The sequence below is a fragment of the Rhyacophila brunnea genome, unplaced genomic scaffold (assembly GCF_057557595.1).
Source record: "Rhyacophila brunnea isolate RB1 unplaced genomic scaffold, BYU_Rbru_1.0 scaffold_2, whole genome shotgun sequence".
NCBI classification, from domain to species: Eukaryota; Metazoa; Arthropoda; class Insecta; order Trichoptera; family Rhyacophilidae; genus Rhyacophila; species Rhyacophila brunnea.
Genome location: NW_028232859.1, coordinates 31,459,688 through 31,578,397, shown reverse-complemented (window position 1 = coordinate 31,578,397; position 118,710 = coordinate 31,459,688). Strand labels below are relative to the sequence as shown.

Genomic DNA, 118,710 nt, shown 5'->3' with positions numbered 1-118,710 from the left:
CCTTTGTCACGTATGTCACGATGAATTTAAATGACAAAATAATTGGTAAAAGGAAAGTAGTAATAAATCACCAAAAATAATTAATAATATTATTGTAATATATGTTGACGCTACTGCCATCTACACAAAACACGTCGTACATTTTAGATATTATAAAATCCGCGTTGACCGACACTACTACAGATTTCATAATATTAATACGGCAGATGCCAGTAAATTTCTATTACGTCCAAAGATAATCGAAGTTTTCCAAGAGACATTGAAAATTAGCATAAATATAAATCTATGTCGATCGCATCGGGATTCGTATATGATTTTTATACTTTAAAAGAAAAATACAGTTTAATTTTCTAGACAGTATCGATGAGAAACTAAGATATTTATAACAATTTTTATAGAAAATAAAAAATGGTTTGATCTAAAATAAGTATTTATTCTAAACCGAGATTCTATCAACTGTTATTTTTATTTAAGTATAAATCAATTATTATGATTGAATTGCAAATTTATTAACACTAGGTACCTATGTAGGTTATTGAAATCGTTTGGAACAATTATTCATAATAAGTACCTACTTCATCAACTTTACTAGCTGCTGGAATTATAAAATAATATTTTTTCTTTAATATGTAGGTATGTTTTTATTTAATATCTATGTAGGTACCAGTTGTAACCAGACAAAACAGAACAGTGACAAAGTAGAACAGCCAGAGGAAAATAAAACATGTTTATAAACTTAAGTTTTATAAGTATTTAATTAATAAATAGATTCCACAAAAATGAATGTTTTATTTTTCCCCTGGCTGTTCTGTTTTGTCACTGTTCAGTTTTGTCCTGTTCTGTTTTGTCATATTCTGTTTTGTCACTGTTGTTTTGTCATTTCTGTTTTGTCATGGAATCCAGTTAAAAATACATGAAAAAAAACACAAACAGACTTCAATTTTAAATAGTATTCATTTATTTTTCAATTTATTACATTACATAGGTTTAATAATCATAATAAATTATTTTATATAGGTTTACTTTAAATGGAGATAAGGTACATGATTTTCAGCATAAGTCTAAACTCTAAAGTATAAATGCTTTTACACAGAACATAATTACGTATAGGTATCATACGTTAATATTATTTTTTATAATAAATATAATTACTAGCTCTTATAATAACGAGATTTTTCAAAATTGACTTTTAAATCTGAGAACTTACAAAACATAAGGATTGCTTACAATGGAATTTTACAATGTACAAAATAATACAAAAATCGAATATCGAAAATAAGCCCGAAATTATTAATCTACTTTTATTTTTAATTATAATTTTATTATTCTAAATTCCAGTATACACACACTACAAATTAAGTAAATATTATTAAAACTTTGAGCTGGGAATGACTATATTAATTTATGACATGTGAACTAATCTTTACTCCGCTTGTATGAGGTCTGTACATGATTTTGCCTTTGCACACCTGAAACAAAAACCAAAAATATTATTAAAATCCATACAACATAATATTTATTCATCTGGGTGTCGATTATTTCTTCGTATTTTCGTTTTACAAAAAATACCATTTCTAAAATGTAACAGCACTTTACTCAAAATAGAATGACTAACATGCAATTGATTATAACTTAAAATTTGTTAAGTAGATCAATACTATACTAATCATTAAATTTTAATTAGGTTGTGATATGAACTTTGGGTTTTGTATTTTGTGATCAGATATAAAAATAATATGACAACCATGTCACAGACATCGAAATTTATTAATGAAATAGATTACCTACCTACCTAATTACTTATGATCTCTGTGTATTTGGGTACGTTCAAAAATACATTAGGTACAAATATATTATGAAGACAGTTATGAAGTTATTGTTTTTTTAGATTTCAAAAACAGTACATAGGCACGAAAAATCAATGCTCCTGCTAATAATAACGATTTTATGGAGAATGATATAAATGCTGCTTGATAATAATAATATGCTCTCCAGTAATCATTATTATAGCTATTGACTGAGCTGTTTCAAATGAAGACAACAACCAATGTCAGATTCCATTAGTATTTTCCTAGTAATATGTACATAATAATATTATTGAAACATGGTACACTATTAGGCTAACATTAATTCAATGCATAATTCTGATGATACAATCTACATCAAAATATTAAGGTAGGTACGTACCTAATGATTTAGACTAAAAAATTCCGTTCATAGTCAAGGTGGAGAAGTTTTTATTCTAAATATTTTCTTCTGATTTTTTTTTATTATTGTTGAAAATATTTTGTGACCCCTGAATAATCCAAATTTGGGTAGAAACAATTGACTACTCAAGTTAAGAACTTTTGATGCAGGTACATGTCATGTTTGTTTATTATTTGTTATGTTCACTTTTTTTATTTTCTTAATGGCAGTGTTATATTATAAAACTTACGATTCTTTTGGTTTTGTCCGTCGACACACATGTAAAGCCACAGATCCTGTCCGTATTCCTTTGAAGAGTGCTACAGCTTCTCCGTGTGCCAAATCGTGACACACTATTCCGTTAACTGCTAAAACTTCATCACCTATAAATCAAAAAAATATACTTATAAATACCTAGAAGAAAAAAATATACTAATCATTTAATAGAAAAATAGAGTAACTATTATTTGGTTTTTTTAGTGATTCTGATTATTTTGAAGTGTCTACGATACCCATGTTAGGTATATGAAAAAGATGTGGATTTATTATAACGCTATTGACAGTTAAGCAGGGAATATGATGTAAGAGAGTCGAGTGGTAGTTCGACTGTAATAATTATTATGTAGGTGTAATATTATGACTATTATATTACAAGTCAGACCCGGAAAATTCCTATTTAGATTTTCCCGGATTTATTACATAAAGATATAATAAAAAACGTAAACAATATAGCCAGCATTTGTAATATAATTGAATAGGTGGGTACATTCAAATATTTCTTGAATACGTCATACTACATTAATAATAATTATACCTAAACCATAAATTGAATGTATTTTGTTATTATTGGTAGATACTCATTAAAATAATTATATTAAGTAAGTGCCCATTTAATTAGAGTTTATATTGAATAAATAAAGTCTACAAAGTATATATGAATAGAATCAAAATAACAAAAATACATGAGACAAAAATAATAGTACAGATTATTTACCTGCTCTTAACCTGCCATCATCAGCAGCCTGTCCATTGGGCAGTATACTTTTAATGAATATTCCTAATGCACCTCTCGGTGAATCACGTCCGCCGACGATCGTAAATCCTAGGGACTTCTTCCCTGGACCCTTTTCGAAGATAACAGTGTGGAAAGTGCAAACTGCGGACCGTGGTCTTCTCGGTAGAGTGCAAAAGTTTGCTGCTGATATACTGCCGTTGTCGTCCTTTCTTGAGTAATTTTTCGAGTCTCTTTCAATGGATATCTTCCTAAAAACTTTGATCCCTCCATCGGGCACGTCTATATCCATAATTTCTGAGGCGCAGCTCAAACTGAGTCCTTCGTTCGCGACATTCCCCTTCGCGTTTCCACCGTAACTGACTACTTGCCTACGCAACATTTTATTATTCATGCTGCTATAGTTGCTATTGTTATTCTTCTGGAAGTGATTACGCTTTTTAGATAAGGGGCTCGGACTGCATTCGGACGAGTCGTCCGTTGATAATGCTATATTTTTATTAGTAGACGCGGGCGATCCTGTCACATCGACACGGTTTACATTTAACTGAGAGCTATCCACGCCATTTGTATCGTTGAATTTCGATTCGAATTTACTAAGCAGCGAACTGACAGTAGGTGGTATTGATAACCTGTTAAACTTTGGTGTGCTTTGAGCATTTATTATAATATCTTCTCTATTTGCGTAAATATTCTCTTGCTGTCCTGCGATTATAGTATTTTCGTAGTCTACAGGGCTCTCTTTCATTTTTAAACTAGTTCGGGTCTTTATTTTCATAGAAGAACGTTTGTTGGTTATGGGACTAGTTTGTTTTTCGTGATATCGGCAAATAACGAGGTCTATTTCGGATGTTCCTCCTCTAAGAGTTTCTCTAGCTTCCGCCATCGATAATCCGCGAAGACGCCTGCCGTTTACATTTAGAATTTCATCACCAACTTTGAGTGAACCCTCCCTATAAAACACATAATAATACATTACATTAACCACGAGAGATAATATTAAATTTGATTCACAATAAATTAAACATAAATTAATTTAAAACATACCATTTTTTAAAATTTTAGAAATATTGGTATTTACACATGGTATAATTACTCGGTATTTTAAGGATTTTCGAATAATATGTGTTTACTTTTCAAACTTATGTATTATCAATAAGAATGCTATGTTCCTAAATTTTTAAATTTTATGTAGGTACATTCGGTCTTCAATACAAAAATAATTAAATTACGACTTAGTATAGTTACTAGTACATAATATAAGTATTAATTTATTAAAATAAGTATTTATTCAATTTAACAAAGCATTGTACATAACTAAATTAAAATTATGGAAATCTAAACTTACTTTTCAGCTAATCCGGAGGGGACAACATGTGCTACCAAGTAGCCAACATTTCCCTGGTCAGATAATTTTGTTTTGGCTATAAATATTCCCAATTCGTCAGCTGGATCTTTCCGGAGAATTCGTACTACTTTGAACTCGGAGTGCAATTTATCCCCTTTGGGTCCTTTGGCATTAGATTTTCTACACGGAGGAATCGGAGGAATACCGCAATCGAGCATATCAGCTGACCTTTGGCGGCTTTTCTGTTTTTCAGTTAGTGCCAATGTTGGGCTTTCAGGCGAACCTTGACGCACTCGCGGTATTCGGCGTAAGATCTCTTTGCGATCTAACGATAGTGCTCTGTGGGCATGTCGATTTCGATAAGGTACAGGTTTTCTGTCCAATACTTCGCTATCTTCAATGTGAGATTGTAAAACAATAGATTTAGCATTGCTCTGATCCCCAGAAACGCTGCGATTATGAGACGGTTGTACAAAACTGTACGAAGCCGAACTGTCGCATCTCGATGGGTTTCTATCGCTATCAAAAATAGATGAGGTCGCCGACTCGTTGACTAATATACCAGAGTCTGCATCTTCGGTATCTTTTATCAACACTTCTTCATCACCAAAGGACCCTGGGACAATATCATCTTGGTAAATAGGATTGTGACTTTTTTGGAATTCTTCTAAACCTGGTAAAGCGCCGTAAGAGAAACTACGTAACTTTGCACGGACGCCGTTTCGATTTTTCTTGCGTTTTTCGACACCAGGGGTACTCGGTTCTTCATTATTTGGCGAAGTTTCTTGAGGTGTACTATGTTTGTATAATTTCGCTAAAAATCTGTTAGTTGATGATTTCAAATACCTATCCGACATAGCCTTTAGTTTAGCTGCGAGACACGAACTAGGTCCGACGGTGTCCTTTTCAAACTTTGGTTTATTTTTATCTCCTTTTCGACGCACTTTAGACTCAATCAGTCTAATATCGCCTATCTTTGGAGTGGACTCTCGATCATCGTCGTATATTCGATCACTAGATTTTGATAAACTATTTTTGGCTGTAGGAATCAAGTGGTCTTCGGGCGCGTGATCGGAGCTGGCGCTGTAGCATCGCATTTCAGATCCTCTTCTATCAAAGTGATTGGAAGTTCTTAACTTTACATCATTGAGTGGTATTTCTTTTGGAGAAACCGGTGTAAATACTTCATCGCAATCTTCCAACTTTATATCAAAATGCTTTTTACTCCATAAACTGTGTCGCAGTTGTTTATGATAGTTATAAGGATCCTTGCCAAAGTGAAAGTTCTCTGGATCATCCAAATGTGACGTGTTCAAGCCAAATGAGCTGCATTCACTTCCAGACGTCGAAGTGGAGTCTTCAGTGTGTGAAATTGAACCGGAAGCCTTAAAACATGAGAGTCGAGTGTGTTTAACTTTATCGAGAAGAGGGTTTCGCTTTTCTCTCAAATATATTGTATCTTTTTCTAGAGAACCGCAGCGGTCTCTGTGAGATGTTGGAGTTCTGGTAGGTGGCGGAGATTGACCTGGTGTGTGGAGTGAGATTTTTCTTCCATGTGGTGAGAGATAACGAGGACATCGTTGTGATGGCTTTTCCACTATAATAATTTGTTCAGACAAATTATATAAATTGGTTTCTTGTGAACTGCTGCTACTTTTACGATTGGCCCACCTCACTGGAGACATATCTAAAAAGGTAAGAAAGAAATATAATTATTTTTATGTACGATATACGTAAGAAATAAATAAATCTAATACTCTCATGATTTTATAAGCGCAGGCTAAAATAATATGCACAGCAATCAAAATCCAGGGCAGTGTTAAATGAGTAGAATGCAGTTTAACTTAAGCCATGTAGTATGTATATAGGTATATATTTTTTAACGATGAAAAACATAAAACTAAAATTCTACTTAATTATATAAAAAAAATAACTTAGGCGGTAGGCCCTATGGCATGCCATTTCTAATTTAAAATATACGCAACTTGACATTACATTTTAAAACATGTACATACATTAAAAACTTTAGATGATAACAGAATAAATTAGAAAAACTTTCGGGTAGATTAAAATTAAGTTACTTAAGTAGGTAAATATTTCAACTTTTCATATATATTTTTAACGAGTAAGTACTTACGTTTAGTTAAAATAATGTACTTACTTGTTTTAATATTCATAAGAGTTATGTTTGATTTACAAAATCATGGGTAGATACCACCTAATAAATATCATATTAGGTATATAAATCGTTTTCGGAAAAAAGACTGAAGTTTTGAACACTCAGTTACTTATAAGTTATATTATTAAGTATGTCCAAAAGAAAACACTTTATTCAAATAAGGTAAGAAGGTATGTGCCTATTTAAGTTTTAAAACGCTATTCTGTTAATTATGAATGTATGTCAATGATATTATAACACTAGTCAAACATCCTTCAGTATTTTAAAATTACGCCGTATATGTTTACAATCAGATAAGGTGTTATCAAGATTCTTTTTCCACACGAAGAATTCGTTATAACCGGCTGAATGCAAATTTATGTAATAGAATTCTATAATATGCATATAGTTCCAATATACCTATATGTCTGCACTATGCACTAATTCAAGAGAGAAAATAATATAATATATATAATTCCTCAACTCACACTTCGAAAGCCTTAATTTTATCATTCTGATATATGTATAATAGAACAAACACTTAGCACACCATCACTGGTCAGGATATGTAGACAAACTGAATAAAATAATAGTTAATGTATGGATGAGTTTTAAATTCTTCGAATGATTAGTAATGCGGTTAAAAGACTCCATATACGTACTTGAAACAGTGATTCAAAATAATATTATATTGATGCGATTGAACATTTTTAACTGAGGTGCTTTAGTTAGGTAGATTATTATAATATTATTTATAATATTATCATGCATATAAGGAGATTTGCTCTTTAGGATAATATTTTGTTTCTCAGAATCAAAGGTTACACTAGTGTTTACTACAATAGTGTTTTAAATAGATTTTAATAGTTATATTTATTGATAGGTATTTCTTTTTTTATAACATGTTTTCGACAAATTGATATATATTCATTCGGTATTGCAATCCCTAGATAAAATAAGTCATTGTTCCCAAATTAAGATAAATTAAGTAAGTACTTATACAAAACCAATAAACTTTTGTATAAAATTCAGACTTGCTCGAATATCACACAAAAATGGTCCGCGTGTCACTTAAGTGACACGTGTGACATAAGTTCGCTATCCCTGTCATCACATATTATGAAGATTTAAAATATTGTATTACTATCTACTTACCTATATGTATCTATATAATATTATTATGTTATTAGCACTTATTACAATTATATACAATGGCTTTTTGTACAATAAATTATATTGTGATATTCTCGTGATACGGATGGTGTAAACTGTACATGATATTAAAAAAAGAATAAAAACGATGCTATATTTTTTTATTTATTTGTTAGAAGATCTAAAACTTGCGTTGCAAAATTTGATGAGACAATCATAATAATCTCCCACTATTCAGACTACGAGGTGCTATTATGAGACAGGAAACGTGGACAAACGTGCACAGGATGTACTGTGACGATTCGCAATTTGGTTTCTGGCTGATGAATCAGTGATGTTTAAAAATAGCATTTATGTTGGTTACTAATATTGGAATAAAATGTGTTGATAAGGATAAGTCAATGTAAAAAAATAATTAGTCTTGAGGCAACTAGGCAATCAATATTTTCAATAATCTAAAGCGTGCATTCTTACTGACTGCGACACTGATAATATTATATTGATACAGTGGTTTTCAAATGTTTTCACCAAACGGCACTGTTGGTGTACAAAAATTGTTTCACAGTGATCTAAAACATTTTGTTCTTTCTTAACTTTACTGAACTGTTATTTGAAAAATTTCTTTTCAGCAGCACATTCAAGATTTGTCAGGGGAGGCGAACCTCCTTATGATTATTTACCAAAAAATGTATGTGATAAATAATGTGCCAATTGTCTTTTTAATTACCCAGTACCTAATAAAGACTGACCATTAAATTAAAAATGCATTTTCAGCCGCAACTATAAGGAAAAAGCAGTTTATTCCTATGTTGTTATCGCCTGACGAAAACAGCTTCCAAACGTATACAACAAAATAAATACAACGTCTAGAAATATTTTTTCGATCAGCCTGTGGTGCCCCGGGAGAAAAGATCTGATATTTTTTATTAGAAGAAATTGAGCCTACATTGTAATTGTAAATTTTAACTAACTGTCAAAATACTATCATTTCATTATTTTAACAATTCACTGAATAAAATAGGAAAAAATATGTATATACTTACATATTTATGAAAATACATAGGAATGAAATAGATTAGGCAAACTATATAAAAATAGAGATTATCAGCATTAAATTTGTATTGTAATGAATTGAAATCAAGCAAAGTCTATATGGACAATGAATAAAATCATAACAATTACTTTTATTTACCTACTGTCACTATAAAACCCAATGAGGAGCTGTACATACTTTATGAGAGTGTAAAGATCTCGTGGCGTATGAAAACGACTGCGCTGAATCGGCCATGCACATAGAATACCGGAGGATTTACTAGCAAGGCGGGCTACGTACGCAACCCCCGAGGGTAAGAGAAAACCTGGACGGCCGAATTTGAGATAGCTGGACTGCGCCACAGGACATTTAAGAATGTTCGGTCAAAGCAATTGTAAAGTATCGACGAAGTTTTTGAAGGAGGCCAAGACCCGCCAGGCCAGGCAAATTCATAAAAGACGTGATTTCCGCAATACAATAATAATATAGCACAAGCAATACAAAATATAGAATAGTTTCCTTGACCTGTTAAGTTAAGAAAATAAGTTCCATAACAAATAAACCAAACAATAAAATAAGCATAATGGGTGGGATTTCGGATAGTGAGTAGTGTTTACTGAGTAGTGAATTGAGAGAGCAATCTCTAGAAATGGAGAGATTATGTTGTATTTATTTCCCAAGGGAAGTTCTTTTTCATTGTATATGATGTCGTGAAAAGCGTTATTGCCTTTTATACGGGATAACTAAATGGGAGAATAAAAACAACAAACGAATAGGTAAGTATTATGAAGAAAAAGATCGTCTAGCCGCTAGCGTTTATTTTTAGTGATTAATCAGTAATCACATTATATTATTTAAGGATAGGTACACCAATATATATTATTATCAATCATATAAGATAAATGATATAACATAACGTGACGTGGTGGTAAATAGTTAGATATGGCTTTGCCGAGTCTTTCTAAATAATAATAACGTGACAGTTTTCAAAACACTACAAGATCATACTATTACGTATTCTTTTAATATGTAAATATAGTTTGCTGTATTAGTTTCCTGTTCATTAATTATATGTAAATTCGCACAATAGCTTCATCTAACCTCATCCAGCCAATATATACATATTGTAATGTTCCGATATAGTATTATATACCTAGTATTTATAATATAAATATTATAATATTCATATTATAATTATTAATCATAATAATGTATCAAAAGTAAATTGTAAAAATATATTTACACAGATTAGTATCTATTATATATGTTTAGAAATATTTTTCCTAGTTTGTAGAGTTCGTAAAAATTAAAGAAATTTCTCAGAATAAATGACCGCTACTATAATTTAATAGAATTCAATGTTGATATGCGGTAACGAACAACTAAAGCTATCGATGGGTGGCTTTAAGACGCCACAGCAGGAAGACGCCGTCTCCGGCGGCCACTGACATTCTTGGCGTCGCATTGTGACGGGATCCTGAGGTTACCCTAGATATTATTTACAAAAGATTTTACAATTTAAAAAAATGTTTATCTTATAAATACATACCACTGTGATTGTTTCAGTGATTAATTGTTATAGATTAAAAGGGCAAAGTTAATAAGTAGAAAATAAAAGTACCTAGTTAATAATGTTATTCTAAGGTTGCCCTTATATGGAAAACCACACGTCTCGACCACTTTCCATCCTATATACACCACGCTACATACGATTCACTATATTCCAGTGTTGCGATCTTTATGTCACCGAATTATATATATAGTACGCGGTCCAAGAAATTATAGTATTTCGGCGAAAATTATAGTACACGTTGTTATATTATGTGACAGTGTGCAGTGACGTCCCTATACAAAATGCCGCCCCTTGGTAGCACCAAAATGCCGCCCCATTTTTTTATACAATATTTTTTATCATCTTTTCATGAGTCCAATATCTAACAAATATGTTGAATGGATACATTAATAACAAAATATATACTACTAATGTTTATATAAATTTAAATTCATAAATATTATTCCCCCAAAAGTGGGGATTTTTTTGACATTAGTGTTGAGTGGCTTAATTGGCTGTATTTTGAGGAGTTAAGGGCCATCCTTGTCGCTTTTCTTCTACATAAAACTTGGCAACATTTGTAATGATATTTTTAGCCTGAGATCGTAAAGGTTAAGGCATTATTAAATCGATATTCGATATAATGACGACGCGACACTTCGACTGTAATAATTATTCACACATCTGCACAATGTCATTTTTGGTCACCAAGGACGTTGAAGGGCAACGGAAGTAAACTAGACATTGCGAACCAGAGAAAAATTTACAGTCATGTTAGATCTTTTATGTTAATTAATATTACATACTGTTTCCATCCAGTGAACTGAATTTTTAATTATAGATATTTTCGTTATTACTAAGTTTAGGTAGCTATTTCTATATATACCAAATGATTCTCCTCATTTTCCGCCCTTCGAGTAGCTGCCGCCTCCAAGCGATGCTCAATCTGCCTACCCCCACGGAGCGTCACTTTGAAAATGTATAGGTTTTTTACTTCTCACCAAAAAAACAAATTCGAGAACAAAAAACAACAAATTCGAGAAATTCCGAGACTCTTCTTTTATTTTAGGAACCTCTTCCTACCAAAAACGCTCACCTACCGACGAATTCAAGAAATGTCAGTTTGATCCAAAGTCAAGGGCTTTTTTTTATGTTTTTCGAGCAATTTCTTTCCAGGTTTTCCAAATTTTCTGTTATTGCGAAATTATAGTACATTGCACCAATTTATAGTACGGAAATATCGAAATTTTAGTATTTTTGCTCAGTCGAAACTTCACAATTTAATTCTAACAATGTACAAAATAGAATAAATATTATTTAAGTATATGGATTCTTATGAAAGTGGGACTTTTTAAGACATTGAACTGATATATGGCATACATTCTGAACAGCAGTCATGTATGGCAAACCTGGTGGATGACGAAAAACATGAAAAAAGTGCTGGACACATTCGACCAGAACTTGCTATGTGGTGTCTTCAGATCCGTGAATGATATTATTGTCGTTGTACTTATAGACAGATAAACAACAATAAAAATTACTCTCAGGAAGCCGAAAGGTAAGTAAAGAGCTAATTAACCTATGTGGAGGCAGGGATAGTGTCGAATCAGCAGTGGCTTTGGATAATTCTGTATTGATGCACATGCTAGGATGAGGCCACTACGCGGAAGTTGCAGCCCCAGGAAGATGAAGAAAAACTTGGCAAAAACAAATCATATTGTAATTGTCAGAAATATAATAATATGGTAAATATTATTATATATGTATCTACCTACAAACATACGATTTCCAAAAAAGGTAAAGTTTAATTTTGGTAACCTAACTTGGGTAAGTGGCAGTGAAAAAACATAATATTGAGTATTTTTTAAAATAAGATTCATTAGATAGTCATTATCGAATTAATTTACTGTAAATATTCAAGAAAGATGCTGTTACACGCATACCGCAGTATAAGAATGTGACGTTTTGTTCGTTTAGTACACGGGTTGAAAAAGAAGTTTGTATTCCAGCTGAAGAATTTAAACAAATGACCACTGTCCTGAAAATAATTAAGCAGCAGAATTCAATTGAAAGGAATTTGCTTCTTGTCTTGTGTCCATTGCGAAACTTAATTGCGCTAAACACAGCATGAGCGATGTAAGAAAAGACATTCCATTGCTTTGAAATACTTCGATATTTAAAAATAATGACTTATTTACCGTTTTATACTAAACATTATAATATTTGTCTCGAATTATATATCTGTATGTCTATTAAGCTGTACATAAGCTGTCTGTCTTTGACGCACGTATATTTGCATGAGTTTGCGTCTTTGTTGCGCGATCGCAACCTACATAAAACACCCACAATGGATCACTCTCATGCGCGCTGAACTCAATCGCTTAGTCATGTACATACATGCATTTCGCTCACAAGCTTACACGCGTCAAATACACCAGGCTTATTGAAATAGATACATACCAGAATTGGTATTTGCTTATATTATATTAGCGTTAGCTAAATAGTAGGTAAATATTATTGATCACATTGACACGAATTATGACAGGTAGCTTTGCACCTGGTATTATTTTCTACTAATTAATAATATCATATTATCATTATATTTCATAAAATAAGAATTAGTTTAAAAATGATTCCTACGATATTGAGGTTAAATCTTCAAATGCGCAATCAATTGGTAAAGTTATTATGAAGTAAACATCTACAAATTTTGATTATAAAATTAAAATTAACTACAAAGTGTTCTCCCTCTTCGTAGTGGATATTCCTCAGTGGTGAGAGTCATGTTCCGCACTGATTAGAATATCTCCTCTACACTGAGCGATTCCTTCGTGTACGAACTACGCACCTCCGAAGGCCAGTGGTAGAAATAAGTCATTGGTTTCTTTCACTCGCTAATTTCAGCGAGTCAGGAACCACGCGTTCTAATTTTTCTTCGATTTTGCCGGTGGCTAGATTATAAATGATCCTGCGGACAACATGACAAAAGAAATCGAGTTTGCATGTAACGCCTAAAGCCTATTCTGTGTTTGCATCTTCTCCAGAATAAAGACATAAGTGTGCTTGGCCATCTCTGGAATTCTCGAGTATCTTTGTCTTCAGTGGCCACGTTTACAAGGCGTGAATGCATATACGGATAATGCTGGCGATAGTACCAATAGTCTTTTAGTGTGTCTAGTTATATTTTCAAATGGTTGGGCTAATTCTATCTAGCATACATAGCGGGTTTTGCTATTCTCTAGGCTCTAGATCCTAATAGGATATGCCTAATAGTGTGTAATAAAAATATGTCGTTGCTCTAAAGATTGTATGCAAAAGAGAGTTCAAAAATGATCTTTAACTTGGTGCTAACATTAATTATAACGTTACGAGTACGTCCTAAATAGAAAATGCAATAAAATAATGCAGAGAAAAAAAATATAGGTACGTATCCACCGAACTAGGTACTGAAGTAATTAGGCAAAAATAGCTGGGCACCTATTATATTATATTTGCGTGTAGTAAATTATTGAAGGTTTTCTGATACTACAATAATTATATAATCGTATAATTAACACGTAGAAAAAAGTTCACGAAAAACATCTAAGTATAAGAAGTTTGCGGAATATATTTTTTATACAGATCTTTGAAGTAAGTATGCATATTTTTTCTAGTTACAGACGATTTTTTTATGAAATTACATCATAAGAATATTGTTTTGGCATGTAATATCTTACCACAGAGAGAAGATTTAATTTTGTAAGCACCTTTGTTGTACTTATTGACAAAATTGCATTAAAATATTCAGATTTTTATTTTTCTTTGCTACACAATATGATTACGAATTATGAGGTTTGTGGTTTCCGGTACTGTAATTCTGTGTATAGTATTATTATGTTTTCAAATTGCACAAAATAAATGATCAACTTATGACTAAAAAATATTCGCAGATAAGAAGGTGATTCATCGAGTTGTATTTTTTAGTAAATAGTTTTGCCCGAGACAGTCGTCAGTCTACCATGTAAGATAATATTATTTACTCATTTTTGTGGTACCAAAAATTGTATTGGTTATAGACAGTACAAAGAATAGACAAATTACTCACAGCAATAATATTAATAAATTAGCTATTGGTTGTATTTTTTACTATTAGTACATAATAAAATATTGAATAAAAATGTTGAATAAAATGTTTAAAAGAGTACGTCCTATTCCACTATGCAAGTTAGTAGTAATTTAATGTGCTCATCTTGAGGATAATAATTGAACCAGACGGCATTTTGTCTTTTTAGTGACGTCACATAATTTGCAGACATTGTAGCACATGTGTCAACACTTTTTATTTGATTTTAATTATAATTTAATTTGCTTACAGTCGCATGTTGACTTTCGTACTATACAAAGGTATCAATGACAAAGTGTGTGGGAATATATTAAAGAATAACAAATGAATTTTAAATGGCATTTTTGCAGTGTCTATTTACACAAATGATATTTTTAAAACATTTATCAATACAATGTGTTTACTTTTTTGCGATTCTCAAAGCTGAAATCCTTTTACTGAGAAAAATGGACAATAATTCTTCTGAATATGAAATACGAAATATCGATGCAAATAAAGTCAATATAGGTATGTACTTATGTACATAAATCATTTCTAATGTCTAACAGATAATAAGCAGCCCACCTAAAAGATAAATACTGTGTTATACAAATCCATATTATAATATTGAATAGGTATGTGCATACATGCATAGAACTGTTATAGATCTTTATTCAATAAATAATGTTTATTAGTACTTTTGAAAGAAAGTTTATTGCCAAATTTTACAATTACTCGGAGAATTAATTTAACAATTAATTAGGTAAGTATATATTTTTTTAAAGTATGCTTTAGAAAATATGAAAGTTTACGGCAAATTCAAATAACTGCTAATAACACATTACATTATAATATCACCATGGATGATCCTAAGAGGATGATTTGGGCCAAAACATAGTGTAGGTTGCATTAACCCTTTCAATACCGGCAAAAAAAAGAGATTTTTGTTTTTACGATAAATATCCACTAGCCACTGCCTCCTAGCCACTGGGTTCAAACATAATATACTTATTGAAAAAAAACCACATGTGAATTTTGCCAGACTCGGGACCCACGACAGTAAGTATACACGTTGCCCCGCTCGGCGATCGTGTTGGCAAAAATAATAACTTTTGCATTAAACTTAAATTAATTAATCTACGTAGTATCAGTTACATAGTTTTTATTTTTATTAGTTTTTTTATTAGTTTATTTTTAGTTTTTGTGGGTTGTATTATTTTACCCGATATTTAACAGTATTATTTTTTGTCACACTAATTTGTAAATTGCTAACATTTAAAGATAATAGATAGGTAATAAACATAATTATTCTATAACACTCTAGAGTCTAGACTGTTAAATTTACGTAAGTATGGGAAATTTTAGGCACCCACAACCGCTACAGCATTCTTCGAATTAAGCAGTTAACCTACCTATCCAATCTAAAATATCGAGGGTATACTTGCAGAATGCATTAAGTGAGTTTTTGCTGTTTTTCTGTTTTAAATGCCAAAATTCTTAGAATTTTACGCTCTACGTTCTGGTAAAACGCACTAAGTCATAGGATATACTGGTAAGAAAATAGACACTGCATTAAATCATATTGTTATGTTTTTATACTGACAGAAAGCATTATATGACCTATAATGCGTTCTGTGTGTACAAAATACAGGACTTGTAACATGGCATATGCATTAAGTGTGACATAATGCATTCTGTCAGTACAAATTTTGTCAATAGATGTCACCATAGGGCATAGGCCATACCTTTGCAATTTTAATTCATCTGTCTTTAGTGATTAGTGAAACAATACATTGAACCATTTGAAGAATTTATTAGAATGGCTTCGTCTCAAAGAGCAAAACATAATATATTAAAGATGTGTTGGATGTGTTCTTATGATCGCAAAAAAGATTACATTCTAAAAAATGTGGAGATTAAAATTCCCGTTGATAGAAAACCAAGGAATGAAAAAAGGAAATCCAGACAAAACTAAAGAGTTACTTATTTCTTTTTCAAGAGTGGACAAAAAGTCAGAGTCTGAAATTTTTTTTTTAGAGTACTTTACACATTTCAAATAGATCAGTAATTAACGCATTTAAAGGACAAGAAGACGTGGGAGTACAGTTTACGTTACACGATCGTAGAGGTAAACATCCCCTTATTCACAAAACAAGCAATGAGAATTTAATCCATATAAAGTCTCACATAGAATCCTTCCCGTTTATGGAGAGTCACTACACGAGAAAGGACATAGGTATTATATATAAGGTAATATTTAGACAGTAAATTAACAATTTGCAAAATGTATAGCCTGTGTAAAGACTATTGCACAGAAAAAGGCGTATCACCATTGACACAGATAACCTATCATAGAGTGTTCTGCAAAAATTATAATTTATCGTTTTTCAAACCAAAAAAGGACCAGTGCATATTTTGTTATAAATACAAAGTAAGTTGCCCCGAAGACAACATCATAATTTAAGGGGATTTTCAGAGTCATTTGAAAAGGAAAAATGAATGTCATTCTGAAAAAGAAAAAGATAAGGATATGTCAAATAATGATTCCTTATTCATGACTGTAACATACGATCTTCAGAGTGTGTTACATATTCCATCCACAGAGGTTTCACTGCTCTATTATAAAAGAAAATTAAATATGTTTAACTTAACTATTTACGAAGGTCCAAAGCCGAATAAAGGATTTTGTTTGGCTTGGACCGAAATAAATGGAAAGCGAGGGAGTTGCGAAATAGGAAGTTGTCTCATGTGGTATCTCAAGCAGCTTCCATCGAGTGTAACTGAAATATCTTTCTTCTCCGATACATGCGGAGGCCATAATAGAAATTTGCAAGTATCTGCTCTTTTCTTGAATCTATGGAATGCGATTCTATGCATAGTGCCATAGAAAACAGGCAAAAGTTTGCGTCGATTTATTGTGCCAATGACTAAATGATTTTTGAATGTCTCGTTTCATTTAAAAAAAGAAACCATACGAAGCAAACGAGCTAAAATATACTGACTTTTATGACCTCAAATTTTTATCGAATCAGTTAATAAAAACTTGGCGTAAATTTGCTAAAAATGAAATGTCTTAAATATGAAAAGGAAAAACCATTTACCATTCAATATAAATATAATTTTAGTGATGTGTACGAAACAATAAGCATTTTAAAAATTAGAAATGCTTCGCGTATCAACCAAATTTGTTTTGTAGAAATTGAAAACATTCCACAATTATAATATAAAAATCCATTAAAAATAAGTTTTGCCAAAAAAAAAGGATTTGTGTGAAAAAAGTGTAATACTGGACATTTTTCATTGGTGGTTTCAACAATTATCTGCCGAGAATAACAGCCATCCAGACTTACTTCCGGAGCCCGATATAAATGATTCCGATGCCGAAAACGACAAATAATATTGAACATTCTTTTTTTTAATATTAATACTGATACTAATCTAATTGTTTTCATGAATAAGTGCAATGTGCAAGTGCAAGGAAATGCAAAGAATGTCAATCAGAATTAAGGCTAGTCGTAATATGTAGCATACTATCCAATCTGCATACCCTTCAGAGAAATGTTATTGTAGTTTACGGTGAATAATTTAATTAAAAAAAAATCTGTTTAAAAATTATTGCGATTTATTATTATTTTCATTGTATTTTTTCTATATTTCTCTAATTTGAAATAAATAATGTTATTTTCATTAAAAATATTATTTTTATTTGTATTATTATGTACCAATCTAATCATTAACATAAAAAAATATAACAATAATGCATTGTCATTTATCTAATAATATGTCAAAGTTAGCGAATAGTTACTGACAGAATGCATTATGTCAGCGGTCACATTACATTTACATTTTTAAAAAAATATCCATACAACCTATCAACATCAAATCTTATGTTTTGTATGCCAAAAGGGTTATTCTTTATAATGTAGAAAAAAAATATATAAAACATAAAACATTCTACGTGGGAGAAAGCTTTGAAAAAAAAATTATGCTATTAATGCGATTATCTCAGAACTTGTTTTAATGACTTAATGCTTTCTGTCAGTATACCCTCGATATGTAAACTAATAAAATCAAATTAAGCATTCGTTAAATATGACTAATAATATTGTTCAAGTTGATTCAATATTGTGGAATAAGACATGTAATTCAACTAAGTGTGTAATTAACTAAATATTTTATTTATATATTTAATATTTTTATTAGTAAAATGTTAACTGTTATAGTATGTAAAATAACTTATGCGACAAATATAGTTCATAGTTATATTATTTATAGTAAATAATTATATATTAAATAAAAACAATATTTAATGAATGTAAAATACTAATGAAAATCGTGATTATTTTTTTTATTAACAATTAATCGGTACATCTTAAATCGAAGTGATTAGCATACTATTGTAAGAAATGATTATATGATGTAATTAACACATTTTTAATACGAACCTCAATCTAAATCAAAAACTGTGTTAAGGTGACCAGTATTATTCGTTTGTTTAAGTTTATATTATTTTCGTCTTCTTTATGTCATAAATTGTAAATTTTACGAGAAGGGTTATAAAGACACGTGATTAATTAAAAAAAATATTACTACAGTGCACCTGCAGTCAATAACTAATATATTTATTTTTATCAATGCTTTATAAAATACTTCAATTGGTTCCAAGTGAAAAAAACTACAAATTTGGCTCACATTATTCATAATGATATTGTAATATATTCGTAATACTGGTAAATTTAATAAGAAATATTTTTTTTTGTGAAATATAACAAAATATAATATTAAGTTATAGCTACAACGCAAATGTGCCTTACTCAAGTCTTATTGAGATTTTAAAGATCCTATAATAACTCTGATCTATCTGGAATAATACTCGTTTATACATAATATAGTTAAAAGCTCGTAAGGACGTCGGAAGCTCGGATCGGTGACGCCGCGACGTTACGCCCCCAATTTTTCCTCACTCAAGTTTCATGCTTCTGGGGAAATGGTTAACGAAATTAATTTGATTTCAGTATTCCGAGCTTCATAAGTGCTCTGAAACCAACACTACAAGTGAAACGGGTCTGGCGTGTTAAAAAAGTATTTTTAAGATAAAAAAAACTTTTAAAATTGTAAAAACACTTAGGTATAACGTTAATTTATTTTACGACAAAAAGTATTAGTAATTGAAATTTAATACTTAGGAATGAAAAAAATATACATACAGATAGCTTGTTTATATTAAGTATATTATTAATTTACGAAGAAATTAAATGTAGAATTTTCGTTATCTGGAAATTAATTTTAAATTTACGAATTATGTAGCAGGTACTACTGTCATTTTAATTTAGGTACCTACCCAATTTGTATGTCACCTACATTTGCATAGAATACATTATAATATATAGGTATTATTAATGTGATATTAATAAATATATTAAATTGAAATCATGAATAAATCATCATGCCGAAATTATGAACGTCTTACTTATAATAGACACGAAGGGAAATATTTATATACAAGGCAGCAGTGGAGAAATATGGAGATGAAGGTAGGCTATTGAGATCCGAAATACATAATATAAGATAGTGAGGAACCTACAAGGACAGTGATGTTATGGATTAATAAATACATTGCAGCCAGTCTTCTATTTAATGGCTGATGTATCCGAGTATTATCTTTAACGGGGGGGGGGGGGGTTTAGTTCGTAAGACGACCATGCTACCGTGTTGGCACAACGTATAAGTAGCTGTATAGTTTAATGTTTAATCCAACATTGATAGATTTTTATAGTTCAACAATATTGTTAAGAACATACTTAAAAGAAATTAAATGTGTCAGATAATACATAATACAGTGCATATTGTTATAAACTTGGTAGATGTGCTACATAAGATTATTTCCATATTATGATTATTATAATAACATGGAGTAGGAAATTGCCACACACGTCTTTATAAAATTTATCAGCGTAAAAAATCGTCTTTGAAGGTTTTCACGTATCACGTGGCGGAAATGATAATATGCCAAAGGTAGCAAAGCATGAATTTACATATACACTTGTTGGAAGCTAAAATAGTCGGAAAATTATCTGGCTTGAACAGTGGTGTCCAATAAAATAAGATTACAAAAACGTCGTAAATGAACGTTGGTTCAGAATGAACAATATACGTATAACATCTCTTATTTTACGTTAAGCCTGGAATTATGACAATTATCAAATTATAAATTTTCCGGCACACTGAAAAATATTTGTCTATATACCTAGCTATAACTTATTTGAAACTCTTGAATTAATATACACATAAAAATAAGTAAAATGAGAAAATCGTAATAATATGTAGTATGATGAAAAATACGAAAATGTATTTTTCATATCAATTATTAATAGTCGTGTGGTAGATACTAATGTTTACCAATTAAAAGTATATTTTAGAAGTAAAAAAAATGCAGAGTTGATTATTTTAGAGAACATTTGAAAATATCGATGCAAAATCCAGTCGAACAAGTATGTACAGGTATTTCCATACTAGTGCTAATAAATCTTAGATAGGGTCAGAATTAAAATACCGACTAAACATTGAAATTTCCAACTGTAGTTTACCTATTTTTTTCCTAAGAATAATCTCAAATTTAGACAGGTAAGTACGAGGGTGGGTCAATAAGTCCTTAGAAAAGCCGACAGGTGGCGCGACTAGTACTGTAAGCGGTTTGTTTTCATGCAGCGGCACTACCGATTCAGTATGCTGCGAAGTTTCAATCAGATTGGTCGGGTTGTTGTTTTTTATTTTCGTAAAAAAAAAATTGCGTGTTTACAAAAATGAAGAAAATTGAGTTTAGAGCTGTTATTAAACATTTTAATATAAAAGGGTTAACAGCAAAGGAAATAAAAAATGAGTTGGATTTAGTTCACGGCATATCTGCTCCTTCACTTGCAACTATTTATAACTGGTTAAATGAATTTAAACGTGGTCGTACATCAACAAAGGATGAACCACGCTCAGGACGTCCTGTAGAGGTGACTACACCAGAAATGATCAATAAAATCCACGATATGGTGTTAAGTGACCGAAGATTAAAGTTGAGTGAGATAATTGAGGTTACAGGGATCTCAAAAGGTAGCGTCATTTCTATTTTACATGACAAATTGGGCATGAAAAAAGTTTCTGCAAGATGGGTGCCGCGTTTGCTCACAGTCGACAATAAACGCAATAGGGTGGTGGCCTCTAAAGCCCTGTTGTCGCTCATGCAACGCAATCCGGATGAATTTTTTCGTCGCTTTGTGACTGTAGATGAAACATGGATACACCACTATACTCCCGAGACGAAAGAACAGTCAAAGCAGTGGATTGCGAAAGGCGAACCATGTCCAAAGAAGGCGAAAACCGTAAAATCAGCTGGTAAGGTTATGGCTACTGTATTTTGGGATGCACATGGAATTATTTTCGTTGACTATTTGGAAAAAGGAAAAACAATAACAGGGGATTATTATGCATCTTTATTAGACCAGCTAAAAAACGAAATTGAAGAAAAACGGCCTCATTTAAACAGGAAAAAAACCCTCTTTCATCAGGACAATGCCCGTGTTCACACATGTTTACGATCAATGGCTAAAATTGAAGAATTGAAGTTCGAATTGGTCGACCACCCACCGTATTCGCCAGATTTAGCCCCCAGTGACTTTTTCCTTTTCCCAAACTTAAAAAAATGGCTAAGTGGACAACGTTTTTTTTCAAATGAAGAAGTCATCGATCGGACAAATGTTTATTTTGAGGACCTTCCGAAAACTTATTTTTCTGACGGTTTAAAAAAAATTGAGAAACGTCTAACCAAGTGTATTGAGCTCCAAGGAGATTATGTTGAGAAATAAAAAAAAAATACAAAAATAAAAACTGTTTTAATGCTTTTTTCTAAGGAATTATTGACCCACCCTCGTATATTAATTTTATCAGTAGGAACATGTATATTTTCGTTTCTTATTTTACAAATAAATTTGTTACACATTAATAAAAAATAATTTTCATGATGAATTTTTGCTATAATTAGGGAGATGAACGCTCGAATACCGGGACAGCCTTCAGCAACGACACAATAGTAAAAAATAGGTGCATTAAAAGATAAAGAAAGCAGTAATATGTACCGAACTAATAATTAAAAATAATTATTATTTATTCAGAATTGTGTGGGATACGATGGACTTAACCGTTCATGCTGTATGAATGTCCAATTTAAAAAAATGAACTAGTAGCTAAACTGATAAAAATGTCATAAAATTTATTTTGTGTTAAGGCCTTCTAGCAACGCTTTACATAAGTTAACGACATATTATTATTTTTACACTGTGCTTATTGCAGTTTTTTGTCATTTGATAAAGAACAGGTAAATTATATACAAGGTCCCACAGAATGGCACGTCTTTGGTTCTTATTCGTCCCAAGGCGACACGGCTCATGATGACAAAATGGTACTGCAAGTATATTATGAAGGAAAGTGAAATTCCGCTCGATATATGAGTAGTAGTTAACTTTTACCTCACCCGACGATGTGGAAATTATAAACGAACCCTGTTATGTTTATATGCAGTCCAATTTTTCAAAGCAACACTATGCCTTTTCCGTTTTTTAGAATTTTCTATCTTGGCCGCCAATTGAATACGTTTCGTAACAATAATGATTATATTATACCAATATACAGTTCCATATCTACTAGTGTTACACAATATTTGGCAAAATACAATAAAAATATTTGGACCTATGATCGAATTGAAAGTTTTTATTTGCAGATTTATCGTTTACTCACTAATATAATTTAAGCTAATTTATTTATTACATTTTCTTTAAAACCATACCCGCTCGAGATGGAGTCTCACAATTTGGAGATATCTTAATATATTTTTAACTTATCTTAATATAAGAATAACTGTTATATATTATTAGTTTAGTATAAAACAATTTAATTATTTTCAATATTAAATAAAATAATGTAAATACCGTTTTAATATCCGCTTAAATTGGAAACTTTTGTTTGATTTAAGGCATTTGAAAATTTGTGAGATTAATAATATTATTATTATTACAATCTAATTTTAAAATTAGTATCTTATATTTTATATGAAAACAGTCACCTAACCTGAAAAATGCTATAGAGCTGCATGATACGTAGCTCAATGGCCTCAGGTGCTGTTGGTTATTCTGGTTGAGGCCATAAAACTTGCTGACTGGATACCAGTTTAGTCTCTAGGACATTATTTACCAACTTCATTTTTTTAGCTGACTTGGCCGTTTCGATCGATCAACATAACGCTTCGAAAAACATTAATATTCCGCTATATTGTCGAAATCACATCATACTTCACGGAAATCTATTCAATTTATATTACTTACGTCTTACACCATAACAGGATTTAGTTTCGGTGAAAATAATAATATCAGGAATTTATACCGAACCCTCGATTTAACAGGATAAAATATAATATTATAAAAGTGGTTATTTAACCGTATTTGGTAATATAAATATTTATTTAACCGTGTAATTTATATTTTAATTATTGGGTACATTAGCAGAATACGGATATTTCATAAAATTCTGGTAAGTACATTACTTACATAGTATGTGATATAAAATAAATTTTGCAAATATCAAAACTAAAATAAACTAGGTAGGTATATTATAAGTATGTTGTTAAATGGTGTAGATTTAAGTTAATACATAAAGTAAACTATTTCATTCAATATTTCGGTGTACCAATGGTGGTACATACATAATGATATAAAGAATGCTTGCTGCACCAAGCACACATACAATAGAACTATAAAATATATGTGTTTTTTAAACATCTGCCATTGGAATGTAATGCTTGATGAGCTATAAAGATGAATTCCTTCAGAGTGCATAAACAAGTTGCATTTTATAGCTGGCCACTTCCCTCTACCTATCTATTTTGATTTGCAACAGTAAAACTAGGGCCCCAATAAATTTAAGAGAAATATATATTATTATTTAGGAATAATCATTTGTAAATTCATATTAAACTTTTATCTTTTTTTTGAAAAAAAAAACTTTCATTGTAATCGTAATTTATAGGCATTAAATAAAAATATCGTTTATAATAATATATTATAATGACTTATTGAAAATTTGTAATGAAAATTGTACCTATCGAATGAAAGTAAATGTGTATTATGTTTAGTTACCCTGTTTTTTAATTTATTGTAGGATAGCGGTGGTTTATCTACGCATGGCACAAGTGAAAATTCTGCTAACACTCAAAACAGTAAATAGGTAGTTAGTTGTTGTTGAAGTGTTGTTGAAGTTGAAAATCAACTCGAATTCAAATGGTTTTTTTTCTGTATAAAAAAACTGATGGAAAAGTCTTTACGGAAGGAAAGATAAACAAACCACTTTCGACTTGGATTTAGGGTAGATTGTTATAGGGGGAATTAGAGCAGAAAGATGGCCTGCATTTAATTTTTTTTATTTTTTTTGGAAGAAAATCGCTCGATCGAAGTTATTAATAAAAATTATAATAAAATTGGTACCATACAACTAAAACTTTTTGGATTACCACCAGTTATTAAAACTTGTATAGTTTCATAAGTTGAATGTTCGAATAACATTGGTAGACGGTTTTAATTTATTAGTGTGACTTACTAAATATATGACTGCTAATCAATGCGTGACTGACATGTTTAAGTAGGTAGTTTATTTTTGTTATAATATTTATGTAAAACAAAAACATTATTTATAATATTATTTTCTGAAAAATAATTGAAGTAGCCCTGTGGGTCTATTCTATACTTATCGAACACTAAATTGATAAATATTATCAAACTTAGGGTAGGTTTGTATCAAAATATTAGCACTTATTGTAACAATTACACGAAGCCGGTTTTTATTGTTGCAATAAGTGCGATATTTTAACAGCAGCAAGATAGGTGCTGTTAAAATATAGCACTTATTGCAACAATAAAAACCGGCTTCGTGTAATTGTTACAATACGTGCTAATATTTTGATACAAACCTACCCTAAGTTTGATAATATTTTTCACTTTATCACTTTAGCGGTCGATAAGCATAGAATAGACCCACTGGTGCATTAGTCCATATTGGCATTGGAATGCCCTTGCGGTGGATGACATTTATTATCTTATGCACGCTGTGGGATTCGGAAAACTGTTAAACTTAGAAGACTATGTTTTAAGTTTAAATGTTTTAACAGTAAAACGTTCAGTACACGACAGCGTATATAACAAAATTAAAGTTTTACTGGAATACAAAATAATCTTCTAACAAAACGTTGGTTTAATGTTTAATTATTTCAGTAATGTAGCGTTCACTGTCAGTCATTGTCCTATGTCATTCCATTGCGGTCAAACGTCGTAAAGCCATTTGCATACGAATCACAATGCTAATGAAATTATTTGCAATTTAAAAAATATTAGTTTGCTGTAATGAAATCGAAATCCACACATTATATTCAGTTATGACGACATAGCCAGCGACACTTCGGCACGCGAGCTACTATATGGCACACGCCATAATGACCGCAATATAATTAGTGTCCATCTTTGGAATATGTTGCCCAATATCAAATTGCACCGATAATCGAAGTGGTTCGTAAACAATTTCTTAAATTATAAAATTTAGCAATCGATAAACATTTTTTTTGTTATGTATGGTGATCGATAAGTATTCTAATGCCCGATCGGTTTTAAATTTTAGAAAGTAAATTGCGTCATAGTAAAGTCAATACTCAAAATTTGTAGAGTACCGCGAAAAGATAATCGAGAAATTAAAGCCTACATTAAAATTTAATTCTCTTATGAGTTATGAATCTGCATATATAAGACATTTTATACATAAATATTATTTAATACCCACTTAATAATAATAACTATTAAAACCTATTTTTTTCTGAAGTATAATAAAAAATATGATTAAGATTGTTCGACAATACATTTATTAAGATGATTTTAGAAACGAAGCCAATTCCTGATACTAGAAACAAATACCAATCCATAGATTAAAACAATATACTTAATTATATTTATAATAAACTTTTTATACCTATTTACCTAATAATTCAGTAATCGGTATAGAATACCTTTTTAATTTAGTAATAGCTGCATTATCTCATTCATATTTTGTAATAAAATTATGTTCTCTCTTTACACTTTTGCTTACCATGGAGTAGGTACTTCAAAACATAGGTTACTTAAAAGTAGTGTATTATTCTTTTTAATTACTTTAATACACAGTAGGTATTTACCTATGTATAGCATAGTATTGTGCCGGAGTCAATAATGGTGTTTTGTTATATTGAATAGATGAAAAGAGTGTTGCACAATTTGCGTACAATAGTCAATACCTAGTCAGAAATGGATTCGCAATGGATCTTTGTGTTTTCGAATTTCATGTTTTTTCGTGAAAAATGTTGTTAATTTATATTAGGTACTGTGATGTAAGATTGTTATGTCATTATTTTGAATCTTTTAAATATATTACATAACGTCATGTTGAATTTACATTATTATCTTCACAAGTTTACGTATGTGTACGCAGGGTTGTAACCAGGGAACACAAAAATAAGTGGTTTACCTTCTGGTTATAGCTATAAAAGGTATCGTACCTTCTTAAGTGTAGAGAAATATGAGATAAACTTAAGTAGGTACATGTTAAAGAATACAATGTTACTTTTAATAAGTACATGTATTACAATACGTAGGTATATAAGTTTGTCGCTAAAATGAAACGCACACTCAATATTGGTAATATTTGTGAACATTCAGGCGGAGTTGTACTTCTTGCGTTTTATGGCCTGGCAGTCCATAAGTTATTAATCAAATTTGGTATCAATGTATTGGTCTATGGCGACTAGCTGTCGCACTTCTACCGTATTATCATGTTTTGTGGTTGTTTTACATATTCATTACCTGTCCTACACTTACACTGTCCTACACAACTTTTCATTGTGGCTGGATACAAATAAATTATTAAATACAAGTTTTTTTACTAACCAATCCGTGAACGTCTCGTGGTACGATTTGGGGTGGATACGGCCATTCCACTATCAACAGGACTCGGGGGTTGGGGGGGTAGTGTCGTCGGCAATGGTGGTGGCACAACACCCCTGGACAGTACCCCACTCTCCCCTCCGCTTCGAAGAGGTGACAGGCTGATGAGTCGTGGAGTTTCTCCGTTCCTCCTAAACCAGCGCATGACTTTTTAGAAGGTCCAAGACCTTGTCACTTGTGGACAGACAGCGCTCAGGAGAGAGACCTGAAAAAACATTAAAATCACTGTTAACAAGTTGTACACTTAAATTGCATACAATAATTTTCATAAGATGATGTAATAGTAGGGATTCCTCCATGGTCACTGTTTTGATAAAATTTGATACAATAATAATATGACTTCCTAAATCTTATTTTTTGTGTAAGATAGATCAAGATTTATTTTTCATTATTTTCGTGCTGGGATAAATAAATATTCAGTGAAATAAATTTTTTAGCTGGCATAGATTTTTCCAATCATGTTTTTGTAATTATTATAATTTATTGAAATTGAACGCATGAAAAATTTTAGTGCAGATCCACATTAACGTACATGTTGAGCGTAATAGCCGGGAAAGGGCGAAACTGAGAGGGTATTGCACGATTATACCTATACCCAATTTAAAATAGTCCCGGAATAATGCGATGTACATATATAATATTATCAAAATAGATTTGAAGTGAATAAAAAAAATAACTTTCTACGTATAGTACCTATGAATAGTAAAAATATTAGTATGTATATAATACTATACTAGAGTATTATTTCTTTGATATTTCGACGCAAACGTTTAGTATATTTGTGATAGGTTATAAAATAACTACTGCAGATTGATTGGGACAAATACATAATATATATTTCTATCATTTGAAAGAAACATATTTTGTTAAAATCATAAGCTGTTATGAAAATAATTTTACCGAAAAATTTCGATTTTCTTTTGTTTTACTTGCGTATCCTCTTACATAATCAATATAGTGATAACACTACTTCTTAAATTAAGTTAAAAGTAAAGTGTTACATTGTAGAGAATCTAGAAGTTTAATAATTTTATTATAGTTATATTCATGTAAAATTAAGTAGCAACAAAAGTGTTTCTCTCAGTGGATGATACGTTTTGTAATTGAATAGAATCATACGCAGGTCTGCAATTAAACCTGACGTAAGTATAATTATTTTGGTGATATAATAAAACAATGAACAATGTCAAAATGCACATACACGTTATAATAATAATAATAAATACTATTTCGCAAGGAAATTATACGAAAATAACAGAAAGCACAATGTCGATTTTTCTAGTTTTGTTAATAGCGCTGGTTTGGGAAATTAATTATAGTTTCATTTGATATGTATCTATCACTAAAGAAAACAAAGTACTTATCAAAACGGCACTAGGCTTAATACAACAATAACAAACAGCCTTGTGAAACAGACAGATTTTTTGACGGAGGTGGTTATTGAGGTCAAAATAACATAGATTAAAAAATAGTCGTACAATGTTTTAATATCCAAATAATATTAATTTCATTTGAATTAAATTCATTACATAATAATTAATTAACCCGTTTCGCTCAATATTAACTCGATCATAAATTAATAAATTGTTTAAGTACATATTATTATTATCATGCCGAATGTGAATATTAAAGTATCTCTACGTGTTTATTATGCCGTTATTAAGGGCCTGCTGAAGAGCCCGCCGTTCAAATATAATTTAGTATAAAAAGGACCTCGGCGTCGTAACTACGTCAATTTAAATCGATCTTTTCGCAAAAATCACTAATCATCGGAGATTTTATTTCAAGAAATATTATTATTATTACTGATAATTTCTGCCGCGCGGAGAATTATTATTATTTTATGAACACCTGCGACATGAAGCCGATCAGAAAACAGGGCTGTCAAAATAATATTAAGCATTCATATTTTTTAAATGTTAATTTCATCATGGTTTTTAATCAAACCTGTGCAAGTACGTACTGATAACTTGGGTGGATTTTGTAGCAAACATACTATTGATATATATACGGGTATATTATTATTATAACCCAATTCAAATTGAACATAGGTTGATACTCAAATACTATTATAGTATGTTTATGATTTCGAGAAAATAATACGATGGTATAATTAATCCATATCAATTATTTGAAAACATTACATTCGCACTTTGCACAAAATTACAAACACATTCGAAGTTTGCCGCACACCTACAGACCACGTGATATTTGTTTACGCAAAATCGTCGCTTTTCAAAATGGCGAATTTGATTACCAGATTTTACTGCGATGAATCAGTATGTTCCTTTTTGTCTTTTTTTATTCGTAGGTTTGTTTACTATGTACACCGAGAAATTTCCATTTATAAACTCGGAAACGATTTTTACAGAAGAGTTTTGGAATATAATGCAACCAAAACTGGAAAAAATTCTATCATGGGTGTTGACTTCCTGAATTAGCTAACCCCAGGTCCATGCCACTACGTGAACCACAGTGGATATTAAGCCATTTCCACACTGGCAACAAGTTGCTGGCAACCTCATTAAATTTTACGATACTTACCATAATTGCTTAAGAAATTTTACAATAATTATCGTAAAATCTAACGAGGTTGCCAGCAAATTAACTTGTTGCCAGTGTGGACCCGGCATTAGATGCACAAAACTTAAATAATATATATTATAAATAAAAATTTAAAATTAAAAATATATATTATGATTTATGTCTTCGACAGCCCTGATGAAATAAATGTGAAATATGAGTCGGATCAGTCACAGAGCAAATTTATTAACACAAACAACTTTGACACGACCTTTTTATATTAACTAGTAGACCAGATATTATGGACCACATGTTAAAAAATCATATTTTCAATTCTCAAGGCCATTTCTGTAGAACGTCCTCCAAATCCTCCGTCCTCCGTCCGGCAAATATTTTTCATTCATATTTTTCATAAATCTTTTATATTTTTCTAAAAATATTGTGAATTAATATATTAATTGATAAATATAAATAATTTCATATAAATTAATTGCCTATCTACATATTTATTCTTAAATTATTACGGTGATGATTAATTTCTAAAATGAGTAAAATAATCGCCAGACCAAAAATTTGTAAAGAAAAAAAATATTTTTTTGAAAACAAATAATTACACACATTTTTCTCTTATATTTTTAACCAGTGCGGCATTTGGATAAAAACGACTTGCTTTCAGTTACAAATGTACCTAAAAAAAGTTTTTTATTAATAAACCAGGATATTTAGATGCACAATCACATTAAAAAAACTCCAACAATAGTTTCTTAGTAATCAATAAAAAAAAGTCAAAACACACCCTATTTTAATAATTATTCTGTACCAATGTGTAGAGTAGACACGTCATAGTGTAAGAATATATTATTAGTCTCATCCTATAGTACGAGTATGTAGTTTAATACATTGATTGTTATATTTCTGTCATATTATGCCAATTTTAATAATTTTAGTGTGATACAAATATATTTTTTTAAATCATTCAATGAGCCCAATTTTCCTGGGCGGTTGTCAGCTGGACTGTGGTCTTCATAGAGGTATTAAATAAGGTGGTCTTAGTCAAAGGTCTCAATTTATATATATGCACTACATTACTATATTATATTACGGTATAGGAAGTTTTTATTTCTGTAAAATATTCATAGCCCATGATACTAAGAGCACATATTAAGAAGAATTCAAGAAGATTAGCTGTTTTTTTTCAAATGGGATTTCCATGCTACAGCAAACACCTTAACTAACTTTAACTGAATGATTCATGATAGTGAGTCACCAGAATATAAAATTTAGTTCATATGTTACGCCGAATGTGCGAAATTGAATATTACATGAAATGGGCAAAATTTTGCCTAAATCATGAAAAATGCAAGCCCGTTGTCTTATTCATGAATTAGACAAAATATCTGGAGAGTGCGTGAAATCGGCAGTAATTTTTCTGCCTACTTCATGTCTTGGACAAATTAGATACTAGCGCTACGGTGGTATTTTTTGCAACTAAACTAAATGTGTGAAATGCTCGTGGATTGGTCAAAATATACGTATATTGTCTATGGTCGAAATAGGTGGTCGCGCTCCGGTGGTATTTTTTGCAACTAACCAAATTTGTGTCAAATGTCATTGATTATAATATAAAAATATACCAATCAATAACTAAAATGACGTTCATGTCCATTTACTATGCGCAAAAAAACTAGAACTATAATATGATAACGGATGAATTTTATTTAAAGGTATTTTCGCGATTTGATTCGTGCTTGGGTATCGTACATGCAATGGTCGATTGTATTGTTGACACTTGTTAGCTAACCTCAAAATGGACATTCAGTTGAATAATTCAGAATTTCAAAACCTAATCTAACCTAACCTAACCTAACCTAACCTAACCTAACCTAACCTAACCTAACCTAACCCAACCTAACCTAACCTAATAATATTATATTATGTCCAATTATAACTAATAAAATCATCCGTATTAAATTTACTTTTTCTGCTGTCATGTTGACAGTTTAAGAATTCCATGCCCTGGCGACTTCATGTACTCGGTAGAAAATTTACCTTATTCATGAATAAGGCAACAGGCTTGACTATTACATGAATTAGCCAAAATTTAGCCCATTTCATGTAATAGTCGATTTCGCACATTCGGTGTAACACATATACCTACTGAGATACTTATAGTGCAGGATCCCATAGACTTCTCGTATACATAATATGCGGAACGCATTCTGACAATTGGAATAGGTTTTAGGGGTCACCAAGATATATAATGTCGATGTTGCCAGGTGATATTAGTGGTCAATTTTTTTTTATTGAGGTTTTAATTTTTTTTCTTATAACCCACCAAAAATTGTTCTGAATTCTTCAATAAAACCAACACCGAATCAGGGATTGATTGAAAATGCAATAATTGTACCATGCCATCGGCATGGTCGTAGAACGGTTCGTCCCATTTGAAAAAAATAAAAATAGCGGGTAGTGCAATGTGTTCAAAATTATCGATTCTTAGGATCCTCCTTGGCTTAAATTATTTTATTTAGTAGCATTTTTGTATATAATCACCCAGATTGGTTTCTTTACTATATCTATGCATATGACATTAGTTTTAGTATTATGGTTAATCCAGAAACAGTGTAGGTTGCATATATTGGTAGGTGAATAAATGAAATAACGATAACCACTAACCACACTAAGTACACATTTATTAAAAAAAAGAAACAACAAGTCAAGTGTTCAAACTGCTTTAAGTAAAGTATCATGATCACTGTTTTTACAAACACTACTTACACATTTGCACAATGATATACATGTCAAAGCCGATTTCTTATAACTTCATAATAATGTACGGCAGTTAGAATTACATATGCATGGTTTAACTAAATAATTTGGTAGAGGTTCATTCGTCATTTTGTCTTGGATACAAATTATTTTCTCGTAACTCATAGCTATAGCTCATAGCAAGTTGTAGGAAATCAATAGGCTCAATAGTGGATGAGATGAGCTTTTTCTTAAATAAACTTGTGCTGAAGCCCTTAAACAGTGTAAATACTTATAATATGTAAGCCTTGGAGATTATCCCTTAGATATGGTGGATTAATTGCAAAGATTTTTTTGTGAGCCCTCAAAATAAATTACAGCTTTTCAAATTTATTTGAAAAATGACTCACATTTGCAAAAATCAAGGAAGAAAGTGAGCTGTACATTTATGGTGGATTTGACGATCACAAACTGGTTTAAATTGAAGGGATCAATTTTCGCTGATGCCATTGATTTAAAATCAAAATCATTTAGAAGCAGACTCTAGAATGTTCTGTCATATAATTCATGCTGTAAGAATGCAAAATTTGGAGATTATTACAGTCCCGATACAGATGTTTTAATCTTAGGCATTTATTTCTGGAATAAACTTGCAACGATTGGTTGCCGTGGATTATGGTTTGAGGGATCTTAGAAGAAATCCCGTATTTTAGGATGCCATTTGGCAGCTGAATCTCTTGGCGAAAATATTTGTAATATTTTGCCAGCATTACATTCTTTAACCGGCTGCGACACCACTAGTCGAATAGATACAAAAAAACAAGCTGTAACCATCTCGTTAATGAGTTTTGTTCAAGATGCACTTTCAGCTTTATGAAATGGATTGTTGGAGACCACAGCAGTTTCAAGACCTGGAAAAAGTTTGCACTTACTTATTTATAAACAAAAACAACAGCGGATGAACTTCGATATAAATTTATTTCCCAAAATATTGGATTTAGTTTAAATTTGTCAAGAGTGATATGCACATATGATTCATTGTATTTACAATGTTTAAAGACTTCAGCACAAGTTTATTTATGGAAAAGCTCACCTGATCCACTATTTGAGCCTATTGATTTCCTACAACTTGGCTATGAGATACGAGAAAATAATTTGTATCCAAGACAATTAATTACGAATGAACCTCTAACAAATCTTTTAGTTTAACCATGCAAATGTAATTCTAACTGCCGTACATTATCATGTAGTTATAAGAAATCGGCTTTGACATTTATATCATTGTGCAAATGTGTAAGTAGTGTTTGTAAAAACAGTGATCATGATACTTTACTTAAAGCAGTTTGAACACTTGACTTGTTGTTTCTTTTTTTTAATAAATGTGTACTTAGTGTGGTTAGTGGTTATCGTTATTTCATTTATTCACCTACCAATATATGCAACCTACACTGTTTCTGGATTAACCATAATACTAAAACTAATGTCATATGCATAGATATAGTAAAGAAACCAATCTGGGTGATTATATACAAAAATGCTACTAAATAAAATAATTTAAGCCAAGGAGGATCCTAAGAATCGATAATTTTGAACACATTGCACTACCCGCTATTTTTATTTTTTCAAATGGGACAAACCGCTCTACGACCATGCCGATGGCATGGTACAATTATTGCATTTTTAATCAATCCCTGATTCGGTGTTGGTTTTATTGAAGAATTCAGAACAATTTTTAGTGGGTTATAAGAAAGAAAATTAAAACCTCAATAAAAAAAAATTGACCACTAATATCGCCTGGCAACATCGACATTATATATCTTGGTGACCCCTAAAACCTATTCCAATTGTCGGAATGCGTTCCGCATATTATGTATACGAAAAGTCTATGGGATCCTGCACTATTAAGTATCTACCTATTATACATTATTTATTGTCTCAAAATTCAATTATAATAATTTATATAGCGCAATACCTTTCAATCAGAGGCTGCGTTTGGTGCACGACTTCGGCATTAATTCGAATGAGATAAATAATTGTCATTCCTATGGAGGGTATCAAAGGTTGTTTCTAGTGCCGTTAGATTTCAAAGAATGCAGCCGCAAGGCCGTGCATATTTTGTGGCATATTCGGAATACTTCGAGATTTATCGTTTTTTATTAAATCGAAGCCTCCTAGTAACCAAAAAATAACCAGTAGTGGTTTCCATTAAGATAAATAATTACAAATAATACCAAAATATTATTGTGCATATTGTAATATTAATAAAAAATATTTTATTAATAATATGTTATAAAAGTTATAATATAATAATAGGTACATACTTATATTTAATCGCGTCAAATTCTGACATAGAAAAGGGAGAATAATTATTGAAGCCCGAGATTTAAGTATGTTGAAAACCCCCGTTATTATTTTAGGTTTTCAATGACCTCTGATGGCTGTTTTTGACATTTCGCCAAATTATAATTTAATGCTGACATTCTTAATGAAATTTCACAGCTAAAAAGGTTTTCACGGAATTAATTTATTCATAGCATTTATAATGAATCGTAAAATAAATATTTTTCAGCTAATAAAATCGTGGAAAGGTCAAATAATTTCACTAGTTTTAATATTCTAATAATTAGAATTTATTAAAAAGAAAATTAATTAATTTGAGACTAAATAGCATTAAAAATTATATCTTTAAATAAAACATGAAAGCTGGTTTACAGAAACAGTACTATAATTTATAATATTTATATGAATCAAAACTATTCTAGTGGTATACAATATTTGTCCTATCCTTACGATATCCGACCCATTGTAAACTGAGTTTTCACTGAGTGCGTTCTTCAAGTATTTCATCATTTCCTTCATGAGAATTTTCAAGGCCGCATACCTGGAACCTTGGGCAACTTACAACAGGTTTGAGTACCTACTGCCAGCCTCATAAGAAAATTATAGCTAGACACTCGTTTAAACGCGAACGATTCGTCGTTTAAACCTGATAATTGGTTTGCACAATATTTTTCTCTATGCACGAACATTCTTACGAAGTATTTATCATTCTTGGAAAATAAGCCAGCTCTGTACTTGGAATAATATTACAAAAAACTCATCAAATACAATATATACACACAAGTCATTAACATCAACAGTCATTGATTCGAGTAGATACCACTCAAATGTTTAATTTCAGAGTCAAAATTTGTTAGCCGATTCTGACATTATTGTATTTTTTATGAGCCTACAGATTCTTTGAGAATACTTATACGAATGATTATTAGTATTAAAATGAATGAGTATTAAAAAAAATAATAGAGTTAAATAACTGGTCGAACTATTTTTGAATTTCATTTTTACCAGTATTTGTTTTGAATATTAAATTATGCAAAATAATGTTTTTTTTTAATTTAAGCTTTAAAAATCATACATGTTTTATTTATGGAAAATAATTTTTCTAATATATTTATATTTTTAAATACAAACTCAATTTATATACTTAGATAAATTAGAATTTAATAACTCAATAAAAATGTTGAATCTTGTTTATAATTATAACATTTTCCGGAGTGAATTCCGATAATATAAGATGAAATATATTGATTGATCGAAACAAGTTAAGTTGGGGAAAGAAACAAATCTAGTTTGTATTTACAACCTTTGTTTATAAAAATTTCTAACAAATTTCTTCAAGCGTATAAAATAATAATATGCTGTTCAAACAAATTCAATTACATAACTTATCTTGATTAAATAATATATATCATTAAAACCTGCCTAAAAAGACTGGTGTTTTATAATATTATAATATATACTATGGTTATTATAATAGTAGGTACCTACGATGACAGTACCTAGCTAATTATATAAATAACTTATTTCACAGTCAGCCATCAATAGAAATCACACATTTTTGGACTTGCTTTGAAGTTAGAACGGTTATAGGTATTAATAATGTACTAGGTATCAAGATATAAAAACATTTAAACACAGTAAAACGCTTGTTACTATAAAACTGTGTTATAAAATGACTAGGTGTGTGATAAAATTCAAGCCCACGTCCTGCAGTAAATACATGAAACCATAACTTAACGGGATGTTAAATTCAGAAAGACTTCGCTTACTCCTGAGGTTAGTTTAACAATGGCATCTAAGATTCCAAGTTATCAATATTCTGGATCCATTCAATAGTTATTTCATAGTCGTACAAATGAATTTATACATATTATTAAGTCCACGAAATAATTTAGTAAGGTAAATAATGAATACTATGAATTATATTTTAGTATTTTTTTCATGTATTGTCTTAGAAAGCCTTCCTCAGTTTGTTGACAGACAGAATAACTTGTAAACGAATGTGTTGGTTACCTGACTGAAATTATAATATTATTTATTGTTGTTTCTCCAAACGTTAGCTGCATAAAATGTTATATGTTTCAACTTACAATAGCTGTGATATGATAGTGATTATGTATGCATAACAATGGGTACATCGGCGATAAAGTTGTTTGTATCGTCAAATAATATGTCATTGACAAAGACATAAAAAAGTACACAAAATGACAATTATACGTGCCTTTTCTACCCTCATATGTAATTTTATTTATATTTACACACTATTTTATACGTATGTACTTATACTTAACCTGAAGGTTCATAAAGAGATTTTTGTTAATCTGAAATAATAATGATTTAAAAATGAAAAGATAGAATGACAGCCATCTTTATAAGATGTTGTTAAGTAGGTATAACTAATTCCATTACGGGGACTGTAATGCAATAACAGTAAGTACCTATCTAGTAACGGAGTACGAAGCATACAATATAATACAAATGTCTGATAATTTACAGTCTAAAACGAACAAAAAGGTTTTTTTATATTTTTAATTAAGTTTACAATTTAAAATAAACTTTGTATTTTATGGTTATTATTACTGGTAGGTAATTAAAATATAGTGTTATAAATTATAAGTTATTTCGAATATCATAAACAGATGTTTACACAATTAACAATTTAAAAGTATTTATATTTAATTTTTATTAAAAAAATCGATGATTCTAAAAACAATTAAATGTGCAGGCATAACTTGAAATTTATTTTTATCAAAGCAAGCTTCAATGTGATATAACTAAAAAGATTTCAAGTTCGAAGACTATTGGATTCGATTCATTATTAATTCATGGTATAAGAAATTCAACTTATAAGAGTAGATACATTGTATTTTCCCTCCGATAAGTAGTAGAAGAAGAGTAGCATTATTGATTAGGCAATACTATGGGCTAGTTTAGTCACTGTCACTTTAATCTGAAACTTGTATAAGCACGTCATTCTGAATGCACGATTATTTTTGGCTGGTCTGAAATAAGAAGAAGAGGTTTCTAATCTGAACAATAATATTGTTTAAAAACACTATTTCAAAATCATCATACTTAATCATTTATTGGAGATGATGGAGATGGATTATAGACGGGTGGTGCTAGCGTTGTCTATAAACGTTCTCAATTTTTGACGATCAAGCGCCGCCATTTTCAAATTAGTTTGGCTAAGCATCTTTAAATCACCTGTGACGCAGCCAGTCATCGTAGTGTCGTCCGTTTACGTCTTCTTTTATATGTAGATAAATCATTATACATTGGCACCATAGGCATTTCGCATGTGTATTAGTACAATGCCTGTTTCAATCATACCAATCATTACCAACACAACTTCGAATTGTTTTTGCCATGTAGATTGTAGAGTGATTTACCTATACTAAATGCTTACTGGATGTATACATAACCCATATTAATGGTAGCGTCTCCTACATTATTATGTATTTGGTTGATCTAGCTATCTAGCACAATCTTTTTTATTTTATATATCACGTGATCATGCCCCCCCCCACAAAGGGTGACAGGCTGACAGGTTTCTAGCCTAGGGCCCGGTGTGGTGGGTCGATCAGAGAAGTGATATAAACACACATAACAAATTTGCTCTAATAGTAATAAAAACTCGCCTGCGGCGCTATTGCATTTCGTAACTATTAACATTTGAAATTTTTAGTTGTACGATGCAATTTTTGATTGTATTATGTTAATGCTCGACAATTCCATACTTGAGTGTTTGTATAAAAAAATACTAGAAAACGCTAAAAATACACTGAATATACCCTTTATTTTTCCTCACCATTTGGAAAACGTTTCTGTAGAATCACACTTCCTTTAACCTTAGCGATAGGTAGGGGGGGGGGAATTCACGTGATCGTTTCACCCTCAAAAAGAGAGTTTCAAAATTAATGTAATATTCATAGTATGTATAAAACATTATAAAAGTTCAAAGTTTGGAGAACTTGGTAAAAAATATTATATCATTGTTAAAATATGTAGGTAGTTTAAATGTCAGACGTGCCCTTTTTAAGGTGACGCATCAGTGAAACGCCAAATAATTTTCAACTGTACGCGCGACGAAATTTTGTACTCGCTTCGCATTCATTGAGTGAACGGCGAGTCAGACATACGCCACTTTGCTGCGTGATGGCGACGGGCCAATTAATTCTAAAATCGTGTAAAGATGACTAAAAACGTTACCCATTTACTTTAAAAAGAAAACATGTCAATGAATATATTATTATTGTTACTAATAGAATAAGAATAAAGAATAAATAAACAGAACATAAAATGGACGTATGTTGGATTTATATGAGAAATAATATTTCGTTTGACAGGCGTCTTTTGCACCCGCGACCCGCAATCCGCACATCGCCTAGCAACGATCTTTTTAGACCGTGCCTCAACTAATGCATGGCCTTAACGAGATATACGTTTATCGTCCATTAATGAAATCTCTCCCGAGCGAACTTTTGCTACAGAAATTTAATAAAACCTTATCAACGTATCACTGTGTAAGTATATTATTTTGGGTTGGTGCTTCATGTGGAGCCTAAATAAATCCTTTAATGCTAGCACCAACTGACAGTGTCAATAACGCCCGGCTTAATTCGAGATAATGGAAGTTCAGACCGCTTCCTTGTCAGATTATACAGAGTGAGACAAGAGACTTTCTTACGCTGAGCTGAATCTGTATCCTCTCGACGGAATAATTAACTGAGATTTATGGGAAACGTTTAAGTATATAAAGAATATACTTAGAGTGATATATCGATGTAAATTACATATTACGAGTATGTACTTGGTATTGGGGATGTAAAACAGAAAAACTATAATATTATCGTCTCAGCCACTTTCCACTGCTGGGTGAAGGTCTCTCCTTCCTGTCTCCACTCTTTTTAATTCATAATCTTTTTTTCGTTGCCACAAGGTATATCCGCTAAACAAGACTAAATTAGCAGTTTCCTAATATCTCTTGGATACCGTTTGATATGATTTGTACAGCAATTTTCGAAAGATGTCGCCTATCTATTCCACTTCCAAGCTTTTGATACACTTTATTATGTTGACCACTTTTGTTTAACCATCTATTCGCGTTATGTTCAACATGCATATTTTATTTTAGTTTTTAAATCTCTTTTTAATTGATGGTCTACATTTTGCACCTATGCATCAGTACTGGAATAACATATCGGTTAAACACTTTGCGCTTCAGGGGCAGTGGCAGATTACTTTTGAATATTTTATTCAGATGTTCAAATACACCGCGTCCCAGTTTTATCTTCGGACAATTTTGTCTGAAATTCATCTATCTATATACCAACATTTTACTGTGCAAGATATACCTTACGTAAATTTCAACTTCTTTGAGGTGAGTTCTAATTAATACAAGGTTTGCTCTTGTTTCTGCAAAACAGTTTAACTAAACTTTTCTTTTGAAATGATTTATGGTTAAGTCTACTTTGAGACTCGGTTTTGCAACTTTTTGGATTCTTGTCTGGAGGTCATCTAGCTAGACTTAGAAGTATATGACATGATACCTATCTGTAAAACTTATGTGACTTAAATATTCTCCACTTATCCATTTATCAGGGGCGGCTCTTCCTTAGGGTACCTAGGGGACAGACTCCGGTCCCCTCATCATTATATAGTCAATATTCAATTGAATATTCATGTTAAACGTTCCTACCATAATACATTGATTTTGTGTAAATTAATTAAGTATATATTTTATTTGTACTGTTTGCCCATCTTCGATTCTTGTTTCTTGGCCCATTCCTAATGCTCTATGTGAGTTTTGGCTCTACCTACATACTACAATACAACGATACTTCTGGGGTCCAAATTCGGTGGCCCCTTTAAAATCAAAGCAATGTTTATATTATGAGATGCTATATGCAATTGCCAGTTATGATTCTCAAAATTCATAAGGAAGCTGAACAATACGTACGTCTGTAGGCCGCTTTGCACGTGCTATGCACATTTTACCCAGATGTACCGATGCTGGACCGGGGACACTGTAGTAAATACCTGGTCTTGCATAAGTGTGAGTAGGTAAAACTGAGCGTATTATTATTATAATATATTATGAAGTTATCTTGTCGGTCGGCTGTAAATTTATATTCCATAACCCACCGGTTTAGTTTATTAGTTAGTTTGCCAGTAAGTGATCAAATATGTTATCTATCTCCTTAAGTTTTAAAATATATTTGTTAATACATACTATAATAATTTATAATATTATCTTGAATGATAATAACAAAGGGTAGGTATGTGCTATTTCAGTTAATCAAATCAATATTAATTTGTATTACCAAAATATTAATTATTGTAATGTACTAGTTGTGGATAGTTGAATTTCACGTTAGTAAAATAATTTTGATAAATAATATTAGGTATTATGATGGATGAGGTGGTTCATTTATTGAAATATAAGTTCAGTACATTGACAATTTAAGACAAACTAGAAGTGAAACGATTAGGGCCTCACCAACCAGTCACCAACAGATTTAGTTGTTGTGTATGAACTAATCAAAACAAAAAAAGCATTTAACTCCGAACGGTTTACCAAAAAAACATGGTTGACGGCGAGTGTATCCTTGAAAAGACTATTTTGTTTTCCTTGTAGCATTAAGATTCTTTCGAACGCAGGAGGCATATGAAGATGAAGTAATAGGTACAAAAAGATATGTTTTCTACGCTTTGATTAATATTGATTAGGTAGGTACTTATTAGATATTTCACGCCATCTGACCCCACTTACTAAAAGATGCTAGAGCCGCCATTACACTTTATCATAGAATGTATATTAACTTACCTAACAATACATTAAGTAAAATTTGTTCTTACATTTCTATACAGGTCTATTATAGATTTGTATAAATCGTTATTTACGACTGGTGATTCCTATTATGTCATTTTCATTTATTTCAAACGTGCATATTTAATAAAAATTAATTTAATATAACTATTATTTAAATATCTGAGTTTACAAGTTAATGGTCATTAAGATAAAAATAGTTTATTTTATTGGACGGATAAATATTTGCGATTACGATCTCAAAATATGTGAAAATCATGATTACGACACATTTTAAAAGCCAATTAATGAAATACACATAGAAAATCTAATATCGTCTTGTTTTTTGTAGTTGTATCGGTGTCGATTACATATTATGATACTCGTATAAGTGCCTATTATAATCAATATACCGATACACCTAATATGGCATTGATAAGGAATATCTAAAACAGGACGTTGCATTATTAATACTAGAAAGGATTCCAGATACCTCAATGATGTTAAGTAGTTTGATGCAATAATTATAAATAATAAATATACCTAGGAACAAATTATTAATTATTATAAAGATTTCATCAAACGATTCTATTTTAGGTATGTAGTCGCTAAAATATGAGAACAATAGATAGTCAATAACAGTTAAATTTTTAGTAGTGACAATGGAAATATATACACCTAGGTATAACCCAAATATAGCGTATTGGAATGCGGGACATTGGTTGGCTATAATCATAATATAAAAATACTGTTGTTTATAAGACTTTCTTTAGCCTATTTCAATACACCGATCAAAAATATATAAGACCATACTCAGACAGCAAATTCAAACACAGAATACATAATTAAGTATGGCACTTACGAAATTCGATAATGACGAAGTGGAAATCATAGAGTAGGTATCTACTAAGAATTAAATTATCGTCGACATATATCAAAAGCCTCTGGCAGTGCAGTCATTCAAACCGTACAACTAAAAATGTCAAACGTCAGATATTTTTTTAACCCGTGCTAGTGGGTTTAACGAGGCACTTGATATACAAAAAAATGATTACGTATCGATTTACATAATAAATTGTACATCAAAAACTTTTACTACTCGCGATTTGTAAAGGTTTTTATATTATATGATAACTCGAAGTTGATCTCAATACATAATCATTATGCAAATTCATCCCGTTTGAAATATTCATTATCATAAATTATGTTTTATAACACTTCCATCAAAAGTGTTAAAATAATAATTATTTTTTAAATGTATGTAACTATTGACTATGCACAGAATATAGGTAGATCATGAATATGGATTTAGTTGATCGCAATATTATGTAATTCTATATAATTTATGAATTTGTAGGTCGTATTTCAATCACATTTTATTACACTTTAGTCTGATTTATAATATGTGTGAAATAGAAAAAAATAGTTCTTGTATTTCATAATGTTAAATAGTTAAATTATCATACTTAATATTTTTTTACGCAGTGACGAAAGGTCATACAGGCAGCATTTTTCAACCATTCAATTTATCGTTGATGTTATTTAAAAGTAGTTATAATATATTTATAATGAATATTTTATTTAACGGATTCCGAAAGAATTTTGCAACATATAAACAATTCTACTTTATCAACCAACATATAAAATATAAGGAAAATACCATTTAAAATTATCTACGCCGTAGCACGCGGAGAAGGATAACACGATTTATCCAATGCAATTGTAATGAAAAATACATCTAGTAAAAAAATCAGAATAAATAAGAAAAATCGAAAGTAAACGATCAATAGTCGCAAATGTCGGATTCCATTTCGACAAACAACTCTGTAAGAAATCTTGCCGTAGAAAGTAATCATCATGATTAGAAACATTGACACTATTCAACAGCAAGATAATCAATTTTAGAACACTTTCAGTAAAGTTATTTATAATGTATAACAACAGCCAGCTTAGAATACGAAATGAGTACGCGAAACGCCGATAACCTAAGGTAAAAACTGCCTCGGTAGCAGAGTTCAATACAACACAGCGCAATATTGTATGTGAATATATTTTAATGTACGTAAAATATAAATTACATGATTATTATAAATCAGTTTTTGTAAACTTCTAGTTATGTATGTCAATTTAATATAAATTAAGTACGACAATAATTTAATTACATTATGTAAAGACTATTTACAAAGTATATATCAAATTAAAGTAAAATATGTGTTAATTTGAAGTCATAACTATTTATTGATTTATCGACTTCGTAATATAAATATTGATAACAGATCTACTCCCGACGATGTATACGATTTGAACGGTGGAAATGATTTTTGAGAGACTGTACTTCAACTAGGTTCAAAATCCAACCCTCATAAATCATAGTAGGTACCATACGTAATTTTAAAATCATTTTTTGCATTGAATCGACTAAATATGTAGACTACACAAATGTTATCAAAGCTTTAAATTAATTTCCCAAACGCGTGCATATTAACAGATGTGTGCTATAAAGCACAATATTGAATCACTGTAATACAACAAGAATACATTTTTAAACGTGACCAAATTAATTCAAATTTGTTAAATAAAATTGGAAATCAAAACATGTCATTTTGCCGAAACGAAACAAGCGAATTCGTTTCACTGTCGAATGATTGAATTGTATTTGGACACAGTTAAAGTTGATACCGTTCGACAATCCGCTGATGCGGTTTTACGTGACAGTTCAAAAATTATAGTATTGTCTCCATTTACTTAAAATAACGAGTTCAACGTAATAAAATGAATGGTGTACATATAGACAGTAACATTGCGCCCATCGTGAGGTAGAGGTAAGAACGCATGCCCGGTTATCGGTGTTAAAAGTTAAGACGGTACTTCAGTGAAACGGAAAATAATTTTCAACTATAGGTGCGACGAAATTTTGGACTCGCTGGCAATCGGAGAGAAAACGTCGAGCTGTGAACACGTCAACTTGTTTCGTGATGGCGACGGGGGTATTAATTCTTAAATCGTACAAAGATGACTAAAAAACGTTACCCATTTACTTGAAAAAGAAAACATGTCAATGAATATATTATTATTGTTACTAATAGAACAATAAACAGAACATTAAATGGACGCATGTCGGATTTATATGACAAATTATATTTCGTTCGGCACGTGTCATTTAATTTGCACAATCCGCGCATCGCCTAGCCACGATATTTTTAGACCATGCCTCAACTGAGGTATAGCCTTAAGTATAAATAAAATACACTTACCCAAATTCATGCGTAAAGCTACTTAAGTAGATAATGGTATATTATTATTTTCGGTGTTAACAATATACCTACAATAAAAATACAATACATGACGTAGATAATATTTCCCAAAAAATGCTACTATTCGATGATATATTATTAATGAATGATAACTTTTATTTATCCCGGAATGATTCAAGGTCTATCGAATAGTTGCGTCCTGTAACTTCCAAATGAAAATGAAAATAAATTTCCCAACATTCGAATTAGTTATCGATTCAACATGCCAGTGGTTTACGTAATATATTAAGGGATCGCCGGCTTCCTATGGTCATAAATCCAAATACCAATCTACTTAAATTGCTTTGCGGAATTATCTATCTTACTCCATCTACAGTTACATATATATATATATGTAAGAATACCACTCGCCTATAATACCAGTATAGTGACCTATCATAATACACTTTCTTTTATATCGATGGTAGTTGTTCTGGGAATAGTATTTGTAAGATGGATGATTTATGGTAATTTATTTCAGTTTATCATATAATTATGTGAAGTTAATACAGTGTAATATTTTATTACTACGTTTATGATACGTAGGTAGGTACATATTTACTTAATAATATATATATTTATTAAGTTCAATATGTATAAATATTTTCAAAAAAAAAATACTGCTAACATCATTAATGCGGTACTGACATGAGTTTAAAAAAAAGCTCATTTCAGTATCTTAACTTGAAGTATTAATTAAAATACAACATAATATACGTTAGGTAATTACAATGTATATATAATTAATACACTTTTGCTAAGTATGTATTGGCAGTAAATACTAAAAGGTGAATAGTGATCTTTATTATTAAATAGTTAACAATAATTAATTAGTTACACGAATACTTGTTAGGAGAATAAAATGATTACTAGATTTTACCTTTAATTTCTGACATTATGATCGTACATACATATTGATCAAAATATAAACAAAAAAACAACCGAGGAACCTTCACAGAAGATAAGTTAAGTCAGCACAAAATTATATTCAAAAGTAGTGACCATGTACCTCAACTGTCCGATAAATGTAATATTGATACACTGCACACATTGTACTTGAAGAGCTAGATTTAATAAAACTACATTTTTATAAACATCGATAATCCGGTTCTTAAAACATTGCTAAATTCTTTTAATAAATGGCGCTGTAAGAATAAACCATATTATGAACGTGGAAAAAATATAATTACATCTGCAGATAAGTTGCTTTGCTAGGAGGGTACATTCGTCTTCTCAGTTAAGTTCCGGTTCTAAGTACAGAATCGCTCGTTACTTGAAGCATGACATAGCTCCAACTGCATTGTAATCGCAAGTAGTTTTGCAGTGTAAGTGTTGCGGCGATGTGGCTGAGGGCAGTAATCGTCGCGGGCTTACCACAATACAACTCTGCCCATTATAAGATAATGGTTTACATGCTTATGGTTTCCAACATGGGGTATCATCGCCATTATTAAACAATAAAAAATAAGGCCACTTCTGCCTACATTGTTATTACTTGTGATACTTCTCAAACGAGAAAAACACTATAATATTGTCCTACACTTATTGATGACACATTAAATCAGAGAAATCGCCCTGTAGAAATCGAATATTTACTGCATTGTAAATATATGATCACTGATCACTGATCACTGATCACTGATCAGATATCACATGAGAATTACATTTGGCTGAGTCATGGGTTACTAGCAAGCATAACGGAACATAATGGGAGAAGACTGACATGTGACGTGAATTACTCTAACTAAAGTGTATTTACACCCAGTCCAGGGTGACAGTAACATGGATCACTAATGGTTAATGAAAAAGAAAAAGAGTTATCAATTCGTTATAAATGTATTTTTTAATTGAATTAAACAGTGAATTTGAAGAAATAGAATTTAACATTCTTTATTGAAGGGACATAACTTGAAAAAGCTTCAGACATATGAAAATTACTAGAAAAAAAAAAGAGTTAGACATTCGTCGAGCTGTACCTATGTGTTTGAATCACACTCGGTCCTTATTTTTTCTGGGAATTTTCTAATAGATGTGTTTTTGAGAGTTTTCCAAATTATGTATTTATAATTATAAATTAGTTACACCACCTGGTTAGAAGAATATAATATTTACATTTATGAAAAGGCTCAGTTAATGAAAATGTTGTTAGACACGTAGCTATATTTTGTTTATAACTATCGTTTATACAAAGCGAGAGATAGGCTCTCGGAGCTCTGTAGAAACAAGATAATCTCAAAATTAATATCCAAAATCCTTCTGAATCACTAAACAACACAATGACACAAGAACACTATAGAAATACCTAAAAATAAATACGGACAATTCTAAAGAAATAAATGGAGGAACACAACGACACAGTTCTCAATACAGATTCCTTCCAAAATCTCAGTGGAATAAGAGAACCACATTGTACGCAAAAGCAAGGGCATGGACCATAATATTTTTTACAAATACTATCGATTGATAATTTAATAAGTAGGTACCTACACTAACTATTTAATTTCAAAATTGTTATAAATGGGGTTAGTTAATACATAATAATATTATAAAGTGTTGGTCAAAATTATTCGTGGACCAAATGTTAATACCAGTTTACTCAGTGGCGAAGAGTGGAAATAGGCTGTTAAGATCCGCCATAAATAGTGTACACCAAACTTTTTCAGTCATACGTATTTATTTTCATTGAAATAAGACTACAATAATTTACAGATGGTGTTGGTTAGTTTCTTAAATTCAATTAAACCCTGCGAAACCAAATCATAATAGATAATAGTCAAAAGATACTCGTATATCTATAAAATATCTAAAATTATGCAATTAAATCAAACATAACTTATTTAATATTTTTTTATTTATTATGCTTTGGTTTAGACAGGGCTAAATTGATTTTTAAAAAATAACCAATACTATTTATAAACTGTAGTCTTAGTTCAATAAAAACAAATATGTATGACTAACAAAGCTTAATGTGCACTATTTATGGCGGATCTTAACAGCCTAAATCCACCCTCAGCTACTGATGTTTATTAGGACCCAATAATTGAACAGTGCGTTATCAGCTATAATAACATTATTAAGTGTTCATAAAAATAAGATAGATAAGAAACTTGATTAAAGTTGTGCCACCTGAATGTGACGGTGTATAAGCGGATATGAATTTTTTGATAAGGAATATGAGTTAATTTTTCCTTTTGTTATTATGGGGCCCTCAAAATTGATTAAAATTTAATTAGAAAACTGATTATGAAGAAAACTCTTTGATGATGTCACGAAAATATCAGCGACTAAATGGGTCACCATGAGTGACAGGTCGAGGCACCCTATCTACTTGAGTCTCAAAATGTTTTTCTTGTGTGAAAAAACATCGACACGAAAACAAGATTAGATGTTAAACGAATTTTGGGATAATAATAAGAACTAGGTATTCAGTAGGGTAAAGTTCACATTTATATAATTATCACATAATATTATAGCTTTAAAAACGAGTAGGTAGCTAATGGCAAAGAGAATTATAATTAATGAATAGAAATAATTTAGTTTCGCAAAAAACAATTTAAGAAATGTTATAAATAAAATGAATAGCTCTTACATATATTTATGAACTCATTATTAAAGTCACATATCATTAGTGGAATACGTATGTATATAAATATTATACCACTAACAAAATGATTACATAAATATAACAATACAAATAAGTACATATCTAACCTATTAAATGGATACACGTTTGATGAAATTGTTCACGGATCGAAAGCTGGGCTATAGTGCTTTTGCCCGCATGAATAATATCTTCAAAGGTGACCTCACAAAGTGCCTAATGTACTTCTTGTAATTACATAATAATAATATTATACTATGCATGTGCGAAATAAACTCAGTAAAAGAAATGTCTTGAAATTTTGAGAATCACAACATGGTATAGGCTATAGAGATAGACATAGAGAGATGCATGCTGGTCATAACACCTAATGATACAATTATAAATAATCAGATAAGGGAATCATAAAGGGTATGAGATGAGTTAAAAATCTTAAATGCAAACATGCAATATAATTTATTAGTATCTTGCCTGTTAATTCTTCATAAAGTGCTTTGTGTATTTATTACGCCAGATTAAAAACGAACAAGTTATTATAGAAAGAAATTAATACATTTTGTGAAATTCAAAGTTTGCAAACGGTAGGTAGGAAGTAGGAAAACAATGGTTTCTATTGTACTTTCTATTCTACTAGGCATAGCAGACAGTAAGTAGGTAGTTTGTGCTAAAACTCAGCTATAAAGCATTCACGATAAGTTTAACTCGAAGCGTGAAAGCTTAGCAGTTATAAACAACGATTATCGACTTCCGTACACATGGTCATTCGAGTAAAATTTTAAATCATCTAAAGGAAATTTGTACATAATCAATAAAACAAACATTAAAAAAAGACCAAGATAGTACATGCTGGGTATACGAGCTACGATTTAATCTTTTATAATGATGTACATGGGTGTGATTTTTCAAGTTTCATGATAAAGTACTATGCATAGATATATCGTGAAGTTGACCTATTTATTAGCATCAGTACGGTAAACTTATTTTTCCGAAAATAATTAATTTTTGTGGATGTATTAAATACCTATGTAGAATTTATAATTAGTTTTCTAAATTAAATTTTTGTATTTATTTTCTCTGCATTAAGTAGGTACTTTATTATATTATTGTATAATTTATTTACATGAGTAATTACCAAACATTTTTTTCTATTTAATGTTCTCCACTTATTTTTATATTTTTTTTTATATTTAAATAGGTATGTATTGTGATCACAGAACAGGTTAATACATAGAATTCCGATACACTGAGTTTTGAATGTGTGAGTGTCCTACGAAAATGAACCACATATTATAGACGTGAAATAGTGTGTTTCAACCTTCAAATACACCAATATTGAATGAGCGTCAGTGCATAAGCCGAGAGCAGTTGTCAGAAAGAAGGACAAGCGTATTATTGACACGTGTTTAAATTTTTCCCATATTCTTCCACACTCGAGATCGGTTGCCTGTTACTCCACACCCGTTAGGTATTTCAGTACCCATTAATCCTTTGTTCCCTGATTGTAATGCATTTGTGATTTCTTCTAAATAATAAATAAATATTTTTGAGTAAGTATATAATAATATCACGATACTTTATGTACGTACTGTTAGAAAAAGATGCTACTGTAATGTTTTGGCACGAAATCATTGAGTAGGTACCTATTTGCTAATTAATTCGATGAATTCTTCCGTCACCTTATAACTATATTATCTGTCTTGGATACATTGATATTCCTATCAATGTTTGGATATGAATGGGATCAGTTTTGAATAATAACATGACAGCATGATGAACGTTGACCATTTATACTATAGTTTATTTTAGTATAGAGTATTAGGTAATTATTCTTTCATCTCTCCATTACGCTTTTAAGCTAAATTGTATTTAGATTTAAAAAAAAAATAGTAACATAAGCAAGACTTCAATGGCTGGCCGACAATAATTTCATAAGCAATTCAATAATAACTACCAATGTTATACTTATATCAATTTAATCATATCAAAAACATTCTGAAATCACTAAATATAAACAATTTGTATTAGGTATATTCTCTATTATAGTTGTAGAATCTCGTACGTGGGACTGTATTTCTTTTATTATTTGAGTACAATGTATTGATAACTTGATTTCTTGTCATTTTAAAAAGATAAAATGATAAAACAACGTAAAGGAAAATACTTTATTTACCAGCAAAAGCTATAAAAAACGTGTTTCAGGCAAGATCGGTGTAAATTGTACGGCCCATAAAAAGAGTCATTGAACATTTAGAGTTTTTGCAGCGTACGTGAATTGGGATTATTTATGTTTTATGCATCTCAGGTGGGATTCAGGATAGGATCGAGTAAACAGAGAAATATCTAAAAAATAGATAAGACGGAGCGTGCGTGTATTAGATGATGTATTTATTGATAACAATATTGAACATCCACAATGGTGGATAATCATTCAATTTTAGTTTGTAATAATTGTCCTAAAAGTTATAAATAAGGGTCGAGGGTCGTGAATACCACTACAAAAATAATATGTACCAGTTTTACAATTATTCGATGGCACTGAATATAAAAAGTAAGATCTCCATTTATTGTTAAGCCAAATTACTCGTTTTATAAACTTTATTCTTTTTTAAAAAAATTTAACGTTTAGTAAAAGTTATACAATTATGTTTGAACGATTTTCAATAAGTATAGATATAATAAAATACACAAAAAAACGAATACATGTTTTTTGTATGAATTGTTGGTAAAAACAGGCTTAAGTATTTACAAATTATGTTCAATTAAAAAAATGCATATAACGATACTTGTAGAAAAAAACACCACAAAGATAGACCGCAAACGACTCGTAGGCTGTGTTTTCTTCAGTGAGGTCTATAACCTCGAAAAGTGCATAAAACGTATTAGAGAAGCGTATTTCTACGGTGAATTAGTTGTTGAACTTAATTATTTACAAAAAAATGACGCGCAATATTTAACTTCACGGACGCTCGTTTTCGATAAAAGGATTTTTTACGATCGATCGCCTTCGGATCGCATTTTTTGCCTTGTTAAACACAACGATTTTAAATTTATTTTTTGATCATCATGATCTTGCACATGGATTACAAAAAAAAGAAAAATCATATATTTTAAGACATCAAGGTAAATGATACAAAAAAACTGACGAAAAACATTTGGCAAGTTTAGTGACAACAGTATCTATTGGAAGATGGGATTGATCGCCATTTTAGTAGGAAGGTACAAAAATGTATTTAAGTAAAATAATTAAATTTTTATTATCTACAGGTGATGATCTAAGAGTGTAAGAATATTATTCATATGATAATGGCAGTAGGGATTAAGATTCAGAACAGAATGTAGAATCCCTGGATTAGTGTTTCCAATCCGGAACCCGGAATCGGTAAAAACTTATGATATTTTAAGCATTGTTTTAATTGTTTTTATTGAATACGATTTTCTGTAGTTAAAAAAATACTACCGATAAAAGTTCTTATGTATATTCTTTACGATCTGGCAATACCGATAAATATAACGATTTACACAAAGAGGATGGACTTGATTTATCATTAATTCATTATAGAACATGAAAAAAGCAAATAACACTTATAATATAAATATAAAAAAACAATAGCATATAGATATAGGTGCTTAATGAAATATTTTCATTAATTTAGTATTTTTTAATTTCATCTCTATTTTTTAAAAAAGAAAACTTGTATTTTATGTTGTACATGTAAGTACACAGTTTTACTTCTAGAACAAATAGGTGATTGCCGATGAATGTCATATTAATATTAAAGCTAATTCTGAGACCTCTAAATTTAGGATTCCGGGATTGCAAACTATTATCCGCATGTAGGTAGATACTTACTTATTATTTATCATCTCACCATGTTTATACTTTTCTACATTGCATATTATAATAATGGAGATGTGTAATTTTGGCCATTCTGTTCGAACCCTATTTGGAAGGGCAGATTATAAGTACCTAAGTATGTTATGTATTAATTTAATTAATGTGTCCCGTCAAATATTATTTTTTCATCTGATTTATGACAACTACATTGAGTCGGGAGTGTCGGAAGTATTTATTTAATGTAAATTAAAATACCAGTCACCGGTGTGAAATATCTTTTAGAAGTTGGTATTCTTGTGGGACGATAAATGATCAGATCAGTATGCTCAGCTGATCACTCAGTGGGCCCGCATAAAAAAAACAATGAAATTATGATAACGCGTTGTCATATTTCTAACAAGCCATCAGTCGTGTCAAAACATCTGTTGTTTAGCGAATGTAGGGTTGCAACATAGTGAACTAATTAACTTGTACAGATACATAATATAATGTACCTATATAGGTATTTGAATTAGTTAGTTTAGTAAGAAAGATAAAAGGTAGGCATTTCATTTGTTTCCCTTAAAATGCGGTGTAGTAGTGGCAGAGCCTAAGAAATTACAGGTTGAAATTTCACACCTGGCAAAGGCGTGTTTAAGGTGATACTCTACTTACCAGAGGTACCTAGCGGAAAAATACGAAGCTTGCAATTTGAGACATTTTTTGATAATTTATAATTTAAACTGTATTAATAAATATGTAGCTCCTATCTGAAAACATTAAAAAGAAAAATATTTTTATATTTAATGTCAAAGATAAGCTTACAAAATTATTGTAACAAGTGTTATACAATGTGAATTTGTCAAAGGATCCTATCTTATTATTACATATATTTTATGGTCATATTTATTATTAAAATTTAGTTTATTGAGTTTCTATGTTTTGTCTAAAGATTTTTGGCTAATTTATAGTATTAATATTTTTGAAATTTATTTAAAAAAAACATCGATTTTAAGGGCGGACGGCGGTCAAAATGGAGCTTTTTTCTATTTTCAAAGCATGATCCTGGACATTCCTTAAACGTTGTAGATAATTTATTTATATAATTTTGAAGCCTTATTATCCTTTATATTTATTTTAAACATTTGATGACTGCATAAAGTATTTTTATTACATAAAATAGTATTCTTTTAAACCTCTCGCTCTAATGTTTTAGAATATAGTCATATTTCAGTACATAAATGTGCAGTGGTGTTAAGATTTTTTACATTTATTAATTTTTAAACGCATTTATAAAACCATCAGTATAATTTATGTTGACATTATTATAGTGAAATATTTACGATAAAAAATTATATTGATAATCTCTGTGATCCCAAATTTGACAAGAATTAGGCATTTTATTATTCAAAAAATGGGCAAAATTAACACATTTGAAGATAATTCTAAAGATACTGAATATAAGCTATGTCTTTGACCATTCAAGTGTGATAAACATCCTACGAATAATGATTGCTTTATAATAATTATTGACCTAAGAATAAGGTAGTGTTTTTTTGAAATACGCCATTTCTTTTGGCATTCCCCAGTGGTTAAGCTACAACATACGGCCGTAGCCATAAATTGACAAACTATAATTGAAGTAGGGAGTAAAATGATGTTAACGCGCGTGTTTGAACATATACCTAACCGATGTTTTTTTAAACTCTTAAGAAAAATGTAAATGTGTTAAATTATTTTTAATTATATCAAATCGAGCTTCAATATTGGGACCATATCTAAATAAGATTTCATACAAATAAAAACTGTTTATGACCATAGCATGTAAAAAGTGAAATAAGATAACCTAAAATCTATGGTAGCCTATATGCTCCAGTTAGGAATAATATTTTATCTATTATGCGCATATTATATCAACTTAAATATTAAAATAATCTAGATGGTCACCATATAATAAATCCTTATGTAATTTTACAATTCTTTGTGTTGCACTGTAGATAGACTATTTCAGAGAAAATACAAGAACCGGGGCAAATAGTATTTTTGACCTCTCTCCCTTTAAAGTTCAAAACTATGGTGAAAAAATATAAATTTCCTTTAAGGTAAATATTTAATATTACAATACAATTCGACACAATTATTTAACTGAATCTTTTCTCGTCAATGTTGTTGATTGGAGAAAGTTTTTCATCGATATAATGATTGACTTTTTTTAAAAAAATGAAGAAAAAAATTGTTTGATCATCAGAAAAATCTTCTTATCTCCAATCAATTTTATGAAATTTCCAGTCACTTACGTCAAAAAACAGGTAGATACCTAGGGAAACGATTATTACGTATTAATTACGCTCATGAATGTACTTTTTATTTTTTTGACTGATAATGATAACAATACAATGTCATTCATTTCAAATTTTAGTGTTACATGTATGAAAAAAAGGCTAGTAACCCTAGATCAACACAGAGACAGCAATTTATACTCTGAATAGCACTCGGAAGATTGAATCAGACGTGGGAAGATAATTTGACAATAAAAGTCACAATTTTACATTTCGGCTAATGGGTGTCAGAATTATATTATTTTGAAAGGTTAGTCATCATCTCTCATTACATGATATTTGCATTTAAATGCTTTTAACTGCTTGACGTGACATATAACTTCACATATAAGATGAATGGAGATAATACGAGTATCTATTGTGCAATGAATAATAATGTAGATTGATTATATAGAAAATATATTATACATAATATTATGAAATTAATAAAACAATTAATATCAATAACAAGTATAATCGTGATTACTAAGACACCCATTTAATTACCAGTTCAGTAAATAAATAATATACATACTTATATACTTTATAATAAAATAGAATCCATTTATAACTAAGATCATTTATTTTATGTTTGCCAAGCTGAGACAATAAAATTATTAAATAAGTTCTTGACTTTTCTTAATTAATGTGTTCGCAACGGAGTTTAATTAAAAACTCTTGCTGAAATACTAAAAAAAATCCGTCAGTTAATCATTTTCTTATTTAGGATCACGGTTTTATAAGTGGATGTCATTATATTTGCATTATTTAAGTCAAAATCATTATTGAAAGCGTTCACTATAAAGCTTATATAAATTTAGTAAATTTCATTTATTTTGCGATGCTTTTGCTCATTGAATCGATGGGTATGATATTGAACTAAGAAAAGTTGAATAAGATATTTACATTTAAATATAAAACAATAATGAACACAACATAAATATGTCACCGTGAAGATGGGGATTTGATGACTTTGTGTCCATGTTGACTAACTGTTATCATGGAAAGTTGTGGCATTTAAATTTTATTCTGAATTTAGCAAAAATGTCATATTTATTTCTCTCTAGCTCCTCGACTATAAGGAATCTATTGATGACGATTCAATATTGATAGCATCTACAAAAATATACTTTAAGTTTAGTTTATAGGGTTACTATGTTATTTGGAACTCATGTCTGCCCACAAATTCTAAGCGAATGTAAGTATGGTCACTGACACCTGGGCAACGAATTTGTATCCTAAAATATCTGGGAATCCAACTATATTTTAATATGCCAACTATATTTTAATATGCCAACAATATTTTTGAATAATTCCTGTCCTATTTATAATTTTTTCAGAAATACTATAATTTTTACACATTCGTACTATAATCAGCATAAAAAAGATGGCAACGTTGCTAGCATACGCAAAATAGGTGAAAAAACCATTTACAGTTTAGCAGATAGACATAATATAAATATGTATGCCTATAGATAAAGGGCGAGTTAAAATAGAATAATATTTATAAAATGTCTAAAAAAAATGGCTGTAGGTACTGTATTCCGCATTCAGGTGAATCCGATAAAATTACAATATAATTGCATGAACGTATTTCTTATGTCGAAATAACTTTATTATGTAACGAGAACCAATAGCAGAAGTGTGTAAATGATATATTCAATTACCTTGACATTGATTGTTTGCTATTGTTTGTTTACAAGTTTATGCAATAATCGTCAGGTATTTTAATAGGCTGTAACGTAAGAAATAAAATATGTGTAAGAAAATTATCGCGTGTTAGGCTTTTTAGTTTCATGCACGACTTGATCTTCTCTCCTGTTTCTCATGTTTTTTTTTGCTACGATAAGAAATACTTCAGAAATATTATATTACACAAATATAAACACATCACTGCATATGTACTACATATGTTGCAAAAATTTACATGGCATGCATAAAACTCATCAACACTCTGTACTCTCTCTACCGTTCATATTTCATACACATTTTACAAAATTGTATTCATCCCTAAGGTACATCCCAAATTTTTTTTATAAAAATGGGTACCAATGTTCAATGCGGAGCAGAAATAATTTTGAAAGTCTTCAACTTTGAAGAATGATAATGAATATTATTATTATTATTGACACTAGGTAGTATGTTCCAGGTACCTACAATCATGGCCCCCACATCCTAAAGCGGGCCCCCAGGCCAGGATCTATGGAGGGCCCCCGTACATATCACCAAGGTTAAGGGCAGTGTGATTTTCTACAGCAGTATTCCCCAAGTAGTTTCCACGGAACCTCAGGGTTAAGGGTATTCCGTGTATTTTTAGCGATTTTTAAATAAATCCAGTTGATTTGTTGAGTTGTTGGCACTCATCATAATATTATGAAGCACTAATCGCGACCTCCTTTTGTGGTACCCAAGTAACGTGGAACCCTTCACCATAATCGATAAAAATGTTGTAAGCGTAAGTCTGGAAACACATTTAAAATAATTATTAAATAAAATTCAACACGTGAATTATCATTTAATTATATCAATCATCATGTCACATCAAATTACATATTTTTAAATGTTAATAAACATTCAGGAAAATAGCGACTTTTTTAGTATTAGAAAAAATTTGTGGGGTGTTTTCCCATTTAACTGATCGACTTGCCATGCCGGGGCCCCTCTAAGCCCGGGCCCCCAGGCTAGAGTCCTGTCAGCCCCTCTCCCCTTGTGGGGCCCATGCCTACAATAAGTAGTGTAACGATCATTTAGATAGGTATGTGTTGTTATAAAATATGCTATCAATTGAAAGTATTTTTGGTTTAAGATGCGTCGTAGGGCGGATCACAAGAATTAACAAAATGTGAGCGGAAACTAAAGCTAATTAAAGAAACATAATTAAATTTATAAAAAAGTTAAGTAGGTATCAATCGTTTAAACGTACATGTCCTAGTATATAATCTGAGTGGGGGTGTGCTTACCGATCTGTTTTAATATTGAAGAGTTCATTAGTATCATAATCTGCAGGCTCCGTTTATTTGGCCGCTAAACACTGGTTACGGCTTGTTTTTGAAGGGCGCCCAAAATGTTGGTACACTACTGATAGCTACTGATAACCATTTACTAAATAATAAGACAATTACTTTGTTATAAGAAAAGTGAAAAGGTGAATTTATATTCTACCATAGGGCATATAGGTGCATTTTCACAAATATCTAAATATATTATTTTATATAATTATTCTAATATAATATAAATGCGTAGCTCAGGAGATTTTACCGCTCACTACACAGATAATTAATATAATTAATAATTTATATACTAATCACAAACTTTTAAAACATTTTTTGAATGAAAGTTTTGCATTTAGTTTAATACACACATTTTTTTATTTAAACACATAAATAAGTGAATTTTTTTTAGAGATTGTAAAGTTTTGGCCAGGAAAACTATACATGCGAAAAAAAATCGGGTGTAACAATGTTCGCGCAGAAAACATTTTAAACATTTTAAGGAACAGTTCGAGGGAAGATTTTTTGTATTTTAATAATTTTTTATCGATAGAATTAATACTATTATTACTTAATGAACATAATATTATGGTATACCTTATGCTACATACGTTGATTATGTTATTGTTTTTATCTATGTAGGTACAGACGTGGGATATATGTATGTATATAATTCTTGTCGAAAAAATGTGAGCCAATTTCTTAAATAAGACACTAGGCACATAAAAAATTAGGTGGTATGGGAAATGATGTGCTTTATTGGTAATGGCTTATTCTAAAGGTGTTGGAATAGTCAAGTCGTGGGTGTTAGCCAGTCAGACGTCAATTATTATTGAGATTATAATATATATGTAGGCACATGCTTAACGTGGGTCGCTTACCATAATATTACCATGTTGTTACAAGGTGTCTATAATTATATGCTATTTATAATGTCATCCCAGGAAGATCGATATGCTTTTTTTATATTTTGCTCAGTTACTTATTAACTGCGTAAATAAATACAGATAATATCAATCGTCTAATTGATATTTTGATTTGCCAAATCATAATACATATATATTTTATTAGAATATAATTTCCTTGATTGAATAATATATAGAAATTCAATATCAACAATATCACCATGAAAATGAATAAGTCAGTAATGTATGTCTTGTTTTTAGTGATTTTGATTTATAATATGATAATAAATCAAAATTTAACACTATTTTTCAATGCTATTGTATATTTTAAAGTTTTGAGAGCTTTTGATAATAAACGCATTTGATTTAAAAGCTTCTTTTTTGAAATGAGTAATAATATTAGTTAAGTACTATTATGTTGTGATATAATGACACTGCCTAATAATATGATAAATAAAATTTCCATAATTATAAACCACAAAGACTAATCTCGTCTTATATTATCAAATGTTAGTACCTAGTACATATTATTTGGATTTGTTGATAGGTATTATTGTGTTTTATTAACACAACATAGGTATTTAAATTGTATCTACCTGATATACTTAGTATAAAAGCAAAAACAGTGTTACGTGAAAAATTAAGTAACTAATACGATTTTCTGTATGGTTGGTGAAATGGTGTCAGTTTCTTGTGGCAGTGAAGGCGACTCATGTGTTGGTTTCGCTACTTTCAAAATGACAATAACACCGTTCCGAAGCGATTTAGTCATGGTCGCAATGCCAGAAGATTGTTTTTTTCTCCATTTTTTATAAGTATGTGTTTCTCTTAAATGTCTTAAAAGTGTCATAATGTTTGTATTTTTAAAAGATTATCATAATATAACATTCACGTTCCAGAATAAATTATAAAACTCAAACGATATGTTATATTAAACAAGATTACAATGATTTCAAAATTATTCACCTAATGAAAGCCCGCAGACGAGGCAAAAAGTTATGATAACCAATAAATTATTTGTTTCCTAATAAAAAGTAAAAAAACCGGATGACGATTATTGAACACCCTATCTACGTTGTATAAAGCTCTCAATTTTGAGCGATGAGGTCGCGGATAAATGTACGTACACATGTGTAAAATCTCAGCGAAGAAACTTTTAAAAGCTTTCAGGCATGCTGTTTTCGCATTTTGTATTGTGTTGTGAGGCATAGCGTACGAAGGTCAGGTGTCAAATTAATTTTCGTAACATATGATGCGATAACGAGCAAATAAATCATTAACAGCTGACGTGAGGAACATTAGAGATAAATGTTTTGATAACAGGTGGGTGAGTATATGAGACGTGGTGCAAAATGAAAATTATTCACTGCCTAATGGAGCTTTAATAATTTTATTATTATAATATGACTAATTAATCTTTACCTAGCTGTACAATTCATTGCGCTTGCAAACATGCTAGTCGGGGGAAGAGCGATATTATATATATACTTAATAATTATGTTTTCTATGTTCTTAAAAAAAGCACAGGATTAATTCAAGATTTATATATACCTGTTCTACGCGACACTGATAGAAGCTGCTTACTTGAAATTGTAGTTCATATAGAAACATAAACAACTGTAAGTATTTGGTAGGATACTATGAGTCTAGTAATACAGTGGTCTCCAAACTCAACAAAGATGTGAGCTACTTTCAGAAATTGAAATTGTCTGGTGAGCTACTTATACATATTCCTTCTTTATAAGGAATAAAACATAAAATGCGTACTTTAATTATATATTTTTAAACAGAATAATAATTGAAATAAGTGTAAGTAATTGGCATTCACTTTCCTTCTTTTTCAATTCTCGGTGGGTAGAGTTGCTTCTTCGTAACTTTGCACTCCCGGCTGTAGGATGAAAATATTTTTTTACATATATTATCTATTTATTTTCTTATTACCACATTTATTAAATGTACAAGTGAATATCAATTGATCTAATTTTATGGCAGGTAATTAGCCAAAAAGGCGAATCAGTGTATGTAAAAAGTGCAAAGTTATAAAACGTATACTCTACCCTGTCAGTCCCATCCGAATGCAATTAATAAGATGTACATCTGTGACTCAGTTCAAGAAATACCTATATCATTACGGAGTCCAATAATAAAATTTGACAGGCAAGTTTGATATGATAAAATATCCTACGCGAGCTACCGAAAATGCTGCCGTGAGCTACCGGAAGCTTGCGAGCGACCGTTTGGCGATCACTGTACTAGAACATAATATATCATTTTTACGGTGCACCTGCGTAGATTAAATATGTCGTGTTAAAAATAGGTAGGTACATTTTGAAAATAGTAAGAATATTAAATAAAAAAATAGTTGTATGTAATACATATATATTGCGTTAATTGCGTACAAGATAAAATCATATGGAACGTTGTTTACATAGATATAATTAGGGAACACAAACATATTAATCTGTTCTGTGCATTTTCGTTAACTGCATAATAAAAATGTACATAGGTATAATTAAAATTAATTATACCTATTTTATATGAAAATATGACGAAATTCGGGAGCATTTTATAGTTTTTTTAATTGTCAATTATTGATCAAAATCATTTTGTATTCGTGTCAATCAACGCACAATGTTTCGGGTACTTATAATTCTTTAGTTTTTAAATAAACGAACACAGATAAATTAATCTTATATAAAACACATCGCTAAAATAAAGGACGAACGGTAACCCTAGACTCTACTAGAGGGAAGAAAAGTTCACGTTTTTTACCTGAAAACAACATCCACCGAATGCATACGAATCTATAATTGAGATCGTTTATCAATGTATTATGAGTATTTCTAATACCTACGCAAAATCGGATTTCCTTTTGGGAGTTTTAGAACAAGGCATAAAGTAATCATGGAATTTATAATGTATTAATTTACTACGCGTATGTCGTTTCGCCTACTCTTAGGTCAATGTTGAATAGCGATATAATTTGTTGACATAATGGATATTTGTGTGGAAATGAATTAAGTGAGGTAAAATGGATCACAGTTTGTCAGGTTACGGTTACCTTATGCATCGTGCGAACGGAATTTGTAAAGCATTGACATTTATTTAAAATTTGTCAACCTTATTATCAATTAATTTAAATAATTACAATAAGTATTCTGAAAAAAAACATAAGTTTTGTATTTATACATTTTGTTTGAATATTACTGGATATTGTTTTGGACATATTAAGTATTGGACAGGCATATGAAAATTCATCACATTAATAAAAATCGTGGTATATTGACTACTGAATTTACAAAAAAATACAAGAAGTGAAGTGGAAAAAATAGAAGATGGTAGACCACTTAAAATACTTCAGATCAGCCCAGAACATACGATAAATTTTAATATTGATGTGGCAAGAAAGATTTTTGAAAATCTTCTGCAATTCAGACATAAGTTTGGGCACTCTGTGGCGGGTGGTTAGATATCTGTATTGGTCCACAGTTAAGTAGTCTAGACTTTACGGATTCGTTTCCTGGATTCAGGATCATTTAGTGAAAACTGAGGCTTTGGGGAACTGGTTTTTGACCCCAACCCCCCTTTAAAAATTAAAAACCATGAGAAAAAATATACAATGTTAATTCTTGTTCACGGTATTTAATATTATTTATTTATATACAAATTTCACAATTTACACAAAACAATCTACACAAAATCTCGCCATTCGAGTCAGCTGTTATTTTTGGCCGTAGAATGTTTTTAATCCTTTTCAGTAAATATTTAGGTTGGTACTAAAAATGATAGTGCTTCTTCTGCGCTCAAGAACATGCTAAAAATCGAACCAGCTATGCGTTACTCGATATATGTAAAACAATGATAATGAAAAAGTTATGCTTTTATTGTAACATATATGAAAAATGAGACCTTTAAAATCAGGAGGATTGTGATAAACCGCCCTAACTGTCAACCCCTTTACCCTCTGATAGAAGGCTGTCGGATGCTACTAGGCAATCACGTTCCGAATAAGTATGTTGTCAATAATCCAAATAACTTATAGATAATATCAAACGCAAAAAACATGCCAAGTACTTCGGCCATTTTTTCTACACTCTACAGAGAGGAATACGATTTACCCAAAAAAGAAATTATCTTCGCTATGAATCCACCGTAAGTGGCATAATGTCCATGGCGTTTGTGATCTGATACGAATGGCCCAGGATAGGGAGGTGTATTGCAATGCCGTCGCGAACATTCGATGGGAGATGATACCAACAGAAGAAAAAGTAAATTCGTGACTTGATTTTTTTTTGTAGATACAAAGTATGAAACTGACAGTATCCTACTATGTACGTAATTTATATCGGTATGTATATATACAGACTGCATGTGTGTCACATTCCTCAAAAGCAAACATGTCGCTATAAAATAATAGTAATAAGTATACAATATTACGATAGCTATGCATTATTGTTAAATGTATCGAAAACAGTATAGGCTTTACAGTTTTTAAAAGTAATCATTATAGCAGAGCTGTCTGAAAATAATTCAAAGTTGATTAACCTGAAATGCTATTGTAGGCAAGCAAGCGATGTTAAGAAATAAAACAAACTCTTAGCCATAATGAAATTCATTAATAAGCGAAAGAAATATGAATAATATATATTAAACTGAATGAATCAAAGACCAAGACATTAGGATTAGACTTACATATAAAACGAGATTTTTGTAAAGATATTATATTTGTATTTGGAATATATTCAACATGGTAATTAAAATTGAATTATCACTATTTAATTATTAAAATTTATATAGTAGGTAGGTACTTACTAATTCCACTTATTTTAATATTAGTCAGGATCGGTTTCATCCGCTTCAAATAGACATTGTCAACTCGGCAAAAAGAATTACAAAAAACCGGTCCTGTCTGATATTAAAATAAGTGGAACGACATATTTCATTTTATTTTAATTATAATATGTACTATGAATATCCGCCAAGAATAATTATTATTGACAGATAACACCATGAAAGATATTCAACGTGATAATGTACAAATAGAATTATATTAATAAACACATGCTTCTATAATAATAGTCACCATATCTCTTAGTAGGTAATAGGTATAGGTATAAAATTTAACATTTTATAAAATTAGAATAATAGCCATGTGGTCATTACTCGATGTTAAATTTTATGGTAAAAATATCAAGGTAAATTATTTTATCGTTGTACAATAAGCGTTATGCTGTAACAGCGAGTAACGAAGTATCAATCTGCAATTTTGTAATGCGTAAGATGTTGAATTTTTTCTCTCTTCAATATTCGCATTGAAAGTACAAGTGGTTTAACCGGAGATACGCTGACCAGTTTTCTGAGAATTTCCATAAAAGATGCGCCATGTTTACCAAGAACCGCCAGAGAAACTATTGATACTGCTGTGGAAATTAAATCTGCAGAATCATTGGCAATAAATAATAGACTTAAATATATGTCCGATATATAATATTATGGTATCTCTCACTAAACAATACACATACCAACTATTCTGTAATATGGACCGGTATGTTGACAATCAACTTTGTGGCATTGAATAGAATACATTATATAATAATAAGCTAAATAAAACATCTAATCAATTCATAAAAATATACAGGTTTTATTAATTATTCACAAAACTAAGATCGAGCATGTATGATAAATATTGAGAATAGAAAAATAGTTGTGCATGATTTTTTTTATGATCAAATAATTTATATTGCCTACATACAATATTATTTTATTCCTTCAGATAAAATCCGAACAAACCTGAGTTTTGGGTTTATGCATCGCAAGACATCTTTTTTCGTTCACAACGATTCGATTATGCGATCCTTTTAAAACTTGTAAATCCCTCTGTACATTGTATAAGTAGGTATAGTTACACATGTGAAATTTTAACGTAGGTACATTAAGATATACTCCTTTACAATGTTTCAAGGATTGAATATATTGAGTTGAAGATTTTTGTAAGCATATCGAATACATTATGCAAATTGCCGTAATATATTTTATCGTTATTCGTTCAAAATTTAAGTGAAATATAGAAAAAATACATAAATAATATTTACTTATATACTTAATTATAATAAAATAATACTATAATAATGTTATAATATTATTATATTATAATTATAGCCTTACATAGTTACAATATCAAATGATCATAATAGTGTTAGGATTGTTAAAAAGTATTTATTAATATTAAATACTTCGAACTTTTGATTGATTGTTTCACTTCTACTATTAGGTACTGCGTCAATACTAATGTTATTGGAATTAGACCCAATCATAATATTAATTGAATAGTAGATTTATTTTAAACAATGTCTGAATATTTAAAAAACGATGTAATACAAAATTATAATATAATGATCAGAAAAACTTTACCCATGACAATATTCATAGGGTATTTTTTATAATAGCACCTTGCGCACAGTGACACTGGATTTTCATTTTAAATAACACGCGTTTTTATTATACGAGGGTGGGTCAATAAGTCCTTAGAAAAGCCGACAGGTGGCGCGACTAGTACTGTAAGCGGTTTGTTTTCATGCAGCGGCACTACCGATTCAGTATGCTGCGAAGTTTCAATCAGATTGGTCGGGTTGTTGTGTGTTTCTCGTACATTTAAAAAAAAAATTTGCTTGTGGAAAATGGAAAAATGGAAAATGAAGAAAATTGAGTTTAGAGCTGTTATTAAACATTTTAATATAAAAGGGTTAACAGCAAAGGAAATAAAAAATGAGTTGGATTTAGTTCACGGCATATCTGCTCCTTCACTTGCAACTATTTATAACTGGTTAAATGAATTTAAACGTGGTCGTACATCAACAAAGGATGAACCACGCTCAGGACGTCCTGTAGAGGTGACTACACCAGAAATGATCAATAAAATCCACGATATGGTGTTAAGTGACCGAAGATTAAAGTTGAGTGAGATAATTGAGGTTACAGGGATCTCAAAAGGTAGCGTCATTTCTATTTTACATGACAAATTGGGCATGAAAAATATTTCTGCAAGATGGGTGCCGCGTTTGCTCACAGTCGACAATAAACGCAATAGGGTGGTGGCCTCTAAAGCCCTGTTGTCGCTCATGCAACGCAATCCGGATGAATTTTTTCGTCGCTTTGTGACTGTGGATGAAACATGGATACACCACTATACTCCCGAGAGGAAAGAATAGTCAAAGCAGTGGATTGCGAAGGCAAACCATGTCCAAAGAAGGCGAAAACCGTAAAATCAGCTGGTAAGGTTATGGCTACTGTATTTTGGGATGCACGTGAAATTATTTTCGTTGACTATTTGGAAAAAGGAAAAACAATAACAGGGGATTATTATGCATCTTTATTGGACCAGCTAAAAAACAAAATTGAAGAAAAACGGCCTCATTTAAACAGGAAAAAAATCCTCTTTCATCAGGACAATGCCCGTGTTCACACATGTTTACGATCAATGGCTAAAATTGAAGAATTGAAGTTCGAATTGGTCGACCACCCACCGTATTCGCCAGATTTAGCCCCCAGTGACTTTTTCCTTTTCCGAAACTTAAAAAAATGGCTTAGTGGACAACGTTTTTTTTCAAATGAAGAAGTCATCGATCGGGCAAATGCTTATTTTGAGGACCTTCCGAAAACTTATTTTTCTGACGGTTTAAAAAAAATTGAGAAACGTCTTACCAAGTGTATTGAGCTCCAAGGAGATTATGTTGAGAAATAAAAAAAAATACAAAAATAAAAACTGTTTTAATGCTTTTTTCTAAGGAATTATTGACCCAACCTCGTATTACGTACTTACGTGTTTATTATAATACAATAAAGACTCATCGATTATTAAAATAATGAAAAAAAATGCTATATTATTAAGCTTTAGGTATTCTTAAAAAAAATGTGATTGATTCTTCGAATTACTGTAAATAATTACGTATCCACGTTTCTACCTAAGTAATCAACTAATCAATATTGAAATCTTAAAAAGCTTGCTTGGAAATACTTAGATGGATAATAATTACGTATTAAAGACAGTATAGGCGGCGTCCTTGGCTCATATGACCCTGATTTCCCTCTGACCGATGAGACAGCTTACATTAAAAAAATACTTAAAGTTTATATAGCTACAAAACCTGAAGTGAGGTACGCAAAGAATTTGTAGAGGCTTTTTTATATCAAAGTAATGGTATGTGGTCAAGAGATCGTGAGAAGTGGCAAGGATAAAAATGCTTTCTGTTTGTATTAAAAGAAACGTGAGGCTTCTTTGGAATTCAATTATTTGTGTATTATACCGCTGAGTTCCATTTTCTAATAAACTGATATTAGTATCTACATTGTCATAGGAAACATGACTTAAAGAAATAGGAAATTATTTATTTTATATCATCAAATCATAATATAATTAATAACATTGCATATTTAGTTTGACTGATGAAATGTTAAGCCAACACAGTTAAATATAAATGTAGTACCTATATTCTTTACTACGCATTTAATTAGCTAATTTAATATGTACCGAAGCGCTTTACACGAATAGTTGGTTCGTTAGAATATTTTCAGTTGACAGAAAATTACATGCATGTCTATGTCTGAAGTCCTTCCTTTATTTACAAAAAGACCGTCGTGGACATGCAAAAAATAGCAAATAAATTCTGTCACTCAAACGTCATAATGTTAATAAGTACCATTTAAAAAAAATAATAGCGATAAATGGCGGACAAAAATATATACTTATTAATAGTAAACATGTTACTTACTCGTAGCTATCAACTTATAGTGGAAGATATAGTTATTTATTTTAAAAATATTATACATATTTTGAACCATCACAAGGTCCATGAATTACACAGAAAACTAAGATATTGATGTACATCGTACACAATAATTGTCATACAGTAGAATCTCACGAATGTGAATCACATAATATAGCAATAGGAAATCCTGAGATAATGCATAGGTTCAAATGGAAGATCATGTGACGCATACATAATAATATAAGAACCAGTAAATTATGGATGAGTATGGAGTTCAGCGCAATGGTAGACCATAATATTATAGTCCAGCGATGGCACGCTAAAAGTTTTCGACGCCACGCCAAAAAAATAATAATTAATATATATTATAATTAATAATTGTATTAAATATGGAAAATTTCTTTTCTTACCTTCTTGATTGGATGCAATTAGAAAATTTTGAAATAGAAATTATTGATTTGTAATCTAATCCTATTTGGACTGAAGAATTTGTAAACATGCGATGAATGTATTGGAGAATTATTGAAATATCATTGGATTTCTCAAATTGAAAAATCGGAATGCTGAATTAAAAACATGGAAAAGCATCCCTGACTAGAAATAGGTTGACAAAGGAAGATTCAGCACTATGTATTAATTTTCAGTCAAGGACAAAATAAGCATGACATAAAAAGTCTCGCAAATGACATGAAACAAAAAACATCAAACAAAAATTAGTGTGGTTATTAAATGTTTTTATACTTTTTTTTATGTGTTTAATTTTTTTATATATTCAATAAACAATATAGCTAACAATGTACCCAACTGTTTCTTTAATTCAATAAATATGATATAGATTATATCATGTGTATCCCTAAAAAGGAATGGCACGCGCCACGAATTAAAAAAATCGGATTATTTTGGCACGCCGATCAAATTCTATATGTCATCCCTGGTATGGTCTATACAAGAAGTATCCGCGAGTCGCGACTCTCCATACATAAAAAATTGCTCATACTGAAATTGACAGGACAACAAACAGTAAAAATAAAGTAAGCATAGTAGGTACCTACTTCAAAAATAATTAAAAGTTGACTGTACTATGTTTTTAGCGGTACAACAAATGAAAACAATACAATTTTAATAGAGGACAGTTTTGAAAACATGGCCATTTTATTGGAAGAAGGGGATATAATACGGGTGATTCCCCTTCCTAAACATCGAAAATAGGTGTGGATGTAACGTATGCCAAGTTTGGTGCACGCTTCAAAAAGTGCAGCATATTACAATAAGAAAACAAAATAAATCTATATGACAAATTGTTTGTGTTTTTTTATGTTTATATTTATTTGTTTATATGTATATGTATAATATGTTTATATTAAATTTGTTTATGTTTATCTAAAAATATCGTATGCTGGAAAATACAATTATATCTTCGGAAATGATTTACACTAATTTTTTTATTGTGTGGATTTTTCCCAATTTATTTGTAGACAATATTTTCATATTTCCACAACATTCTCATAATAGTACAATTTTTTATAATCAATACTTGTCTGAACCATATATGTATATACAGCTGGTTGAAAAGTAGTGATGTTGCCTTCTTTGACCAGTTAAAGCCATCCGTATGTCTAAAACAACGCTGACATGTTGTTAACTGAAAATTCCTTGTAGAGACAGTGCATCATGCCAAAGAAAACAAGACTATTATGGAGGTTGATTTGAAAAGCAAATAATGCGAACTGCACCCTGATGAATGCAGGAACAGATTTTATAAGAATTTTATAAATTGCATGAAAGTATGGTGACGATAATACGCAATCCGGTTTTTATATAAGTTTAGTAATGTTTTGCATTAATTATTTTTACAACGTTTTTATTAGCTCGTATTCTTGTTTGTTCGGTGGTTGTTTGTCCAGTACAAATCTTTCAATCGATTTTTCCCGACTAGCTAGACATTTGAAACTTTTAGAATATATCAGAACACGATGCCAATGCATTCTTTTAATACCTTTAGCCATCTTTAAGCAGAATTGAATTCATTTTCAGTTAATTCTGTTTTGTATGGAAAGTTATTTCAGAAAAATCCGTAAAAGTAAAAGACTATTATTGGTTGCTAAGGGGGTGGTCCTAGCAACTAAATTATTAATATATACGTGCGTTACTATGGAAATAAAAATGACATTTCAGTATTCTATATTTGTTTGTTTGTTTGTTTGTTTTATATTTACTTCATATCAAGTACAAGTTTGAGCATATTGAGCATAATAATTTAACAGAAAATTTAAAAACGTTGTATTTAAAAAGTTCTTTTTATCTTGTAATTATTACTAATGAGGTTCAATATAATAGAATGTAGTATGTAGGTATGATATTTACATACAGAAAGAATGTTTTGAATTATAGCGAATGCACGAAAACGATTTTGTTAATATCTAGAAGAATATTAAAAAAAACACAATGAAATAGAATAAAGGCGATTATTTTTTTTTTCAAAATGATTTATTTACACGATTAAAAAAGCAGTCGCAACTGAATCCAGATAACAAAACGTCGCTATTATAGGATTGGTTTGTCGAATATCCGTTTTTGTCGAAATCGACCTTTTAATGCAGAATGATATTTTGTATCTAAATGGACCAGAACCATCCTTTTCTTTAAATTGCTTTGTAATGAAAACAGCATTCATATGCTGTAAAAACAACAATTTAAGTACAATATAGGATAATCAAATTTGTTTTTCGCAGGGAACTCAGAAATAATGGGAACTGAAATACATAACGGGTAAGGCGATAGCAGGTAACCGACTCGAGTAAGGAAGAATTCGGGTTAAACTTACACACGTCGTCGCTGTAGGATTGGTTTCCCGAATATACCAAATGTTCAGGAGACGAAAAACAAATTTCATAATCCTATATTTTAATACATGGAGATATTTAAATTGATATTTTTACAGCATATGAATGATGTATTCATTACCATTAAAAAGTAATTTAAAGAAAGGGATGGTTCTCGTCCAATTAGATACAAAAAAATATTCTGCATTAAGAGGTCGATTTCGACATAAACGGATATTCGGGAAACCAATCCTATAGCGACGACGTGTCAAGAATAAGTTTTACGTCGAATACTGAAAACTGCTCTCGGTTTATGCATTTACGCTCATTTAATGTTGGTGTATTAAACACACTATTGCACGTGCATAATGCGTGCTTCATTTTCGTAGGACACTCACACCTATCGGTATTCTATTTTTATTATCTGTTCTGTGGTTTTCGTCTCCAGAACATTTGACATTTGGTATATCCGAAAAACCAATCCTACAGCGACGAAAAAGCAAGCAAACAGTTGACAACAATTCATTTAATATCTGTTGTATTAACATAGGTCATAGATTGTTATATTAAATGATATACACGTACACAGACAAAAATAATTGTCCTAAGCGTTATTAACTTATGTAAATTACGTTCTGTGTATGTATAATGTTTTTTAAACACCTAATAAATATATTAAATAATGGATTTACTTAAAGTGAAGATCTTTTTAATCTAATGTCAAATTTTCAATAAAAACAGGTTGTATAATTAAATACTTGAGTTTTCAATTATAAATGTTATGTCACGGCGAGCATAATATTATGATATGAATAATTAATCGTATCGTTTAACCCGTTATAATAATATAATAATTATTCAATGACAATTGTGTATTATCAAAGTTTTCCAATAGTAAGTAGGAATTCGCTAAATAGTTTTACGGGAAGCAGAGATCATTGATCATTGAACATACCAAATGTAACGATCACATGCACAATAAATTAACGAACAGGTGCCTTATGTTATAACTTATGACATGAAGTCACCCGACGACATGACGTAATTGTGACGTAACCTCAATACACGCATCGAGGCTCACCATAGATATTATTATGCTGAAACACCTATTTGTGTATGGGGACAATGAATAATGCCAGTATTTGAGTAGTGTTAATTTCTCAAATGCTATTATCACTCCGGTAGAACGTCACAATGATGAAATATGACGTCATGTCGACCGGGCGACATCAACTCGCAAGTTACAACGTAAGGCCCCAGGTGCTTTACTGTTAAAGATATTATTTCATATTGAAATCCTAATACAGTACACTATCAGTAATCCGCCGCTCGATTATCCGACAACTACTATAATCCGCCGTTATTTTTACTGTAGAAAGCACAAGATCAAGCTCTATAATTCGCCGGTATTCGATTGTCAAATTCAGTAGTCCGCCGCGTACAAACAACGCAGATGAGACGGGTTTATTTTGAAAACTTCTCCTTCGTAAAACGTACATTCATCGCGAAGAACGTAATGTAGGTAGTAGGGAGGAAAGTGCCCAAGGACCGCATCACTTACGCCGTGCTCCAACGTAACCGGGACAGACAAAATTAAGCTTTTGGTCATAGGGAAAGCCAAGAATCCTAAGCCATTTAAGAATATCGGCCTCACTGGTTGTGTCAAGTAATTTACTGTTAATTATTTAGTTAATAAACTTAGATATATGAATAATTTAGTAAATACTTGATTTTGATTATAAATAAAACCATAATTTTCTAGTACAAATTTCTCAAAAAAACTATTTTTACGAAATACCTGTTTTAATTTTTACCATATTTTGTATGTATGCACTATTATCCGCCGCTTTTACTAATTGGACATTTGTCTGGTTTATGGGGTGGCAGATTATTGAGATAGTACTGTACATATTGTATTAGAATTTATATGTTTATTTGAATATAAATCATTTGTGCAATCCGTATTAAATGAAAAAAATTATAAAATAATCTTTCAAAAATCTGCATATTTTGTTGTGTTAAAACACGTTTCTAGCCTGGAGACTAAAAAAGGTCAAACCGATACGATCATAACCGCTATATCTGAACTAATTAACGGGTAAGCGAAGTGGCTACTGGACTGACTGCCATGAATAATATCATAATAATTCATTACTTTATAAACTACCGGTTGCTTTGAATTAGAAACGGGAGAGAACACATAACTATCATGCACAGTTACCTAAGGCTTTTGTAAGCTAATAAATATGATTGAAATTCGAAAACAAATGAAAATGCTTAGTCGTTGTGCTGTATCCAAAAAGCGCATTGGGAGATTCATCATTCATCAATTCAAAACGATGAAGAGTCTATTCTAATAATGTACATTGCATAACGATTAAGAATTAAGACAGCTATAAAAATGAATGATAAATGACACCGATATGAATAGTGTAAAAATAAAAAAAAATACTTAATTCATCTGATCAAATACAATATAACATAAATAATTTCAGAAAAGTAACAACTAAGCTGCCTGTGTGTAAAAATATTCATAAAATTTTAGCCTTACACATTTTTTTACGAAACATCTCAATTGAAAGAGTAATATTTCAATATTACATTCAACGACTAAAAAAACATTAATATCTACAAATAAGAAAGGAAGCCGTAACCTTTCATGAATTTATAAATATGAAGGTACACACATATTGATTAATAAAAATATTGAAGCGTTTTTATTCTTTGTCTAGAGATGATTATTAGACTAGCAAAGATGTTTTATGACAGTTCTATTATAAAACACGAGATGGCGTATTGCAATGCGAAAAATATTTTATAAAAATTAAGTTTAAAAACTAGATAACAAATGAATGTTAGCTTGTACACTTTCCTTTATTTCTATTTTTGTAAGGGTGGCGATTATTATAATTACAGCATTTCATATTTTTCGTGTTCTACAATAAATAATTTTCTTAGTAAATTTCTTGCCGTTTTTCATTTTGAAACGCACATCACAACAATGGCGTCAGTGTTGCAATGTTTACTGAAAATTCAGTAGATATTTAATATTACACATCTGCGTCACACTTGCGTGATTTCTAGAAGATACTTATGAGATTATAACAGCGCCCTTCGAAGGCCACTAATCCAGGTATAATCGTTAATTTATATATATGGCAACGTCGTGCACCTTTATAAAAAATATTTTATGTAAGTCATATTTTATAAAATGTAATTTATTACACTATAAAGATTTTATAAGTTATTTGTCAAAAATCTTTGATAGTCTAATTCTAATATATTATGCTTAACCAATAATTCACTAGTAAATAATTGTATAAGTGTTTTTTTTTTAATCATTAATAACCATGTCCTTGCTTTTTCGTACAAGGTGGTTGTTAGTCATTTTGGATAACAAACACCTAGGCTTTGAGAAAATCGCATACATATTTTGTGACCTTATCGGGATCGAGCCCAGAGCTCCCGGATGGAAAGCCAGCGCGTTACGCACTGCACCACAAGAGCCGCCTGATATTTTTTTCGTTATAAAACTCATAAATATTATTTTCAATACCTTATTAAAATATTTATTAGAATTATAAAGTTTAAAAAAATCGTCGTCAACCTATCGTATTTTAGGCATATTGTATTTATAATTAATTGTTTATTTTAATTTATTTACAGTACTGAGAATGTTATGTTAACATAAATTAAAAAAGATTTGATTCTAAATTAAAATAACTCACCTCAATTATTTATAAAGGCCAGACTTATAAGAAGGAACGGCATATTGCGACAGCAATTCACGGTCTTACGGTCACTGTTAATCTTGAAAATACCTGTAATAAAAGAAAATAAATCATTGATTATTATTGGAAGAAAATTTTCTGTCAGATGACACAATGCAGTAACCATAAATTCATCGGATAGGAAATTATTATAGTTCACATAAAATGTACAGCTATATTCTTGAAGATTAAGGCTTTTATAACTTGAGTGTTTAATAAGTAATCACGGCGAAGTAAATTTGTATAGCTATAACGGAACACGTGAGTTAAAAACAACCAATAGAGTAGAAAATCGTATTTTTTGCATTTTAAAAGCACTAAAAAGACATCAATATGAGTATATTTTATCTTTTACATAAAACATTTTATTATAACCTACATTATATCGCTGTGCGAACTTATTTGCTGAAGTGTGATTTTGCCTTGTTTGTTTTGGCAATGAGTTTCTGGATATATTACATCAAATAATGGATTGCGGGGAAAAAATAACACGCTAATTAACGTCATGTGCTAGCATTTTTGTATAATATGTATTTTAAATAAGTGGGTGGCTATTGAAAAAAACATTTCCGCCAAAACGACCGAACTGATACGTGAGCCAAATGAAATTAAATGCAACATTATCCAATTGATATAGATACATGATATTCTCAATACTGTACTTAGGTATACTGATGAATAAATATTTGAAATACTTATATAGGTACGTAAATTCTTACGTAAATACATTAAAATTATTTAAAACACATACATTACGTAAAACATTTAAAATTCACTTTTATAGTAAAATGCTAAATTATGATTATTTTTAAGACGTCAATTTTTGCCATTAAAAATAATCGTTCCAACAATGGAAGGATTTACGATAATCGAATAATTGTATATTTTTTTATGACAACCGAAGAGATTGGACATTGGAAAAGTATTTTTTTTTTATAATTCATATTTATGGCGAAAAAAAGTACAACTTATAGCCATTATAAAACAATAATAATTCTGTGGTTGCAGGGTAAAAGTTATTACGTCGCGTTTAAAAGAAATTAAGATTTTAATGCCAATATGACGTGTGTGTATAAATAATAATTGTGCTGTTTTTTGTGTATCATAGATTTTGTCACATGTAAGCAAAATAAATAGATATTATAATTTACTTTTTCAAAACATTGAATATAACACAACACCAAAAACTAATACAAACCTAAATAATGTAAAAGAAAGCAATATGTGAGTCTCAAATAATATTGCCCTGTGTAACAGCGAGTTACTCAAGTCTGCTCTCCGGACAATTAAATTACGGCATATAAATTAATCTTGAGGTTTTATTTTACTTTTCTTTATAAACCGGAAGATAAAAAAACTTAAATTACACTTAAAGTTATCACACTGCTCATAACAGTTTTTCGGGATTTACTCAAAACCAAAAAACCCTGAGATAGTTAGCTAGAGCTACCGATTAAATTATAATCCAAAGTATTTTAAAAACTGTGATTTGTTTCTAAACCGATTATCTCAGCTGCAATAAAAGTGACTAACACTTTTACCCCTAAACCACAGAACTGTTAAACGTAGGTAGTTACTAAATACGAACAAAAAGAAACAAGACGATATTTTATTTAAATATTATTTCATTAAAATGTTGAAAAATGGTATTGAAGTATAGTTAACGTTGTTCACCTTCGCTTTTAATATTTAAGTTATCTTAATGTATGCACTGATTACTATACTTTCATACCTAGTACCAACATCATTTGAATGCGGAACTAACTTGACAACAAGAATTTGTCAACTAATTACCATACAAGAATGGTAATTTATGTATATCCACGAAATGATAACAAGAATAATAGCAATGTATGAATAATTGCCATAGCAGGCTATTAATTATTACGCAATGCCAATAACCTGCATTTATCTTTTGGGCAATGTCAATGTAATAATAATTATTTTTTATTCTAGATTAAATAATATACAGAAAATTTATGAATATAACATTATTTGTTGAAAGTACATTACTTGAACAGCTTGAAAAATATAATACTATAATCTATTTTGAAAATGCAAAAAAAAACCTTGGAATGAGAGGGATACGAACACGCGCTAATTATTAGCAAGTAAAACGAGTTTACAATTAAATTTGGTATAATCATTTGCCATATACCTATAAATCAATTTAACAATGTACTGTATTGCTTTAAAATTCAAAGATGATAACCAGTATTTGACCGTATATCACCACAGATATTCGGGGTGATGTTATTTAGAAATGTTTGCAAAATTGATACATGGATTGGTATATCATGGTTAATAGCGCCTGCCTGTCAAGAGATGTGTGATCGAATCCCATTTGGTTCAAGATTTTTTTTTATGTATATTAATTACTATGTTATGACTGTATTCACTATAAGTACAGAGTATACTTTTGGTATACTATAATGTAGGTATGATTCTTAGGTTTTCAAAATTAATAATAAAATTATTGTGTTTAATGTGCTGCCATTTGGCTAAATATATAAACGAATAAACGGTACGTGGAATTTAAAAGTAGGTACCTGTATAGTTAAACAGAAAAAAGTAACTAAGAAGGTATATTACACTTTGATATCAGCTTATCTTACAGAAATCATTTTGTTTGTGGGAAATACAGTTCACTTTATTTGTGAAATCATATTTAAATCTCATGATTTCATATCGACGCAGTCGGTCGGTATGTATTCTTTCGTGATCAAAATAATCATTGTTACATCCTCTCATAATATCTACAATATGTATTACGTGAGAGTGGAAAGTATGCAGACATTCGTTGACGATGTCTCATCATCATCTCATGTCGTGACATAAGAACATGATTAATGTTACACGGATGCGCAGCCGTCTGTGAGTGTTTATGGATGGGCAAGAATGCGTTTTATTGAAACATAAAAGCAGATTTTGCATAATATATTTTATTTAGAAAATGTTATGTTATTTATAAGGTAATCGAAAAAAACTACGTTATAAAGGCACATGTAGATAGATCGCTATTTAGCTCGAAACCTCACGTAGTTGCTACTACCGACCTGAGATCGCCATAAGTACACACATATAGCCACGATGGATTGTGACGTGTCTGGATGTACAGTAATATCGTAAACTACCCTCGAAACAATGGAACTCAATAGGTCTACAGTTGTAATTTTGATTATCTCATTGAATTTAAAAGTATGTTATCAGAGTAAGAGCAGATGCAAGGTATTCTAGCAGACTGTACGAGGATTAGTTTTTAAACATTCGCTTTACACATCGAAACAAATACTTGAATTAAAATATACAATAATATGTACTGATTGAAATAAATCAAAAACTCAAAATTGCCGCCCCTTCCCCAAATAAAATTTTTATATTTCAAATTTCAGTCAAAGGAAAGTATTTTATTGTCATTACAATATTGCCTTATTTTACCTATTGAATAATATAACATTCTGAATTATAATATAAAGCATCTTACGTCGATAGATATGGAGCACGGAGTATATCGAAGAAACACAGAAACATTTATAAATAAATACTCAATGTCACGAAAGTCAATTGCACCGCAGGCGACTTCTATATATAACACTACACTAATAATTTTTTTTTAAAAATTGTCGGACTATTGCCGCTCACTAAATCCTGTTTCGCACCTTTAACACCTCCGCTTGGCGCATTCCAGGGGGTAGATTTCACAATGCCATAATATTTGGACCTGATAAAGAACCGAGTGTGTTAACGGCTTCCCTATTCTAGGCGCTTATTTAATAACTTCGAACTAATCAATGTGAACATAAAAAACAGGGACTAAAAATTTTATTTTAATTTTAATTAAAAATTAGTATCTATAGTATGTACTTAGGTATACAACTATACAATAAAAATACATCACAGTATAACAATATTCTACTACACATTACATGAAGCTGAGTTACTTTGATATTTGTATGTTAATTGGAAACCAACGTGATAGGCCGCTCCATTATTAGCGATGTTAAATCGGTAGTCGATGCTCCGTTGAAAGCTATCTCAGGCCTTTGGATTATAGGTATGAAAGGCTGTGATTAAAAGCAAATCTATTGCCATTTGAAGCAACGTCGTCCGTCAAACGTCTGCTTTATTGAAGTTTCTCGGGTCGTCGATTCAATGCCATTAAGCTAACCGATGTCCAATATAGAAGGCGTTCATAAAGTTAAATTGAGTTTTGATTAGAACCTTTACATTTCAGATTGGAAAATCAAACCTAGGATAGAATAAAAAAAACTTTATAGGACTGCATATATCTTAGTAATGGTAGCGTATTATTGTAAGGGATCAAAGTCTAAAAAATATGGTAGTAGGTTTTTATTTATTTTGTCAGTATACATTATTACATTACTCTTGGTATTAATTATAGATTACGATTAAGATTACAAGATTTGTCCAGCGATTGTATCTTCTTTTACTTATCCCTTACTTTACTTATTATTTTGGTATCTGACACCCGTTCTACCATATTAAGATAGTTTACTCCATTTAACTGAAAAATACAATATGTAGGTACTAAAAATTATAAAGCAGCTGGTTTGCCTGATATTTTTTCAACAGATAACATATTTTTGTATTCCCTGTTTTTCACATAATACGAGTACCTACCTACTTACGTATGCTTTCTCTATGCTTGAAATATTACGTGGTCACAACGTAACGTTGCACGGTGTATTTGGTATCACTTGATACTGAAGCATATGGAGAGAAACATATTATGGTAGGTTCCAACACTATTTTAACTTTCTTGAAATCTAACACATTTTGACTTAAATTACCAATACCAACAACATTAACTTTAAAATGTTTTCAGGTAGGCAATATAAATATACTGATGTAAAATACTTACACTATCGTATCACGATATAAAATATTATATTTTAATACATACCTACCTACCACAGATTACTGATTCCTTAGAGATATATCTATAGTTAGTATGGAAATTTTATAAACTATACACATCTACAGTATCTCACACAAATTGTTGCGGGAGGACGAAGGTATAGCATCCCCTAGGGCCTAGCTGATTATCCGTATACGTAGTATAGAGTCTATGTTTTCTTACTTAAGAGCATACATAGGTAAGTGAAACGGCAAATAATTTTCAACAATAGGTGGAACGAAATTTCGCATTTGTCGCCAATCGCCGAGCGGCATTCGAGATGGGAGCACGTCGATTTTTTTGTTATGACATCATTGGAATATATTTTTATATCGTGTAAATATGACTAAAAAACGTTGTGCCTGTACTCGAAAAAGAAAACATGTAATGAATATATAATTATTATTAAGTACTTGAATCTTCGTGATTGACACGAGTGCAACTTCACCCAAACTGTTTAGGGAAGAAGAAAATAATGTGAAGGTCGCTGTGGTAGTGGTTAAACTCTGATATAAGACTGCATAATAAGAGTAAGGCAAGATTGTAAAATATTTTGATGAAAAACTTGATTTTGGAATTTCTTGAGAAAGTACATCATTAATTTCAAGTTCAAATTTCCATCAAACGAAAGTATTTATAGTTGAAATTGAGTATAATCAGTTAATTTATCTACAAATTATTAAAAACTGAAAAAATGTATTTCACCAAAACAATTTATTTAAATAAATTTAAATAAAGTGCTGGAAATAGGTAGGTAGTTTACTTATACGGAACCAACAATGCGTATCATTAAATATAGACTCTAGTGTCGTTTTGCTTGACTTGTTTGATCAAAATAGGTACCTACCTACTTAAATGTATTATTCATAAACATCATTTTAGGTTAGTAATTAGATCTATTACCTACTTAGTGTTTTTTTATATTTATTCGAGATATTTTATTACAGCAATCAATTCCAACTCAAATGAATAAACATGCAATTACTACTGTTTTGAATTGAAACTAAGTAAAAAAAGACCATAATATTTCCTATTAGTAATTCAATGCCGAGTTTCTTACAAATAGATTTAATGAGATATAAAGCTTTATGCAATAAAATGGGTCATATTCTAAAGTATCTCTCACGCTATCTTTTTATACAAGAGAATTTGCAACTCTCTTTTGAAAAAACCGCTTATAATACTTAGTAATCTGAACGTAATGACGTAAACATGCATCTGAATGCTTCAATTTAAAATTTGATTACTCTATTTTTATGCTAAGAATGGCGATTTCAAAGTTTGCACACCCGTGGAGAGCGAATTCTCATGTAAAAAAACAAACTTTTTATATTGTAACTTAATTCGATGTTGTCTCCATCTTGAAATAAAAAATAAACAATCAAACACTTATATTTTATTCTAAGTAATATTTAAAAAAATACATTTATATCATAATAATAATGTAAACGTCTTGTAAAGTACATATTATACATATATTAATTGTAGATTATAAAGCTTTCACATTGTCATACTGTAGTCTTTGTTCAATATATAATAATTGAAAAACATATATTATTATTCATTAGAAAGATTTAAAGCTTCAACATGTAAACTGAGAAAAGAAACTACAACGGCACTTTCAAATACTATATTTTTTTCTTCTATCTATAGGTTGTATTGACCAAATGGCAAAGCTCTGAAAAAATAATAAATAACTGTTTCGAAATTACTAACATTATACTAATTATCATAACTTATGGGATTATAGGACCGCAGATACAAATTGTGTCTTGTTTGCTCAATGGATTATAAATATAAAAATGATAGTTTCAAAATGAGTTAGCTTTTACTATGATTTGTTTTTTTCGTTTTGGCCAAATCAAACAATTGAAAAATGACAATAAAATAAGTATCTATTGGATGGTTAGTTGTGTCAAATTGTATTTTTTTCGATATCTATTGAGAATTTAAAAGTTTAAACTTTTCTAATAAAAATATCAGTTTTGCACTACTTAATCAAAAATTGACTAATTAATATCACATGCAATTCTTACAGGTCTCGTCATTCGAGTACGCAATTTCGATTGAATTCAATATTTCTATATTTAAATGAGCTTTCGATTATGTGGTTACATGTCAAATGACAAATATTTTGTTTTAGCATGGCCATGTAGGTACGAAAAGTGTGAAACCTATCATAAATTCGGAATGTGATATACGATTATTTATTTTTGAATTTTACCCAGGTGAGCGAACTCATCTTGTCATCAAAATAATATTTACGACCAACAAATATGTTGAATGTTCCACTGTCTCAAGACGAACAAATAAATTGCCTGCCATTTGTCACTTTATAGCGGGAGATTTTGGGATTTTTTCAGATACATCGCATGATGTTTGTCCCATAAATTTGTTAAATCTATTGACCTACATTTCAGAAATATTATTGAGAATATATTCATTCACTCATATAGGTTATCATTGCCACAATGTTTTGACTTATCGGCATTTTATTTATTATTCAGAGTTTTTGGTATTTGCTATCTTATCCCAAAATACGCCGCAGTATTAATTATTGGAGAAATGTGATTGTAATTTATAATTGAATTTTGCCTCTAGGTTTTATCAAACGATATCACACATAGTTTTCTTTTAATCGGTAAAACCCAACAAATAATATTAAATCATACATGAAATTGACGTATATGTATGACCACGTACACGTAGTAGGTATAAAATATTACTTAATATGTCGACAGCTTCTTTCCACCCTCCTCGACCCACATTAAATAATAATTATTGTGACTAAAGTACTTTTTGTTAAGCAAATAATGCCACAGAACCAGATAAATTATGATTATAGCATAGAATAATCCAGCCAAAATATTATTCTCGAAAATTGAAATGTAATTGTTAGAATTATATACAATAATCTATTTGTTTCTCGCCATTGTGCTTCTAATGTGATTAATTGAAAACTTCAAGATTTATTTAGGCAAATTGTCTTTCTTTATTAATAAATTTTGCTTGGACAATAAAATTTCTTGTAAGACAAAGTGAGCTTTATTGTTGATAATGACTTAATGAGTTTATTCCGCGCGACCTTGTGGTTGTCATAATTGTTCAATAGACCGAAATTTCACCTTCAAAATATTTTTTTTGTCTGCTGCTGTTATTATAACGTAGATTTAAAAAAATGAAATTAACATTCATCAATATTAGGCATTATATAAATGCTTTGTGCTAGTTTTATTAGAAGTATTTTTGCCTTGTCATTGTTCTTAAACAATTTCCGTCTTTGATACAATTTTGTAATTAAATGTTATGAAATTTTGTTAGATTTTTTAAAAAATGTTTTCCAAAATGTTTTACTACCAAACACAAACCACGTTTGCTCAATAACGAAGGCAGTGCGATATAAATGCACGTAATATGATGATAATAATATAATATATTATGTGATTATTGTGATATATATAAATATGTAGGTATTTTGTATTCGTAATAATATGCATTCAACTAATATAATATGGAATCATAATATTATTAGTGCAGTTATATTATACATTAGAAATATCATTTTTATACATCTTGGACTAAGTCCTACTAACTATGATATTGTAAAAAATAAATAATCACGATGTCATTACAAACACGTTATTTTCCACAAATACCTACAAACAATATATAGTAATATAAATTTGAGTCTCTCCTTTATAATTTTAAATATTTCTAGTTTACATGCAATTAAATGAGTTAAATTAATCTAAATTATACATAAACAAAGAAACGATAAAAATATGTATTGGAATTAAAATATTATATTATCTCATAGCGTGATTGCATTTCTTAAAATTAAAAAAATACAAAAAACATAAATAATTATTATTTTGTATTTTTCTTACGTTTAATTAATTTATGACGATACTCATGGGCATGAAAATGATACAAGTAGTATTTTTTTTTTGGTAAGCATAATATAACTTTATCGCTTGATGAAATATATTTATGAAACATTGTTAAAGTTGAAATTTACAAGATAATGATACAGCGCGGTCGTGTCGCTTTATTGACCGTGATAAAAATGAAATAAAGGGCTCGGTCGAAGAGTTTTTCTCACCCATCCTTTCGGACGGCCACACGCAGTAAATTTCGTTTTTAATACATCCGGAGAATAAACTAGAGGCGTATAATACTAGAAGAGTGCTTTAGATATGGAATGGGTACACTACGGTTTATGCCCAGCGATAGTAAATTGTATTACATAACAGATAAGATAAGCCAAGAGTAACTCTATTATCAGAGTTTTCGTCTAACTAATAACAATCAAAGTGTTTATTATGGGAAAGGTATTCATTTACCTGTACGCAGTAATTAATTGATAAAAACGAAAAGAGAGCTAAACACCTTACATTTTCCTCGAAGCTATGAGCTTATACGGGTGTGCACAGAGACTGTACATGCGAAATTGATTGCAGTATTTAAAATCAATTGGTGCACCCTTTTCCTGCTCTATTTAAAAAAAAATACATTTCTCTATAATATAGGTATCATACATTTTACAGTGCATAAATAAAAAAAAATCGCGTACACTTACAACATAAAATTACTTAAACATTTTTTAGACAACATTCTAAAGATTTATATTTAACCATCATGAATTAAGTTTTTGACCCATACTCTATCTATAGCATTGCATGAATGCTGGAAGAATTTAAATTTATTATTCTCAGTTCAGACACAACGGTTCGTGAACAAATGGACATTGCATACAAACTGTTTGAAAGTTGCATAATAATTACTTACGAGCATTTTATATGTGCCTACTGATACAATTATTGTTCATGTACTTACGATTTTTTTGGTTCTAACTATGCACTTTGCAAATATTTTTGTAGTTGATAATAATAAGTAATTTTTGAATATAAAAAAGACGATTATTGCTTTATACCAATTTTACACGCATAACTTTCTCATAGCTCTGAAGTTAGGTACTGAATGACTACTTTAGTAGGCACCTAAGTATATTATTTGCTAAAAGCACGAGGTACTGAATGATGCAACTTGATAAAGTCGTAAAACAAAATAACGGAAGCTTTCACACACCGCGTCTTCATCACCATCATTAAAAATAAATTTAAAAAGCACTTTTATGGGCGGAGTTTGTGAAGACCATGTTACGCAAGAAAGGGCCGATAGGGTCTCGGACTAATTGGATCATTATCCAGTCAAAAATTGTTGATCTTTTCCCTGCCTTAAAAAGAGATATGATTATCAAAGCCAGCCGACCGTACAATGGTCATTTTCCATTCGACAACCTGACAGTAACCTTTCCAAGCAATCACATTCTTAATTAAATTTATCTTAAGTACAAACTACAATAATGGGATAAGAATCATTAAGAAAAATAAATTATTTTGTAGTATAAATAATACTTTAAACTTTAAAAAAATCTCAGTCTTAGTATTGAATTTATTTAATGTAAATAATTCAGAAGAAAGTGTACATAATCATTAAGTATCTATTTTTGAAACTAAGGCAAAAGAAACATATTTTTCGAAAGAAACGCTGCTTTTTGCTTTCTTCAGTTTGGGTTGAAATCAAAAATACCTTCCGACATCGAATCAAAATTACAATTTACATAATTGATTCAAAGGATATCCGGATTTTTGGCATACAAATTGAATTTGACATAGAAACTTGTTGGGTGAAAGTTTTTTTTTATGTAAAAGAACCACAAATTGAGTTCATATTGACAATAAAAATTTGTGTTGACTTTTACTGAGTACACGTAGATGTCGACCTACGGTGATGGCTTATAAATAATATACAGCGGCAATTTAAAATTGCGGAAATAAGTGCCTATATCATTATTTTATTATACGCAATATGCAATCACTGAAATCACTCTTTTTACATATAAGAATAAATTAAGTCCTTGCTTACATCATAATATATAATAAGTTTTGCCCGAGGGTGCATTTAGTGTTTCGAAGTAAATGTCAAAATAAACAGAGGATTGGTATTATATCACGTATTACTGTGGCGTAAATAAGCCTTACAAAACATTTCACAATAAAAAAATTTAGCCTATGCGCGTTTTTACTGTAGTAGATTTTAATTCAGTATTTTCAAAAAAAAATAATACGCGTTGTCTGCGGAATATTTTTCAATATTTTTTCCCTACTAATTAAAAATAAAAAAAAAAGCTCAGAATTGAGGGTGACACTTTTTTCGCTTGTCTTCCAATTCATATTTTCCTTCTCAGTTTCTTATCAAAGAAGATTTTACATTCGGAAAAGTACACGGGATATATTTAGTCTGTTTCAAAGCATTCGTAGTTGTATACATACCTACTTATAAGTCAAATTATAATAGACAGTGATAACACTTTATTACATATCTGTGATAAATTTTTCAGCTGGAAATATATTTGTAAAAATATTACACACATAAAAGCCTTTTTAAACTGAATTGATTTTTTCGTAAGGAATGAATAAACCAAAAAGAATACTGACCATTCACTAACATAATTTATGAAAGAGCATAAAGAGATCCTGGGAACTTAAAAAATAAAAAGTGCGAGGTGAGATAAATAGAAAATCTCTGCTCCCGGGTACTTTTTACCTGGTCTCAAGATTAAAGTTTTTTTGTGGGCCTTTGAAAACATCTGCTCACAGTTTTATTTTGTTCTTTATGCGTGGTTGCATCTATTGCGTGGACCGCCGGTGCTTACAAGAGTATGGGCCGCGATTTTACGATATTAAAATTTAAAATAATTACAACTACTTCAGAGATCTAACAACGCTAATGGCGAATGAAAACTGCCATTATAAACTTACTGCACACAATGTAATGAGACAAGGCAACAGTGTAATACCTAATTCATATTACAGATTCCAATGTATATTTACCAAATCTCGTATATATATATATATCAAATTAAGAGTTATTTTATATTTCAATTCACAAAAAAATATTGATTTATAATACTTATAAGCAGTAAGGAACGACTAAATCAATTTAAAAAAATATATTCACGCTATAAATAAAATTAAGTTAAAAATATACTTAATGCTCATTTTGAATATTTTGATTCGTTATGAACATTTTTTTATTTAATTATTGTGACCCATAATCACTCTTTCAAGGTGTGAAAGTGAATTTTTGAATTGACATTAGTTATCACATTTTTTGTGTAATTTTGATCTCTCTTCAGTAGTCGTTGCCATATTTTATCAATCGGCATAAATTTCTGGTAGTTAACCCGAATTCAACATCGGAATTCCACTCGTACCAAAATTGCATATATTTGAATATATATATATTTCATATATATTTCAATCTACAATTTTAGATTAACTCAATATTAACATTTATCACACTAACGATAAGTCAGAGCTTAACTTATGAGTTATGACGCTATAGTAAATATTCAGAGATAGTACACAAAACTGTAACTGTTGAATTTTAGTTGGTTTTTCGTCGCTGGTGATAAACATATAAATAATGTAAACGCAAACATAAAAATTATATCTTTTTTCACGTAAAAATTAAATATTGTAGCTCACTTGAGATTACCTGTTTTGCTGTAAGAGTGCCAATGGTAGAAAGATGTGAATACTAAAAGACCTAGTAGCGCAGGTTTGAGAACACAAACATAATATTATATGCCTATGCTCGATATGCTCTGTAGCGAACGGAATATACGGGAATGGAATGCAGATTCAAACAGGTGAAATGCAGAGGAAAAAACCATCTCATTAATCATTATTATAATATATTGTGAATGTGTGTATCAACATAATAATGACGATGGCTATCTAACCCGAAAAAACATACCTATATCTAAAATATGTAACCAGTCCTTGTAAACGCCCCGTTAGCTACTGTTTTACAAGTAAAATGAACCTGCAGGTAGCTTAGGATCAAGAAATGTCAATTAGTATTAATTTAAACGTATATTTCACGTCATATAACTGTAAGGGATTAAGTACAAGTCTTAGTATTATTAGTATAAAGACTGAGAATTATTATAAAATAAATTACTTATTTAGTTTTAATATCTTTGAATAAGAATCTTTGATACTGACTTGGTAAGTAATAATATTATATTCATAGAAAATTCACGAAAAATCTTTCATTTTTTAGAAAATAAGTACGTTGATTGTAGGAGTTTTAAGCAATTATCATAAGTTATAATAAGAGAGGGGTGGAAAATCTTGGTCGCTCAAAATATCGCACAATTTCAAGGTGGTTACGATCCTCAGCCATGAGGGAACGACTAAGTAGTTAATATTTACGCTATATGGTTTGTATTATGTGTATACCAGGGTTGGCGAACCTTTTTACGGACGCGTGCCAAAATTTCCCAAATATTATTGTTTTACTGTCTGACGTGCCGAGCAGTTTTTCATAGGGAAAAATGGTTTAAAACGATCAAAAATATAATTTAGTTCTTGATTACTTATGACTGTATTACTTAGTTTGATTTTGTATGCACAAATTGACGCCAGAATTGCTCCGATCATATGAGGCATTCTCTCGCTACAGTGGTCACAAGCATTGTACAATGATTGTAAATCGATCAAAATCAGAGGTTCGTGGCGCGGCTTTCCCCGCCGCCCGACGGGGACAGTGCGATAATATTATATGTTGCGCATAAAACTTAAGAACCTATCTATGAAATTTAAATTAAACAGAATTCTTATTCTTGAAGAGTATCTGCCTGATAATATTATACAATGCGATCTGTCATTTATGCATGAATTTCATCGTTTCCATTTGCGTTCCGATTTTCATCGATTGGTAAAAATATTATTAAAAACCGAAGAAAATACGCATGGCTATGTTATCATTATGTTTTATTATTATATTACTATTATATTAATAAGTATATTTATTTGTAAAAATTTTTTGTATTTTTTTTTCTCTTCAACATAAAACATTCGCGTATCATAGGTTCGTCATCACTGGTGGATGCTATCAAAAAAATCATTTTTAGAATTATTTATTTTGAAATTTCCTCACGCACGTGCATATTGTTCTATCCTTTCGAATTTTTCTTTTGAAGTCTTGATTATTATTACAATACACAATTTCGGCACGAACGAGAATACTAAGATGTGTCACATATTATAATATAATTATTTTGCATTCTGGTCATAATTTTTGTCGAGTATTTTGTCTGTCAGTACTCAAAAATTCTCAGGTTTACTGGATAGCCTAATTTTAGCCGTAGGTACATATTAGTATTGCCTTTCTAGACATTGACATTTTTGACTATAGGTGTGGCAAGCATGGATAGAATTCGGTCATTTGGAAAGTCAAGTAGTAACTTATGCGTAGAATACTGATTTACTTAAACCAGCACTGATAAATCGAGTCACAATAAAGAATTAGTAAAATAATGGTAAATGGTTTGTAAAAGTTAATGTATTTTATTCATTTTAATGCATGTATGTAGGTGCTTCAGCATGTTTATGAAAAAATAAATAATAAAAATTATTTTTAAACTGGTATTATTTTAAGAAGTTTATTGTTAGTAAATGTCATGGCCGGCTGAGTGAATTTTTGTACGGATCACAAAAGAATTCGATTAAAATAACAGGTGAGCTCTCCCCACTTCAAAGGTTAAGGACATGGAAAACAAGTGTTTTTATGATTTTTATGATAAATTTGTTAATTTATGAGGGAGATTTATTAAAATACCAAACAACAGAAAAATTAGCCGTGTTAAATTCGTATTTTAATACGTCACTATCAATTTGATTTGTATAAAAATAATATTTATATGACACAACAAACCTCTAGAATCAGTAACATTTCATTTTAAATGGCGTATAAAATTATAAATTGTTGTTATTAAAATACATTACACTCAGTGTAAGTTATCTATCATAATATTTTTAATGAAATTGCACATGTTTAATAGTTATTAAATCTATCACAACGACCGTAATTATTACGTATTTCATTATGATATTTATGTTCTGGATACCTTAAGGCAGCGATGAGCAACCTTTCTTTTCACAGAGTTCAAACAAAATAACAAAAAATGGAGTGTTGCATTTTTATATGGTACGTACCTACATACATATCTATGTAAAAACTGGCTATTTTACTAAAACATCATATTCATAGTTCGATATATTATAATTATACAAAATATCCTCTATGCCATGGTCCACAGACCGCACAGCCCATGGGTCCGGGTTACTCATCGCTGCCATAAGGGTTAGTATATTGGTGACATCTTCATTATATTCCAGAATTTATGTTGAGATGGTAATTACATTTACCATTGCATTGAATTTTGAATATTTATCTATTAAATGTTTTATCAAGGAAATCTTTGAATCATTCTAAAAATATTTTATATAAGTAAGTAGGTTGTTTTAAAGACCTGGACCTGGCCTGGTCATGTACGATAACTATAGAAACTGGTCTAGCAATTTATCAAGCTGGATTCCAGCATCCTGAAATACAGCTACCGCTACATACAATTCGTGCAGGGGGGTAGGTACTGTGTGTTAGCATAGCTTGAGAAAACGAAAGAACACTAGTTAGTAGGTACTCGACAAGGATTATTTAAGATACTGCCTGGTGTCCGTATACTCCAACTAAGGAGTCGACATGGAAAAAGTCGAAATTTGAAGTACTTCAACATAAAATCGTAAGTAGATGTTTCATTATATTTTTTTCATCGAATTAATTTCTTCTATCGTTTTAAGATTTATATTATGCAAAACATATAGTTATTATTAAAACATTTCCATAAATAAATGTTTGATTTGGTTAATTAATTGTAAACAAAATAATTTGAATCTGGTTACATTAATATAACTCTTGTTTTGGCGTGGGAGAAATGTAAATTTTCTAAATGAAACATTTGAGTCTAATGAATTGAGTTTACGGTAGCGAATTTTGCTTATCATTTGATCAAAATAATTAAACTTAATTAACCAATTAAGTAAGTAAAATGTCATATGAGTACCCACAAGACGGTGGTAGGGCGACTAGCAAAGTCAATTAATATAAATAAAATAAAATCGACTGAAAGTTATATTTATGTTTGTTGTCTTCGAAAATTTATTTTAATAGCAAACTTGCCTAGTAAATCAATAAAATCATTATAGTATGAATATAATTACATTGGTAAGGTGAGTTAGGGTAAGTGCGTCTACGGGGGAAGAGCATATAGGTTAAATCACTTTTTTTACTAAAAAAATCAGTTACAACCAGTGGATCAGACGAGAGTGAGTCTGAATGGAAACCCTCTTCCGAAGAAGAAAATGTTGTCGATTTTTATAGGTAAAGGTCTTATATTCGAAGAAGATTATTAGAAAAAATTGCTTGACGATTTTCAAATGGAAGAAGGGGATGTTATTACTAATGAAATGTGGAATGCTGATATTCCATTAAATTCCACCAGTGAGTCAACTAAAAGAAATACTTGTGGCCTTGCGAAAAAGTGTGAAAAACATTTTATTGGAAAAATTATGAAATTGGACAATAAAACTGTAAAATTTGTAAGAAAATCGCATGGGAGGGCCAATAATTTTTCATACCCTAAAGTAGAGGATATAATTATACGAAATTGGCCTTGAGCATATAATTTTGGTACTACCGACACCTACTACAGGACGACGGGGAAAAATTATATTTAAAATGCGTTTTGATGGTGGCAACTGTGTAATTAGGTACAATAAAAATCAAAAAGAACATTTTATAACATATTATGTACTGTGAACATGTTGAATTTTACATTGTACCTACCTACATCTCAAATTATTCAGCAAATAAAATATTTTAAAAATAACGAGTTACCTATTTTATCTTAACACAGCGCGTCACTAGTGCTACATATGCCGCACTTCCCCAACTTTTTTGATTTTATTTAATATATTCTGTTATTTAAAATATTAGTCTGAAATTTACCACCATAAACAATCAAAATGTTACACTTAAAATATTATATTATCCTGAGGTTGATATATTTTTCGACTGGTAATAATTATGAGAAATAATTTAACTAGATGCTCTTACGGCGAATATGGTAGTCGAAAAAGAGATTATTGATCAACAAAAATTTCGAAGAGATATTACAAACAATTAAAGTTCAACATCAGCATCAGCTTAAAGTTCGTTAAAAAAAGTTAAAAAAATAGGAAGTGATAAATTTGATATTTCATTCCGCTATTTATAATTCCTAAAAATTGAAATAAACTTAAGTTACGAAATTCTGGCTCTCAGTTGCTGATAATTACCCTTGCCTGTTCGATGAAGCTATGAAAGTCTTCCTCCTCTTTACTACCCCATATCTATGTGAGGTCTGATTTTCGGCTATGGTTAACATTAAAACTAAATACCGAAATAAATTGGATATAATATCAAACTCACTGCGATTAAAAGTAACTAATGCTGAAGTTGATGCTAAAACTGTAATGAAGAAAAATAAGAAACAAATACATCCTTCCCATTGAAATAACTTTGTAAAAAAACCTTGCAGGTGTAGGTATTTAAGTATTTTTTTTTTATTTAAGTTGTGTTTCTTATTTCAACAGTCTTTCATTCGTATTGGGAAAACTTATAAAAAATATTTTTTTTATTCCAATTAGAACAAATAAGACAGCATTAAGTAGTTCCACGACTCGCCACTAGGGAATCTGAGCATTACCAATATCTATGCCCTCTTTTCTCTAAGACAGCTAAGAGGTGGGTCCCAAGATTGGAAATTTTTGTTAGATGGGTCGGAGCCCAGTCAACTTTGGGAACCACTGATCTAGGCAATTTATATGCCGCACTTACCCTAACTCACCTTATATAACAATATAGATAAACATTTTCAAATATACCTACTTAACACCATAATTTGAAAAAATATAGGTATTTACATATTTTTTGTAACTTTTTATTTCACACGACTAGATCATGTTTTGGTATGATGTTATTTCTTAGCACTCAAAAGCACTAATCTTCTGCATTCTACACATTAATCTAAACCACAGAACAACGAATTCCAAAACAATGAAGTAATTCATGTAATTATACGTTTGGGTGAGGGTTTATCAAAGTTGTAGGCGCCAGTGGGTAACTATACCCTTTGATTTAGTATCTACAAATTGGTCAGTGGTTTTTCAAATCAAAAATATTTACATACGTAAATAAATACCAACCTGATTAGAAGCTTCATCGATTCGATTATTATAGTCATACATATTCAGATGTAGATTGAAAGAGTTTCATTACTTTGTACAAATTTTTTTAATTGTGATTTTTTTAGAACTTAAAGATGCCGAGAAAATATATGTAGGCGTGGTTTTCATTAAAAGATGTTTTTGATAACAAAGAATTATAAAAGTTATTTAAAATAATTATTTTAATGGAAATTAAGTTGACTATAAATAAAACGAAATGCTGATGAATAATCTGTATCGAATATTTTTTTTTAAATACAATTTTAAATTATTTCATTGTGTATTTTGTTAACTCCTTTCTAATGGATACGCCATTTAAACAAGAACATTGGCATTTACGATTGAATGAAAATAATGATGTGCGGGTAATTGACTGAATGAGTGAACGATTTCAAATTTAAATTATTCCATCCTAAATAATGTGAGAAACAACGAGAAATACGAATGAGTATTGATGTACTTACCTACAAATTTACAAGATTATTGCTCGTAAATATTTGCTCGAAATTGCTCGAAAATAAAGCATTTTTCAATTTAATTATAGTTTATTTGAATATATTATTATGTTCCAACAGTTTAGTCTTTCAAATTCATGCAGTTATTTATAATTCAGAGGATTTTAAATGTTCTATTATTTTTGTTTCATTTGTGTTTTATGATTGTTATGTGCACATTAAAATAATATTATGATCCGGAGAAATAAAATTATTCTAGATCTAGGCATGTCCGGTTAGTTCTCTTTTTTGGCGTACTTATATTTAAAAAATGTATAACCTGTCCGTCTCAAATACTTAAATACGTTTCTAAGTAAAGGAATGCCACACAAGTTTAATGTCTACTAAAATAATGAGTACAAATTATTTGTAGTTATGTAGTATCAGGATGTGTAAAAACAAGGATAATGATGTTTTAATAATTCATATGTGATTTTGTACTGAACTGACGGACCGAACAACGTAAAAAAACGCCCAAACGAGCCTGGCGCCTTTAGAGGTGGTCCATGATACCTAATGTTAGCAAAACTATTAAGATGCTATCAGTTCGGTGACCGAACTTCAGTCAACAATCGCAGAAAATTTATAATTATAAAATATGTGGAATTTAATCTATTATTTTATTAATAATATTCTAATAACGTTAGCTTTAATTCATTAATATTAAGTATGTTTTATAATAACCGCAAATGTAGAATGCGACAAGTTTAACCTGATGCTTGGCGGCGGCGCTCGTATTTTAATTGAAGTATTGACAGGATTGGAAGATTCTATTTCCCACTTTTCCCATTTAATTCGGATAATTTTAGTTATATGGCAACATTGCAATGTCAAATGATTTTTCCTGTCATCGCCGTGATTTCATCAACATTGTTTATGGGCCAAATATTTTTTTTTTGTCTTTTTTCTTCTTCGCAGTGCTTACTTATGACTAATAATCTAATATCACTTTTTAAAACTTTTTGAATTATTAATCCACCTAAATACCCCACATAAATAAGAAACATCAAATTTAATGCTTTATGGAGAGGAAAAGCACAAGAGGGGATTTTAGTACACAAAGCTGCCGCGCATCAAGATAAACTTGTCGCAATCTAGACTCTATTGTAGAGTTATATAGAAAATCTAAATATATATACATATTAGGAATTCAGTTTTAATAAAAGTTATTTGGTCGTTCGTTGACTTTCGTTTCAAATAATTAAGTTGGTGGTGGGTATGTACATAATTTATTATGTACCGAACTACCATAATATAACGAATAAAATATTATTATCTATTATTAAAAAAAACGCAAATAATAAAGAATACACATTATTTAAATACTGTGGGGCCATGTTTTTAAAATTAATTATCAAACGTTTAAAAATAGGTGAATTGTCTGCGTGTTTGGTACTCCGGTCATTCCTGAGGGCCAGTCGGCTTTTCAGTGCCCAAACAAATGGGCCGCCCTGTAATCAGAATTGCCGCGCAATATCTTTCGCCGTCTTACCTGACAGATTAATGCCAGCTTATTTTCAAAAGGGATTTAGTATGAAAACCTATTACTATAAGGATAGTTCACATGGTATGAAATATTTTCAGTTAATTCATGAAAATATCTACTTCAATTATGTTATATTAATCTTTTGCAAGAGATTCAGCGTGTAATTAGTGTGGATACCTAATTCAGGTTTAAAAATAGTTTATCACGTGTATTAACCACACATACAAATTGGTTTACGGCATGTGCTTGGCTCACAAGGTGACATGTAAAATTAAAATATTATACCTACCAGATAAAGCTCATTTTTATATAAGGTGAATCGGTACAAATAAAAGCGACTACCTACCTCATTTACATAAAAATACATCAATAATGAACGATGTATTTGAAAAGAAATCTGATCCAAAAAAGTATTTTTGTACAAATAAAGGTGTAGCTATAGTAACCATTCCGCTACATCGAATTCGAATGACTTGCATATTTTGCTCGAATTCTCGGAAATTAATTTAAAAATGACTTCGCACAAATGTGCCGCGAAAAGAACAATATTTCACTATGTTTCCAAATTCTATAGTTCCAGATAATATGAATTGGCGGAAAATAAAAAAGGTTATTGGCAGCCCATTATTATTATTATATTATGGCTGCAATCCAAGAATCTCCCTAATACAATATAATTTCTTGGTACCAAGTGATGGATAACATTACAATTACATCAATCAATTTTCCGATTGTAGATAGGGATTGCAATACCGAATGAAAATACCAATACCGGTATTTTTGTATTTCCTATTGAATACCGGTATTAATACTGGTATTCGCAAAAATCTACCACCTATCTACAAATAGATATAATAAGTAGGTATATGTAAAGAAAAATTCTTCTTTCTATAAAATATTAATATTTTATAGCATATGTTATTGCTGGTCACCAAGGACGATGAAGGGCCACGGAAGTATATGTACTTGACTTGTTAAGCCTTTTATGTTAATTAATACATTTTGTTTCCACTGTCAATACCGGTATTATCTAATTTTTAAAACCGGTATTTCGGTATCGAAAAATACTGGAATACCGGTATTACAATCCCTAATTGTAGATAAATAACTTATTTCTGGGAAATATACATAATGATACAACATCGGGACAGGTCATTAAAAAGATTTTAGTTTAAAACAGAAAACTTTTCATTTTAATTTTAGAATAAGTAAGTAACTGGGCGGCATTCATTTGAAAATACTGATTGATCACGCGATATCGAAACAATAAACAATCTCCCTTTCTATGATAACAAGAAAAACCAAAATTAAACGTTGGATTGGTAGTACTTTCACCGAAAAATCAAATTATCATTAGGCATCACTCTCTTTACTATTGCATGATGAGCTATAATGTAATTACGACAAGGTACGATATTTATTATGTTCTTCCGTCTAATAACAAAACTGCGGAGAAATTTTCACCGAACTCGAAACAATACTTGCCGTGCTAGATGGCTATAATGCCTATAATGCATATAACCCCCGGAGGGAATATCTCAGTACATAATGTTTATTCAAATTGTTTCACGCCATATTTTATAAACATTTATATTAACAAAAAAGAGCAGTCTCTTTTACGAAATTAATAATATAAAATAATATACTGTTTATTAACATTTTAACAGTTGATATATTATGTTAGGTAGCTACCAATAATAATTATAAAATAACTAAATTACATAAGTAGTCATTATTATAATTAAGAAAATAAGTAATATAGGGAATTATAAAGATTAAAGACTATTCTTATTGTTGTATGTAGAATGTAAATTTTTTTTTTTTGTTTTTATGCAAAATATAGGTAGGTATGATATAAACTCAGGAAAGCCATTTCATAACTTTATGTGCTGTAAATATTTAATAATTATATCCTCTGTAATTAATACATGGAGACTCTAGGCTCTGGCTGACTTCAAACCTCCTTACAATATAAATTAATTCAATACACTTACAATACGATATAAAAAATAAGTTTTTTTCATGTTGAATAAAATTTACGCTATTTTGATTTTTTTGCGTAAAAAGATTGATGTGTGTATGCAGGTAGCTATATAGGGTTTTTTTAGTATTTCATGTCCGGTTTAGAGGCGCTCTGTATCATTTTGCATGTGCGGTGGAGTTGTATCACAAGGCTTTTCTACACATAAAATATTTACTTTGTGAAGGATCTGAACCGAGAGCCTTCGCTTTAAGAAAAAGTGCATATGTTGTAAAAGAGTCTAATGTGTACAATAATGTAACAAGCGTAGCTAGGATATCATTGTTGTATTCTTCTAAAAGTATTCGACATTACATCAATCCAGAATTTTGGAAATCTTATTCAAATTCGTTCAAAGGCAAACAACGGATGCCACGCAATGCAGACGTTTTATGACAACATTTTTCTTATATCGATGATGGGTTTGTGGATTATACCTAATATATCAATGGATATGCATACAGAGCATAGTAGTATATAAATGCTGACCCCTATATAGTTTTATATATCGTAATATATATATATCTACAGTTATATCGGTTATACAAGACACTCATCAGATACATACTGGCCAAAAATTATGATATGACCCTTTTTGAGAGAAAGTTGGTAAGAAGAATTTTCGGAGTCAGATAAGAAAATGGGGTTCTTGTCTGTTTAGTGGAAGCCAGTGGCAAACAAATTTGAAAAATAGCCGATATACTGGATTATTTGTTAGGTTAGGCCGGTTAGGGTATCATTCTTGAATTCCTGAATTTTACCGAAATCGGCTATGAAAATTGCCGCTGTTGCCACTTGGCTTTCAGTAAGCAGACTTGTACCGAAAATGGAATCTAACGAATAAGGGAGTTCTATCGCTTGTTTGCGGTGCTAAGAATACCGCAAGTTGTTAAGGCGAATGTTCGGCCTACCAGAAACACCTAGCGGAAAATACGAAGCTTGTAATTATAGACAATTTATTGATTATTTACATTTATAGTTTTTCAATAATACGTACTTATCTAAAACAATAAAAATTGTTGATATATTTTATTTATTTAAAAAAAAGATTGGCAGGTATGGATAGATAATATCATTGAATCAGCCAAGATTCACACCGGATTATAGAGCCAATGATGATGAGATGATAATACATAAAGTGGGTACCTACATGTTTTCCGTTCTACTCCTAAATAATACCATAATATTACTCATCATCACTCAGACTAATTAGGCATCAGATACCCCACCCCACCCCACCCCTTTGATAAAATATGACGGATCTCCTGTAATTACGCAGCGTTCATCTACGAAGAATGTCATATTAGTATGTAGGCATTTAGAGCCTTAAGCGCCGCCAACAAAACATAGGCAAAACGGCAATTTGGGAGGAAATGTGAAATAACAACACCCGTGATGAATTATTTATAGGAGGGCATGCATAAACAACATTTTATTACGTGGATAGTTTTATGACGATTCACGTGAATATATTATGGAACTTGGAACTATAGATTTCATATATTTATATGAATAATAGGTACCTACTGAAAATTACTACCTAGGCACTAAACTTGTTAGACTTAGAAAAATGACAGATTCTGCTTGCATTGCGGCCATGACGAAATCACTTTGGAACGGTGTTAGTGTCAATTTTATTGAAAGTAACGATACCAATACCTAAATAAGTCGCCTGTACTGCCACAAGAAGCTGACAATATTCTACCTGTACCGTAACTTAAAATTCTACCCCCAAAAATCTTATTCACCTTCTGAAGTATACGTATCATAATAAAAACTAAATATATTTTTGTGTTTTTATTATTATCCGAACGTGCCTTATTCGACGCGAAAGTTGTATACCTACTATTACAATATTGTGGTGTGACCACATTATAATAATATGTGTACAGAATAGTTGTGACATAAATTATGTTTGTTTTGTCTCACACAGTATCAAGTAGAGAATTCGAATCACCCTGAATACATGGATCTATGATATAATTTACCTAAGTTCCTCTATTTTAATTAATTTATGTAGGTACAGATTTTTTTACCCCTTGTGCGCAATATAATTTCGCTACTGCAAGGCAACCGTAATAAAGTTATTGCATAAATGTGACGTGTGACAGAATATTTTGATTTTAAAATTATAAAAGAAACATTGGTAGGTACCTATAGTTAGTCTGAAAAAGTTTTATACGATTTATTTACACATTGACTGCACAGTCTGGGAAAACAACAAATCAGTACTTAGGTAATAATAAATTTATCTGATATTAAAATGTTCCATAATTAGATAGCTGTTGTAGCTATGCTATAAGGTTTGTATTCCTTATATTATTATGCACACTTACTTGAAACGAAATTTAAAATGATGCTATCACTGGGATTAAGAAAAACATCCGATCCTTGCTGTAGCTTATAATAAAGTATTTGATATAAATGATATAATATTTAAAACATATTGAAAGAAAGTGTTATAGAACAACGCAAACTGCTTTAATATCTCTTAAATTGCTCTGAATGCATAATACCTATAACCATTTAAAAAAAATGTTAATACTTCACACAATACATAAACAATATCCACTACTGTTGCAATCCCAGGATCTCCCCCGATTTCCGGATCATTAAATCCCAAAATTGAAAGATAGAATACCGGGAATTATGGTTTTAATGTTATCATCTACTACTGAAATGTGAATTAAAGAAAGTGGCTAATTTATAACAAAATTAAATACGTATCGGAAAATAGGTAACACTAGCTTTCACGGAATTTCGGGATCAGAAAAAAGTGCACAAGTAATTAATAACCTAAAAAACCTTAATTTTACTCAGCTATATTAAAACTCAACTGTTGTGATATTTATGATATTATGTGATAATGCTATATAAATGAAACTCTTGTCATGTAAAGTTTTTATAAATAAATATATTTGATGAATACACAGTAGTGACAATATTGCTATGGTTCTTTGAATAATACAGGCATCATATATTTTATAGAAGTTTATTTACTTTGCCCTTTGATTATTGATAACAATTAAATTTAAAAGTAAACATTATCAAATACCTCTGGTTTCGGTTGCAGGTAGGTACTTAGATCCCGATGAGAAGGTATGCGACGCCTACGGGATGCAGCGTGAATTAAATTAGTTAGTCAACTCTGAGGCCACAATCTGAACATTCTTCGCATAACTTAGGAGGCTGGGTAGCTAGCTGAGGCTAAGCCAAGCACACCGCTAGAAGTTTGCCTCTCCGCACCAGGGGAAATCAAAAACAGTCACAATATATTCAGGTTTTAGATAGCTTTTTTTCGATACATTAGTTTGACCGTGCAACATAACACGTAGAAAAAAATCTAAATGTTATAATATTCTTCTTCCTTGTGGGGAATATCGCTGTTACTAGATGTCGGTAATGATTTCTAAAATATTAGCTTTTTATCAACTGCTAGGTAGGTAATATATAAAATGATGGTGTTCTGTTATGTGTTATGTAGGACTTTCTCCGTCTTCCAGGGCATGCAATTTCCCTCTATTATTTTTTAAATGAGTGGACAAATTATTCTAATACGAAATGTTTAGTAGTCATATAGTGGGAAAACATCAAATATAGGTAATCACTATTATTACTGTTGATAATAATGTTGGGTGGTATTATCAGAACGTCTATTTTCAAATCATTTTAAAACAAATTTCTACCAAACGTGTTTCACTTTTGTAAAACTGGGTTTTTGTTATAAAATTGTATATAAGTACAATGATACAAATAAAATGAAACTGAACACCAAAACGATTGCGATTATAGCAGTTGCATCAGTTGATATGATTTTTTCAGTTGAATCCAGTTGATTCGTATTATAAAAGCAATAATAATAAATAACTGAACTTTGTAATGTGGTTTTAGCTCCGAATGATTCGAATTCCTTGAATAGATAATCATAATATTATACTCAACATAAAGGAACGGCTACCGACAATGTGTCTAAGATGCTTCTTATTTTTTTTACGAATATATTCACGTCATATACTGGAGAATCTGGTGGTTTTGGCCCAGCGATCGAAATGGAAAATTTAATGAACCGGAGCGCTCGATAATTTTTCAAAAATATTAATATATATCTATTATTATTCACTCATGTAATTATTATAAGTAATAATATATACCTACTTATGTATATTTTATAAAAAAATGTGTTAGATTTTTAATTATGTGGGCTATTATCTCAAATGGCCAAATTATTTTTTTTCACGAGACGGAGCGATATTCTCGGGGATTTCGTAAACCGGAGCCGCGCTTCGGTGTGCTCCGGTCACTTCGAGCCTTGGGTTTTGCGAAGCTATGTACGAGTACCAAATATAAATGGAATGATCAAGTGAATGACATTACTGGGGGATATGTTCACTCTACCCTGGAAGATGCAGAGTTCCGCGAAGGGTGGAGAGGCTTGGTCACTCAAAACATAACAATATCTACATTTCAGACTGGTCACGATATTCAGACACTTCAGGTCACCAAGAAGAATTATAAACTCACATATTGGCTCTTCTGATCGGCAACATCAAGTAAGAATCAAGTTGATTTTCTTATTTATTATATAACGTGATTATGTTGTAATCTTGAGTAATATAATAAGTACACTTTTAATATATACCTACTAAACGTCAATGGTAATATTTTGAAATGTCACGTTATATGAGCATGCAGAAAAATAGATTGCAAAATAAAACATTATTTATTATTGCGTTGTATAAAGTATGGACCTATGGAAAGTATCTAGGTATGTCAAAACATTCAAAGTGAATTATTATTCATTGTGATCCGGATAACATTGTCTGAGAGTTGGATAAAAGTTAAACTGATAAAAAGAATATAATGGATGCTGGAGTCGTCTGGGTCAAATGTTCATTATTCAACGTCTGGGTATTATTAATAGAAAATAAACAAACACATAGGTAACTAGATAGGTCACCACAAAACCGCTATGAATGCTATAATTATAATATTACGGGACATTATTAGAATCATATAGGTATATCATGATACAATATATTTTTATAACGAAAATGGTAATATTATATTCAATGAAACTATACAATTATAAGATAGGTATGTTATAAAAAGTAGAGGGGAGTATTAGAATATTAAAATATACTAATAATATAATAAAGCCTAGGTGGATAATTATTGGTATAACATGTATAATAAATAATAATCAAGCATATAGCTAACAATTAAGGGGAACCGACTTAACTAACCATTCTGCGAAATATAATGCTATTATTGGAGTACCATTAAATAAATCCTTACCTAGGTACCTATATCATTAATATTCACAATGCATTGAACGATTAAATTAAGCCATAATGGGAATTGCCATTGAAAAACCCGCGGGATTTTATGTAAAGGAAGAGAAGGTCACTGATCAATATGAGTAATCATATATCTATTTAAATATAGGAGATAGGTAAGTATTATATTATTGACAACATGCGATCAAGGCCATCATTAAAATAATATATTACATATCAAACTCGATATTCATAGAATAGAAATATAATAATATATCATGGTTATGGGCCGCCTGACATGTTGTCCCTCTGCAAGTGGAAAACCGCTGGACAAATGCAGTTATACGGTAGTACCCTTGGGGCACTGAGCAACCACTGGGACGCACTAAAGTTCGTTGAATGTACGCGGCAGGAAAGAAGTAAGGACCGAGAATATTGAAAGAAGCTAAGGGAAGCCTTCGTCAAGCAGTAAATCGACCCATGCTGATGATGATATTACAGGTAGGTAATATTCAATTAAATTAGGCAGAACTAACAAAACACTTTCCAAATTGTAAATTTATTTTGCATATTGTATACTTACCTACATCAACGTGTAAACAGTGGGTCATGCGCCAAATAAAATATTATTAAATTGTTACAATCTATAAAACGCCTCCGTAATGGTTAAAATTTTAATTTTAAAGGATATCATATAAATAATATTTGAAAGTGCGTGGTGGAGAGAACTTTTGCTCCGACAGTTTTCGTATAAGCGGAATAAGTAGACAATCCACATTTAATTCACTTCAAAACAGATTAAAAGAGCTTAAAGCAATAAGTCATTTGAAGACTGTTGTTAGTGGTATATTTTATTATTAATTTAAAGTCACATAAATTCTGGTAAGGAATGTCTTGCCAAAATTAAATGCCCGTCTAGCAAGTGCCACTATTGCCCACGCCCTGCATTTTTGCATAGATGACACAGAACAGTAAAGTCAGATTATACTTAATAATTCATAAAAAAACATGATATTGAATAATTTGAAGTAAGTAAGTAATGATTTTTGTAAAATAGTACCTAGTATAGATATAATATCATAAAAGTTATGTAATAATTACCACTATTACCAGAAACCAAGACTATTTTTAAGCGACAGATACATAATATCTACATTCCTATTAGAATACTATAAGATGCATTTGACTTTAATGAAAAAAAGTATTCTCGAATTTTCTTACTGTTCGTCAGGACATGGTAAATATGGCTGCCTAACATCTTTCTCCACAGCATGGTTTCACGTTTCACTCCTCTCGACATTCAACGGAAACCAGAGCTTATGCCTGTGCAAAACCGATTGCATTCTTAATTTGGTGTGTCTATCTGAAGGCAGCTCTTCCTCGTCCTCTCCGACGTTTGGCTTGACAGAATACTAGGAGTTTTCCAGGCTGTCATATGAAAATTGTAGAACCCAACGCAGGCAAACCGAGAATAATCCGTATTGAATCTGGAGTTGGTCGATGATGAACTTTTTATACGTTTGGCGTTGAGACTCATAGCATCAGCCTTCAACATATATTTCAAATAGTTTTCTAGTGGTCTAGCTAGCTGCTAGACTCTAGTCTAAGTTTCAGAGTCCATACATAAATCAAATAACTATAATAATTGATTCGGAACATCAATACCGTTGCCACATGTTGCTACAAGTATGTAGTGTTGAAATAAGTAGACATTAGTATAATATTTATAACAACTTGATGTCATGCAATATTAAAATGTGTATTTTATCTAAAGAAACATCTCGAAATTCAAGGAATGCAAAAATCGTGGATAATATTTTAATGATTCCCCTGAGGGCAAACACGTGCTAACCAGCACGGTAGCCATTATCTATATTTTTACTGTAACTATGCAGAGGCGAGTGGTGATTGAACTATGGTGGGCAAACTAACAGTTTGGGCATTAATATAAAGAATAACTAACCAGTGGATCGATTTATTATACTTATTAGATGATAAAACCGTCATTATAATATTATATACACACAGCCAAATACACGATTATAAACATATGAAATGATAATATGTAAAAACACCGTAGCACTCAACGTTTGCGAATTTTATCGGATTTAGTCAATGACATTATTAATAGACGACTCACTCAATACAGTAGCTAGCAAGTAAATTCGCGCATTCGCATGCATAGGTAGACATCACACAATTCCATTATGCGATATCACGCATCGGGAATTTATAGCAATATGACCTTTATTGTAATGGCGTTAGAGCAGTGTTTCTAATGTCAATATTCATTTGAGCGAACCCGTTCTAACCGAACCATTCGGCAGACCCAACAAAAAGCATCAGGAATTTATAGCAATATCACCTTTATTGCAATGGCGTTAGAACAGATTATGCCATTCGGCAGACCCGACAATAAAGTGAGTGTCATTTTCTTTTCCAGATGATTCGTCCATATTATAATGTCATTGGATTTAGTTATTTTATTACCCTCAATTAAATTATGCTTGACCCATTGTATACCTGTTTAAGGGTTGAAGTATACTTTCACTTTCTATTCAATTTATTGTGGTGGCTAGGTGGTTAATCTGATTTTAATTAAGTCGTTCCCTACGTTCAGTAGCTCTACTGCACCCTAATGGGAAACTAAAAACCTCCCTTTAGGTACGTGTCATGCGGTAAGAAATACCCATTATGATTATCCCAAAAGTCTATAACTTAGCACACATCTAAATTAAATACCAGAATATTTAAGTAGAAACATTATTAGAATGTGTCAAACATATGAATTAAAATATACGATAATCAAAATTATTGTGGATGCAGATAGAGTTAAAGTCGTTTACGACGCCCCTTTTCATAAGATGTTTCCAGTTAGTCATTTATTCAAGTGATTTATTTATTTTTTTAGTGAAAAGCACTAGTTATGCAAATATATTTGGTTACATTTTTTTGAAACGCGAAAAGATAAATAAGAATTATTGATATTACTAGTAAGAATACTAAGTAATGTACCTATATTAATTTCACGAAACACTAAAGCGGTATTTAGAATATTGCGTGGATGTAAATCTATTGAATACTTTTCAATTCTATTGAAAACACATCAAACTAGGTAAACGAAATGTCAACCATTGTTTTCTAATAAGTCGACATTCTGTTGAATTTCTAGCTGCTGCCGGCCCGGGAATATTATTTCACGAACAAAAGGCATGAAAATCAATTACGTGACAAAACAAAAGCCTTCTACCAGATGAAAATATCAGAGACTATTTTACCCCTCTTCGCGTTGAACTCATGGGATTATAATGGAATAGACACGGCTCGGTCCCGTGAGCGCACATGACAATCGTAGACATTTTTATCAATCTAATTTCGCAATCAGTGCAGTCTAGTTATTGATTTTTGAAAGTAGTAGGTATAATATAAAATACTAATCTCAAAATATAGTATATTTTTCAACAATAAGTATATTGAACGTTATATTAAATACCACATATCAGACATGTTTAACTTCAAGTGGCATTGGACTAAAGCACTCTCTCATTTTCATTTTACAACTTGAGCAAACGTTGAGCTACTTACACAATTTTGCATACGTCGTGAAAATTATACTTTTTTGTATTCATTTGGTACTCATTGTCAAACTGAGCAAAGAGTATACTGTGTAACGGCAAGAAAAAACTACGCCTCCGTTTAAAACGCAAAAATTCACTTCTTCTCTTTCTGCCACACCTGCAGCTGGTCATTAATGATGCAATACGAATCAAGTGATATGACGGGAGTCACGCGGGATTCCTCATGGTTAATTTGTAAATATCTTTCACGTAAGCTGATTAAGCAAATAAAAATGGCTAATGCTGAGGTACCCTTGAAAATCTCAATGATTAAAATTACATTTGAGTGTACACCCTTTGTTACGACTAAATTCACATTATGGTGCGATCGACTAAAACCCATTCCGCGATTGATCGGTCGATCGCGATCAACGTGTTGACCATGCCTGCCATATATTATTATACTCGTATTATAATCAATGCTGATAATGTGATAATATAAAATGCAAAATATATATTTTTATCGGATCTTGGCTGCGCCTACCAAAAAAGTGGAACCGTGGGTCACGGTTCAATCCAGCTGCTGGACAAAATATGTATTTGTTTTTCAATGAGTGTTTAATTCAGTGCAATGACCTACTGGAATGGGCGAATGGCTAACTATCATTATTCGTAAAAATCTATCAATATAACAAATAATAATTATAAGTAAATTACGTTACTATCTGGGTATACAAATAACATCAAGATTCATTAGGTACTTAATGATATGTAAATCAACATATTATTATAAGATAGTGTTTTCACATAATGGCGTTATAAATGAAACTGCTATCGAATAAAAAACTACATTCATGGAATTTAATATTATCGTAGTCTTAAAAATCACGTGACAACCTAAACATTTATCAAACTAATAAACTTGTAGAATTGAATACATCCTAATACCAAGGTATTATCCTTGTTGTATTACGAAATGTCTTCAGTGGATCGCTTTTTAGCTTTAATCTTAATAGTGTGGAATCAATGATAACTGTTTACATATTTTTATGAAAATATGAGACAAGAAATATTATAATTTAGTACATACTTAATATTACAATATTAATAATAATAATACTCATAGATTGAGGTGGTATTTCACAGAAGAAATTGATTGTTACTACTGGATAAGTACATACTATTATTATGAAAGAAATAATAAATATTCTATCATACATTGTATTATTGAAAAATTTTGATATTTTTTACGGTTTGGATTCATATTACGATATAAAATTTCCATCTACATTTTTTAGTATACTAACGTTTTAGGCTTCTGTCCTATAGGGCCCACGTACACCCTACACACCCCCAGGGTGTCTGAGGCTATAAATCTGCCTAAAAAAACTGGGAAAGCAATTTCCCCTCGCTTCTGCCTCGGCCTAGGGAAACGCCACCGAGTGGAAATGTAATTCCATAATGCTTTCGGCACCCTCCAGCAAATTCCACCAAGATTCCATCATATTCAAGTCCACCGAAAGGATTTTAGGGAAAATGCAACAACACTACATTGCATCAGACGTATTGAGTTAGCCATTGCCCTTATAGAAAAAAATATTGTATTAAAATGTTTCTAGGTATGCTATGGGCGATCGTACAAAAATTGTGACACTTTTTCAGTTATACTTAAGATTTGTTTTCGTTAAATTAATACTGAAGACGCTGAAGACGCACCTGGCGCGTAATGATCAGGCGGCCGATCGATGTAATTAACGTGCATTTTAGAGGTGGTAATTAAAAACTCATTATCTAGTCAGCAGTGAATGAGTTTTAAGAATACACAATATTACAGATGGTGTACCAAACCATAATCGATAAAAAATATTCTTCCGTCAGTAAAATATCTCAAATTATGTATGTTTCAATGGCATAATTTTAGATATTTTATGGATAACCGAATATTTGTTTACTATCTGCTATGGCTTGGATTAGGCAAGGTTTAAGTAATTGAATATAAAAAACTAACCAGCACCATCTGCAACTTGTATTCTTATTTCCATGACAACAAATAAGTATGACTGATAAAGTTTAGTGTGCACTATTTATGTCAAATCTTAACAGTTTACCTCCACCCCTCGCCACCGAATTACATAAATAATGTAGGTACACATTTTTAGGTAGTAGGTAGGTATCTACAGTTACCCACATAATAATGCATCAGTAAGGGATGAAAACACTGAAAACCAAAGCATTATTATAGCGAGAAATGTAGTTTATGTGACACAAACAACCCCGTCTGATCAAAAAAAATCATAATTCAGTTCGGATACATCTAAAATTGTTGGTTGACGTACACACACTGTGTCGTTCTTTTCTGCACGACGTGTTATATTAAATGCAATTCATTTATGATGATCTTGAGACAAAGTAATAAGCTCATTAGCTCTATGTTATCGTAATCATGATGTGATGTTATTGTCAAAAATCCCTGCATTTTTGCTTCGTTGGAATGGAACATTCAGGACAGGGGGCGTAATAGCACCTAAATACATATATAAGTATATATATATATATATACATATATATTTCATGACTTTTAGTATATTAATGTACGATTCCCGTAGAAATGGCGATTATAATTAATTTATTTAACATTGTACAAGAGTATCCTATTATAGAAGTTTTTCATTCTAGTATCTACATATTGAATATAATTACAGTGGAGTTGGTACCTTTCTCCGAATTTCGTGAAGATTACTAAATATCATGAGAAGAGGTTCAAAAAGTCTTGAGTCCTATATTATTTCCTATACAATTTAGCTTCTTGAAATATTTTCGCATTACACATTGATTTTGCGATGTTTTTCATTGCGTTAATCATAAAAATACATGACGTGTAGCAATTATATGACCCATTTTGTAGAATTAAATTCAATTTTGATGCCTACAATAATAATTAATTGCAGCAATCTCACCTGAATTTTTGCTTTATCGCATCTGTTTTAATTACCTCGTTTAATTAAATACATCGCTTCACAGTACAATGACTTTTACTGAGGAAACCGTGAGAACGTCTTATCGAGTAATATGTCGATGTTTTTTCATACTATCTATTTGATAATTAATAACGCATTGCATATTCAATTCTACGTAAATTGTAGTTTAATAAAAAAATAACCTTTACTTGCGCAATCGTCATTGAAATTTAAATTATACTTAACATCATCGTACCTATGAATTATATTATAACTAACTTATATTTTACAAGTATTTATTTATTGTATTATCAATACGTACAGTAAAAACGAAACAATGATGCGGTTCGTCGATTGTATATGTACGTATACGTACGAATACGCGGTCATCGGCTGCCAGGCATTTATCACGGCTCGCATTTATACGCACGCACACTATCGACCGACCGCATTATTGTTTCGTTTAGAAGGCTCCAACCTTCGCATTGGATTAGCCAGTTCCTCACCGGCCATGGCAACTTCGGAGCCAGACTCCACGAGTTTGGCTTGATAGTAGATGGGCCGGGTTGTACCTGCGGGCATGACCACCAAGATGTTGAACACATCCTCTGGGATTGCCCGCTTATGGAGCTGTTTGCCAGGATCCGTCCTCACACGGACCCAATTAGTCATGGAGATCTGATAGTAACCGAGGCCAACTTTGCGGCATTCGAGAAATTTGCAGCGTCGTATGGGGAGCGGGATAGTCCCAACTCTTCTATAGACTCATCCATTTCAATTCGTGACACTCAGTATGCGGGTACACAGAGTGCTTAACGTCAGCGGACAGCAGAGCCAGTCCAAAAAATAAAAAAAAATCTTTCTTAACTTTCTTCTTTAAGCACTACTATGGTTGCAGTATCAGTCCCGTACGGCTCCGTTTCGGGACGGAATGAGTACTTAAAATCACTTCTTTCAGACACGTTTAAAGCGTCATAGAAAGCGGCCGTGCATATCCACGGCTGTGCATATAATATGACGGGTGGTGGTGGGCACTTTAACGTATGTACCTAAGTAGATACTTTCTATTGATTAGTGTTGGAGTATGCAGGTGATCAATCCACATCTCCCGTGTTCATTTCTTAGAATATCGATATCTACTCACCCTCACCATGCAACGGTGCTATAGGAGCGATCTACACATAACGTGGTAGGTACTAGAGTAACGAAAATGGCGCGATCTTGTGTTTGGCCTGGTCTATGACAGAGCGAGGTACAGAAATAATTTATAATATTTAATTATATGTTAATATAAAATATAAAAATTCAAACCTTTCAATAAACACTAGATAAATATACAATATGAGACGATTTTGCGAAATAAAATCTGAATATATACGTATAAATGTACTATATTGTTTTTTTAATGTTTTTTATAATAAAAATCTATGAAGTACTGTACGAAAACATTTTCTTGGCTACATGTTAAAACTGTGAACTAACATGCTCCGCACATTTTTAACCGCAATTCCATTATAAGCTCCTCCCATTTAGTAAACAAGAGCGCCTGGAAGCGTAGCCAAGAGGATGTTTTCGTACAGTGTCGGCATCTATGTAAATAATTAGGTAAATCATAAAATACGACATAACATTGCAACGGTAATAATATCTTCTCACACCATTGCATAAATAAGAAAACAAGGAAACAGAAACATAAGATTTTGAAATTACAAAATATTGATTGTATGCTTTCATTATTAAATTTGCAGATGGCACAACCAACCATTGGGAATGTTTGATTCTCTTGAGAAAATGGTCGGTATGTCTGTGAAAATTAGCCTCATTCATGGTAATATGAGTAGGTACAACTTCTAATATTCTACAATATTAGGTATAATGTAAGATACTTATTGTTGGAAAATATGGTGGTAGCAGGTAATAATTATTATTAGGTAAGTACTTACTAATAATGTTATAATAATATTTTAATATTATACTTGTAATTAACTTTTTTAAGGTCCCTGCGACATTAGTTTAGGAAAAAAACCATACCTATGCTAATTTTTATCATATTTTGAGTAAACATTTTTTTTAATAAACAGACAAAATTATCTCAGATTCAATTTCACTAAATAACCTTAACCCAATAGTATATTCTGTTTATATAAAAAACAGATCACGTGAAAGCGAAAGAAGAGTGATTTAATTTGCGAATGGACAATTGTTCTCTGCTGCATAATAAACAATGTTTGAACGCAAAAAACGCATGGATTCTTAATTCGAGTTTCCCGCGGTGTAATTTATGTATTTAGAGACTTGCGCCCTTGAATATTTTTAATGCAAAACCATGGCAAAGCCGTTGAAAACAATTCAAAATACTATCAAACATCACACTGTTTGGCGTTTATTTCGTTACGGTTCGTTGAATTATGTCCGATAGAAAAACGATTCGCGACGTGGGCAGGTGCTAATGTACCTGAATGAGTCATTAGTTAATGGGAATGATGACTTGATGAGTAACTACGTAAAAAATTGAGTGGATGACACAGTGGAAAAATGATTTAAGGAGGGAATTTAAAGACTTATCAACCATAAAATGAAATGCATTCAATAATATCTACAATCGACATAATACCTAATAGTCTATCAATTTAGGATACCTCTGGGCGATACATTATTTTTCTTTTAACGGCCCACATGCTCAGCGTACGTCAAAATGGAGCTTTTATGCTATTTTCAAAGCATGATCCTGGACATTCCTTAAACGTTGTAGATAATCAATTTACATCATTTTGAAGCCTTATCGTTTATATTTATTTTAAACATTTCGCACCGTGAGTGTAAAACCATAGCAAGTGCAAATTTTTCAATTTCGAGATTTAAATGCAAAACAACTGCAAAAGTCATAAACTTGATAATGTAAAATTGAAGTTACTGCAAACTTAAAAATGTTCATTAAAAAAGACAGATATTTGGGTTTTACAATACAAAGATTTTCTTCCATTGTTAATGTAAAACCATAGTATCTGCAAATGATTATCCATGACTAATTGTGAAACCCGAGCATCAGACGCATTCTTTTGGTGAATGCAATGTGGCATTGTTTTTATTATTGTGATAGCAGGCAATTATTGAAATGATTCAGTGTTAAGACTTTGATAACGCATCCAAACGTATTCTACAACACATTATTGTTTCCTTTGATTCAAGTAATGTAGTGCAGTGTATTTTGTTTTTATCAAAAATAAGTTTAAGGATTCGAATGATGGTGGAGTTAGCTTTAAAAGCTGAAAAACTTCTAAAAAGGTAAGACTTTGTGATAAATATTATACTAAAATGATATACAAAACTAACCTTAATATTATTATTGTTATGAAACTTATTATTATCGACTTATCTTATGTACCTATGTATTTATTTTATGCACCTACAATAATAAACTCTTTCAATTAATACAACAGTATATCAATCAGATCTATGATATTTTTGTTTTTGCAATGTTACAGATTTTCAAAAATGTGACAAGTACATTTCCTGATGCTGAAGAACCCATGTTGGATATAGATAAGGATGCTGCTGGTTTGCAAGAGGAACAATACCCATTATAATATAGGCTTTTTTCAACCAAACAAGGACCTATGTGACTTTTGTGAAAAATATAAAAATTGCAGTAGCGAAGAGAAAAATATAATTCAAGTTAAATAATATATGACATTCATCAAAAAAAATAAACAATTATCGAGAACACAGAAGGCGAAAGACGAATAAAATAGTATGTTGCTATAATCTGCAGGCCGTATTATCAACACCAAATGCCCAGATATCAGTGCTATATTATAAAAGAAAGCTTTCAACTTATAATTTTATCATCTTACACACATTAATAATAAAAATGGTTACTGTTTTGTTTAGCATGAAGGGACTACAAACAAAGGGGCCAATGCAATTGGTTCTTGTGTTGTAAAATTTTTGGAAGATAAATCAATTGGGAAGGAAGTCATTTTTTATTCGGATAATTGTGCCGGACAGAATAAAAATAAATTTATTACAGCAATGTATTTATACGCCCTCCAGGATTTTAATATCCCAAAAATCACACACAACTTTTTGGTCGTAGGACACACCTAGAACGAGGGTGACTCTATAACACTCTTGCATAGAGAAACAAAAAAATAGTCTTGAAGTCAGGTCCAATTTATATACCAATACAGTGGATTCCAGTGATTCACTGGAAATTGGCACTGACGAGATTTTTGATTTTCACAAGTTAGCAAATGAAATGGGCAATAATTTTCAACTCAACGAAAATAGTAAAAAGGTTAGTTGGGTAGACATTTGCGTTATTGAAGTGAGGAAAAACAATCCTTATTGCCTGTTCTATAAAAATAAGTATGAAACAGAAGTGTTTGATGTAATAAATATTAGAAAACGTCAGGGCGGACGTCAATCAGTACAACCTCAACTACACAAAGCATTTATAAAACCACCTCGGATCTCCGAAGCAAAATTAAATGACTTGATTTCCCTATGTTCATCAAAAGTGATACCAGAAATACACCATAATTTTTATAAAAAAAACTTTCATCTACACATTTAAATACAGATTCAGATAATAATTGACGTCGATAAAATTAATTATAAAAACATTACAATTTGCTATTTTTATTTTGGTTTAAAATTGTATGCATCTATTTTAATAAATTATAGTTAGTAAGCCTAAAATATCAAAATATTATAGGTAAATATCATTTTTGATTTATTTAATAATAATATAATATATTATATTATAATGGTATTACCAAAGTTCCCAATAAAAATCTTACTGCAATTCAGGTAACTGCGAAATATCAACATTTTCTATGCATCATGAAAGTGTAAAACCATAGCAACTGCTAAAACTTGTAATCTTGATGGATTTATATGAAAAAAAATAAAATTAATAAAAGAACATGTCATAATGTATACATACACCAAATATTATTGTTTTATTTTGGAAACTCTATTTATCCTGACCAAATGAAAACTTCAAACCCTTATATCTCCAAACTATGTAATTTGCACATACGTTGGTTTTACACTCACGGTGCGATTTGATGACTGCATAAAGTATTTTTATTACATAAAATAGTATTCTTTTAAACCCGCGCGTTACAATGATCTTACTCCCTACTGCATTTATCGTTTGTCAATTTATGGCTACGGCCGTATGTTGTAGCTTAGCCACTGGAAAATGCCAATGGAAATGGCTTATTTCAAAAAAATACTACCTTATTCTTAGGTCAATAATTATTATAAAGCAAACATAATTCGTAGAATGTTTATCACATTTGAATGGTCAGACATAGTTTATAATCAGTATCTTTAAATGTGTATATCTTGCCCATTTTTGAAATAATAAAATTCCTAATTCTTGTCAAATTTGGGATCACAGAGATTATCAATATAATTTTTTATTGTAAATATTTCACTTTAATAATGTCGACATAAATTTTACTAATAGTTTTATAAATGCTTTTAAAAATTAATAAATATAAAAAATCTTAACACCACTTCACATGGACGTACTGAAATATGACTATATTCTAAAACATTAGTGAGAGGTTTAAAAGAATACTATTTTATGTAATAAAAATACTTTATGCAGTCATCAAATGTTTAAAATAAATATAAAAGATAATAAGGCTTCAAAATCATGTAAATAGATTATCTACAACGTTTAAGAAATGTCCAGGATCATGCTTTGAAAATAGCATAAAATCTCCATTTTGACGTACGCTGAGCATGTCCCCCCTTAAATTCGAAAAAAAATATGATCAATTTGATGCTGAGAATGTAATTACGTATTTATAACTACATAAGCATTATTTTAATTATTGGCTTGTGAAAATCATGAAGAAAATTAAGTTGATATTTGATTTTTTTTTTTAAATATCTTCACACATCGCGTTAACCATTCATAATCAGTAACATTGTCATTTTGAGTTGGAGAAATAGAAATAATATTTCCTTATATAGATTATAGAAAATAACATTGTATGTTTGGAAGGTCTAAGTAGCAATCTATTTAATGATAATTTCGTTCGAATACTGTGATAGATATAAAAAGCTTTTCTACAGAGATACATACCTACTTATGTTTATGATTAATAGCAGTAATTTGATAGGTCAAGTAATTTCAGGTAGGATAATATTTCATGTTTATAATGATCTTCGCATGTTAAAATAAATTACTTAGGTTTTATTCTAAGTAAAATAAAAATGATGACATGAATATATTATAAAAAACATTATATTCTATGACTAAGTATTATTTGTAGTGATGACGAATACTTGACCAGGTATTATTATTAATTTTTTTTTTGAAGAGTTCGCTCAAAAAACACTGCAAAGCAGGTGGAATTTCATTATAATGTTGACTATAAAGATTAATTTACACTTGGTTAGCGTGCGATTTTTATCGCAGTTAAAAAACAATGGGCAAGGTGAAAACGGAGATTGGATTGTTGCAAAGCGAGTACCTACCGACACTCTATCATCATTATTATCTATGACTTTTTAATGAAATCTTCGGTATATCACAGCATCACACGCATAGTAATGTAATGGATCTAAGCCGAGAAAAGCTAGGCGCCTAATTCGGCTCGGCAAAAAACAATCGAGTAGATACGCTTTCACATAGATCTTTTGACATTTCGGTCGGAGACTGAGGACTGTGGGAACTTAGATTAGAAATTGGCGATTGTTTAGCACCAAATTACAATCTAAGCAAGGGATAAAAATCAAATTAACCAATTAATTAGTGCACAATAATATGGCGATAGCATGATTGCGAGGTTTGGGTTAAACTAAGGCACGAAGTCGTGTGTCTGAGACTACGAGTAAGTAATAAAATGCATGAAAATGATAAGTTCTGGCATTATAAATATTTTACTCTTTAATAATCGACTTTGATTTAAACATACATAGGTACATAATGTTAAGTTACTAATACTTATATAAAAATAATTAAAGCAATGATCACAAATAAAAAACCAAGAAAAGGATATTTATTAAAAATCACATTATAAGTTGGATTGTTTGGGGCCCTATATATTCGGTGCTGTACCTTACTGTAGTTTGTGAAGAGTCGAACTGGTGTAGAAAATGTAATGTTGGAAAATCCAAAATACAGAATATCTATGTAAGTAGGTACATCATTTAAAAGTCTACATATTTGAGGAATGGTTTTATTTAGACATTTAGAGGAACTGAAATAAACTATGTAATCGGTAGAACATTATTAAAAAATGTTACTTAAAAACATACACGCGAAGATGTGTAAAAATGAGATAGGGAGGTAGGTACCTACCTATAATAAAAAATCTCTTTATTAACATAATTAAATACTATTATTGTTTCTCTGGTATGTTACCTGCCACTTATTTGTTGGTTTCATAGAAGATTATCGCTTAATGATACGTTGCTTTGACCAATGAGTCATATAATAGAAATTCATTTTACAGATCATTACCTATACATTACTTGGCAATGTTGTGCTGCGACGAATTAATCGGAATTGTTTTCATCATTTTAAGGAGCGTTCATTAATGAATAATTAATAATACATATTATTATTAAGACAAAACTAAAGAAGTCCATATAAATTAATTTTATTTTTATCAAAAGACAACAATGGAATAAATACTGAACTTTATCATTGCTTATAATAATTATTGATTAATCTTATTTCTTGGGCAGAGCACATGACGAACCAGTCAATCATCCAGTGGCTATAAAATAATGGCTCTCTACAATAATATGGTCATGATCCCCTACCACGAGGGTACGACCAAGAAGAGAAGATATACATATTTATTTATTATAAAGATTATTTATAAAAACGCATATGTGAACCCACGATGACCGCGCGGCTTAAGCGTCGGCCTATAGCATCGTGGGTCCCAGGTTCGAATCCCGAATCTGACAACTACTCAATGTATTGTTTTTCAAATTGTGGATGAGTCAGAGTATGGACCCAATAGGTTGAGCAAGTGGCTGACATCCATTTCTCGTAAAAAGAAAATCTGTTAATACAAACCTTTACTCTGAAGCTCATATTATTATGATCTTATTAGAATCGGGCATGGTTGAAAAAATATGTGAACCAAACCTAAATACCTAAGTTCATACCTACTTAAAACCTACATTGAAATGGCAGCTTCCTGAAGAGGGATAAATGGTCAAGGGGAAGAGCATTAATTTAACTTGAAAACGTAATTCACAAAAAATATATCTTACTTTAAATATATATATCAATAATTGGCAACCAACGTTATAGAGCTTAAGTACTTATAATTTAATCGACAAAATACCTCACAAAATCAAGTAAAAATCTTCTAAAAAATGGAAATCGAAAATGTAGAGAGATACCTACTAATTTCAGAGCATGTAAATTAAACGAACCTGAGAAAAGAAAATGGTGAAGAAAGTTAAGTTTATGAAAAAAAAACGATAATATTACACTTTAATCCATTTTAAACGTGACCGTTTTCATACAATTATTGCAAATAATAATCTGAAGAATCGTTCATTTTTTAGATAGGTAGGTATGCTAATGCTAATAAGTACTGTAAAACCGATTACCAAAAACTAATAATTTGTCGTGAGTGTGACACTGGAAAGTGGCAGGCGTAAAATATATTTTTACGATAATAGTCTCTTGTGACTGATTGAAATATTAATATATTAATTTATAAGCTTACATTAGTCCAAGCGGGTGGCCATGGCCCCCATGGACCCCCGACACCATCGCATATAATAGGTACCTAGTTAAATTTAAATATATTCTAATTATGTATGTATATGTTATGTGAATATTATTAATAATACCTACCAGTACCCATGTAAAATGATGCAACATAATAAAACATTCTTTTGTGTTCTACTTTACACAATATTAATGCTAAAAGTATGCTTATTATATTATTTTTATCAATAACAATGCAAGATCAGCAACTTACTAACTCTATCGATCGGTGCAATCAATATATTTTTAGGAACAAATGCATTGATTATTATTTACTTAATAATAATGTTAATTGTAATTACCTAATCACAATTTAATTAAAAATTATATTGAAGTAATCAACTACATATTTATATTATTGTAGTTAGTAGTTATCTTGTATACTTTGATATACCTATGTATATTTGCAAAGTTAATTTGACTGTTGCTGAACGGTACAAAAATTATTAGAGTAAGTTAATTGATAATAACTTACCTGTATCTACCAAATGAGGATTATTACATTATTAGTATCGCACCCATGACTCACTTATTATCTAGGTACCTTTATAAATGATTCATGTGTACAATAATAAGTTTATTATCAGATAAAATTATAACAATATTTATATAGTAGATTTGCTTCCTACACTATTATTGTGCAGGGCCTTGTTCGGAGTAGGTACCTACCTGTGTAATAATTATTTGACAAAAATGCAATAGGTACTTAAGTACCTACTACAAAAGTATATAGTGAACAAAACACATTGATATAGATAGGTTATAGATTATAGAAGAAGGTAAAATTAATATAAGGTTGATTCAAAGTAAAGTGTTAATATTTACAATAAAAAATACTTACGAGATTGATATTAATTCTGGAATTGCGATTGCTGGTTAAGAATCAATAAGTAAATTTATTAATTCAGCTGATTAATCTGCAATACTGTTTATTAAAAAAGTGTTCACAGCAAATAAATTATTAAACTTTAAGATTTAAAAATAGAAATGATATCACCGGCTAGCCAGAATCACTCATCTCTATGCAGGCTGTAGGTATTGATTGTAAAAATCCACAAATCTCCAAAAAATACCTATTTTAATTCTTATTAATCACAATACAACTACATATTATTAAAGCACTTCTCGTATATATATTTCACAAATCAAAACAATGTCACTAATTATTATTTACCAGTGAAGAAATATTTAAAACATTGGCACGGAGAGTCCATTTGGTAGGTATGCATTAATGATATAATAAAACTGGTTTGTTAAACACTAGTAATCTTTAAAGTTTTGATTTTATCTTCCCGAGTTTTATAACTGAACTCGTGATATGTCAGTGTACTCTTGTTTATTTGTTGTCGGTTGCTATGCAACACGCGGCAATCCAGAGGTATTTATTTCACAACAAAACTTTTTATCAAACACACACCCGGCACACCCACACTCGACGAGAGCTGGAAACAAACTAAATTTTTCCGCGCACAAAATGTTGCCAGTTGCCACCTGTCAATTATTTTATTGAATGTAATATACCTAAGTATTTTTATTTGTAAATCTTTTATTAAATACATATTATTATTTTCCAGAACAACGAACGCAAGAAACATACATTTGGTGAAGTCAGCTTCACAGTGTCGTTACTACTACATATTTAAAAATGGGTTCGCAGTAGATTTATAAAAGGCGTCTTTTATGTGAGTAGGTATCTACCAATACTGAATTAACAATGTATACTTATATGGGTTTTATAAATTGTTATACGTTATAAAACTATTGGTTACAGGAGTAAAG

At 30.6% G+C, this 118,710-nt stretch overlaps 1 protein-coding gene across 2 annotated transcripts; it reads right to left on the bottom strand.

The window, feature by feature from the left end:
• Nucleotides 1-1,290: 1,290 nt before the first annotated feature.
• LOC147072188 (uncharacterized) lies at nt 1,291-118,386 on the bottom strand. Of its 2 annotated transcripts, XM_085946423.1 has the most exons (7): nt 117,773-118,386; nt 74,237-74,329; nt 27,522-27,783; nt 4,548-6,234; nt 3,182-4,152; nt 2,438-2,570; nt 1,291-1,469 (listed from the first exon to the last, which is right to left on the bottom strand). In XM_085946423.1, exons 3-7 carry the CDS (start codon nt 27,721-27,723, stop codon nt 1,424-1,426), a joined length of 3,039 nt encoding a protein of 1,012 aa, XP_085802549.1. In that variant the 5' UTR covers nt 27,724-27,783; nt 74,237-74,329; nt 117,773-118,386; the 3' UTR covers nt 1,291-1,423. The 2 variants fall into 2 exon arrangements, with proteins under 2 accessions (XP_085802549.1, XP_085802551.1); XM_085946425.1 differs by lacking the exons at nt 27,522-27,783; nt 74,237-74,329; nt 117,773-118,386 and adding an exon at nt 7,194-7,269.
• Between the last annotated feature and the right edge of the window lie 324 nt (nt 118,387-118,710).

Excerpts from the sequence above, each read along its gene's own strand:
- LOC147072188 (XM_085946423.1), bottom strand. The coding sequence starts at position 27,723 with ATGCGCTGGTTTAGGAGGAACGGAGAAACTCCACGACTCATCAGCCTG. Across the intron at positions 6,235-27,521 it reads CACGAGACGTTCACGGATTG|ATATGTCTCCAGTGAGGTGG; the intron begins GTTAGTAAAAAA and ends TTACCTTTTTAG. Across the intron at positions 1,470-2,437 it reads CGGACAAAACCAAAAGAATC|GTGTGCAAAGGCAAAATCAT; the intron begins GTAAGTTTTATA and ends TTTTTGTTTCAG.